Here is a 129,731-nt window from a genome sequence, read left to right on the forward strand (position 1 = left end):
GCAAAGCTACTTCTGTTTGTGAACTGCAGACTTATACAGTCCCTGCTCTGACCAGTCATCAGTGCCACTCGGAAATGTTTGGGTAGTTTGAAATAAATTTCATCAGAAAAACCACAGGTTTCTGTAAAGGAGTACAACTGTCCTGTATTTTCTGGCATGGAAGCTCCCAAAACAGCTTCTCCTTTCTCTAGGACAGGATTAATACATGCACTGTTGCTGAAGTGTCCAATAGTTATGTTCCATTAAATCCAAAACAGAATTTATTTCTATTCAGAGCCAACTCCCACAGCCTCAGATTCACCCATGAGTTATCCTCTCTTTTTTCTTGCAGCTCTTCTCCCCATCACATGATGGAGACTATCCTCTAGATTATAGAGTACCTACTTTCAATCCCATTTGGTAAGTCCACAGGGCATCAGAAATCTGAACAGAACCTGTAAAATATCTCTCACAACTTCCATGACTGATAGCACCAGTCAGATCCAGAAAATGAGGAGGAGTGCTACCTGCCTGCACTTACTCTTCAGTGTAGCTTCTATTTACATTACTTATATCTAGAGCCTGGCTACAATTTTGCATGGACTTTTGCATGATTTGTTGCTTTTGCATTGGTTTCTGAACTGAAAACCCCCTCCTGTTACCACTGCTGGCCCTTTTCCTTGCCTGTGATATGATGGTAATTTCACTTTGAATAAAGACACACCTGGGCAAGCCTATGAAACACTCCTGAGGTTCATTTAATTCTTCTTCCCATCCACTGAAACATTTACACATCAAAGGGAATCTCCTTATCTAAAGGGAGTTTGATGTTCATTAAAGGAGCACACAGTCAGTAACAAAGAGGGATGCTCTGCAGCCTGGGGTGGTCAGCAGGCACTGGGGGTGACAAGGAGCCTTCATCACCAGCTGCTGTCCTGAGAGGGACACACAGGAGGGGCCCTGCTGGCCAGGAGGCTTGGCAGCAATGCACAGCCCAGGAGACCTGCTGTGTCCCTTGAACCTTCCCCTGGATCTGGGCCTTTCTCTCTTCCAAATCAGCTGGGATTTAGGTTTTTAAAGCACCCTGGCACCTTTTGAATCAGAGGCCAAAAGAAGCCAGCTTCCAGAAAGCCATAGGTAATGACAGAGTAGTGTTTCATGGATGTCTTTGAAAAGCCCAAGGAGCCCACACCCTTGCAGTGAGTGACCATTCCCATATTCTGTCCTCTGTTCACACTCATCACTTCCTCCACCCCAGAGACTGTAAAATAAACTCCCCTCCTGCACTGTTATCATCTCCACAGGCAGCTCACAACTGCACTTCCTATCGGGGTGACTTACTCCAGATGTGTTTGCATCTGCCTCCCCTCTGGCATGGGGGAACCACTCATCACTCCATGGACACTCTAGTCCCAGTGCATCCTGTGGAGGTGATCCCGCACTGTGACTGCTGCACTGGCCTGGCATTCATGTCCTCCTGCTGGTTCAGTCAGGATGGTCCCCTCTGTTCCACCTGCTACAATGGAAACGGGGCATCTGCAGGAGTGGGTGGGCATGATCTACAAGTCCTTGCCCAGTCCAAGAGAAGTCTCAAGAGGTCTTCCAGCTCATGTCAAGAACCCACTGCACCATCCTGCCACCACAGCTACCCCAAAAAGAGCTGCAGGGTGCCCTGAGCCTGCCTGCAGCACCGCCATCCCTGGCACCCAGCAGTGCTCCACGGGCTGCAGATGTCCATGCCAGACAGGACCACAGGGTCCATGCCCACCCTTCTGGCTTCTGCTGAACTCTCTGGTGCTTCTCCTTGGAGGGGAATAACACATGAGAGGCCCAAAAGTATGACATTCCCATGGACCCACGTGGCTCTGGCCAGCCAGCCACAGCTCTCTAACCTCTCATTCCCCTTAGCCTTTCAATTAGTTCTTGCCTTCCTGACAAGTTCACTCAACACCCTGAGCAATTAGAAGACAGAAGGCATCAGCTTTGTCTCAAATGATGAGCCAGATTAATCAGCTCCAGTTGCACTGAATTACCCAGACGGGGCTCACAGCAACAACCTCCAATTCAGCAGCAAAGCAGCCAGCATCCCGCTTTCACCCAGGATAATCAGCAAGGATGTGAAAGCCAGATGAATGACTAGGTGAGGGTGGGCTGCTGCCTGTCAGGAGCTGGAATATAAGTCAAAGCACTTTGAAATTAAATCCTCACTTTGACAGGGAACTAATGCAGAGATTTTAAAGTAGGTGTAATAAAGTTAGACAGGCATATGTGCAGCCTAGCACAAGCTGCAGTGCTTTGAATAAGTGTGCCTCGGCTACAGGAAAACGGAGTTGAAAAGACAAAGGGAATTTTGAATAGCTCCAAACCAGCTTGGCAAGATTTTAGAGATGGTAGCAAGAGGTTTTAGTAATGAACCTAAGTAACAACATTGTCAGGAGGAGATTTGGTGCACAGTTGTGGCTGCCTGGGATCTTGGATTTCACACCAAGCAGCCAGCTCATGTTGCTCCTGGCTTTAAATTAAGTCATTTGTGCCCATATGAATAGACAGAGGCACGGTGGATAGAGCACACGAGGGGATCCCCACCACATCTCTTGGCCTCGGGGTGGTTAAGCCGTGCTCCTTGGATTTCCCAAGAGCTGACTTTTCCAGAGGTGAATTTAAGCCTTGGTATCTGGTGAAGCATCACCCTGCATCTGCACATTCTAGAGCCTGCCACCAGCCGCTGTGGCTGACAGCTCTCCACGGGGCAGCCCTTGCTGAGATGCCAAGGGGGTTTGCAAACTCATCCCTGTTCTGGCTCCAAATTCTGTTCTCCTGACAAAACCCCCAGAGAGGTACCCCTAAATAGAACCCGCCCAGAACCCTGTCCTTAGCTGCGAATTTTCAAACGCACTTTGGTATTTACAGTGAATGCTCAGAAACCGGAATCTCGGAAATCACTCCCAGTCAAAGGGGCGCTTATTGAGGAAGGCAGCCTGGGCGATGCATTCCAGGCAGCGCCAGGACATCTCAGAGCTCTGCTTCTTCACAGCCACCAGGAAATTACCCCCAAAAAATCCCCAAATGCGGAAAACCCCGCCCCTCCCCTCCGCGAGGTTCCCCGTCTCTCCCCGAACCCACCCGGAGGTGCCGCTCGGTGGGTGCAGCAACAAGGCGGGGGGCGCTGGCGAATCCCCGCTGCCCTCCACGGCTCCGGACAAGCTCCTGCCACCCTCCCTGCCGCCGGAGCCCCCGATGCCCTCCCCGATACCCTCCCCGCAGCCGGCCCGCCCCGGGGGTGTCCCCGGCAGCGGGTCCCGCCCAGGGAGCGGCGGAGCCGGGGCGGCCCCCGGGGCTGCCTCCGCCCCCCGGCCCGCCTCCGGCCCCGCCGCTCCATCCCGGGACGGGCCGGCCGTGCTGACAGTCGGGCTCAGCGGCCGCCGCGGGAGCATCCCCGGGCAGCGCCCGCCGCTCCTGCCCGCGCCCACCTGCGGCCGCGGCTGCCCTGGGCGCGGGGCGGCGGGGGCGCTGCCGGCTCCGCGCAGCCTCACCCCGCCTGCCCTCCAGGATGAGCCCGGAGTATTCTCTGCGCTCCTTGCTGCTCATCATCCTCGCCACTTTCTCGGCCAACGCCAGCAACTGGCTGTGAGTAGCCGCGGGGCGGTAGGGGGAACGCGGGCGTGCTGCCACTTGTTGGTAGCCCCCTGGGACGCGGAGCAGGTGCCTCGGGGCTGGGCGGCATCGGGGCGCGACCCCCTCTGCGGCGATGCTGCCGGGTCCCCGGCGGGGCATGGGGCTCCCGTGGCCATCACGCCGGTCCCGGTCCCTGTCCCTGTCCCGGTCCCCGCTGGCCCTGGCCGCCGTGGCGGTGGGATTGCAGCCCTCGCCCGCAGGTGAGGTGGGCGACAGGCGATGCCGGCTGTCCCCAGCCGCTCCGTGGCGGTGTGTTATCGCGGCTGATGGCAATGGGGCTCTTTATCTAACCCCCGTCCCGTTTTTTGTCCTTAAGTTACGAGCCCGGATCACACCGGGATCGCGGGTGAAAGTCGGGGCATCGGGTCGGAACGGGGCCTGGGTGTTGGCGAGATGCCACGCGAGGGCCAGCGGACCAGGGGAGGATTTGGCAGAGCTGGGGCGGCCAAACGCGCTGGGCCCGGGGATCTGCAGCGAGCGGGGCTGCCTACGCCTCGGGCCCCCATTCCCGGTAGGAGGACGGGGTCGGGGGGCTGCTGCACGCCGCAGAGGAGCCCGATGACATCGGGAACCCGCTGAACAAACACTGAAAATAATGTGTAAGGTAAACAGGGGCGGAAATCGTTCTGGAAAATTCCTACGTGTTTGCCAAGGTAGTGGGACTACTTTCTGAAGAGGACACCCCCCCACCCCCCCGTTCCCCCTCCCCGGGTCAGAGGGGATGGAGCATGACAGCGCTTTCCCACCTAACTTTGAACGAAGACATCGGTTCTTCCTAATAAATCTGCTTTGGTGGGAGATGTGCTTCCCCTGCCGCCCTTGTTGCCGGCTGACAGGAACTAATGAGTTCCCGTGCACGCACCCAGCAGACCCGCTCTGCGGCTGGGAGCTTGGGCCGCCTCCGTCTCACCTTCATGGATTTCTGTCGGCAGGGGCAGGTACACCACACGGGATAAGGAGCTCCCGGGGTTGTCAGCATGAAGGATCCTGAGCGTCGCGTACCTTTCCCAACACAGGTGCTCAGGTGGGCACACATCCCCCGCGCAAGGAGTCCTCTGCATCCGGATACGGCTCCTGCCTTTAGATTTTTGACTCGCTGGAAGCTGTGGGTGGTTTTTGGAGGATGCTCCCCAAGGCCTGGGGGGAGTGCCAGGTCAGCGGCACTCTCTGAGTGTCCTGCTGTAGGAAAAGGTGGCTGCCTGGGATGTGTTAGTGCTTAGTCCTTCTCCCCTCCTCCTTTGCCAGATGGAGCGACTTGCGTGCCACACGTCTCCAGCAACTGGTGGGTGGATCATAGCAGCTATCAAGGTGGTCTTTTAAGCTGTCATGCTTCTGGTGAAGGTATATTGGGAACTGTGGGAGTGTTTTTCCTGCAGGAAGAAAGTTCTGCTGAGGAAGCTCTGTGAGATGATGGCAGATGTCTGGAGAGGAGCAGCTTCGGCTGCCCTGGGACGGGCACGGCGGAAAGTGGGGATTTCATGAGTGAGGTCAGCAGGCTGCCCCGCACGGATGCGCAGAGGTGGGACTCCCCTCGGTCCTCGGCGCCGCACGCAGCTGGGACAGGATTTGGGAGGCGAGGCGGAGGGGTGATCCGCCGCACTCGTCTGGGAGGGCTGTGTGCAGCCGTCCGTGCTGGCAGAGCGAGGGTGGGCGCGGGGGGCTCGGCAGCAGAGAGCGGAGGGTTCATTCCTGCCAACAGGGGAGGAAAAGCAGATACATTTCAGTGCGTTTCAAAGGAAGGGGGTCAGCTTTTTTTTGATGTTGCAAATGTATCATGATAAAAGGATCGTCCCCCGCTCAGTGCTTTTTATTCTTTGCCTTTAGGATTAGGACAATTCCCATTGTTTATCTTCTCACATCAGAAACAAAGGCTGCCAGAGGCAATAAACAGAGTTAGAAGGATCCCAGGAATTATCAGATATTCGAGGAATGAGTGTGCCTCGTATGTCTTCACGTGTGTGGGCTCGGCATGCTCAGCGTTATCCCGGGGCACTGCCAGCTTGGACCCAGCACATGGGATGGATCCAGCCTGGCCAGGCACATAGCTCTGCTGAGAGGTGTGTGCATGGAATGGCAGCCCACGGTGAAGTTTGCTTTTCCACAAACCTGCTGGATTAGTGATTAAGCTCAGTTGTGAGTTGTTGTTTTTTTTTCTCTCCCCCTGAAGCTCTAAAACTTCTTTAAACCTGTACAGACTCGCAGTCCCCCAGCGCTTTGGAGAGATGCTGCTTGCAGTGCCTGACCTAAGGCTTTCTGTAAGCCTGGCTTCGTGGGGAAGGCTCTGGTTTTGGCCATGCAATGGTGTCTGATGAGCTGCCCCGTGCAGTATAAAAAGGAGGTGATGTAGGGATCTCTCAAAGGGATCACTCTGCTACAAGTGGCCATTGAGCTGGAAGGGATTTCCCAAATCTTTTCATTAAACAAACCAAGCTACTTTCTCCCTGGTTAAGAAGCAAACCTCAGGTGTTTTTTCTCAGTGTCTTGAGTTTGGGGAGTTGCTGCTTGGCTTGTTGCCTATCCAGAAAGCCTCTGTTCTCCAAATCTGAAGGGATGCTCTGTTCCTGCTTCTTATGAAAGCCTCAGGCTTGCTCTTCCTTCCACCTTTGGAGGCTTAGATTTGCCTCCTGCCTCTTCAGGCAGAGGTTTGTAAATTAAAGGGCTGTAGATAGAGCCTTTTGCATCTCGTTGGCAGTGCACAGGAAGGTCCCTCTGGCTTCTGCTTTATCTTTGAAGGAGTCCAGGGTCATGCTTTATACAGGGGAAGCAGATGAGTTACTTTTCAAAGCTACTTGCACTTTGTAGACTCTTGAACCCATGTGTGCAGTGATGTGGTAGAATTTGGAAGCAAGGCCTCTTCTGCTCCAAACCCATCCTGATGTTGAGGGTGTTTCACAGAGACTTTTAGCCAAACAAGCCTCGTGCCACAGCTGGCACAGGAGTGCCAGGCTCTGGTTTCAGTCCAGTTGTTTAGTTAGTTAGTTAGTTAGTTAGTTATTCATTTATTTACCTATTTTGGAGAGAAGGAAGTCCACATAAAGAAGTGAACTAGAAAATGTGGGTTGTGAGTGTAAGCTTCCGCTAAGTGCATAAGGCACTGGGGCTCTCTGCTTTGCCCTCTAGCTGTTCAGAGGGTTTGAATGATGAGAAAACCGAAACAGAAATCATCAGATACAACAGGTTAGGGTCCTTTAGGGGTGTCAAACTTTCTGGGAATCATTATAGCCTCTGTCCATTTTCTTGCGGCTAAAACTGGCTCTGGAGGAGGCTCTCCATATGGATATGCTTGGTCTGAGATGTGGTTATGCCATTTTAGAGCAGGGTGTACCACCAGCAGCTCTGCCTGTCCATTCTTTACAGGGATTTAAAATTTCTGTCTGGGCTTGGGACTTGGTTTAAAGGGCCAGGAGCACAGATGGGCTTTTAAATCCTAAAAAAAAAAATTTTGAGTGCTCTGGGAAGGCTTGAAGACACTGTGAGGGTCCAAACAAGCCTGGCTAAGCAGCTGCTCTCTAAGCACTTTAGAGAACTGGTGAGGAAGGGATAAAAGGAGTTTGGATTTCCCTGGCCTCTTTCATCTGAACATCACAAGGTGCTTCGCAAATAGGAGGCCCAATCCTCTGTGCCCATCTCTGACAGCTTAGGAGTGGGGATGTTGCAAAAGCAGCTCATTTTGTTTGGGTCATTATGCAATGCAGAGGATTTCAGAGGAAGCATGCCTGGATCCTGCATTTTCATCCTTCTGGTTTCTAAACCAGGCTTTATTTTTTTCAGGTGAGTCTCCACAGCTTTGATAGTGGGGAGAGATCACTTCACGTGGAGCCTGGCATAGTTTAATTTTGTACAAGATTCTTGGCATTGCCACTGCAATGCTTCTGTCTTCCACCTGGTGAGGAACCCATCAGCATTTTCCCTTCAGATGCCATGGCAGGTGCAGCTGGCTCTAATGCAGAGCTGTTCCTGCCAGGCTCTGCTCCCCTCTCCATGCTCTTGGTTTTTGCTGTGAGGACAGTGGCAGGAAGGCTCCCCAGTCATATCTGTCCCAGCAGTCAGGGTAGTGGTTGCACCATTTGGGTTTGATGAGGAATTTCCTTACTTGGAAGAGTGCTGTGGGTTGGATGAGTGGCTTTCCACTTCTGGGATGCTCTGGGCCCTCTCTCATTGCTCTGGGGATCCTGTCAGATCCAAAAGGTTGGTGCATGAACCCGTGGAACCCTTTACCAAGGCTGTGAGGTGGGGAAATTGAAACTGCTGGAAATATATTTTTAATTTTTATTTATTTGTAGGTCTTTCCACTTCTGACAGTGCCAGCTAATTTTAGCTCAGCCATGAAAATGGACTGGTTGTGGGTTGCACCCAGTGGTCCTGGCACTGGACTTCCAAACAAGTTTGGCTTGTCTCTGAGCAATGGTCCTGTCTGGCAGACACCCTTCAGGGCTGCATTTGCCAGGGTGTAGGAGAGCCCCATGCTCTCTAGCTCCTCAGTGGTCATGGACATTTCTGTCCTTACCTAAACCTCAAGTAAAATTATACCCATCTTTTACAGCAGAACCTAACTCTAGGGAGGATGGACAGGAGGGAGATAAAAGCACTCTGCTCACCAGGCTGTAAAGAACTGGATAAGCTCCAGATATGAGCAATGGCAAGAGGCAGATTTTTCTTTTTTGCAATGGCTTGATGTGACTCTATGAATCACAACTGGACTTTTGCATTGAAGCAAAAAAGTGTTCATGTTACTCTGCTGAGAGCTACTGCCTGCTTGATTAATTCATCCTGGTAGATGTACAGAAATGCATTGCAGCCACTTTCTCAAAATTATGAAATTGCTGAGCAATCCTGGAGTTCAACAGTTTCTAGAAGATTCTTCTGAATTTCCTTACAAGTGCAATGACACTGCCTCTTACTACAGTTGGTGATTTTTTTTCTTAAATCTTGAAAGCCTTGTGAATGCACAAAACTTGGAGTCATCCAAGGCTGCTTGAATGGTAGACTCTTCTCTGGCCACTCAGTGCAGGTAACCTCTTCCTGCCTACCTGGGGATGTCTGTCCCTGACACCTGTGGGTGACCCTGGCAGCATCCTCCAGGCTCTCTTGGAGCTCTGCTGCTTTGGGCTGTTGCACTTCACAGCCGGGAAGCTGCCTTGCAGGATCTGGCAGGCTCAGCAGAACTGGAGCCAGTATTGTGCTTTCATGAAATTTCTTGGGGAAAAGTAATTGAGTCTCTTGGCCTATGGAGAGCAGCCTGGGGTCTGTTGAAAGTTGGGTGAGATCAAACTAATCCTGTAGAAAGCTTTTTTTTGTTTGTTTTTTTTCCCCCACATACTTGCAAATTCTGATAAAAACTTTAAACTCATCAGGTTTTCTGCAACCAAGTCTAGCCTGAAGCACTGCAGGAGTTGGCCTGCACTTGCTTCCTCTTGCAACAAGGCCTGAGTGTTGTACCTGAATCCAGGAGTAGCTTCTGTTGGCTTATAAAGGAAGTAAAGGAAATTTCCTACATGTTCAAAGCAGATTCCTAAAACAGATGCTGTTCAGGCTCTTGCCAATTACAAAGTGGAGACTTTGCCCCCAGAAAGGCAAAAAGCAGCACTGGCTCAGGAGCAGCCATGTCACTGTTCCCAGAGACTTGTGATGGGGGAGGCACCAGCAGTGGCTGGGGCATGGGTGTTTGCTGGGTGGTGTTAGATGAGAGGTCCCAGGGATGGAGGATAGGATTGGAAGTGTAGGCTCACCCTTGAGCTGAGGGGTGGAGGTGTGGGCATAGCACTGCCTCCTCCTGGATGAACCTTTGGGCAGCTGCTGACTGGAGATGAAGAGTAGGTGTGAAAAGCAGGTTTCAGCCAAGAGGTGGTGCCCTAGATGTGACAGGGAGGACTGAGGCACACAGCTGTATTTCTTCCACGAAAGACACCAGACAGGTTCTCAGAAGGTGACTTGTAAATCATAGTTTACACTTGGAAAGGCAGGATGTCTAATCCCAGGTGAGGGACACCTGGTCCCTGGGAGGGCCAAGTCTGCTACAGAGCCAGCAGCTGGGCAAGGACAACCTTGCAGGTGTCCCACAAATCGTGACAGGAACATGCCCAAGCTGCCAGGCTGGGGGAACCATGGATGTGGTGAGCCCTACCAGCCTGCTGCTGTTGGCACAGGGAGACTGGCACGAAGCCCAGTGTGGGACACCATGAGAAATCCTGGGAGCTCTATGGCCTGCATGGAGTATCCTCTGGAGTATCCTGCCAGACTGAGACAACTTCCCATGTCTTCACTCACCCTGCTTGGTGGGAGAAAGCAACAAGGCAAAGATAAAACATTTCTCCATAACTTTCAGGATGGCTCCTTGCAGGGAGCCATAACCCTGGTCAGTACCTCTCCCTGCATGGATCTATCTGTGGAGACAGACAGATGCATGCAAGGATGCATGGGGTTTTTCCATGGATTTTTCACATCATGAACAAGCCCATAGTTCTTCCCCAGAAGAAACTTGCCTGCATGAGCAGTCTCAGTCCTTAAGACAATCCAAAGTGTCACTGCTGACTGTCCCTGCAGCCTCAGGAGGCACAGAGATGTGCTTGCTGACCCCTCCACAAGCAAGGCGGGGGGAGTTTGCTGCCTCTCAGACAGGAGCAGAGCTGAATCATCTTCAGTTTAAGGCTTGGACAAGCCTTTTGTGGCCTTGACCACTCAACCCTGTGGGAAGGTTGAGTATTTGCTGAGCAGGCTGAAGCTTCTGAGCCTGATTTCAGAATATCTATTGAGTGGTTTATCAGGGGTGCTACTGACCTGGGTCTGAAAGTTCTCATCTTCAGGAAAATATTCCCAAAATGAGACAATACAAAGAGTTCACACTTGAAGCTCATTTGTTCAAAAGAAACACCAGGGATCTCTGTTTTCCCCAGGGTATCTTCTCTGACCTGCCTCAACTGAGTATTTATCAATGACTGAAATTTGCACACCTTTCCATGGCAGGGAATCTTCTCCCCAACTCTATCTGCCACACACTGTGGCTCTTTCTCCTTGTCATTTCACCAATTATTATTCCTCATGAAAGTATTACCATATTTTTTTTTAAGAAGGGTTTTCTGCCATCCCCTACCTTTCCAAAGCTCCCTAGACTGGAGATTTACTTATATGCCATCTTGCAGAGTGCATCAGCTGCACCTGTTTAAATTATGGGCCTTCAATCCTGATCTCAATACTTTAGATGGAAAAGAGGAAGGGATTTCTGCCAGTTTTCTCCAAAATCAATGACTTTTAAAAGGGAGTCTGTTCTGCAAGTGATTTGCCTGGATGTAAAAGCAGGAGAAAAGAGCTATACAAGGCCATGATGAAGCAAGAAGACAAAACTTTAAAAAATGGTGTGGACAGCAGCTCTCCTCCTGAAATGTTCTTTGCCCAGTCTTGGAAAATGAAGAAAATATGCCATTGTTTGGGTTTGTTTTCCACAAGCAGGGCTGTTTTGAGGCTCCATGTAAGAATTATTATTATTAAACTATTATTAAATTATAATCATATATTATAGTATATATTATATATATTATAAAAATATATTATTAAAATATATATATGTTATATATAATGATATAACTATTAAACTATTATTAAGTTATAATCTAGAGCTCTGCATAGTAATCACAGTGTGATGTCACAATGGAGATCTGCATTGAGACTTTGTAGAGGGCAGGAGTTGTTTGTTGCAGTCCTCCTGCTGTGCCTGTCCAGCTCTCTGTGCAGGTAGACAAAGGCTTTGGCTGTGGATTCTACCACTTCTGACCAGGGAAGCAAAGTTTGGAGCACAGTTCTTGCTAAGGACCAGGCAAAGCACTAGAGCCAGGTTTCCATGGGGACTGTGGGATGCTGCAGATGGGTTTGGTTCCTGACAGCCCTGGGGCTCCACAGCCCTGAGAAACATGAGATGGAAGCATCTCTGAGTGCTGATGAGAGCAGGGCATGTTTCCCAGCTCTTACCTCACTCTTCATCTGCCCCGGAGAGGGGAAGGGGATAAACACCTACCTGGTGCTCCTGAGTGTGATGTGATGAGATGCCATGTGACAATTTAATGTGACTGAGGGCCTTCAGCAAAGGTCCTTCCTTAAATCCTTGCCTCAACCTCTGGATCCTGAACCAGGGCTCAGGATGGGAGCTTCCTCCCCCATCAAAAACCGGGTCTTTCGGAAAGCAGCGATGGTTCTCCTGGACCAGTAATAAACTGGTAGAATGATGGGGCCACAACATTTTCGGCACAATTGCCTCCATCTCCGCAGAGGGGCTGGCAAACATGGGCTGAGGAGGGGTGATAGGACACAGGACCTGTCAAGGGGGAGGGAGGCCAGAGCACTGTTCTGGATAGTTTCATCTTATTTGTCTGCCTTGCAAAACTAATTACCAGACCTGTTCTTGGAAGGCTGTATCTGTCTTTGAAGCATCCTTGGCCTTTGTTTTATAATCCTAAACAGCATCAAATATGAATTGGGAAGGCACCTTATCAGGTGGATCTCCTTGGAAAAGCTTGAAAGGTTCTTGTCACACTTTCCTTTATGCATGCTTTGAATTTATTATTCCACATTGCCCAAAGAATCTTAAGATGTAAAATATATCAGAAAAGAAGATGATGCCCCATCCTGAGCAGAGCTGATAATAATGTGGTTGCTACATCAGTGTCACAGAACCCTTCTGCCCGTGTGTCTGCACTCTGAGCAGATACTGACTCATCTGTAGGACCAGTCTCATGGCTTTGAAGGAGCTGCTTGCCTGCCAGGATAAATGCCACTGGAGTTCTTGGCAGAGGAGGAAGCCAAATCAGCACAAGGGGCTGGTACTGGAGATAGATTCTGATTTTCTTGGCTTCCAGGCTGATCAATAACCCACATTGTCTCGAGCTGAATCTTAGAACTCTGCTGTGTGCTGTGTATCATCTTCCCCATGCCCAAACTGAAATGATGGCTGGACGTGGGAGAAGACAGCTGTTCCAGGCACTCCGTGTGTGCTCAGCATTCAACATCCTCGAAGCTCCCAGAGGTGGTTTGGTGCCTTCACCCCAGGTCAGACAAGTGCAGCAACATGTGAGAACAGCACTTACTGCACTCCATGTCTTGGACTGCAGGGCAGGGCTGGGGACACCCATTGCATGGTGTGGAGGCCAGCAGAAAGGTGACAGTCCTGAGTTGGGCCACAGTGGGTTTTCAAGCCAGCTGTGTGCATCAGGTCGTGTCTTCTGCAAACAGAGCTGTCCCCTTGGAGGACAGGAAGCCTTGGGCAAAGATGATTTGCTAGTGTAAAGGCTCTAACAGCACTTGGCTCTGAAACCCCAGCAGCCTGCCGCTTCCCGCTGTCAGAGGAGCAGTGCCTCCGTGATCACACACAGGGAACACTGAATACTTTTGAAATCTCGCCATGCAGACTCCCCACGGACACCGTGAGCCAAGACAGCTCTCCCTGGCTCCCACGGCCCCCCCGGCTGTGAGCGTGAAACCAAGCTGGTGAATAATTCTGCTGATGCACAGAAGAGAAAATCCTGTTCTCTCCTCCTGAGGCAGGCTGGCAGGGTTAATGAAAGGAAGAGGCTGTGACAACTTGATTTTTGTGGCTGAAGTCAGCAAATCTGGCTCCTGGGACGCATGGGAACAGGCAGGGAGCAGGAGCCACTTTTGCACAGTCACTTCTTGGAGAAAAGCAGGGCTTCAAAAGAAAAATCCTTTGCAGGATGTTGCAACTTGGGAGGAGGAGTTAAAAAACCACGCAAACAATAAACCCCACAAGTTCTGAAGGGCTGAGAAGTGCAGAGTCAAGGAATGAAGTTTCTGAAAAGCTCAGTACTTGCGTCTCTTGGTGCAGACAAGGTGGTGTGAGACAATGCTGGCAATTCCCAAGGATCCCAAAGCTCAGTGTGGTTAGTGGATGGGTACAAGTGTGAGCTACACCTGTCCCATGCAGGGGACCCTCCATGTCCACAGCAGGTCAGGGCTCCACCATGGCAGCATCATCTGAAGTGGCTACCAGCAGCCACAGGAAGGAGGGAGTCTCATACACACACCTGCCAACACAGTCACTAATAGCTGTAAGAGGGTATTGGATTATCATACGGCCTTGTGGGAAAATCTGACTGGGTCTAGCTTAAGCTCCTTCTGTGATCCAGAGGTTGGGGCAGGAGGATGGAACTGGGAAATGGGCAAGCATGGACATCATGCCCCCAACACAACAAGGGGTAGGAGGTTGAGTTACTGGGATGTGCAGCAGGGACCATCGTGCCCACACACTGGACAAGGAAATGCTGAGAGCTTTTGAGGTGCTTGCTCTTCAAGATGGTTGCTCCCTCACTCCCCTAGTGCTGACACCCAAGAGCAGCTCTGTAACTCTTTCTGCTGAGGATGGCACTATGGAAAGCAGAACACGTGGTCCCCTCCACACAGGGACAATCTTTCCTAGATCAGCAAAGACCTCATGGCCCTATTCACAAGCTGGGCTGTTGCAGGAGGTGCCCAACAATTTTGCCCTGGCATGCTCCTGATTCTGTTTCCCTGCTTGAATCCCAAGTGACAGGAAACCTGGCAGCTCCCAGAGGCCATCCCTGCCTGCTGGGGTCTGAGGCAGCTAAAAGCAGCCTCCAGGAGGGAAGTGGTTTGGAGGGCAATGTTTGCCAGTGATGAGCACACAGCCACGCTGTGGGAGCACTGTGGCAGATGGAGCTGGCAGCCAAGTGCCTGTCCTGCTTGTTTTGGCTGACTTCAGAGACCTCTGGCTTTTCCTAGTAGCACTTGGATATGCTGATACTCGGGAGACCTGACCAGGCACATTCAGACAGCACTGAAAATATCTTCCTTGCAGGCAACAGAGGCAAAGGGGAGCCAACAGCTGGACTCCCCAAGAGACAGGGACTAGGCTGCAGAGGGTTGGTTGTTTTGCTTGGGCTTGTTCTCTGTCAGCCAAAGATGCATCCTGCAGAACCACTGCTGTGGTACATTTAAAGGTGACCCCAGATGGGCAGCAGGTCTCAGCTTTGGAGGGGCTAAAAGAGGTTCAGTCTCCTTGCTTTCTGCAAGGCTGAATGTGGCTCCCAGCTGAATATGGGCTCCCCCAGCCCTTGCTTCCTAACCCATTGTGCTGGTGTCGTGGCAGGTACCTGGCAAAGCTGTCTTCAGTGGGGAGCATCTCTGAGGAGGAGACCTGCGAGAAGCTGAAGGGCTTGATCCAGCGCCAGGTGCAGATGTGCAAGAGGAACCTGGAGGTGATGGACTCGGTGCGACGCGGAGCCCAGCTGGCCATCGAGGAGTGCCAGTACCAGTTCCGCAACCGCCGCTGGAACTGCTCCACACTGGACACCCTGCCTGTCTTTGGCAAGGTGGTGACACAAGGTGAGCTGGAAGGATGTGTCTGGGTGATGCTGCAGGGGGAATGGTTATAAAAGCAGTCTGGTGGGCTGTAGCTGGGATTTTGCCTGCTTGCCCCTGAACTGGTGGTTGGGGAGGGTCAGGAATGGCCCATCCAGTGTTGGATCTTGGGGTGGACGGGTCCCTGTGCACTTCAGCAGGGCTCTATTCACTGTGTTGGGTACAGCATATCCAGATTCATGCTGCTCCTCAGCTCTCCTGAACCTTTCTCACGCCCATTGACAAGGACATGCCAAAGTCACCCTATGGCCTCATCTCTTCCCCACCAAACCCAGGAGCTCCACTCCATAAAGCCATGGGTGCATTTTCTCAGTCTCTTTCGGGGCAGTGCTGAAGCAGTGGCTGCTGCCAGGCTGGCATGTGGCCACTCTTGAGCAGAGCATCAGTGGGGACACCAGGATGACGGCTCGGTGCCACCTGGCATGGGAAGAGCATGAGGCAGCATCACCGGCTGCCACCAGCCTTCAGGGCTGGGTATGGCCAGGGCAGCCCCCAGCCCCTCTGATCCCAGCTGCACCCTGACTTCCCAGAAGCCCAGGACTGTAATCAAACCAGAGCACTGGAGTGAGGATACAGAGGGGAAAACCCTTCTGCAGCCCCTTAAGATCACTGAAGCATCCCTTGCCTTCCCTCAGGTGCTATCTCTGAGTCACTGTCTCACCTCCTATCCCAGGACCCCTAGACCAAAGCATCCCCCTGGCTCCTTATTTGACTTTCCTCCCCTGAATGCAGGGGTGAAGATCTCTTCTTGTGAAGGTTCAGGGATTGGAAATACCAGAAATACCAGAAACTAAGTCGTCTTTTTTAGGCAGCCACAGCACAAACCGACCAACATGATCCTACTATTAACCTCGATTAACTTGGAGGCAGTTCAGTCCCCACACTGGCTGGTTCCTCCCCAGCCACTGCCAGCTGGGCCACCAAAGTCTGGGATGCGACCACCAAAGTAGCTGCCCTCTCTCTGACCGGCAGGCTGAGCGATGCCTGCTCACAAGCCATCCCCCCTCTGTACCAAGCATGGGACCACCCTAAATACCAGCTGTCCTTGCTCAGAAATGGAGGTTTTGTGTCCTCGACTGGCCTCAGAGGATAGTGGAGATTTGTGTGTTGCTAAAGATGATCCCTGCCCCCGTGTGCTCACACCCAGGGATGTGCACAACTTCCCAAACAAGCTTTTCTCAATCATGTGGCACCACATAGGGCTAGTCCCACGAGCTGGGACTGTATTGCACCCTGGACATCAGTGGGGCTGTGTGAGGTGCTCTGGGAGCAAAACAGGGTTTTGCAGGGTAGTTTGGGAGGCATTGCAGGCTACAGAACCCTTTGAAAGAGGATAGCAAGGATCTGCAGCTGCAGGGAATGTTCCTGGATGTGGAAAGCAGGCAGCTATTTTGGATGCAGGAAAGATTTCACGGCAGAGGTGCCCTGCAAGGCAAGACAGTCTTCCATATAAGCTCTGGAGAGCTCTGCCCACATCGGGCTCTCCTATTGCCAGGTTTTATCATTCTGTCATTCATTTCTAATGTTGTGGAGCAGTTCCCAACTTCTTCACTATTGCAGGAGTGGGCCCTCACTTCTGCAAAACATCTCCCAGCACCCAGGGGTCTCTGATGAGTCAGGTCCAGGCTTGGCACTAGGCAAACAGCATTCCTGGGGGTGGGGACAGTGAGGGTCCTGCATGTGCTGTCTCATCTTAGGAGGAAGTAACAGAGCTAAGGGTTTAGCCTGATAGCTCTGTATAGCAGGTTTGTTCAGACCAGCTTTTCAGGGGGGGTTTATATGCCACACCAGGGTTAAGAGGGGAGAAGAGACACATGTGGCATTCTACCAGGAATTCCCGCTGGTGTTGCCTCAGACTTTGTGCCACCTTTCCCACCGTGGTTTGTGCCCTTGCAGGGACGCGGGAGGCAGCGTTCGTCTATGCCATCTCCTCGGCAGGGGTGGCCTTCGCCGTGACCCGTGCCTGCAGCAGCGGCGAGCTGGACAAGTGTGGCTGTGACCGCACAGTACAGGGGGGCAGCCCGCAGGGTGAGTGTCTGGGCACGGGGCAGCTGCAGCTGCGTGGGGATGCAAAGTAGCCAAAATATCTGCAGTTCAAACCCACTCTCTGGAGTCACCCAGAAAGGAGGGAAATGTTTGAAAAAACTAAACTCTGGTCAGTCCACGTGACTGCCTCCAAAAGGCACCTGGGTGCATCACCCGCAGGACAGCAAGCATCTTGTCCGTGTGCTCCCCAGTGCCACACTCCCTAGCTTCCCCTGTTCCCATACACTGCAGACTAGTAGGCAGCAAGACAGAGAGGGGGCAGGCCAGCTGGATTTTAGGAAGAGCAGGGCTGGAGAGTGCAAGCACTACAGGGTGGCAGTACCTGTCTCATCTGTGCTCTCTGCCTCAGGCTTCCAGTGGTCGGGCTGCTCCGATAACATCGCCTACGGTGTGGCCTTCTCTCAGTCCTTCGTCGACATCCGTGAGAGGAGCAAAGGGGCCTCTTCCAACAGAGCGTTAATGAACCTCCATAACAACGAGGCAGGGAGGAAGGTAATGGCAAGGAGGAAACCCAGGCAGCTGGTGCCACTCTGAGCATCCCAGCTGGGCTCTGCAGCCATGGCTTGAGCCATTTGGGCTTCTTTTAATCCCATCCCCACCCAGCAGTGTATTCTGCACAGCCCTTCCAGGCCCCATCCATTGTGCCCTCCCTTCAATGTCCATCCTGCTGATCATCCCATCTTGTTCCTTGTGTCTGTTCCTCCAGGCGATCCTGAACAACATGCGGGTGGAGTGTAAGTGTCACGGTGTGTCGGGCTCCTGTGAGTTCAAGACGTGCTGGAAAGCCATGCCCCCCTTCCGCAAAGTGGGCAACGTCCTGAAGGAGAAATTCGACGGAGCCACAGAGGTCGAACAGAGCGAGATTGGATCCACCAAAGTGCTGGTGCCCAAAAACTCCCAGTTCAAGCCACACACAGACGAGGACCTCGTCTACCTAGACTCCAGTCCCGACTTCTGCGACCATGACCTCAAGAACGGGGTCCTGGGCACCAGTGGGAGGCAGTGCAACAAGACCTCCAAGGCCATCGATGGCTGTGAGCTGATGTGCTGCGGCCGTGGCTTTCACACGGACGAAGTGGAGGTTGTGGAAAGGTGCAGCTGCAAATTCCACTGGTGCTGCTCCGTCAAGTGCAAACCCTGCCATCGGGTGGTGGAGATCCACACGTGCCGGTGAGGCACAGGAGAGAGCACCCACCCTGTACCCTCTTTAACTGATCCTGCTTCTCCCTTGCCCCACAGCCAGGACTGAGGAAGTGACCCAGATGCTGAAGGGGGAGCACAGCTCTTTACAGAGACAGAACCACAGAGAAAAACAGATTTTAAAGAAAAAAATATTTAAAGTTTTAAAAAAACCTGATCACTGTTGGCTTTTTTTTTTTTTATTTTGTCTGCTTTGCTGTATTTATTGCTGAAGCCAGAGCCCCTTGGTGTCCTGTGCCAGCAGACACGTTTGTTCTCTGGCTGTCTGGGGACTTGTGTGATGCCAGCTGCTGTCAGATGGGCTCCTGCGGCTTTTGGAGTGCCGCAGACAAGAAGTGTTTAAGGCAAGGGTAGTGCAGCATTTGAAATCTTCTTTCACAGTTATTTTTGTTTGTTTAAAGGCACATGCTGAGCATCCTGGGGCACTGCTGCCCTGGCTAGGCCTCAGGAAGGGAAGGAGCACGGCCAGCCTGTGCAGCCAAGGTGCATGGCAAAGGACAGACGGGTGGTGACGGGGTGGCACTGTGCTCCAAGAGTTAAGTTCCACGTGGAGCCCAACCAGGGTGATCAGTTTATGAGGGCAGTGTGAGACTCTCCTGCACCTCCTTATTGTGGGATGCTCGAAGGCTTCCTGGGCAATGAATGGATTTTGGAGCAGCTCCAGTGACTGCTCTGATTTACAGAAGCTCCTCAGTGGCTGCCTAGGGCTATTGGAGGACATGATGGTCCCACCATGCTCCCTTTCCACCATCTCTTCTCTAGTACCTGGTTCCACTGGAGACAGGGAAGGGCAGTGATACCTGCAATCCACTGACTCTTAATGGAGCTGGGAGCTGATGGGAAAAAAACCAAGTTGATTTCTTCTCCTCTGTCCCATAATTGCCCCCACCTCGCATGCATCCCACACAAGTCTCCTCTTTCTCCTCCACATGCCTGTTCTCCTCACTCAGGAAGGCACTGGGGGACAGTCCCTATCCTGCTAAAGGCTGATAAAAGCAAAAGTATGAAGTGGAGCCATTGTTGGGGGTGAAGAAATGCTGGTGCTCTGCTGCTGCTACAGTCTCACCCTTAGGAAGGCACAAGAGAAGAACTCAGCCAGAGGATGCTGCCATGTGTGCCCTGGTCACAGAGGTTTAGTGCAGCAGGGCCCCAGCTGTCCTGTCCTGCTCCCTGGGACATTACCATGAGGATAAGGTGCTGTCCTGCCTGCTCTGGTTTCCCCCTGCCTAGAACTGGGTTAGTGCAGAGTTCTTGTTTTTGGGCTGCAGTATGAAATTCCTGGAGAGCTAATAAGCAGAGGGGCACTGCAAGGGAAGGTGGAAAGTGAACCAGTTCCTCTCTCCCTCACCCACTGGTCTATGAGTCAAGAAGTAAAAGGGAAGCAGAGAAAAACCTCCAAATGGCACCTCAAGCCAACAGGTGGGGAGTCAGCATTGCTGAGTCCTTCTGTGTAGGAGGGAGCTCCCTGCATGGTCCAGGAAAGCCCAGAGCTGGAGGGGGTCCCTGCAAAACCTGCAGTCTTCTTGTTCTTCCTTGAGAGGAGAAATGTTGGGGGAATGCACAGGCATCTGTGAAATCCCATCTGTGCCATGGCAGTGATGGGCTGGGGGAGAGCCTGTGGTCACTGGAAGGTCTCCAGACACCATCTGCTGACAACTGACTTGAAGCAGTGCAGGGCGAGGGAGGTTTGCATTAGGGCAAACCCCAGCACACCCCAGCTGCCTCTCTCCTGCCTGCTCAGCACCAGTTCCAATAAACCTCCAGCAAAAGGTGCCGGAGGGTGGGGAGGGACACCCTAGGTGGCTCCTGAGGTGGAGCACTGTGGGTTGATCCATTTCAGTGCAAACCAGAGATCTCCTCAGTAGAGCAAGGTTTGCCTCTCTCAGCTGGCTCAGTTGGTCAAGGGTGCAGCATTAAACCTCCAGGTGGGGGAGACTCTAAGCTTTGTCTCCTCTGTCTCCATCTCTTCAGCCCCCCAAGGCTGCAGATCCTCACATACCTTAGAGACAGTTCTTCCCTTCCCAGCTCATGCAGAGGAGGTCACAGACCTCAGGCCACTGGCCAAGTCTTCTACTCCTTGTTAATCTAGGATGAGGGCCAAAGCTGAACAAGACAATCCAAATCAGCATGGAGATAATCTCTGCACATGGGATTTTTTCAGGCTGCAATGAAAGTTAAGCCCTGCAAATGCCACCCAGAGATAGTTTGGCCCTGCAGCACTCTGGCTCTTCTCATAACTGTAAGTTTCAACACCAGAGGGGGGTTTAGAAATGTGTTTTCATATTTACTTTGTCTATTAAATAATGAGTTTGTGCTAAACAAGCCATGGGGTTTTCCTGTCCTGAAATCAGCTCCACAGGGCTGTGTAAAACCATAGCATGCTGCAAACACCTCATGGTTGCTGGTCTCCTCCCAAGAGCCCTTGGCTGGGAAGAGAGCTTCCCATGGTGCCTCCTGACAGTGCAAAGGGAACACTAAAGCTCTCTTTGTCCCTCCTCCAGTCTCTCCTCAGGAGATGCTGGTGTTTGGACCACAGGCAGCATCCCTGCTTTCCCATCAGTGGAAGTACAGCTTGCTTCTGCCTTTACCACTTGACACACCACTGACTTAAGAAGCAACTTTTTTTAGATTTCAGTAAGTTTGTGACTTCCTCCTGTGGAGAGGGCATCAGTATCTATGTGCTTAGAACAGTGCTCCCCTGCCATGCCCGCAGCCAAGGAGCCACAACTACCTTGTGTGCTGCTGGAAGAATCCTGCCAGTGGGCTGGAGGTGCATTTGAGCTGGGAGAGGGGGCAAGAACTGCCTATAGATGCCAAGTCAGGGACCTGCTGCCTTTTGCCTCCACTGCTGTGCTGCAATTTAGCTGGATTTGGAGGGCATGCAGTGCCCAATACCCAGGTATGCTCCAGGCTGCATTTTGCTTGTCTTTTGTCCTTCCCCCAAGCCAGGAGCATTAGCTGCATCCTTTTCACACTGTTCCCTGGAGCTTCTTGCTTCAGCAGGGGTTGCTGCTGGATCCAGCTGCACATTCTGTCTTGTCTCCTTTCTTTAGCTGTAGCTCTCCATTTGTGTGCTCTCAAAGCTCACCTTTTCATAGGCTCATAGTAAAACTAATGTCTTCTCTCCCTTTGGCCTCTGTGGTGGCAGGGATTGAGGGATATTTTGTTAAGTTTAACTTGTTGCAGAGAAAGGATGGTAGATGGGGAGCAAATGATGCCTGAGCCTCCCAAAAACCCTTATTTCCAACAGCTTCTCTGTTCCCCTGGTGGATCCCACTCCTCCAGCACTTATTTTCCCCACTCTAGCTTCAGCCTCAGGTAAGGAATTGTCTCCAGTGAAAAAAAAAGATGCCTCACTCTTCTCCTGAAACAAGGTGTAGGGAAACACTGGGTTATCTGTGACCATGGACAAGCAAGATATGTGTTCTCTTCCAATGTCTTCTGCCTACTCTGCCCATCCCCTGCATCCCACACACATCAGACCACATCACACTATGCCTCTCTCCACCACTGCATCCTGCCACATGGTTGGCCCCATTCCAGCCCCACAGGCCCAGCACTAGGTCCTCATCCTCAGTCCCCCAACACTTTCTCCTTAGTAAGCTCACCCCTCCTCTGATAACTCTCAAGATGACATCTCCACCATCTCTCAAGATGACAGCTTCTGCTCCTCATAAACCTTCCTGAGTGTCCCACTGCCAGCTTGAGATCATCATAGCAAAAATAGGACATCACCTCCAAGTCCTCTCCACCCTGCTCCAAAGGGTAAATTCATTATATTTTTTTTTTCCCATTCCTCAAACTCCCAACTCTACCACTGTGTTTTGCTGCTTCTGTTTTCTTCGCCTTTTCTACTGGAAAATCCACCTAGGTCTCAGGTACCTTCAGCCTCAGCTATTTAAAGTGCTGGGCTTCACATTTCCCAGCTCTCCATCCCATCTCCATCCCTGGATCCAGCCCAAGCCCAGCACAGCCAAGCACATGGGCAGAGCTGATATTTTTCCCAGCTGTTTTGACCACATCACCCTCATGCCCTTTACTGGCCAAGGACACTTCCATTACTCCCAACTATCTCATTCTCCCTCCCTGGGCATGTTCAGCCTCACCCACTGCTCCTTGCAAAGCAATTCAATCACTGTGGGTGACATTAATGATGCTGACAGAGCATAATTTAGCACTCACATCCTTTCCCTCCCTCACACCATCAGTGAACATTACAGCAAATCCCTTTGCATATTCCTTCAGCAATGAGCACAGTGATTCTCCTGCATCTCCTTCTCTCCCTTTAGCCACTTGACTTTTACCAGCTGGCTGTAGGGAAGCAAGGAGATGCTTGAAAGAAGGAAAGCAGGATTGAAGTGTCTAGGACCACCAAAGAGAGACTTCAAGGACAGAATGGTGTCTTACTGAATGGGCAGGTAAAGAAGAGGATCAGTCTTCCTTAGAGTTGCCACACCACACATGTTGTGCCACCTGTAATTGGGCATGACTGGCCTCACATCAGTCTGGCACAGGACAACCCACACTAGGGTGACCATCACTTCCACCTGCACTTGCTGAAGATGTCAGTGGTGCCTTGGCCATGCAGTGTGTCCTTCAGCAGCACTAGGCTGCAGCACAAGGCCATGCTGAAGGACAGACACCCGGCAGAAGCAGAGCTTCTGACAGCAGCATGATACCGTGACGGCAGGAGGGAGCCCAGCCAGCACTCCTCAGAGAGGCCTCCCGACCCTGACTGCCAAAATCCTGCTTTAAGCACAGGAAAATAAATTGTGCAACCTGCCTTGGACTGAATTGTAACAATCAGTGTGGGTGGAGGGGAGAAAGAGGCAGGAGCTAGGCTGAGGATCAGGCCCTGCATCACAGCGTTTAGGCTGGACCACACTAACACCTGGAGCTCGAGCAGCACCTGCACTGGGCTCTGCCCTTCTCATCCCTCACAGGTACACCCAGGGTGTTTCTGCAGCCACCAAGCCACCAAGGTCCTTACCAGTGATCCAGAGAGGCAGACACATGCAAGCCCCATCCTTGTGCTCAGTCCTCAGGAGCTATGATCTCTCCTAGGCTGGCTTCCAGACCCAGCAATATATTCTTTCTCCCATCCCAGATCTGATCATCAGTATTTCCTCAAGTGCATTTGCAAGGAGTGTTGCCTGGGTAAGCTCCATACACTGTGGATCCCCAAACTGCTCTGGTAGTGCCTCAACACTAGATGTTTGGTCCAAAGGAGCTCAATGATCCACCAGGATCCTGTCCTTCCAGCTCTTCATCACCACAAATGAAAGCACAAATTTAAAGCCTTAATTAGAGTCATTTGCTCAGCAGTGCAAAAAAATAACCTATCCCAAACCCTTCTGTGGCTGTAGAACTACTTGTCCCTCTTGGCTCTGGTCTAGGACAGTTGTTGCATTATCACAGCTTTTCTCCCATGATTTACATGGGCAGATAGTGATGGGACCATGGGAAACAATTTTAAACTAAAAGAGGAGAGATTAGGTTGGATGTTAGGAAGAAATTATTTACCCAGAGGTTTCTGAGGCTATTACAGCAAGGCTTAATAAGAAGAGGTGGGAAAATGCAATGGCCTGTCTCTTCAGGTGTCTTGGCCTCCTGAGCTGTGGGTGGCCAAACTCAGTCCATGAGAAATTCTCACCACCATCTCAAGCCCTTTCCAAAAGAAGACTATCAAGCAGAGTGACAAAGAAGGCAACCAGCAGGTAGGTAATCTGTCTTCTCCAGTGACTATACTGTAGTGCAGGAGCTGAAACTATGATGGCTGGTCACCTCTCACCTATCTTATCATCCCCAGGTGATCACATAGAGGTACATAAACCACTGCCAGAACTATGTGCCTGCTGCTTGCTCACCAAGTCAGAGCTCAATGAACTATGACTTTTTCCCTACAGCATAATCTGAGAAGCCATCAGCTTCTCCAGCTCCCATCCTTTGGTCTGCAAGATGATTTCAACTACATGCATGTACATCATGTTTTGCTGGTTAAGAAACAAGAGATGCACAACCCCACCTTTCAAGGAGCTGTCGGAATAATTGCTGTGGTCTGGAAAGGATGTAGGAACCAGAAGTTCTTCTGATCTCCCCTCATATCTACAGCTTCCACTAAAGACACCCAGGAGAGCAGCACCTGACAGCATCAAATTTATAGCCTCAAAGTCTCCACTTTTCTGAAGGAGAGGAAGATGGTAGAAGATAGAATTTCATCAGTCAGTAGCTCTTGAACCCAAGAATTATAACTTCCAAAAGGGAGTTTTCAGGCTGCTTCTGAAAAGAGACATCCTGTTGTACTGCACAATTGCTTGTTGAGCTACTATCCAGGAAAGAAGTTGTGCAGAAAATTTAATGTAGCAGGGTTATTATAGTGTCTTGGGTTGCAATGCAGGATGTAACCAGCAGTGTGTATTCTATCACCATCTGTTAAACCAGCAGGGGCAGTGCTCTTTATCTCTTCCACAACCCATCCTTCCTCCAGGAGATATCTCCTGTTAATGGGCCATTGAGTCCCAGTGCATGGCTGATAAAACTCCATCATCCCATTGGGAGATGCTCCACCCAGGAGGATCAGCCGAGCATTTCCTATCTAGATAAAAACTGAGATTTGGAACACCAAGGCAGCCTTTTCCAGAGGAAAACTGGACCTTCTACACCATCACTGGACCTTCAGAGGAAAAGTGCACCCTTCTACAGGATCACTGCTCCAACAGAACCACATCTGTCACTGCAGGAGGACTGCAGCCACCATTTAATGGGACAGCTACCAACACCCTGACTGACTGATGGGGTGTCAGGTTGGATTCTGACTCTGTCAGTGTTTTGGTTTCTTTTGAATTACTCTATTTTTATTTTAATTGTCCTAGTAAAGAACTGTTATTCCTATTCGACTCTGCTACCTGGCCAGCTGAAAAATATGCAAACATTTGATTTCCATCAAGAAACTTACCACATCTGGGAGGGCCTCAGAGCTGAGTTAGATGGAAATTAAATCAGTCCTTTGTGACTTTTTTTCTCAGTAAGGTCACTTAGTTATCTCAATTTTCTATGTGACACAGCTAGGAAATGTCAGGCTGATAAGAATGCCACTGCAATTATGGTGACCTTGGAGCCCCTCCTCTGGGGAGCCTGCAGGTTCAGGAAGTCAAGGCATCAATTACACATGGGCCTTAGATTTTTTCCCTTTACCTTCTCTTGGTTAGAGAAGGCTGGTGTCTATCACTGTACCTGTAAACCCCACAAAGATTGGAACACAGTCCTGGTCTCCTTGGTGAGTGCCAAAGACACAGAAATCATTATAAGAGAAGGCACTCATGGAATGGGAAAGCATCTTCCAACATCACAGCTGTGAGAGAACTGCAATTCAAGGGCTTTGTCAGATGAAGGTGCTGGAGGCAACAACATACCATTTAGGGGAGCAGAGGTGAGGATGAAGATGTGGCTGAGGAGGCAAACAGGTTTCAGAGCTGTCCAGGCAGAAGGTTCCAGGCAGAGGTAATGGTGGAAGTGTTGCCACTTCCCCAAGGACTTTCCGAGTTTCTCAGCCAGCATGAGCTGGACACATCCCAGAACCAAGCAAACAGCCCCAGAGAAGTTGATCTCTGGGCTAGTGGGGATGGTGCCTGGAGTGCAGGTGAAGACAAGGTTGTAGATGCCAATTAAGAGTGAGGGCACTGGGATACATCTATTTTAAATCTTCCTGCATGGCTCTGCCACAGTTTAAGAGCAGCCCTTCAGAAGTGCCCAAGCTCTCCTACCAGAGCAGTTTCCCAGCTGCATCCATGCATCTTCCCATGGTGCCAAGACCCTTTCACCCACATGCTTCCCCATGAAGAAAACCTCCTACTGCTATGGTGGCAAGAGCAGAAGCACCTGGTTGGGCAGGTGTTGTTGTTTCATCACTGCTGAAGAAGTGCTCAGCCCACTGGAGATTTGGGGGACCCCAATTCTGCCATGGGGCTGAGAACTCACAGCACACTGAGGAGGAAGTGAAGGAAGCAGCTCTCAGTCAGGAACAGCACTGGGTGTTCCACAGGTCATCTGAGCACAAGGGCTGTTCAGGGGTGTTCTGAGCACACAACAGACTGCATGTTCTTGCAGCCAAACACAGCTCAGGAGGGTCTGTTCTGTATCCTGATACACCAGAGGCCCTGACCTTAACTCTGAAAGTATAATGAAAAGCCCCTCTAACAGACAAATTCACAGCGGTCATAATGATACCAACCCCTTTTTTGTCCTTTGCAGTAACCAATGGGAAAACCACCTCAAGCTGCTTTTGCCCCATCCTATTTCTGTCTTCATCTCTCATTTCCTTCTATCCAATTTTACCTTCCAAATTCCTACTCTGATCCTTGGATAATTCAAACATATTGCATTGCTCTACAAACTGTGTTATTTTATCCCTTTCACCTGCCACTTTTCTTTTATATAAACACTCATAACTCCCAACATATCACTTTAACTCTTTGAATGTCACTGGAAATTCAACCAGCTGAGATTTTCACAGGGGAAATTCTTTCTTCTCCTTTTCTTCTCTGTTTTGTATGTTAAGCCAAGCAAAATTTTACTTGCCTTACCACTGTCCTCAGATCATTTCACTTAAACTCTGCCTACCAGTTTTACCAACTTTTGGCCCTATTGTATCTGTATAGGCCTCACTTGTGGTAAAGCTGTCTTAATCACAGCTCCTTGTTGAGACCTACTTATTTCTTGCCCCAACCATCACCTCTCAGGATGTGAAGGCACTGAGCTGTGCACAGGATACAAGATTCAGATACATGCACACCCCCAGCATATCTCACACCAATTTCCCATCCCAATGCAGTGAGCATGGACAGCACCATGAGCAGGAGCTGAGCAAAACACTCCCAAATGAGGAACATTTTCCTGATGCTCCTCCCACACCACTGCCATCACCCAAAGTCCAGGCCTGCCTTGTTCTCACTGTTGGATCTGAGCTCAAAGATGCTCAGCATCACATCTTGCAAATCAGCAGAGTCTGGGGAAGCCAGAAACAAGCCACGGTGGAGCTGAAGAACAAGCACAGCAGGCAAAGGAGGAAAGCTGCAAGCTACAGTTCCCCTACAAACAAAAAACAGGAGCACTTCACTCCTCATCCTCACATCCATCACCCAGGGATCCCTGTTCAATTCCTTGGGCTTAGTTGTGCCTGCACTCCTCAGGACCTAGATCCAAATCCTGTAACCATGGGATCAGCTAAATCATCTCAAATCCTTCAAAACATCTAATCCACTCAAGTTTTCCCAAACCTAATCTGTTTTGTTTCCCCAACTTCCTTCCGGACACAGGATCAAAGGGGGTTTATGCTGGACTTTGCTAAAGCAGGATTTTGCTTTTGCCTGCAAAACATCCTACTTTGGATGGATATGCTGGATATCTTACTTAGGCCAAATGCTCCTCACTGCTCTGCCACCACAGCCAGCAGCCTGGTCCTCTGCCTCCCATGCACTACGACCGTGTCCTCAGTTTGGATGCCATCCCAGTCCCAAGGGGCTACAGAAATATGTCATGTACAAGGCAGGTGAGGTGGTATGAAGAGAAGGGATTTGAGCACAACTTTTCTGCTCCCATGAGAAGACATCTCCCGACAGCATCAGGGGATGCTGTCACTTTCTTCCAGGACTACCTTCACTATCTTTGGTCACCATTTTGAGGAGAAGGACAACAACATGAATGTCTTGAAGGGAGGATGAAGGACCTCATCATGAAGGGATGGATCATGGACCTACTGGCCAGAGCACTCTGCCATGAAGCCCACCTATTTTGTCACCTTCTCACCAGCACCACTCCAAACCAGACCTCAGGAGCTAACAGTAGGACCAGATGGACTACAGCTGTGCCATGAGGGATGGCTGATTTGAAACAGCTCAGAAATCAGGGGGGATCCCACAGCCCTCTGAAAACTGCTGCTGGCTGCTTTGCCATGAGCCTCAAGAGGCTGCCCAGAGGTGCCTGCGTTAACAGGACTGCTCCACTGAGATCCTCTGGCTTAGCCAGGGTCACTGCTGATCTGTGTCGCAATGCTTCTCTGAGTCATCCGTTTCCTTCCAGTCACTGAAAATGGCTTCAAAGTTTGTACAGATGGTGCTTAATCCCCGTTTGGACAATAGGTGTTTGGACTTTTAAAGGACAATTACTGAAGGAAAGCAGGGGCAGGGAGAGAAGGGTGGGAGAGGGCACAGGCAGGACAACAGGATGCAGGCCAGCGGGGCAGCAAGCCAGGCAGGGCTAAGCACCCAGCAGGGATGAAACCACAGGACAGGCATCCTGGTTTAGCCCACAGAGGCTCAAAGCAACAATCAGTGCTAAATTTCAGAGGCATGAGGACCAAGGGATCATGTCCACTCCAGAGACCTGAGTCTGCCTGGGGTTTTCAGTCCTTGACCTGGCACAGTGCCCTCTCCTTGCACACTGCCCTGGGGCCAACATGCCTTGGATCAGTAGCATGGTCATAGCTGAATGAAAGACGGTGGTAGGGTTGGTGGCCTCTTCCCAAGGCCAGGATAGCACCTGGTAGCACTTCCTCCTGCCCTAGATCCCACCCACCTCTGGGAAAGGACATCCCCTCCCACCTGTATGGACAGCTGATGCTACAGAAATAGTGGTGAAGCTGACCTGCTCAAAGAGGAATGATGGTGTGTCCAGCCTGAGAAGGTAAATGCTCAGCAGTCCACAACCAGTATCCAGGGTTTGGGTGCTAGCATGCCTGCAGGTCCCAGAAATGTCTTTACAACACACAGGGTGTTGCTTTCAAGGCTTCTCCACTCCTGCTTGCCCTCAGCTGTGCTCATATGAAGGTGAGTGAACTCTACCACCACTCCAGCAATGAAGCAATGATGGACCACGTACAGTGGAAGGACAGGAATGGAAGGGGTCAGCTCATGCTTGAGCAAGGAAGAAGCCCTTCTGTGAGGCAAAACCCTCCATTCCCACCAGTCAGAGCATTGTGGGACTTATAAACAAGCATGAGAGCAAACCTGGGTCAGCCAATGCAGGAAGAACCAGCAGGACTTAGCATAGGGATTTGGGGCTGGGAAAGCCTCTTGCCCACCATTTCTTCCTCTCCATTCTAGAAGAGATGATGTGCAGCAGGGAAGGGGAGTCTCTCTCCCTGCCCCCCTCCCCCCGCCCAGAAACAGAGCATCACATCTCCATACTGGGGCTCCTGAGAAACAGGGTCACAGGCAAAACACCTTCACTCCCTGCAGATTCACTGGGGGTGATGCAGCCAGGAGAGGTGAGATACCAAAGCCCTGTGAATGCAGAGCAAAATAGTGTGGGGCCAGCCTTCCTCCCCCAGCCATGCTTGCTGTCCCTGTCATGCATCCATTTGACACAACCCCACACTTCTGAAGCAATTAGCGGCTGAACTGAACGAATTCCCAGCATGGTGGGTCCAACACAAACAGCACAGGCTGGCCTATGCCCCACACCTCCATGCATTTTGGAGGGCCTGGGTGTCCCTGCCAAGAGCAACACAAATAACCCACTGCTTCTCCAGGTTAAGAAGCAGCCGTGGAGGACTGGAGCGTGATGGCTGAGGCTGAACTCTGCCGCCGGCTGCTACGCCAAGAGAAAAGCAGCCTCTGTTGAGCAGGTCAGGAGGGAGGCAAGGACAAGGGTTTGTGTATGCAGCGCCTGTCCCAGAGGCCTGGGGAAGAGGCATGGGAGCAGGGGTAGGCAGTGAGGGAACCCCAAGCCAGGGCACGGGGGTATTCCATGGACAAGGTACTTGCAAACGGCACCTGCAGGGTGTTTATCAGCCCTGCCAAGCCTCCAGCAGCTGAAATAACAACTTGGGGAAAGGGGAAAAACACTGCTGGGCCCCCTTGTCCCAGCCCTGCTTGGCTAGGTGCTGCTGGGATGCAGAGACTTGTGGGTCACCACAAAGATCAACCCATCCCCTTCGGAGCCAGGGATGTTCCTGGGCTTGGTGACAGTCCCTGGCAGGGTTTTGGGACTCAGCAGACTCCTGCTTATGTTAGAATCACTCAGTGCAGCAGCACAAGCAGGGTGGACAGGCTTTTCTGAGGCACATCAAGATTTTGGATGAAACAGGTTAAAACCAGACCCCTCCTCTCCAGGGTCATCATGTGATGACCAAAGGACCCAGGCTGCTCTTCAGGAGACTGACAGCTGAGGACAGGAGGTGCAATGGCAGCAAACCCTGTCCCTTGGCATGCCGGCCTGCCTCTGGCCAGCTCTGCTTGGAGCTGTTTGGCAGCAGGCACGGTGCTGCCTGGCCGAGATGGCACTGAGGCATCCCCAGCAGGTCAGAGCTGCCTGTCTGATCAAGTGAGCTGAGACAGCCTCACGGGAGCAGCCAGCACACACCAGAGCTGGCACACAGGGAGATGTGTTGGGAGCAGTGTGGGAGAGAAGTCGGTGGAGTTATGGTGATGCTGAGAACTGTGTCTTGCCTGGGATCAGCAGGTACTGGGGATCCCAGATGGCATCAGAGAAGCTGGGATCCCAGTGTGCCCGCTCCTCCTCACCTTTCACTACATTGGAGCTGTACTTATGCCACCCAGCATCTATGCCAGGACACGGCTGGGATCATGCTGTACTCATCTGCTGGAGCGGAGATGAGAGCTATGTCACCAAGGAGTGTCCTCAAATTCATCTTTCCCATGTATGGCCAGGGACAAACCTCTCCTTCTGTGGGGTCCCTTCAAGTACCCTTGGACAGGCAGGGGCTACCTATCCTCCCCAAACTCCCCAACCAGCTCCATGACCAAGCAGTGAAGTAACCAAGACCCCCTGAAGAGCTGGCTTCAGACAGCCCATCTGGACACTGTGTCTCAGGGTCACAGTAGACACTCATGCCCTTGGCCCACAGACACGTAGTTCTCTGCCACGAGCTGCGGTCTGTCCAGCCCCTGTTGCAGCAGACAGCCAGGGATTCACTCCAGTGGATCCACTCCAGTGTCCAGCCTGGCTCAGGAGACATTTCCACCCACACTGTAAAAGCACAGCCGCTGCCCCTAGGGTGCAATGGAGACATCCTAGGGTCAAGCTGTTAACGTCCTGTCTGTGCAGAGCCTTAAGCTGTCCTGTGATCCTGGCCAGGTATCCCCATGTTGGAGCACCTGGTGGCATTCAGCAAACTGTGCCTCAGTTCAAGCATCCCAAGGACTGGGGGCTTCTAGCACTAGGAGAGCTCAGAGGCTGCCAGCAGGCACAAAGCAGCCCCTTTACCACTCCTTTACCACTCCCTCCTATGGTGCCTGTGGATGCCCAGAAGCTTCCAGACCCCTAATGCACCTGCAAAGATAGAAGAGGAAAATGTGAGGCAGCCAGGGCATAAGATGGCAGATGGATCAGGGATTGGAGTGGGAAAGCCAAATCCCTATACCTGGCAGGACTAAGCTCTTCAAGCTCTTCCTGAGCACTTAGCCCAGGCAGCTGGGCTGGGAAGAGCTGGAACGAGGATCTGGAAAATGACAGGCCTGCCAGTCTGACCATGGAGCAAATAATCCTGAGTGCTATCATACAGCACATACAAGGGATCAGACTCGGCCAACACGGCCTTAAGAAGGGCAGGTCCTGCTTGACCAACTTTTTCTCCTTTTATGACCAGGTGACCTACCTAGGAAATGAGGGGAAGGCTGTAGAAGTCTACCTGGATTTCAGCAAAGCCTTTGACACAGTCTCCCATGGCATACTCCTGGAAAAGCTGGAAGGCCACAGTTTGGACAAATCCATCTTGACTGGGGGAAGATTAACTGGCTGACAGCCAAGCCCAGAGAGGGTGGTGAATGAGGCTGCATCCAGTTGGTGGCCAGTCACTAATGGTGTCCCCCAGAGATCAGTGTTGGGCCCAGTCCTGTTTAATATATTTACTGATGGTCCAGATGAGGTGATCAAGTGTACCCTCAGTAAATTCATGGACAACACCAAGTTAGGTCAGAATGTTTATCTGATGGAGGGTAGGAAGGCCCTGCAGAGGGACCTGGACAGACTGGATAAACGGACTGAGATCACTGGCATGAGGTTCAACAAGACCAAGCGCTGGGTCCTGCACCTTGGCCACAAATAACCACATGCAGCACTACAGGCTGAGGCAGAGTGGTTGGAAAGTGGCCCAGTGATATAGGACATAGGGGTGCTGGTCAACAGCAGCTGAACATGAGCCAGCATGTGATCAAGAAGGCCAAGGTGGCCAAGAAAGCCAGTGACATTCTGGCCTGTATCAGGAATAGTGTGGCCAGGAGGACCAGGGAAGTGATTCTCCCCCTGTACTGGGCACTGGTAGGCCGTACCTCAGGTGCTGTGTACCTCAATTCAGAAAGGACATAGAGGGGCTGGAGTAGGTTCAGAGAAAAGCAACAAAGCTGGTGAAGAGCCTAGAGCACATGTCCTGTGAGGAGCAGCTGAGGGATCTGGTGGGGCTCAGCTTGGAGAAAAGGAGGCTCAGAGGGGACCTTCCTGCCTTCTACAACTCCCTGACAGGAAGGTGTAGCCAGGTTGGGGGTCAGGCTCTGCTCCCAGGTAACCAGCCCCGGGAGGTGGTGGAGTCACTGTCCCTGGAAGTGTTTAAGGCACTCAATGACATGGTCTAGTTGACATGATGGTGTTCATAGGTTGGGGTCAATGATCTCAGAGGTCTTTCCAAACTAACTGATTCTGTGATTCTGTGGTTCAGTGTCTCCTCAGTGTATTCCAGTGTGCCCAATGGCTGGATTTGGCTGGGAGAGAACAAAATAGAGGAGAAGCTCCCAGCCACAGATGTCAATATACAGCCAGTCAGCCAGCTGGGTGTCAGCCTCTGGTGATAGCTGTGTTGGGGATGTCTGGTCCTTCAAGTTTTGACAGCACCTGTAGTGACCAAAATGATCCTTGTCACTGCAGTGCAATCAGGACAGATTCATTCCGCCCATGCTTTCCAGCCAGCCCTCAGGAGGAAAGCATGCAAGGAGCCAGAGCTGGCAAGCTCAGCGAGCAGATTCAGGGGCTTTTTGGATGGGACAGTGTCAAAAGACTGACAGACCCAGCTGCATACTAGAGCTCCGGCTCCCTGAGCTGTTCCCAGGAATGAAAACACAACACAGACCTTCCCAAATCAGCACTCTGGTCCCAAGATATGCCCATGGGTCATTGGAGTCAGCAGTAGCTCCTCTAGTGTCACTTGTTTAAATGGTCCCCCCTTACTCACCCTAATTTTCCAATACTCCAGAACTCAGTGTTGGTCTTTGGATACATGCATCACTGCTGCAAAGCTGCAGGACCCTCAGGCACCCAGGAAGGAGCCTACATCCCCCCAGCTTTCTTGGTGTGCCTTGGGGGGTTAGTGCTGAGGGACAGGGGGTCTGGCAATGAACATAGAGCACATGGAATCTGCCCTACAGTTCCAGCTGTGGCAGGACCTGCAGGGTGCACCAAGCTTTCCAGCACTTCCTGGAGTGCTTTTCCAGCAGTTCCTAACTCCACCCAAGACAGTAATAAAAGGCATCTGGCACATTGTCCTGGCTTAACCCCAGCCAGCAGCCAAACCCCTCGCAGCCACTCGCTCACTCCCCCACCAGTGGTATAGGAGAGAGAATTGGAAGGGTAAAAGCTGGAGAACTTGTGGGTTGGGATAAAGACAGTTCAATAGGGAAACCAAAAGCCACACACACAAGCAAAGAAAAGCAGAATTAATTCACTGTTTCCCATGGGCAGGCAGGTATTCAACACCTCCAGGAGAGCAGGGCCCCACATCCCATGGAACAGCAACTTGGGCAGACAAGCACCATCACTCTAAATGTCCCCCTTTCCTCCTTCTTCCCTCCAGCTTTATACACTGAGCATGATGTCATGTGGTCTGGAATATCCCTGTGGTCAGTTTGAGTCACCTGTCCTGGCTGTGCCTCCTCCCAACCTCTTCCCCAGCATGGCCTTAGGAAAAGCAGAAAAGGCCTTGGCCCTGTGTAAGCCCCATTCAGCAATAACAAAACCATCTCTATGTTAACCCTGCATTCAGCATAAATTCAAAACACAGCCCTACATCAGTCACTATGAAGAGTTAACTCCACCCCAGCCAAAACCAGCACACAAAGACAGGGAATAACATGGCTGTAGCTCAGGGGCTCCATTATCAGTACACAAATAGATGTCCCTCCTCAGAAGCAGAGGACAGGAAAGAAATGGACTGGAAATCTGGCTTCAGTCATGACATCTATGCAGAGCACACCTGGAACAAAAGCCAGGCACTGGGGCTGGGCTGTGATTCTGACAGGCAAGGCAAAGGTGGGAGCCAGACTCACCTCCACCTCCAACACAACCACCACCCTGGCATCACTGCATCAGCAATGAACCTTTAAGTACATTAACAAGTCCTTCCACAGTTTTAAAGCTGGGAAAAGGCACTGGACAGCACCGCTGGCTCCAGTAATGTCATCGTAGTTGGCTCAAAATGTTTTCACCAGCTGCCATCACCCTGAACTCCCCTCAACAGAGGCAGACAGTGCTCCATCCCCTTCCCACCCTAAAACTCTGCCTTAGAGGCAGTGTCCTGAGTCTCTGTGTGCTTCAGGAAAGGAAGCCACAGCCTCAGCTAACCCTCAGCATGCAGCAGGGGTGTCTGCCATTCCCTGCTCTCTTCATCAGGTTGGCTCCACACAGGACAGGAGCAGCAGGCTGAGCAAGCAGCACTCTCAGCTCACAGTGTGCTGGGAGAAGTTTTAAACATCACAACAGTAAATTGCACCTTCTGCAGATCTGGAGCCCCCTTTGCAAACTTTGTTATCTTTACAACCAATCTTCCTGAGAATGAAATCTCAGGTCTCTTAGACCAGGACTATTGTTCTCTAACCTAAATTGCTGTAGGTCACAGGAGGGGAGAGGAGGCAGAGATCTATGATCATCTACTGTCTGGGTGGGTTTGTTAGAAATAGTTTGACAGATTAACCATGTTGGAGCCAGGCTGAAGCCAGGGCAGGGTGAAACTAGAGGGAAGCAGAGTAAGGGGATGAGAGTTGAATGGGGGGAGGTTGAGCCAGGAATCAAACTGCAGAGGCAGAGCCGGCACCATGCAGTGGGCAGGGACCCCAGGAAAGACAGTAGATTTAGATTAGACATTAGGGAGAAATTCTTCCCATCAGGGTGGTGAGGCTCTGGCACAGGTTGCCCAGAGAAGCTATGGTTGTCCCATCCCTGGAAATGCTCAAGGCCAGGTTGGACAGGGATTGGAGCAACCTGGTGTAGTGGAAGGTGTCCCTGCCCATGGCAGGGGAGTGGAACAAGATGAGCTTAAAGGCTCCTTCCAGTCTAAATCAGTCTAGATTACTGTGAAAAAGCAGATGCCCATAGCACCATGTGAAGGCTTTTCTGCATCCACTGTCAAGTTCATCACTAAGGGTGACACAAGTACTGTATGCACCCCACAGGTCCCACTAGCACTGTGGACACATCACACAGCCCAGACCCTTCCTCTTTCCTACCAGGGTTACAAGTGTATCTGAACATACACCTCAGTCAGACCAGGTCGCCCCAGGCAAATCATGCCCTATTCTGTCTCCATACAGGACTAGGAAAAGGACAGGCTTGGTCAGGGCATGAGGTCAAAGCTCACACTTCTAAAGGCCTGTCAAGCAACATAATCCCATTTTCAAAGCAATACTGCTCTCTAATCATAGCAGCTGAGCTCCAACCAGACACTACAGCCAGGTTTTCAAAGGTATTTGAGTTCTTCATCATACAGATTAAAGTCTGGAGGGATTTTCAGAGGCACCTTAGTACACACATCCATCAAGTTCCTGAATTACTCAGGCATCTCAAAAGTCTCCTGCCCTGCTGCAGCAACAGCTATGTCCCCATGTTCCCTGGCCAGTACCTGCAACTGGTAGCAGCCCTTCCATGTCCCATGAAACCTTAGCAGGCTCCAGCTTCATCACTCTCAGCAGACAGAAGATGCTCCCACTCTTTCACTGAACCTCAAAGGAAAAGCCCGTGTCTGGAAACTCAAGTAGCACCTTGTGTTCATGCAAGAAAGGCAAAAGGCCCAGGAGCCAAAGCTGGGGAGAGGCACCAGTCTGCTGGCAGTGTACTCCCTCAGATCGGTTCCAACACACGGCAGTTTCTTCGACCAAAGAGGCCAAACCACCCCAGGTTCACCAGGGCTAAAGACAACAGGGGACAGCACTGAAGGGATATCTAGAGAGAATGACAGGGTGTCTGGGCAGCATTCTACCCACCCTGGACCATGGAACATCCTAAGCAGGAAGGCATCCACAAGCATCCTTGAGTTCAGCCCCTGGCCCTGCACAGGACATCCCCCAACAATCCCACCCTGTGCCTGGAAGTATTGTCTGAACACTCCTGGAGCTCTGGCAGCCTTGGGACCATGACCATTCCCTGGAGAGCCTGTTCAGTGCCCCACCACCCTATGGGGGAAGAATCTTTCCCTAACATTCACCCTTAACCTCCCCTGACAGAGCTTCGTGCTATTCCCTCAGGACCTGTCACTGGTCATCAGAGAGCAGAAATCAGCACCTGCTCCTTGTGAGGAAGCCGTGGACTGCAGTAAGGGCACCCGAGGGGGCACTGTGCCCATAAAGCACTCCAGGGGCACACAGCATCAGGGCAAACGGTCACTGAGGATATGCTTGCTTAGCAGCCAGGGAGACTCAGGGAAACCCAAATTGCTTAGCATAGTCAGTGGAACAAACCACCCCACTAAACCCCCAAGCCTCTGTCCTTTTCCTCCTGGTCCTCTGTAAACGAGGGCTGGGTTCATCCGAAGGAAGCCAAAACCAACACCAGCAGCAACGGGAGCACAGCTGGATGTGGATTGCTCAGCCGATGCTGCAGCTCCAGCACAGCTGTAAACAGCTCAGCAGTTTGTGCACGCCCCAGTATTGACGTTATACAAAGGAGATGGAAATGTAAATGATTGCACTGGGCTCACAGCCGGTGGCTGCTGGTGCAGACGGCACCGGCAAAAAGAAATCCAACTCCTCCAGCGCTCTTCTTGGCACTGGAGCCAATGACCGGGCTGGCCAGGAATGAGCAAAGCCTTTACATGTTTGCCATCTAGTGGGCTGGGGACAGCCTGACACGGGCTGTCCTGAGACAGCCGGGACGCACCTCTGCCTGGGGCACGGCGGTGTCCCCGTTCAGCCCCCTAAAGCTCTGCAGTGCAGGCAAGACAGCGACCAGCACCTTGCAAAGAATCCTGCAGATGAGAACCCAGCTCTGGGAGAACATGGCTGGAGACAACATCAGGGCAAGGGGGCTATGCTTATGTGGTGAGAGCCCAAAACCCCACCCCAGGCAGCTAGGGTGGTGCCATCACAGCCAACACCACAAGCTGGGTGGGAGGGTGGATCTGTTGGAGGGCAGGAAGGTTCTGCAGAGGGATCAGGACACCCTGGATTGATGGGCCAAGGCCAATTGCACGAGGTTCAACAAAGCCAAGTGCCAGGTCCTCACCTGGGTCACACCAAACTCAGGCAATGCTCCAGGCATGCAGAAAAGTCTGGAGAGCTGCTGGGCAGAAAAGAACCTGGGGGTGCTGAACATGAGCCAGAGAGTGCCCAGGTGGGCAAGAGGCCAGTGGCAAAGCAGGACCAGGCAGCGACTGCTCCTCTGTGCTGGGCACTGGGGAGGGCACACCTCAAATCCTGGGTCAGTTCTGGGCTCCTCATGACAGGAAAGACATTGAGGGGCTGGAGCATGTCCAGAGGAGGGAATGGAGCTGGGAAAGGATCTGGGGTACCAGGAGCAGCTGAGGGAGCTGGGGGGCCTCAGCCTGGAGAAAAGGAGCTCAGGGGTAGCACAGTCATCCTGTACATGACAGGTAAATGGAAAACTACCAATCCAAATGCTGGATTTGGTCCCAGGTAAAGCCCCATCACCAGAAGAGGGGACTCCATGGTGAACTTCTCTTCACAGGCCCCAGTAATGCACATACTGAGCAGCAGTGAGAAATTCCAGATTATTTCCTGCAGCCAACTCTACCTCTACCTGTTCCCTTATTGCACAAAAGTGACAATTTCCCATGTTATTCAACACATCCCAAATCAGTGATCAGTACATCAAACAACAAAAGAAGACACCATGCAAAACATTTTCAGGTTTATTTTAAACAGGCTTTAGCTATCAGCCAGCACCTTTTGGTTTGCCCTTGTTTGCCATAGGAGACTTATTTTTATTCAGTCTTCACTTTTTCTTTTCATTATTTCAAAGGAAGTAAATAAAGGCCTGCAGCCTCACAGCATCCCTGGAGATTGGGTACCATCACCAGAATCTGTGCAGAAACCCAGATTTATCTGCCTGAGCCAAAACATACAGCCAGCCTCACTAGGGCTTGGTGGGCTCATTTCTTCATCCTGAAATCCAAAAAGCAACCAAATGCAAATACCATGCCTACACCAATACCTACCTGGTCTACTGCTGGAGCTCCAGAAGATGAGCTGGAAATGCAGCTTCACAGAAAAGGCTTTTTCCTTGTGCTTCAGAGGCAGATCCCTGGAAAGCTGCAGTTACTGGTGCACACTTCTGTGAGCTGGGCTGAACAGAGGCAACACGGGACAAGACTGTCCCACCCACAGCAAACCCCAACAGTGTGTAAAGGGTCCCATGTCGCATCAGTTGTGCTCACAAATCCCTGATTCGCTCCATAGGAGCCACTGAGCTCCAGTTCCTGTCACACAGCAGTCCTGGAAAACTGAGCAGGCCTTACCTTCCACCAGGATCCAACCCCAGACAAAGTCATGGCTGAACATTTGTTACCTCACCCTTTGCTGGCACAAGAGACTCCAGCTCTGAAGTAGGGCTAAATGCCTTCAGGGACCTGGAAAAGCTGTGGCTGCCCCATTCCTGGAAGTGTTCAAGGCCAGGATGGACAGGAGAAACCTGGTCTAGTGGAAAGTATTCCTGTCCATGGCAGGGGATTGGAGCTAAATTATCTTCAAGGTTTCTTCAAACCCAAACAATTTTAGGATTCTATTGTGTGCCATAACAACCCCCTTGGTTCCTGAGTATCCCCTGCCATGGACAGTGATTTCAGCAGCCACCTGCATATCCCAGCACTGTCACCACCAGGAATGAAGCCAGGGATGCTGTGCTCCAGAGTGGGCTGCCAATGTCTCTTAAAACCACATGCTGGATAAAAGCAGAGAACAACCAGGCAGCCCCATCACAGCTCCCCCAGCCCATCACCCGTCACCCTACTCTCCTGCCTCTGCCTGCTCTGCTTTCCAGAAAATGGAGTGGCTTCCCCTCTGCACCAGAACCACTCAGATGTGGCCAGAGCTCAGAGCTCACCAGGCTCACAGGAACCAAGCCTCTTGGCTGCCAGCATGATGCCTCAGCAGTTTCTAAAAGTGGTGCCCAGTTCAGACTCTCCGCAAGAGAGGGGAAGAAGCTCAACCAGGTTTCCAGGACAAGCCTTTCTCATGCTGTAATCTCCCACATATATCCAAGCATCTTCCGTGGACTCAGCACAGTCCTGCACCTCTGCAGTACACATAGGCTGGAAGGAAGGAGTTAGCTGTGCAGCCAGGCCATGGTTGAGGGGGCTGAAACACTCCTTGAGAGCCAAAGCAGTCACTTACCCTGCCTGGAAGACACCAGGTCTCAACTCTTGCAAGCTCCCATCACCACTTGATGTTTGCAGTTTTGCCCCCACTAGTCTCAGTTGCATTTAAAGGGAATTCAGCCTACAGTGACCCTGGGATATCAGAAGGTCCACAGCCCAGAATAGCACAGGCAGGTGACAGACTGCCAACAACTCAGAAACCATTAAGGAGGAGCCCACCCTGCTAGAAGCTCTGGGAAGTGTGCAGCATCATGCTAGCACCTCTGGTTCCCCTTAGATAGCCAACAGTGAAAGGTAGGAGAGAGAAGATTTGGGGAAACATATGATCTAAGCCAGGACTAGCTGCAGATCAGAAGCACGGGGCTTTTTGAAGGCTCCCACCTGATGGGAAGAGGAACACCAATAAACCAGCAGAGAATTACAAAGGAGGGGACAAGACACCCATGGACTACACTGTGCCACAGCATCTGGCAAGGGAACCTCAGCTCCAATCTGATCCTCTCAAAACATTCAGGAAGGGCCAAGAGGTGTGTTTCTCCTGGGGCAAGCTCCCTCCAGCTGTAACTATGACACTGGGAGCACAGGGAGGTTGTCACAGCTATGCATGGGACAGCAGCCTAGACCTAGGTCCTAGACTGAATTCAAGGAAGACATATGCAGCACTCTGCTTCCAACACCCCCATCCTTCCAGAGCCAGGTGTTGGATAAAGTAACCAACCTTTCCCCTCTGTGGAAATCCTCTCTTCTCCCTATGCAACTTCAGGTAGACTTTGGTCACCACCATCACCCCAAAATAAGAGATGCTAACCCTACACAGTATGGGTCCAACTCTGGATAGGGCTTCCAGGGACTGTACAGATAGGACCAGTACCTCCATTGTATTACAGGGTTTAGGCTTCTCCCTCACACACTGAAAACACCATTTGCACAGCCACTTCAGGCTGAGAGTTGCAGCACAAAGAGGCACACGGGGGTGAGCAGATGCACATACACTTCCCCTGTGTGCAGGCAGTCACCCCAGGCTGCCCTACACAAACCTCAGCAGGGCCCTGAATTCTTTAAAACCAAGGAAAAGCTGGAAATTCAAAACAGAAGTATTTTCACATATGCATAAAGACTAAAGATCAGGAACTCAGTATATATCTGGTTTAATTTTATGTCATTTATTCCAGCACTAATATTGATGGCAAGAGATTAAAGGTGATAGCAAACCTGTGCTTAAGAGCTCAAGCCCATTTCTCACCAGAGCCCATGAAGACGTCTGCTGTAGAGATTTTAGTCCACATTTTCCTGCTCCAGAACTCCACCCCCTCACCTTGGAATATGAGCCCACCTCCCATGCAGGAACCAAACCTGTATCAGGCTTTATTAGCAGCACCGTGCCCCAGGCAGCAGTGCAGCTCACCCAGGAGGCCCGGAGGCTGGACTGGAGCCTGCCATGTCCCACCCTGCGGGCTCCCACTCCAAGGCTCGCTCAGCTCCGGAAGTTCCCGATGGCAGCGGATGCTCTCACGACGTCAGGAACATGGGCCAAATTCCAACCTCATCCCTTCTGTGGGAAACCACCAGAGGGCAGCTGGAATCGCACCATTACACACGTGAATGTTCCACCGCTGAGCGTTCCCCTTGCCCAGCTGCTGCACCGCAGAACTGAAGGACAGCCCAGCACACACACTGCCCTGCGGGCCCAGGAGCTGCCTCCCCATCCGTGGCCCAGGGAAGCTCTGCCCACAGAGTGCCTGACAGCACACATTGCACAGTGTCCAGGTTCAGCTGCTCCTTAAACTCGCAGGCTCACACTGACAATTCAAGCCAAAAACCGCCCTGGCAGAGTACATTTATTAACGTCCAGGGACCACTGCATTAGAGGGTGATCAGATAAATGCATTCTCTTGCTTACTCTGATTCTCTGCCAAAGCTGAGCAGTAGGTAGAGGGTAGAAGCAGCAGGGTGGGTCTAAAAAATTACACAGTCTATACCCAAGAGAACCCACAAAATCAGATGCCCATCAGGATTTCTCCTGTCCCTCATTCAAGCACCCTCATCCCTTCTGAAGGCAATTTATTTCACATTCAGGCTTTTTTCCTATGCCCATGATAAGCTGTATTTTCATCTCACCTCACTGTAGTGAGGAACTGGTGAGTCAGGAATAAGAGGGAGGAGCCCTGGACTTGCCGGCTGCATTGGTGGCAGGGCAGCAGGATCTTGAGCTAAGATAACCTTGCTGTTGAGCTCCAGTCTGCACCAATGCTGCCGGGTTCTTGTGCAATCCTGGACAAGGCATTTAGGGCAGAAGTTCACAGAGAGCTCCAGCCAACTCCCAGATCATGGTTGCTTTTTTTCCCAGGCTCGATTTCAGAAACTGATTCAGCCCATGAAAGGGACAGATCACCAATGGGACCAAGGTGACAAAACTAGCAGAAATTCACAAGTGCATTTCAGTAGCTAGAACTTGTTTATTCATCATTTAAGCAGCTCAGGATTATTCTTTGCAGTTTTTGAAGCAGTAATTTCCTCTGTCATGCTTGATCTTTTTAAAGAGGAACAACAATGAAGAATGTTTTTCAGAGGACATGGAGGGTGGGCAGCCAGGAGAAGCAAAGTAAGACACCTTCCAAGCACAGCACCCCAGAAGCACCCCATGGGAAAAAAGAGCCAGATGGGGAGAGAGAGAGAGGCTGGTTCACACAAGATAAGGCAGCAGAAAGGCTGGGTCAGGTCAGTGCTGACAATACTCTTGCAAGTACCCTCAGAGTCTGGTTTTAAAAGGAGGCAGCTGCTGCCATCTCCCAGTCGAGACCTAGATGGTGGCCAAGTACCAGAGGACACTGCTGTCTCTTGGGAACATGACAAAATCATTGGTCTGCTTTTAGCTGTGGGCAGCAGCAAGCAGCAGAAGCAGGCCCACCGAGCAAAAACAACCCAACAGCAACACTGAGATTTTGGGAGCCCTTCAAACTCCTTCCAGTTGGGCCCCAATGACCCAAATTCCATTCTCTACCGGAGGGCAATACCCACTTATATTTCATCTAGTGCAAATCCCACTAGCACACTCCAAAACCACTCTGGGATGTGAAATAGAGCACATAAAGGACAGACAAATCTCAGGAGATTTGTACACCAATCCAAGGTAACACTAAAGCAGCTGCATAGCTGCATTCTGTCAAATCTCCTTTTTGAGAACCCCTTAGGACAGGAAGGACAGACACATGGGAGTGGAACAAGATGGACTTTCAGGTCCCTTCCAACCCAAACCAGTTTGGGATTCTGGGATTTTATGTAGCGGCTGGTTAAGCAGCCAGTCCAAACCTCATGTTTTATTTGTGCTCATGAGCTGCTGCAGGTACCTCAGCAGCCCTCATAGGTGAGAGGACAACAGGCCTGAGCTGCAAGTACATCTGCAGAGGCAAATCCTCTGTCAGTAACGGGAGGAAATCCCAGCTCACACTACAGATTGGTTTGCCATATCAGGATGAAATAAGTGCCACATATTCCCACCTGCCTTCAAGCCCTGTACTCTCAATCCCACTAGCTTGAAGTGGCAGGTCCAGAAGGGGAAGCAAGTAGTGGATCTGCCTGTCTTTCATAGTTTTTCATGCTTTCATATGTGAAGGAAGATAGTAACTACAGAGCTCATTGGAGAACCTGCCAGGAGAGGGCTCATCTCCCACACCTGGCCTCACACAAACCTCTCTGCCACACTCCAGCAAAAACCAGACATAGTGTGAAACAGCATGAGTGCTATTTGAGTTTGTTTAACCAGTCACAGGCCTGGGACAGCTAGGTCCTAGCAGATCCAGGGAGCTATGAGACTTCTGCAAAGCTAATGCAACACTAGGAAGAAGGAAACAGCACCACTCCTTGAAAAGTATGCTTTTCCATCATCTAGTGCCTCCTGGATTCCCTCCAGAGCCAAGTTTAACCTTGTGGCCCTGATTCAACAGCAAAGACTATTGCTCAGCCAAAAGGACTGGCAGAGATCACTGCCATGAAGATGTATGCAGAGGGACCACTTAAGGGCATGTTCAAGACAGAAAAGGCTTGACAAGGTAACTCTGAAGAAGTCATGAAGGGTTCTCCCTCCTCTCCAAAGGCAGTTTCCTGCAGACAATCCCTTGGTCTTGCTGCTGTCTTTAGACACAGGAATTAGGATTAGCTGTTAGAAGGTGAAGAAACCATAAGAACAACTATAAACCAGCATAACTATCTCCTGGAAGCCCAGAGTTCCAGCCAAACGCCCCCACAGAAAGAAGCAATTAAAACTGAATTGCAAAGTTGAACAGCAGCACTAATCACTATGAGAAGTGAAAAACCATACATTTTGCACTAAGATTTGGGATCAGAGTACACAAAAATCAGCTGCTTAAAAGAAAAGTGAGGTTCTTTCTAATGCATTTTAATAATAAATACAAGTTATTATCAACAGTGTAAGAATTCACTATTCTTCTGGAGCATGAACAAAACAGTGTGATGAAGTGTGTGCAGTTTCAGGATAGGTATGTCACTTGTTCCTTTAGGCTTTCTGCTATCTTCCCATGAGCAGGGAACAACAGGAAACTTCTTGAGAGAAGAGGTACAGGGGCCAAATAAGCCCCAAAAGCCAGCTTTTACTATCTGGGAGCGTGTACACCGAGTATTTATTTTCTTAAGAATTTCTGAACCCTCTCTTCCATAGGGGTCTGACAGCAAAGATGTTTCATCAAAGATTAGAGCAATTTTGACAGGACTGAGGGCAGAAGCAGACTGACAAAGATTAAATATTAAGGAAAGACCTGAGCTAGCTCACAAGGAGGAGAGGGGGACTCGCAAGGGATAAAAGCCATATTTACAAGTCCTTCACACTCAGGAAAAAGGCAAAGGAAATAACTACCCTCAGGCAGGCTTGTGAAGATACTTTAATACATCTGAAAAGAATGCATATACAAAGAACTTAGACATGAAAAAGCATTGGTTCAACACTAATGGGTCTACAAGAAATTGAAATTTTGGAAGATGGAGAACATTTCCTAAATCTTAAAATTTTTTGAATTTGCAAACCAAAATATATTTTTTGGTAAAATCCTTATGATACCACAGATGGTCTATGCAGAGACACTGTACACAATCCTTAGGGGTTGGAGCCCCTCTTAGAGGTTCAAGGTCACTCATGAGAAAAAAGGGGTTCCCTCAACTGGTCCCAATATGGTGTCACATCAAACACCAGAAGCCTCTCCCTGCATTTCCTTTCAACTGACACAGGTTTACCTTTCCATCCCTCCCTGAAGGATGCCAAGGCATCCAGCAAGAGATGCACCATCAGAGCCAGCTCAAAAAACCATTGTAGAATATCCCAGGTCCCTTCAGGGTGTCCAAGAAGCAGTGTATGTGCTGGTCATTGTAAGCATTTCTCTAATAATTAAGGACTGGCAGAAGGTAGATTCATTAAAAGCCAACTGACCCAGCTAGGCGTGTTTTCAAAGGTGCAGTTATTTCTTCAACGTGAGCCAAAAGATTACGATGGCAAAGATTAAGGAAGAGACCAGCAAGTTAGTTTCAAGTCTGATGGTGCATCCAGAGAAAATAATTCTCCTGTTCCTAAGGCTTCGTAACACAGAGGATGAGGTGTAACTTTATGACCTGCACAGTTAAAAAGCCAGGGGAAAAAGATACAAGGCACCTTCAGAGAAGATGTATGTTTTTCTACAATCCTTCTCAGAGGAGCACCAGCTTGGGACATTTTGCTTTCCTGACTAAAGTCTGCTCATACCCAGGGCGCTGGCTGGCTGCAGAACAGCCCTACAAGGTCTAGAAACCAGAACCAAGTCTTGCCATACCAGCATAAGGCGCAAGACTTCAGTTAAACAGCCTAAAATTAGTCTATTACAGAAAAAGTCATTCAGCATGCCTTGATGTTAAACAAAAAAAAAAAAAATTAGAAACAATAAACAAAATAAAAAAACTAGTAATGATCAGTGTCTTTTGATAATACATAATTACTCAAAATTAACTAGTTTAACTGAATTGAGAGGGCACTGGAGAATAAACACTAACATTCTCATCTCACACAGGGATCGTGTGGGGGAGATGGGAGTGCAGGGCATTTGTCATTATTGCAAAAACAAATTTTAAAATTTGTATCTTTAGTTTGATTTTAACATTGCTTTTAGTATGACATCAAACACCAGCTTTGCAGAAGGGGCTGTGGAGGGACGTTCATAGCAGCACACACCTGCGAGTCTTCTTCGGCTCCGGGGGCTCCAGGGCAGCCAATATCGCTTCGTCAAATACATTCTTTAGGCCTTTCTGAAAAGGGGCAAAGAGAGAAAGGGGCAGTCTCATTTTTGAGTTTTCACACAAACAAAACCCCCAGAAAGCCAAGTGGCAGGATACATGAAGATCTGCCATCCCCAAAGCCTGCCTGCCCAGCAAGGCTCCTTACCACTGCTCTCAGCAGCTTCTGAGCACAGCATCTCATTTTTAGAACAAGAAAACTAATCCTCAGACAGCAGACCAGTGGACTTCACAAGTAGCAAAACACACACACCAAAGTAATTTCCTTAAGGCAACTTTTATGAGTAACTGGCTACTCACATATTTCACATGCTAATGATAAAGTAGAAAGTGCTGCATTCAGATGGAAGAGCTCAACCTGGAGCACGCCTGGGACAATACACACCCCTGTGTCAGTGAAGGAGAGACAAGGCAAGCATGCAATGAAAACCTGGTCCAGTACATGCTGTGGTCGGGCATCCAGCCCCAACACCCCAGGGATAGAAGCAGCCAGGAAGAGCCCAGAAGCTGCCATGGTAGCAGAGAAGTCAAGCTGGGAGGAGTACAGAGGGGTACCATACATTCTGTTAAGGATTAAACTGGAGCCAGGAAATGCAACTTGAATAAAGCTTCATCAGTCATTTATACAAACAACTGCAATTTTTAATTTCAAAATTTAAAGACAAGCTACAATTGATATTTTTCCTTAAAACAATAAAAATCAGAAGTACGATAGTAAGCAGCAGCTTTACATCTTACAGTAACAGGCTTTAAGGATCTATTATTGAAATTAATAGCTCTACCATGTTAGTGAAAGCAAGAATTTTAACAGTTCATAAAGCAGTAGCAAGTACATTAATATTTCCTTCCCCCCAAGGACTGACAGATACTCCACTATAGCACAGACAGCCAAAGCAACAGCAACAGAAAACATCTCACTGCACACAGGAGAACCAGAAAACCCTTCACGTTTACAGCATCATTTGCAGATCACCAGTTCAGGTACTTTTGTCATGCAAATACAGTTAAGAGCCACAAGTAGAAATGGAAAACACACGCATTGTTTCTTCCAGTTGGATTCAGGAAGATCAAACATCATCTCTTATTTTTTTGGTCGTTCTTTAAATAACGATGTAACCAAATCCTTTCCCCCAACAGCCTGAATTATAAAGCTAGCCACACCTGGCAACCCAAGCAGCAGGGAGTTAAGCGAGTCCAGTTCACGTTCCACAGTCACAATGTTTTACTAAAGATCTCAAGTACTCTTTTCAGTCCAAGAGCTAATACAGAGGTTGCTCTAAGATGGCAAGCAGGCACAACAGCTTTCAATCAAGGTGGTTTGATTCATTTTTAACCAGGTTTCTACAGTAGTGGGACAGAGGAAGCAGCAGCAAGAGGGGAAGAAGAAAGTTTAGAATATACAGCACTTCCTTTTGGGCTGAGTTTCCGGAGGCTCGAGGGCAGCTAGGATAGCCTCATCAAACACATTCTTCAGACCTCTCTACAAGACAGAGGGGAGGAGAAAAAACAGCAGCCAGGTTAGAGGATTAGAGAAAAACAAGCAGATACAAAGAGCATTCAGGAGCAGGCTGAATTCACAGAGGCAGTAAACAGATTTACTTTGCAATAAAACAAAGTAGATCCCAGGAGAGAATCTCATTAAGATTACCCAGAAGTCAATGACAGAGACAGACAGAACATGTGACAGGCCAAATTGGACAAAATCAACACTCAGAAGGGGCAGAGACACAAACACAGGAGTGGGGCCCACATAAAGGGTGATGGTTTCCACTCCACTGCTGTACTACATTGAGGAGTTTACAGGGGAATAAATCAAGCACACAGCAGCTTGCCCCACCACAGGGACCCAAAAGGTCAGTTAAACCTTTTGCTGTCACCCACTGTGGATAAGTGAACACCTCGGAGGAACAGACTACTCATCCCAACTCCCCAGGTGGCAGCTGGGCCAGAGCAAAGGCTCCAAACAACTCCTCTGCTTTGTGAATTCAGCCCCTGAATAACTGAAGGTCTCCAAATGGCTGGGAACACACAGGCTGGGATGGAAGCAGGACCACCCTGGTAAGCCATCATCACTGGCAGTCACTAACTCTCAGTCTTTAGAAGTGATGCAATACCTTACCAGTGCTACTCTGACACTGGAAGCCAGCATGGAAATGGTGCATTTCAGTTATTCAGTCTAGTTGCCAAAGCAAGTGTAACCACAGAAAGACAGGAACAGCATTAGGAGTGCAACCACTGGGATCCAACACCAGACAAGCAGTCACAGAGCTGCAGGACTCTGCAGGGGTTACACCGGAGCACGGAGTATGCTGTAAGCACAACAGGAACAGTGCAGGGCATCACCACTCCCACCCAGCTCTGCCGAGTTACACACCACACCAGAAGTGAAACCTGGCTCAGTTTAGGCCAACTGGACTCGCCTAAATTTACTGTCATGAGTGCACCCTACAAAAATTCAGGAGAACTGCTTTATGACAGCTGAAGGCAGACAGAAAAGCTTCAATTACATCCTGTAAACAACTGCACTCTGTGCAAAACTTAGACTCCTTTTAAGATCATTCAAATGTAACTGGTTTCTCCCTTACAGGTTATACTGGATATATCCCTTTTAAGAGGTCTTTAATCTTGTTTTACTGAAGCACACACATGGGAGATCTCTAAGGCAGTGCCATCTGGAAGCATTTAAGGCCATCACATTACATGCAAGATTATACTTGAAACAACAGTTTAAAGAAACTACAATGTGCATCCTGTACATCCTCCCAAGCAATTTTTCTTTTTCTTTAAATGAGTTGCAACTCAGGCCCACAAAATAGCTAAAGACTTCAGATAAATAATACCTCTGAAGTCTAAATATTAATTAGATTTCCTTTCTCTGTGAGAATAAGGCTCTAGCATAAAATCAATTATGTACTGTTAGACAGATTAAGAACCCAGGCAGGACAAGAGTCAAAAAACCAATTTTATTTAAGTTCTCCTATTCAGGGACTCCTCTTATTTTTGTATCACCTGGAAGAAATTTGTTCAGGAGTGCAGAATGTGGGATTTGTTTCAAAGGACCTAGCAAAAAGGAGAAGAGGATAAAAAAAAAAAAAAAAAGAACTGGGACAAAACTGTTGTGAAAATGGACCAGGGTTAAAAGCCTGGATGACCACAAGTAACAACATGAAGTGTAACTGTGTCCAACACCACAGGCACACAAGTCTGTTAAAATCATGACTTCTTTGTTACACTGGGAACAGGCTGAGATCAGGCTTCCTTTACTCCCTCCCTCTGTTTATGGACGTTTTAAGGCACTTTATAAATCTGTGTCAAAACTGGCAACCTATCATCAGGAGAAAAAAGAAACCAAATTCAGCATTTTCTCTGGTGTTAGGTACTAGGACTGGGCTTCAGGAAGCCCAAACACTTGTATTGTATCCAAGAGTAACAGAAGTAACAATCACTGGTAGCTGCAATCTGTCACTCACTCTTTCCTAAGAGCAAAGTCTTATCTACTTGTCACAGTGGCACTGGGTCCTATTTTGTACTGAAGAGTTAGAGACAGACACTGAAAACGCCTTCATCACAAAAAGGGATTCCACGACCTGAGGAAAAGGGGATAGAACTGGCTCTCTAATAAAGCAGTCATTCAAACTTAGGGAGAAGATACTCTATCTGTACAGAACAATCTCAGGAACTCAGCCTCTCATGATTCACATTGTACAAAAACAAGTAACATCAGCACAAATAACGCCAATGATTCTATGAGTATTTGCTACTGCGGTGTCAAAGTAATTTGTAAATTAGTTGGGAACTAGTTAGCACCCTGGACTGCTGAACAGACAGCATCCAAGGCAAAGGGACTGAATACCCAGCTGAGTCTCACTCCAACTGAAATCACCTACTAGAGCACTGCCTTGCAGATATGGAAACAACCCTCCTGGCCAGGGGAGCAGCGGCTTCTGTGTTCAGCAAGCTGCCAGTGAGATCACTGCAGGAGCTCCACACAGCCCTTCACAGACCAGCTACACTGGTGTTCACCAGCTACTGGTGACAGAACCAGGAAAAAAAAAAAAAAGTGTTTTGCGAGTCAGCAACAAATGAAGGGAGAAGAATGGAGTAGATGCAAACCAACTAGTTGTCCAGGTGAGAAGGTTCTGAATCCTCCTCCCATGTCACTCCTGACTCCTAAAATCATCACTTGTATACCACAAGCACTAATCCTCTGGAAGAACATTCAGGCTGAGCTTCCAAGTGCATGAAGTTGTTCACTGCAACAGATACAGATTAGTCTATCTGGAAACAGAAAGAATGGATAAACACTGACATTTTTTTGTCATATCAACTCTTGCTCTGGTCATTCTAAGTGATTCCACGCAATTTGAGCAGACAAAAGCTCAAGTCCAAAGCTACAGAGGAAAGGGTCTCAAAGAGCAACACAGGAAAAAGGCCTGGCAGGTTATTTACCCAACTAGCAAGTTCTACAGCCTAGCATTCAGGCTGTGCCAGACACCATCTAAAACAGTATTTTGGGGCTGAACAGATCCAAGAAAAATTACAGCTCAAGCACAGATACTGTAAATATTTATGCCTACATAAAGCCTGTGGGCAGTTAGGAAGCATGGCCAAGACCACCTTCTGATCAGGGATTCCCAGGATGAACAGCAACATGCCTCACTACACCACCTCCAGTGCCAGTGTCCTGCACAACTCCAGCAAAGCCACTTCCTTCACAGCAGACACCCAGGAAAATCTTTGTTACAAAAAAAGCCTGAGGAGTTGAAATTGAAGTCAACATGCAATCCGGGCAAAAGAGGCAAGGTAAGTACAACTTCAGGCTTTATGAAGTTTGATAATAAAGTTTTGTGCTCAAGGAGATGAATGCACAACATAACTGGAAAGAGTGAGGGGCTTGATACTGTACACCCCTGATTCCATGCACATCAGAGAGGAACAAATTCTTTACAGAGCAGCAGTAAGGATTGTTAAAAGAGTTATAATCAATTCTGCGAGAGCAAGAACCTAGGATTAAGTTCCCAGAGCATCCAAAGTCAAGGCAACAGGTCAGCTAGCCAGAAAATGGCTCCCACTAGTACTCCTAACTGAGAGGGAAAAGATAATTGAGTTTCTTGCTCTCAAGTCAGCTACTTTAGTTGGCTTTTGATTCACATTCACAAGTTATAAACATGATGGAAGAACTGTCTTAAGAACTATTTAACTGTTATTTTCTGTTTCAACAGAACATCTATCTGAAGGAAGAACACAGGAAACAGCTCACCACTAGCTGCACAGGAAGGGCAGGCAGCTCTCAGCTATGAAGGTTTCTGATCTTAAAAGTACCAGCAGTAACTTTAATGAGAGGCTTTTTTCCCCCCTTTGCCTGCTTGTTTCAGCAGTGAGTTGCACTCTGTGTCCCAACCCAATTATTATTGTCCATAATGTACCTTCTAAGTTTTCAACAGTTATTTTTCTCCAGCACAGAAGCAAACAACAGTATGCATTATCCTCCTCCATCACCCCTCTACATAGGCCTAATCCACACAGCTGATTTTCTTTGTACCACTGCCAATTCTTTGTGCCTTAGAACAACATGACAAAGAGAAAGCTACAGTGTAAATAGCAGAAGCCAAGCTTACACCCCTTCACATCCATATTGAACTGTTTTTCCCTGGAAGTGAAAAAAATATGGGATAAAAGCAAGCAAAAGTGGTCAAAGACCAACCCTTACCTGCGTAAGTGCAGAGCATTCCACATATTTTACAGCCTTCAGGTCCCGGGCCAGCTTTTCAGCAGTCTCTGGAGTTATGGGCTTCTGCTTGTTCTTGGCAAGTTTCTCAATTGTTGAGGGATCATCTCTTAAATCAATCTGGGTCCCAACAAGCAGAAAAGGAGTCTTTGGACAGTGGTGAGTAATTTCAGGTACCCACTAAAGACAGAAGAGACACAGCACTTGTTACTAGCTACCTAAGACAACTCCTGACATACTTCAGCAGCTCCCTTTTCAAGCAGAGTTCAACCAACCTTTTCTTTCACATTTTCAAATGAAGAAGGAGAGACCACTGAAAAACAGACCAGAAATACATCTGTCTGTGGATAGCTGAGGGGTCGTAATCTATCATAGTCTTCCTGACCTAGAAAGGAGGAAATTAACACTGTATTAGACCCAGATAACAAAATCCTGCCCTTTACGGGGAGTCAGAATGCACATTACATCACAATAACATTGCTGTGATTAATCCTAACTCCTAAGCAAAGAGCCAAGCACACTGTGAACTCAAACATTTGAAAAATCTATGTTTCAAATCCAGAATTCATCCAGTTGCTACGTAACAGTGAGCTGCTGAAAGTCACAGGAAAGCTGGGAAGTCTCCAAGACATTTTGAGATCAAACACCCTCAGACTGCGTAACACTTAATTTATAAAGGAAAGATGCAGAACGTGGATTCAGTTATAGATGAGGTCCTCTGTACCTAGTCCATTCATTTCAAGTATCATCCCATCAAATTTCATTACCCTGCAAAAAAACCCTGCTCTTTGGAGGGGAGAAAAAAATAGTTTAATTCACAAGAATGTTCTGACGGATGCTGTGAGCACTCAGTGAAGTGTCCCCAGCCATGAGGAGGAGAATGCTGCTGGTACACATGACTGTGATCAGGCCACTCTAAAACCTCACCGAAGTCCCAGCATGGGCTGTGTTTGGGAAGAAGCCAGCCTCTTCCCTTTGAGTCTCTACAGGCAGGCAGTCTCTGCAAGGCACCATTAGCACTGATCCACCAGCCTGACACTGTGCAATCTCACTCAAACTTTCTGCCCAATTTGGCAGCACTGCCTTTAGAAAGTCAATTTGGCACTGAAGCTGCTGCACTTACTGGCAACCAAATCTGAAACACTTGTTTAAAATCTCAGATTCCAACTAATGTAATCTGTCTCCTTCATCAAACAGGACAAAGACCTCCAAGGGACATCTCTGACTATTCCAGGTTGCTCCAAGCCCCGGCCAACCTAGCCTTGGACACTTCTAGGGATGGGGCAGCCCATAGCTTCTCTGGGCACCCTGTGTCAGGGCCTCACTATCCTCACAGTGAAGAATTTCTTCCTAGCACCTAATTTAAAAATCTAAAATACCTTGTTGCAATTAACCAAAAGCCAGTCTTCCAAAGCTCAAAACAAAGACTTGGGTTTTAATCTGAGAACTAGCCATAGGGGTTTCATACATTACTAAATTTTGTCACCTGTGCTGGCTGCTATATAGAAAAAGTTGGCAACCATTAAGAAAAAATGCTTTTCCCTCAGCAGTCCAGCTCTGGACAGAAAGCCTTTACATTCACAAGTGCACAAAGTCACCATTAAAGTAATGCATTAGAAGTCATTTGGTAACTTCTCAAAGTTACTAGCTGGATCACTGTTTGTGTTGATAACAGATGAAAGTGTGTAACTATATACACAACACTTCTCAGAGGTGTGAACCCTCAGACAGAAAACAGGCAGAGAAGGACCCCACACAACTCCCCACACAGGGACCATGCAATGCTACAACTGCTGTAGGACCACCAAGATCCCTACAGCAGACCACTCATGTCAGGGAGTCCCTCTTTTCCACCTAACTCCTTATCCATGAACTAGGGAGCTTACAATAATGGGAACATGAATCACATTTGGGAGGAGAACATGGAGAGCTAAGTGAAGCCATGGTGAAGAATACATTCACTACAGACAGCTCAGGCTACAGATGCAGTGCCAGCTGCAGGTTGAGCTCTGGGTGTCTGGGAGCCCCAGGTGAGCTGGCACTGACCCTTTGCACAGCAAAGGGCCTGGGGACCTGTGGCACAGCCACATCTGTCTGATGACACTCAGAGATCCAGCTGACTCCTTGGCTCTTGCTGTAAGCCCCCAGACTTTCAAAAACACACTGTGATATAAAAAGCCACGGTATGCTTTGTTCAGGGTCTCTTCCCAGAGGCACTAGCTCAAGCTGTTATTTTGGTTTTGCACCACGATTAAATTTTAAGGATCTGAATACCTGAGACATCTGTGGGAAACCTGGGGCCGAGGCAATAAGAAGACCTTGTCTCACTGTCAAGTGTGGTGCATGTTGAGAACCAAGCGAGGCCCCACTGGGTCACTGGAGCTGCTGCTACGAACAGGCTTCAGTCCCAGCTCAGGTGGTGAAGTGACCAGATGGCCAAACAGGAAAGTTTATTTAACAGCTATAGGGTTTAACTGGAAGCCTAAAATGGTTTCATTAATCAAATCAGAGGCTAATGATGCATGTAAGAACAAAGCTGGAAACAGTCAGACTAAATTATATCAGACAATTTCAGATGAAAGCTTACGAACTAAGCTCTCTAAAGGGCTATTCTGAAGAAGAGTTTATAATACCAGTTGCTGCCACATCACTTCAGTATTATTAGGCAGTAGTGACTGGGTATCCAGCAGCTGAACCAGTTTCTAACCTTTTTTAGTAATTTCCCACATGCAAAGCAATGTTTAGCTGTTTTCATCGCTGCATATTGCTCCAGCCTAAAACTGAGATGCAGCTTAAACAAGAGGCCAGAAGATTTTTAATTTTAAAAGCACACAGTGAGAGGGCTTATGAAATCTATACCCTGACTTCATCAACATTAAAGATGCAGAGACATACACACGTTTAAGAGATTCTAATATTAGTCATTCTGTCTTGACAGAATCAAGAGACATTTTCCCTTTCTATTAAAAAAAACTCAACAAAAACCCTCAAACCAAACAAAAAACAAACAAACAAACAAAAAACCCCCAATGGTATATCTTTATGTTCAACATCACCTCAGATAAATTTTGGTCAAGTACAATGACACAAACACTTGGTTTCTTACCTGCAGTATCAAAGAGGCCAAGGGTGTAAGGCTCTCCTCCAATCATCACTGTTACAGCATAGTTATCAAAAACCTGGCAAGAAAAGAGACATGAATAAGCCATCTCTCAAACCATCATCCTACCCACGTTGCCAGAGCAGCTCTGATTTGAACAAGGGAAACAGAACCATCAGGCTCACAGTGCTGTTACTACTAATACCATTAACAGAACAATTCCATATGGAATAGCAATACTCCAGCTGTTTCCATGATGTACCAAAGCAAAGGCATGTGAGGTACACCACTGAATAACACATGGTAAAAACCACTGGGAAAACACCTACAACAGTGTTTGCCTGTTACTGCATGGAGGTTTCCCACACCGCCACAGAAATTCCAAACTTCAGCCTTAGGGTGACACAGTGAACACATCTCCTCCACAAGGACAGAATGGGAAATGTCAGCCCTTGCCCTTCAAGGGCACACAGTGATGGGGCTGCATCTCACAGCACCCAAATCATCTGAATATCTAAGGAACTCTATTATAGAGTCCATCCTTTCAAGAGAGATCTATCCTCCATCTTTGAAGGAAGCAGTATCTGCTAAAAATCAAATCTGTATCAAATTCAATCTTGAAGAAGAGTCTGGCTCCAGACACCAAGTTCTATTTCCTCTACTACAGCACCTGGCACAACAGTACTGCCCTCCAGGACACTGCACAGATTAAAACCAGCACTACCCAGTGTTTCACCCACTAAATGGTTTACAGAACAAGTGAGCACAAGGGCCTACCCAAAAGCTCACCTTCAACACCCACCCACTCAGCAGAGCACTGTCTGAGCTCAGCATCCTCCCTTCCAATAACCATGTTATCTTCAGAACCACAGCAGTACTGCAGAAACTAACTTTGGCAAAAGATCCTTCCCACTGCAAAAAACCCCAAACCCACCACCTGTCCCTGCCAGTTGCTGCATGGTCACTTGGGGCCAGTCAGGATGTCCAAATGGTGATGGGGAAGTTCTGCTTCCTCACAGAACTGCAGCCTGATCAGCTCTCACAGCTGAAGTAAACCCCAACAGGAAAGAGGTCTGCAGCTACCTCAAAGGCTTTTCATGCAAGTGAGCAGGGTGCATAATAAGCAGCATGCATCTGCTATTAATATAGTAAGAGCTTAGGTCCTTTGAAAAAAAAAAAAACCCAACAAAATTTGAGGTAAGAGCAGTGAGACTGCACATCAAAGCTGTACTCTCCAGAGTTCAGATGTCTCCTTCCCACCTGAGAGCCATGGCTAAAGACAGTCCTGACCCTAATTTTTTCAACTTTTCACAACTTTAAATTACTGAGAAAGCAACTATGGCCACTGCACACTGCATATCCCCAGAACATCATCCAGAAGCAGAAATCCACTCTCACACTATTTTGAATTAGCACATTTAAGATTTTAAAGGACTGTAAAAGAGTTCACCACTCTTCCCTACTACCTGCAGCCCAATCCATCATACACTGCACTGAGTTTGCCTTACTGAACACACAAGAAGGTGTCCAGCTCCAAGTCGCACCTTGAGGCTGAGGGAGGGTGGGAAGTTTTGCACAGGGCACATTCAACATGCTATGATGTAGTGCTTCAAGACTCCAGAAGACAGATCAAGATGAGGATTCCGCTGTTCTTAGAACAGAACAAGGAACCAGAATTATGAAGGTCAGAGCATTTGCTCTTCCACATGTCAGAAGCTGGTGAACAGCTCAATCCCCCAGTAATATTCCCTCACTTTTGTTCAGCTACCCTTTAAGGGCAATTAGCACATCTCCTTTCTCATCTTTTTTTTTTGTTTGTTTGTTTTTAAAGCTCCCTGTCTGCAGAATGGGATTTTTAAATTTCAGTATTTTTAAGGTACAGCTTCTATTGAAATGTTTGGGGTAGAGAGCCCTAAGAAGGCCAGGGTTACGAGGCTGGTCTTCACAGAAACCAGGCAACTATAATCTCACAGACTATTTCATCCTCAGTTGTGCCAAAATGGCTAAACACCAGAGCCCAAAGAAGTTTCAGTTCCTGCCAATGCCAGACAGCCCATTGCAGCAGCAGGCATGAGCTCTCATGGGACAGGACTCACACTTGAGCTGTCACAACCCAAACATCGCCAGTGCCTTTCTGAAGATGTGCCACTCGCTGCCTTGATTTTTGAGAATGGCAGCAACATCAAAAACAAACAGGTAACAAACCATGTGCACTACCACCACAAAACCCATCTCCCACTGGGAAATTTCCTCCATGAAGAGAAAGGACTGCAAAACACAAAGCCAACTGAACAGAACTATCTATCAGTCTGAAATTGTGTGCTCTCCATCCATCCTGTGAGATGCACAAGCACAGCAGTATCCCTTCTATTTCTCTGTCCATTTATTACTAGAAGTATTAACAGGAATATCAGAGGTTATGTACCAGTTTCCAGAGTCCAAAGTGCCTCTAGGCTATTCAGAAAATTAGGAATTATAATAATAATTTTCTGATTACCTCCAGAACAGCAAGATCCTCAAGCCATGAAGTTCAGAGGTAAATAACATTTTGGAAACGTGAGGCAGATTTAAAAGGCACTATAAAGAAGCCTTACCACACCTTGAACACACTTCAACTAACTTTTTTGGCAAGTTTTCCACATTCCTTGCTAGCAGAGATTTACAGCCAGTACTACTGTGTGTGGGACAGAAGACAAACTTGAAGGCTTTAAAAACATACATCTGTCATCTCAGAGGAGCTACCTGTTCTTCTGAGTTACTTTGTAAAACAGAGAATATTACCAACCACTTCACTGGCAGATGTTCTCTGTGATGCATTACCAGGTCCAAATTCATTTGGGATACACATATGAACTCTTCAACTTGTATATGAATTGAAGATGGCCTTTTCAGGTCCATTAAAGAGAAAATTAATAAAAAGAGCATCCAGCTCTCAGTCTCTTGCAGCAACCTCACTAAAAACTGACCCACCTCAGTTGCAGTACACTGATCTTGCATGTGCAATATTAAGCAGAAAAGCAATTTTCTAACAGGAAAACTGCGCACACGCCTCACAGGCAGCCAAACTGCTCTCAACTTGAACTTTTGATAAGTCAAGGGATTCAGTACTTCAGAAAGCTGAGCCTGGGAAACTCAAAAAGGTTACCTCAACATAGTTAATGACTATGCATACATTTGGAAGCACATAAGAATGTGACTGCATCCAAACACACTACTCATACTTAGCTGAAGTTGACCAGTCACCCTCCATAATTCACTATACCTCTGGATCTTCCAGAGTTGCAAAAGAAAAATGAGCTTCAGAAAATATTAACTGTAATCACTGACTATTCTAGCAATATGAAACACTCCCTTCCCTAAAAACAAAGATGTAGCAGGAAGTGAGAGCACAACTGGGAGAGCAGGTGTTCCTGTTGCTTGCTCTCCACACTGCTTATCTCACTCACAGAATCCATCCACAAAGAAAAGCAGATTCTGCAGAGCCAGTCAAGTAGCAAGAACTGACCAGACACAGGTGAATTGCCCAGCACTAGCAGGTTATGTGGCAGGCAGCAGCAGGGTATCACTGTCACTTTTCTATGCTCTATTAGTCAGTCTCCAAGAGGAAAAGGAGGCCGTATTAGGGTATGCATGCCATCAAGGTTAGTTGGAAAGGGAATTCATGCTACCCCACCCCACCATCCTCACACTTACCGTTGGTACGTATTCCGATGGGAATTTATTTGTTGTATAAGAAATTAAGAGACAGGTTTTACCAACAGCACCATCACCCACTACTACACACTTGATCGTCTGCATAGCTGAAATCTACTAGAATATCAACTCCAAATAGAACCTAGAAGGAAAAAAAAAATACATATATTTAGATGTTTCCCATATGCAGCAGATAGTCATGCACAGCACATTCCACTGGAACCCAAACCACTGACAGCACGTGTGAGATATAAAAACATGATGCTCCTAAATGAGCTGGTGGATCCTTTTCCTCCACCACACACACAAAGCTGCACATATTCATAAGCAGAAGAATTTTTGCCGAGTTACCTAGAGGTGGGCAAAACCACAGTTGTGTTTTTCCAGACTCGACATTTTGTGCATGGAAGCATCTATCCTTAGATGCACTGAAAGCTTGCAAGTGTAAGCTCTGGTCTCCAGAGCTGCTCAGGAACACACATGTCTCCCAGAGAGCTCCCTCGGGAGAGCAGCTCAACATGAGACACACCAGCAGTGTTTATGGAATGAAAATGTACATGTATAGACAGAAAAAAAATACTACTTTCTTCTCCCCCCGCCTTTTCTAAAACCTAAGCACCGTTCTGTAATTTTCTGGCTAAAGTTGCTATATAACACACATCTTTATGCCTAGAGTAAAGTGTTAACAGCACTGAGAGCTCAGCAGGGCATTCAGATCCCAAGGGGATTATGCTTCAGACATCACAAAATCCAAATGCACCCTGCTACTTCCGTAATGTCTCAGCAAAAACTTTAGCACATGAACTAAACCAGTATTGTTTTCACCAATATCCCCTCCAAACACTTCCTGGCTATCTCCAATATTGCACAGCTGTGCTTCATTTGTGCACTACATTAATTAGAGACGTACCAGGCCTTTGGTCATGCCTTCACATAAATCTGTGAAATCCTGACCCCAGGAAATTAGTGGCAAAGCTCTCCCTGACTGTCAGCATAACATCATCCAAAATACTTTTATTTACAGCAACAAGGACTTGCTGCAAAGTCTTTGTAAGAAGTCCTGACGGGGGGCAGGGGGTGTTGCAAGCAGCAAATTTGCCATCATAGGAACAGCAAAGCTTTAACTAAGCAAGGATGCTGCCATGGCTCTCAGGTCTGGGTAACTGCAAGTCAAGGTAACTGCATTAAAAAATCCTAATCAATCCCTCCTGAACCATGCATCTGGTCACTTCCTGAGGATTTCAGTTCTTACAGTAATGTAAATAAAGTACAGTGCAAATCCAGATTTTAGAGGCTTTAGTCCCAGCCAGCAACACGATTTGATATTGTATATCACACCATCATGCCTTCAAGGAAAGGAAATGGCTAGGGATTCAAAAGAAACATACCATCCCCATCTCTTCTTCAGATACTGCAGGGATGCTCTAAGATCCAAGGAAAGACAGCTACCATCATAATAAACATCCTCAAAAGTTCCTAAGAACAGTACTTGTAGGGGAATACTAGTCACCCCCACTCCCACAAGACCCAGACAAAACCACAAGCAGTTTTAGGAAATGGCAGCAAAGATTCTCAGAGCAGACCATCAGCCAGCACCTGGTACAGCAGGCACTCACACTGCCATCCTCATCTGTAAATCTTCTTTCAGCAAGCACAGAGACAATGAGTGATGTATGCATGCATCAGGTGTAGCCACCAGTCCTCTACTCGGTGCCCCATCTCATTATCAATAGAATCTATTGATTTATGCAGACCTCCATTTCCCAACAGACATAAAGCAGGATGCACTGTGAAGAAGTATCAACAGGCCCTTCATTAATGCAACAAAAAGCTCTGCAATTTGGCCCTGAAGCAAACACATACTTACTCAGAAGGAAAAAGCAACTATTTACATTTCAAAAGACATCTTCTGTGTTCAGGCCAGTTCAACTGTTTATATCCAAGTACTATCATTCAATATTGCCTAAGATGTGAAGTCCTCCCAGAGCTCTGCCTCGCCATGCTGTCAGCACTCACTGATACCAGAGAAAGTCCCATTTCAGAACAAAAAAAAAATTAATAAAAAATAAAAGCAATCAGTGGAACAGCACAGCTCAAGTCTATATTAAGAAAGTTTTTATGCTCAGAACAAAGGTGCAAAGGGATGAGCCACTCATTCAGGTGATTTCAAAAGGAAAACACTCCAAAACAGAGGCAGAGCAAACGAAGCCCAGTGCATTTCAGCTAATCACAGTCACCAGCACGCCTCGCTCATATGGCCAAGACAATTCTACCATCTGCCTTTTGGGTTGGGCAAAGCCCAAAGCATTCAGCTCTGCCACTACTCAGTGCAGGTAAGCTGCTGCCTCCAGGAATTCCTCTCAGTTAGTAAATTAAATACAAAATTAACCTCCACACCAGGTTTCCCAGCCACTTCTCATATGTTTTCTCCAGTTTCCACTCAAATTTGTTACACTGCCCAGCCAGTCCCTGGAAACCCTGCTCCAAGCTGTCCCTGCCCAACCCAGGGCTGGCACAAGTGGAGGAACATCCCTTTCAGGTAACAGCACTTAAGAGTCAGCCCTTTAGAGAAGCATTCTCTCCACCCAGCTCTCCCCTGGGCAGCCCAGAACTCCTCCATGCTGCAATCCTCCCTTCCTGTTCTACCTCCCTCTTCTCCCAACATCCCCGATTATTTGCATCTCCTTGTTTACCTGTAATTTGCAGGTTGCATGTCTGCTTCTGACCACTTGTCCAGAGCCCAGAAAGCACATCAGAGAAAATCCTGGCTCTGAAGCATTCCCTGTGCTCACTGCAACGGACCAATCCATGACTCTCTATAAACCCAAATTTTGTATATTACCAGAAAAACTCACATATGCCTTTGTAAAAAGAAGAAACGTGGGTTTAGTATTACTCTTTAAAGCTCATTACTTCAGAGAGCACCAAGCAAGCCACAGTATTAGAAAGCATCTCAGGTCACAGAGTGTGCTGCAAACCTTCACTTCTCCCCTGTCCCTGGCCACAGCCAAGTCCCCATGCTAGCACTGGAAGAGAAGCTGCTGTTCTCTGGCAAGGGCTCAGGTCAGAGACTGGGGTTGACACAGCACCAGCTGCACACACACACACACCTTGCACCCAGCTCACATTATGGCTGCCACAGCTCTGACTCTGGCACTGAGCTATCAAACCTATGCACACAGTTTCTCTCGCAGAGAACACCAGCACTGCAAATCAAGAGCATCTATAAGAGCACTGCTCGTTCCCTCTGCACCTCCAATTCCCTTCTCGAGTGAAGCACTGGCATGGTGCAATGACTCAAACACACACAGCACTGCACTGGCTGAGGCAGTACACACTACGTTTTTCTACCAGGTGACCTGATCCTTTCAGTTTTCTGGCAGTGGGAACAAAACAGAGCAAATTACCCAAAGTCTTGCTCAGGAACCTAAAGCAGAATCTGAATGGCACAAGAGGGGTCTGGAGAAGCTTAGGCTGGGTTGTTTGCTCTCTTTTTTGTTTTGGTTTTTTTTTTTGCTCCTTTCTAAAACACAAAACTAACATCATTTACCATGAAAACAACTGAACTGGACCACTGAATGTCTTTCATGAAACAAGCAAGCATCACTGCTCTCACACAAGTTGTTCAATTGTGGTTCCCCCCACCACAATTAGACACTTCAAGATTACACATTAAAACGAACAAAACAAATTTGAGCACATCTCTTGGGTAAAGAGACACTGCCTCTTTTTTTTTAGTGGATGTATAACTTTATGTTTAAATACTGAAATAATATGGTGTAAGTTTTAAACAGATTTAAAATGTTCAGCATACATCTCCAAAGTCTTAGCAGTGGCAAAGTGGAGTTGTTGAATAAATTATTTTCCTTGGATTAGTAGTCTGTCTAGATTAGCTGGATGAGCTACTTCATGCTTTGCACTTCTAAGACATCCACAGATCACAGCTGAAAACAAGCTCATTTCTAAGGAGCTTAAATTCACTATCCTGGGACCTCCTCTTCCATAGGAATAGCTTTAAGGATACATACATTACTGACTTGTGGTTTAAAAGTAATTTAATCCAATTTGAGATTAACCACAGAGTAACTCATCCCCAGAGTGCAAGGAGGAGGGACATAGAAACAAAGAAGTTACAGAGGCTTTGGGCTTGTTTCCCCCCAGAAGTCACCCCCTAATAAAAGGAAGTCTGTACAACACCCAGCAGAGAGAGCACTGCAAGCAGTTTTAAATATCTGAGGGAATTGAAACAGACTGCAAAGCACTGAAGTCATCCCAGCCTGAGTGCAGTGAGTGGATTGTGAACCATGTAATTGAGAGCCATCTGGCCAAGCCCAGACAGGAGAGCTGATAAAGACGGGGAATGCAATGCAGTCAGTATGACTTAGCTCTGTTCAAGGAGTTCTGAAGACTTCTTAAAAACATAAATTCTAATTTTTAAAAACAACAAACAAACAACAGAGCATTGCACTGATTTGATCTCTCAAGCCTCTTTGTAGTGTAACCAAAAACTTCAGCAATTCAGTAAAGTACATGTTAACTAATGATAATTGAAATATTTGCTGGAATTTTAACCTGCTCAGCATGTGATCACAACAGCAGGATTTCAGAGAACTCAACATTGTCCGAAACAATCTAGAAACTGTGGATAACACAGCCCTGTAAACTCTGTAAAATTCATAGGCCCATTTTAGAGAATTTTGCTTTAAAGCTCAATTATATTTTTGTAGAAGACAGCTGATCTGCATTTAGGATTAATTCCAAAAGTGTTAACAGAGATGTGAGTAATACAACAAACAAGGAACTGAAGTCTCCAGTGGGACACTGGAATCTGGTAATCTTTCCTGGTGCAAAGGAAATTCTGGAGTGATGCACTTTGGTCACACAGGCCTGTTGAAGCACCAGGACACTGATCACAAGAGGCTGAAGGAATCCACGGCACCTATGGCAGGTTCCCACTGACTAAGCACAAGCCATACCACCCCAAACCTCCTGTTCAAGTCTGACTTTCCCATCCTCAAGGCAAGGCAAGCATATGAAACATGGTGATACTATGGGAGCACTTTGTTTTCACAAACTTTCTGTAACTTAAGAGTAGCTGCAATCTGTTCCAGTACCTATGTGCATTACTCACTGGTGAATTAACTTAAATTTTGTGGGGTTTTGTACACAATCAGTGTTCCCTACTACACCCAGAGTTAAGAATCGGCACAATCTCACCTTTACTCTTTCTGTAAGTGCAATCTGAAGGAGAAATCACAAGCCTTCAAGCTCGTTAAAATTTCTCTAACTTTTAAGCTACTGAAGTTTGTTTTCAGGTTAAAATGTGTACATTCTCCCAGCCAAAGGAAACTGTGCTGTCAGATCTGTCTGCACGTCCTGAACTCGCTTCCTGCCTTGGCAGCACCACTACTTCCTCTATCATGCAGGACTGAAACTGCTGCCATTTCATCACTAGGAGCAGCTACCTTGGCTCACTGCGAGGTACTGCCAGCCAAGAACCAGTCTGTGCTGCTCTCTGGGATACACTATCAGCCTACGAGCTGAACCTTAACCAGTCCATCACAGCTCCCAGATCCTGTTCAGGCACCTGCTCCATTCCAAGAAAACAGTCATTTCTGAAAACTAAGATTTTTTTTTTTTTCCCATTCAATGTCATTTTACAGTTAATGGTTATTCATCCAACTCAAAGCACCCAGGAGTCCACACTGAAAGAATCAATATTCACAGGAATTTACTCATGATCTCTGGTAACTACTTTTGCACTTCCATGGTACTTTCATTTCACATCCTATAAAACTACACAGTTCTAAATAGTCTTCCTTTGTACTTCATAATTTCTTCCCAAATTAATCCAATCCATTTCAAAGGTCCTTGTCTTCAGCCTCTTGATACGGTCCCAAAGCTGTGATGTGAAACACAAACAGAAGCCGCTCTCTGATTAAGAACTAAACTCCAGAAAGACAAACTGGCACAGAAGGCAAAACTGTTTTCAAGAGTATTATCACCACAGCCAGAATACTCCTCTGCACATGTGCAGCAACCACTACAGACACTATGAAAATCCTCCAGCCCAAAGCTCACCTTCCAGCTTTCTAAGAATAATCTTCATTAAGATCTCACCCCATAACTAAACACATCTGCCACTTCTATACCAGTACGGTGGTAAATGACATGTAAAAGAATATGTTAGGTTCTAAACCACCTGGTGCCCAAGCGCAACTGCCATCCTGCCCACAGCTTAGGCTGCTTAAGCTCTATACAAAAACACACTTGCCCCCAGAGGTTCCAAGTCAAGCTTATGGCCTGGGTCTTTAGTTTCTTAGGTGAGGCTTAAACTGACTGTTGAACTACAAACCAGCACAACACTGGAGTTCCACTCCCCTAGAGCAAGGCAAATCATGAAGTCTAAGCTAAAACCTGCAAAAGTACAAGGGACGGACTTGAAACACGATCTTGTACTCCATCAGTTCAGGATCTTGAAAAGCATATCCTGCTTTATTTGGGGTTAACCATCACTAACAGATCAGACTACCAGTTCTCCCTGCATTGTTCCACTTTTGTCTCCAAAAACCAGTGTTGCTGTTCACTTTATAAGCATGTCTAATTATGAGACAGAGACACAAAAGTTCAGTTGCACTAGAATCTATGTTAAGGTAAGCACAAGAATTCAGGTAAAAACTTAGCTCTGCAATGGGTGGGTTCTTATCTGAGGCTGACGAGACTGACAGCAGCAGAGCATACTGCTGGACTCCATCCCATATGCCTGCTCACACCAACAGTCTCAGCCTGGTGTTGGATGTCAGCATGAGAAATTTGTGGGTAGGCACACAAAAACAAGCAGTGGGAAGAACCACAGCATCAGCATCACCATCACCAACAGAACTGGATCAATATCATGACAGCCCTGATTCAGCTCATAGCCTCATGTTGTTCTTGAAACCCACAAAGTTTGCTATCATTATGGGAATCCCTGTTGGGAGATAAAGGATGTGTCTGAGGTCCTTGAGCATCCCTTATCTGCCACTCAAAAAGAGCCAACATATCCTAATACCTCTGCAGGTTTGAAGCTCCTGTTTCTGGACAAGTTACTATGAATTATCAAAGAAGCAGTAAGAGAGCTCTTCTCAAAATGCAACTATAATAGAGCTATCATAGAATAGAATTTGCTGAGTTGGAAGAGACCCCACTGTTTGAGGTCAAGTGATACCTTCTGTACTTAATGCAATTTTCTTTTTCTAATTCTCTAAGATTTGAGACTTACTCTGCATATCTTCCTAAAGACTCCTCACAACCACCTGGTACATACACGCACAAGACAGGAAGTGAAGACAGCTGGGCAGACGAATAGCCTGAGCCCAAACTAACAGCAGCACCGTAACACACATTCCAAGTTTTGCAACTTCAAAAAAAAGAAGGGGAAAAACATGTTATCCCATTTTAGCCTTCAATTAAAAACCAGAAATCTGACCAGCTAGACAGTGTGACTCAGTGGGCTCTGCTGCCACACCAGTTTCACCGTGGTGCAGATGTGCCTACATCTGTTTTACTACAGGCATTGCCCACTACCTCACTTCAAGGCTCCAACCAACCAGCTTCACCTGAACACCAACTCAACAGACAAATGTGACAACTTTCCCATTATCAGTCTGGTTAAGGTTACACTGTCAAAAGTGGCATCAGCACTGAAAACACCTGCCCCAGATTAAGCACTGGGAAGTGTGTGGGTTTACATTAAGCCCTTTTCTGTCAAAGGCATTTTAATCTTTCTACTTTTCACTTCCATACTCTCCAGGAGGCTGTTTTCCTCAACCATGCAACAAAATCCTGTTCAATATTTTACTACCACTTAAAACCCCCTATTTTCATCAGCTTAGTTTGCATAGTGATAATATTTATAAGTACAAGCTGCACCTACACTCTTATTTGAATACAGAATCCAAACAAGGCCCACATGGTCCTGATGGTTCTCCCCATTTTCCTGTGGCCAGCTACATTCAACAGTGGTAGAGAAAACACTGGCAGAAGCTCCTCTATTTTGAAGCATGTTTTTCCTCCTTGAGAAGCAGCACCCTTGCCTTGCACACTGCAGCAGATGCTGCTCACTCCTGTTATGCTGAGGGAACAGAACAGCTGCAGGTGTTCCATCCACACAACCAGAAAGTTCCCAGGAAGATGTGCTGTGTTCAGGGGGAATAGCTTAGGCTGTGTACCAACCTGCTGTTTAAAGACTCCAAGTTAAAGTTTGGTTAAAAAAAACACTGCAAAAGCAACTTTTCCCAGTTACTGAGCTATCCTGGATCACTGTTAAAATAAAGGAGCTAGAAGACTCACCAACACCATGACAGCAGCAGGGGAGCTGCCCGTCACTCACCTAACCAGCAGAAGGAACCAGAGCAGCTGGAACCACCCCATTTTGCCCGGCCCAAGATGAGCCCCAGCAGCCCTGTCCAGGACCAAGAGCCTGCAGGGCACCTGGCAGTTATTCAGCCATTGCAAGATGCACAAGAGGCTCACAAAGAAGTAACACTTCCAAGACATGGAAGACACAGCAACGCTTCACAAGCACTAAACCCTGAAGTACCACTGAACTCCAGGTAACTGCTCCAACACACTGATGTTGTCAGATCCAGGCCTCACACAAGTCCCTCTGCATTCAGCTGCTCCCCAGCCACTCTTTGGTGCACACAGTCATCCAGCTCATGGAGTGGCACAGGCCCTCCTGACTTGCATCCAAAGCTGCAGGAGCACTTTTGTCATTATTTCCCCAAACACAACATTCATCATTGGCCAGAAACACTGCACAGCATCCTTCAACTCGAGAAGAGCTGAGCAATGCAAGCCAGCTTGTTCCAAAGCAAGACACTTCTGGCAGCCTCAGCTACTGCTGCGAGTCTAGCACTGCATGCCACAGCAATCATCTGCAGCTCCCCCAGGGTCTCTACCAGTCCCAATCCACAGCAGCTAAGGCTTGCTCTAACATCACATCAGCTTGGTGAAAACCCTCACCTGCCAGAGTTTGGTCTGTGCTGAAAAACACACGCTGATCCCATGCAATCTGATCATAGGCATGAACAACTTGGCAAAAATGACCAAGTACCTACACAACCTCTCCAGACAAAGGCCCCAAGGAAGCCTCCATGTTACTTTATTCAAAAAGGTTCTGTATTGGGTTTTTCATGAGACAAAAAAAACAGTGCATAACTCTCCTGGTAGGAATTATGCCACAACACTCTAAAGTAACAGGGTGAATTGGCATCACAAGAGCTTAAAACAGAAAAACAGCTTTTAAAAGCTTTTGAAAACAACGTCATTTTTTCTTTATAAAATATCACTTGTTTAGAAGAAAAATCAACACATCTCAAGGAAAGAACAGCTGCTCTACTGAAAAAGGTCTATTAGTATTTTGAAGTTTTACATCTTTTTAGGTTAGTCATTCTCCAAAACTCCAAAGGAAGATTACAAAGATGAATTACACAAACTTTGCCTCTTGCTCTCACTGTTTGAAGTTTTCTGCATGCCCAGGGCCAGGTAAACAAACCCAGTTCGTCCACTCAGAAGCAACCTAAAGGATCCCTCACCAGAAGCTGGGAATTGCCTGCCTTAATGCCATTTCTGTCACTCACCTCAGGTACTGACATCCACACCATGGGCTGCAAGAGGCAGCTGACCACTGTGTTGGGGAGGCCAGACATCCTCAGAGAGGGAGAACTTTTGTGCCAAGCTTCAGCTCTGGCAGAAACTCTGAAGAAAAGGCTTTCTTTATCTACCATTCCCAATGGATATACCCTTATCTTGTATAGTGTAAAATCATAACAAAGTGTAAAGTGTAAGGTTTGGAGGAAGCCAGCTAATTAAATGGTGACAGGCTGCAGAAATGCAAAGATGTTTTAAATTTATTTTAAAACTTTGCATAAAAGCTTATCTGGTCAATAAGTTGTTTTATTTGTCATATATTAACTACTGAAAATAGGGTGCTTTCACCTACATTTAATGTAAGAGCATGAAAGGAGCCAAGGAAGAAGACTAAGTGGTTAAAGAGAGCTTCTTGCTACCTGAAGCACTGGAAAACAATTACACTTCCATTTGATTTGACAGCACCTTCATCTTCTAAAATTAGAAAGATGTCATTCTTCCACCAGGAAAGAATCTTTTCCTTAAGGGCAAGGATAACTACACCCCCTACAATTCCTCCTTACTGTCTCCTGCTCTGGAAACTCATATCATAAATGCATGATAGAGTCAAAGGACAGCAGGAAAGCTCAGCTGACCACAGTGGGCAGGCAAGAGGAATGAGCAGGATAAAACACACAAGCCCACAGACAACTCTCAAAAGCTGTGAGCACTCACATGGGTATCAAGCAGATTACACACACCTCAGTTGTAGTACTGCATGTTTGTTTATTGTCCAAGTCTTCCAGAGCCAGCGGCAGAGCTGGAATCCAGCTACACTAACCCACCATGGTAACAAGAGAGCTGCTGAAAAAGTTTTAATTGAAAGGCCCAGCTATCTATGCTCATAAGACTTGGAAAAATACTTTAGTACTACAGTACTGCATTTTAAGCAAAAGGAAACTTTGCATCAAGATTAGTGGCCAGCTTCATGCTGCACTTTCCATAAGCCTCACATAGTTCACAGCAAGGAAAGCCCACAGCACACTTATAAGAGAAATCACTGAGAGTTTCACAAGGTCTCCATTTCTGTTTACTGTTGGTTTCTAGCAGAACTACAGTTTCCATTTTAGGTACTTCACACTCTAGAGCTTCCAGAGCTTTTCTACTTAAACAGTAAAACCATTATGAACTCCCCAGGCTGGCCATCAGTTTCAGGCAAACAAACAACCTTAAAGCAGAGCACTTAATGAATTCGGAGCATCAGTTGCAGGTCATGAATAACCAAGTTCAAAGCATGCAAATCTAGTGATTAAAATTTTTGCCTAGGATATGTTACCAAAGTGAAAACATGTTTTATCTTGTACCACAGTAATTTTTTCTTCCTTGCCAAGACTTAAAAATCCCTTTTTTTTTTTGTTACTGAAGCATAAACGAAAACAGCTTAAACACCAAGCCATTTTTACAGCCAGCAATATACTGATTCAAACCTTATATGCATGTCTAAGACCTGACTTAAATATACACTTGCCTACACTATCTTCCTCAGAACCTTACACCTGACAAAAAGTTTACAAGGCAGAAGTTTAAAACAGAAGGGAACTTTACAACAGCTTCCCCACATACAGCCAACTGAATACAATGTTCTTACCGAAAAAGAGAAGCTGCAATGCTTTACTGAGTTATCCCAATCAGCAACACAAAGAACCTGATGCAGGTTTTAAATGCCCCTTCCAAAAAAAAAAAAAAAAATTTTTGGAGCACTGCAACTCAATACTTCAAACAGCCCACACCACCTTCCCTGGAAGCACAGATGAATATGAGACAAAGACAATCACAGATGGCCAGACCAAGCCACTTCTGATCACCCAGTTGCCATCTAACACGGCCTCCTCGCCAGAGCTTGTCTTCCTCAGGCTGTTGTCAAGAGGGGAGCTCTGGCTACCCTGGCCACAGCATCCACACAGAAAGGACATCAGGAATCCTGACCATTCTTTGTTAAGCACGGGTTTCCAACGCTAGCTCTGCCTGGCTCTGCAACTGTCTCCTACTGCTGTCACCAGCCGCAAGTTCTTTCTACTTAGAGATACACAACTTAAGTCCAGATCACTAACACAGAGCTTTAAAACACAGGCAGGTGTTATGCTGCTGTAGTATATACATTTTTATGAGATTTCTAAGGAGAAGAAGAAACGCATGTCAACACCAGCCCTCGAAGCAGCGCTAGCTCCTGCTCCAGCTACAGCCGGGGGCACCACGCTGTAACGAGAGCCGTGGGCCAGCTCTGGCTAACCCACAGCCTTGCAGCTCGTGAGGCAGATGCCCAGAAGAGCCTGCGAGTCCTCGACTGAGCGGTGTCTGTGCAGGGCACATAAGAGCTCAACCTCGCCATTCCCGCACTCCGCTGCGGCTCAGGGCTCCAGTGGCACGGCACACCCAGCCCAGCCCCGCAGCCCCTCGGGGCTTCTCGCACAGCCCCGGGAGCAGCCGGGCCGCGCCAGGCGCTGAGGGCCGCGGCTGGGGCCGGGAACGGGCAGGGCGGGGCTGGGACGGGCAGGGCCAAGGAAGTGCGGCCGGGCCCCGACATGGCCGCGGGAACGCTTCCTGCGGCGCTCCGAGGGTCCGGCCTGCCCGCCGCCCGGGAAGGGGAGAAGGGTGTGGAGGAGAAGCGGCGGCCATGCCCACCGTCTCAACAGACCAGCCCCACAAAGGCAGCGCCCGCCAGCAGCCTGGAGGCCCCGCACACAGAGCGGGCCCGCAGGGCGGCTCCCGCACAGCGGGCGCTCCGCGCGAGGTGAAGGCCGGGTGTCTGTCGGTAGGCGCCGGGAGGGGATCGGCGCCGGGCGGTGGTCCCGGTGCTCGGCCGGGGGTCCCGGTCCCGTCTCCGCCCCCTCCCCCCCTCACTCTCACCTCGGACGCTCCGCCGGGCGTTGGCAGCTCACTGCGGGGTCTCCTCGGCGCAGGCACAGGGGCAGCCGATTGACGTCACCGCGCAGCGTGCCGGCGAGGGGGCGTGTCCAGTGCAGCGTCCCCTTCCGGCCGCGCGCCGCCGCTCGCAGGGCACCGCAAGGACCGGCAGGGGGCGCGCGCGGGCCCGGCCTGCCCGACGTGAGGCAGCGCCCAAACTCCCTCTAGGTTTCCTTTTTTCCTTTTTCTTTGTTTTTGTTTTTTTGTTTTTTCAGTCCCTCCTGATGAGACACTCCTTCTGGCAGGGAGACGACACCCCAGAGCAGTGGACGCTTATGGCAGGTTAAATCCCCCTAACCCTCACCCATTGTTGAGGAACAAGAGGCCAGGAAGAAAATCTCCAGGTGCAGCTTTTTGAAAAGCAAAGAAAAATCTGACCTGAAACAGAAAACTCCAGAGTAACTGAAATTTTAAAAGCTGGAAAGATCTGGAAGTACCAGTGCCAGCAGCCTCAAGTCACCAAACACTGGCTCTGGGGAGCACCTGGAATGGGTTAAACCCTCAGAGCATCTTTGTGTTGGGCCTCTTAAATGAGCCCTGGTTCATCTGCAGGGCCAGAGACAGAACAAAATGCCCAATGTAATGGTGTCAGGAGCACATCTGTGCCACCTTCTGCAACTATTGGCCATCCTTGAGGATTCTGGAAAGAGCTGTTGCCTTATGAATATGCTCACAGTTGCCCTGAGCACTCACAAAAGAGCAAAGGAAGAGGAATATTTTCAAGATGAAATCATGAATGGATGTCAGTGTCTCACTGTCTCTTCCAGCTGATTTTGGATTAAATCCCTGCCCTGTCAAGCACAAAGGTACCAGCTGGGTAGAGGCTGAGCCAAGTGGATGAGATCACAAACCTGGAGAGACCCTGGAGTCTCCCACAAGGCACCATCTCATCATTTCTCCAGAAACTCATCCTCACAGCAAGCATCACAGGAGGCTCCACCTCACCCTCCTGCCACCAGCTTCATCCTTGTCTGTGTTCCAGATTATGGGTTGCTTTGACTCTAAAGCACCTTCCAATATTTCTGATGATGCCTCAGTTGTTTGGCTTTAATTAGATCCCAACAGTGCATAAGCAATTTTGAGGGAATGGTTCCCCCTTTCCATCAGCCCCTTCCTGCAGCAGCCTCATTCCCCACTTCCCACAGTGCCAAGAACGCTGAGCATGACTATGAGTTCATCACCTCCATGTCCTGTTTCTTGAGACCTCCTTTGTGTTTTCATACAAAGCCATAGTGGTTTTGCTTTTTGGGGGCAAATCCAAGAGAAAGACTTGACAGTGCCTGGAGGAACTGCAGAACACTGCAGGTGATTTGTGGGGTACAGAGGGCCAGGAGTGTCTGCTGAACACAAGTGACATCCCACCAAAGGCTACAGAGGTCCACAACCACCACTCCCCAGTCCTCTGGTGTATGCCATGGTACAAATACTAATGATGGAAACAGATAAAACCAGGGCAGGAATCCCCACTTCCCAGAGGAGCATAACACACATGAAGATCTGGTGTAACTGTAATTAGCACCACACAGAGCCCATGCAGTAATTAACTTTCTCCCTTTCAAGCTAAGATTTAATGGCATGCAGTAAAATCAGACCCAAGGCGATGAAACAAGCAGAGGAAAACCCTGTCAAATTAGACTTGATAAGGATTTAATTATAGCCTGGTCTAATACTACTACTCTATAATAATAAATTGCTGTTAATATGCTCTTGTGCTCCAAGTGAGGAAAGACTGAGAAAAATGTCCCATACTGAATCCAAGGAGCAGGTTTCTGTCAGAGGCTCAGCCATGCTAGGATGTAGGTGAGCTACTGCACTGGACAGAGCTGGGAGAAGAAAATCTGGGACAAAAAAAAAAATCATCCTGGGCTGCTAGGGAGCTACCCCAAACCTCCCAATCCCCTGTAACATCACAACAAAACAGCTCTTCCCATTAGGAACTGTCACTGCCAGCAGCCTTGAGCATCTCCCAAGGCAACTTCCAGTGCATGGGGAGGAGGACAGAAGGACACTAGAAACTGGAGGCAAGGCTGTGTCCTGCAAAGGGGGAATAACTCCAGCAATGGCAAAACACAGTGACAGTGGCAAAACCCTCCCATGTTGCCTGTGGAGGTGGCAAGGCCATTGTGTACATGCAATGCCTGGAGCAGCATATAAGATCACCTTGTCTTTTCAGGAAAGTGAGCAACTCATGGGAGAATCTGACCAGATCTAATGTTACATGCCAGGATCCAACGTGGACATCCTCTCTGTCAAATTCCAGCTTTGGCTCCTCACAGAAGAGCAGGCAAGTTCCTGAAGAAGCCCTGTGCAGCTGGGCAGAAGGAGGGTATCTCCTCAGCAACTCTGATCCTTACTTTTCCCGTTTTCCTAGGTGGAAAAAAAATGCTGCAGGTGTCCTACCAGCTCCACATGCCACTAAGTCTCTGTGGCAAAGCTAAAAGTATTTTTGCCACACAGGAAGAACACAGAGCCTGTCTTGGTGGTACATGTGAGATCAAGGTTGATTTATTTTACTCTCCCTGCTGCTCCGGCATAAAGTCATCCAGTATTCTGTCTCTACGTGGCAGCTCATCCACTCAGATCCAAGGGGGAAGGCGTGAGGATGTGAAATACACATCATCTGAAGAGCATCTGAAGCCTGCATGGATCCTTTTGAGGATGCTCTTTCCAGAGAAGAGAGCTTCAGGTCACCCCAAGTTCCCAGCTCAGAGATTCAGACCAGCTAGGACAGAGACCAGAAGACTCATCACAGCAGACACTTTGCACATGCTTTTGACCATGCTTCCCAGACCACAGAGCTTTCTAAACATGTGCATTTTAATAAGGGGCAAAATCCAGCCCTGAGATCATTACCTGACACAAGCACTCACAGTGAGGTACACCAGAGCCAGGCAGAGAGGAGAAATTATTTTATAGCATTATCACATCTGCCCCAAGCGTTTCTTCCTTTTTGCTCCAAGCACTCTTGGAACTCACACCTCCTGGTATCACCTACCTCTTGCTACAGCTTGGCATAGGTCAATTAAGTAAATTATTCAATTACTAGAAAATCCAGTAAGACTGCAGAATTAGTCTCCTTAAAGCCCAAAGCAATCAGCATTTTTTGTTTCTTGGTCTCTTTCCTTGCCCTGCCTTTGGCAACATACAGGCACTGTGTCCCCTCATTCAGGGACTCTGCTCAGGCAGTCCTGTGTGGTCACTTGTGTGCCTTGGTCAGTCCCTGGAAGTTGGGCTCCGTGCACAGGGGCAGTGCTGCCTGCCGGCTCAGCAGCTTCTCCAGGACAGTTATTTCAGCATCTCGTCTCTCTACGTCCTCGAACGGAGTCCAGGACATGTCATGCTGGAGCTTATAGGCACCAAGAAATTCATGAGGAGTGGTACCCCATTCCTAGTGGAGAAAAGAGAGATTTCATCAGTGGTCAGTTTCCCTTGGAGCTGGGCTGTGCTGTCCCTCAGCCCTACTACCTTCAAAGCAGTCCCAGCTACATGACCATCCTATTTTCTAACCTAAAAATAGGCTCAGCTACCCTGAGTCAAAAATCAGGTCTACCTCCAGCACTGCTGACACAGGAAGGCTTGTGGACACAAGATCTCCCTGACCCGCCCAGAGCTTTGCCCTGAAGCCTTCACCCTGCATGTAAGAAAAAGGATAGTCTGGAAGGAGGAGAGCCCCAAGACCATCCCTTCAGCTGCAGGCAAACCCAGTCCCTGGGCTGGGGCATAAGAAGATACCATCCTGCCAGGTAGCTACACCAGCCAGGGAAGGCTCAGGGCATGATCTTTATTTCTAGACAAAGAACCACAGGCATCAAAAGACAAAATTCAGGTCCATGCCCCAACAGGCTTCTTGTTATTCTCCACCAAGAGCCAGAGAACTTCCATAAGAGGGCTCTGACCCCAACAGACTGACTCAGAGCAAGGGCAAAACTCCAAACCTGAGTAAGGACTGACAAATACCCCCACCAAGCTGGTGCTTTTGCCTGAGCTCCTTATGTTCCCAAGCACCAGAAACATGGCTTTTTTCCCCCTCCCTGCTTCTTCCTGGGCTGTAATCACCCACCTTAGGAGACAGGATGGAGAAGTACCGCTGCCCACTCTCCCGCCTGTACATGTAGTAAACATTTCCTGGCTTCTTCACAAGGTTGCAGGCCACGTGGTGCAGATCAGCATCCCTGTTAGCTTCATCCAAGACCTGGAATACGCAAAACTTAACATCTTTACACTTGAAATAAAATGACAACATGCTATTGCCTCTCAGCCATAGACCAAGACATATTACTTGACTGTGGGTCATGAGGCCTTGATCTCCCTGGCACACAGGAAGGAGATGCTTTCCAAAGAGATAAAGCTTTTTCCAATTCTTCCCTGTCAGTAGGACTTCAGAGAACCTCTCCACAGAGGTGGAGATACCTCTGCATCTCACCCCAGATTCCACCATGTGCTGGGCTTATTCCTCATCTCCGCACACAGCTGCCGGAGTGAGGCCTTCCTGCTGTGCACCACAAGGGAAGGGGCAGCAAACAAAAGAGAATTCATCTCCTCAGTTCAACCACCTGACTGCTCCACTGCTCCAGCTCCACCAATTAATGATTACATGACGTAATGGCCTCAGTGGCAGTGAGCCAGTTGCAGTGACTGGCAGATCCTTCTCCACTCTGGCTCCAGATTTCACCCCTAAGGGTGAAGGCTGGATTGATGAGCAAAGCCAAGCCCTGCTCTGTACTGCTGGGACCCCCCTCTCCAGCAAATAAGCCAGGATAAACAGGAAAGCCAAACTTATCATCAGGTAAGAGCTCATCTCTCCCAGGGCCTCAGATCCAGCTAGGGCCACATCATCACTTCACCAAATCCTTACAAGAGCACAGTGCACACATAAGTCACTCATTTCAAAACCAGAGTCATCTCTCTGTCCTGACACCCGAGCTGTTTCGGATCACCTTCCCTTGCTCCCCTACTTTATTCGAAGTCCTTCCTGGTGTGCTCAGGATGCAGGGAAAGCACCAAAATCAACCCTCCCCCATCTCCCTTGACACTGAATAATAAACCTCCTTATTTTTCCATTGAATCTTCTCTGCTCGGCTCGTGGCCCCAACTCACATCTAGGCCACAGCTCTTCCCAAACTGCCCAGCAGTGGCAGCAGATGCTCATCTCCCCAGGCAAGGCAATGAGCCTTGTGCCCATCCTCACTCACCTTCCGTGCCTGCTCCTGCAGCTGCCGGATCTGCTCAGCAATGACTGTCAGTTTGCTGCAGGCATTTGCTCGGACAAAGTCATTGGCCTGGGTGAGAAAATCAAGGCTAGTCAGGACAGGAAGAACTGCAGCCCTCTGGACTGTGCTGAACCAGCTATGGTCAAGCTCAAGGCATCAACAGAGCTGGAGGGTGCAGGAGCTGTCTGGATAGGCTGAGGGGCAGTGAGAGTGAGCAGCAGGCAATGGGTTGGACTGGAAGGTAGTGGGATACACAGGGAGGAGGCAGTAGGACATACATTAAGCATTTAGGCGAACTGAGAAGCTCTGGGGGACACCACTGAAGATCAGCAGAATGTACTATGAGGCACTGGGGAATAGTATAGCATACTGGAGTGCACTGGGAGAACCAGTAGGACTGGTGAGGGGAGAAGTGGGAGTGGACCAGAGCCAGGATGGACTGGGAATCACTGAAGGCATCTGTACACGCTACTGTGAATTAAAGACTGTGGGACATACTGGGAGGCAGCAGGGCATACTGGGACGGGACTTCAGTGGCATGCTCTAGGAGTCACTGTGGGGCAGCAAAGCACAGTGGGAAGCACCGAAGTGCAATGGGAGGCTCTGGAAACACCAACAGCGTGGGAACTCGGGGAGATCCTGGCAGGGCACTGCAAAACACTAGGACAGTGGGAGATGGTGGGAAACATCACAGGACACACCAAGAAGCCGCCGGGGTCATCGGAGACCAGCGGGACGTGCTGGGAAGCAGCAAAGCCGTCACCGAGTGAGAAGACCCTGGAGACGGCCGGGAGGCAGCGGGACAGCGAGCCCAGCCCTGCCCCCGCAGCCCCGCCGCGGGGACCCGGCCCTCACCTGCTGCACCTGCCGGGCCAGGGCCACTAGGTCCCCGGGGTCCCCGACGCGACCGGCGCGGCCGACGCTGCCCTCGACCAGGGCCAGCTCGGGACCGGGACCGGGACCGTCGTCCCCATGCTCCACGCCACCCTCCGCCATGGTCACCCTCTACCCCCCCCCCCACTTCCGCCCGGCGGGGAAGTTTCCGCTGAGCCGTCAGCACGCACCGTGAGGGGTGTGGCCACGGCGGGGCTCCGCTGCGCTGATTGGGCGGTGGGCGGGGAGGTGGGCGGAGCTGGTGCCGCTCCGATGCCTGGGGCGGGGGTGCCGCGGCCCGTCCGGCGTTCGGACATGGCGCTGCCGCCGCCGCTTGTTCTGCTCCTGCTGCAGCCGCCGTTCCTGATGACGCTGCTGGCGCGGGCGACCGCGCCACCGGAACTGGTCCCGGTCCCGACCCTGGCTCCGGCCGACCCGCCGTTGCCTGCGCAGTCCGCGGACGCGCTGTTCGCCGCCGGTGCCGAGGCGTACTCGCGGGGGGACTGGCCCACCGTAGTGCTGCAGATGGAGCGGGCGCTGCGGGCGCGGGCCGCCGTGCGCTCCCGCCTGGTGCGGTGCCGCCTGCACTGCGCCAACGCCACAGTGGGGCCGGCGGAGGGGACCGAGTCCCAGTCCGACCCGGTGCTCCGGGACTTGCGGTTCTTTCGGACGCTGCTTCGCCGTGCCGCCTGCCTGCGGGGCTGCGGGCCCACCGAGCCCTCCCGGTTCCGCCTGGGCGAGGAGGTGGACCGGGAGTTCGGCCGGCGCAGCCCCTACAACTACCTCCAGGTCGCCTATTTCAAGGTGCGGCAGCGGGGAAGGGAAGGGGGTGTCTCGCTGCGACGGGTTTTGGGACGGGCGGGATGCACGGAGGATCCCGGAATGAGGCGGGAGGATGGACGGGGTGGGACCGGGTGAACCACCGGTGCCGATCCCGAGACGCCGGGAGGGAGGGTTCGGTGTCTGCTTCGGCGGAGTGGGGTTGCCGGCCGCCCACCCCCCCTTCCCGCTCCCCCCACCAATGCCACGTCGGAGCTCGCCGGAGCCGCCCCTGTCACCGCCCTCCATCCCGGTCTCCGGGATGCCCGGGCACGGGTGTCTCCTCCGCTTCGCGTGGAAGCCGCGCTGTCTCACCCCCGTTCCACACAGATGAACCGACCGGCGCAGGCGGCGGCGGCCGCTCACACCTTCTTCGTGGCTAACCCCGGGCACCAGGAAATGAGGCAGAACCTGGAGTACTACCAGGCCATGGTGGGAGTCCACGAGGATGACTTCACTGACCTGGAGGCCAAACCCCACCTGGTGAGAGCCTCCCCTCCCAAAGCCCGTGTCTGCTATGGAACCCAGGGGGATCACACCACAGCTGCTGGCTCAAGAGAGCTCATGAGATGCCATTGTGGTGGGGATGAGATGATCCATCATGGGGAGTGGTGCACTGAGATCCCTCCATCATTTCTCATCCCTCCACAGAGAGAGTTTCAGCTGGGTGTCCGGTTTTACACAGAGGAGCAGCCAGCTGCTGCCATCCTGCACCTGGAGAAGGCCCTGGAGGAGTATTTTGTGGCAGACACTGAGTGCCGTGCTCTCTGCGAGGGACCGTATGACTACGAGGGCTACAACTACCTGGACTACAACGCAGACCTTTTCCAGGCCATTACAGGTGGGAGCCATGCCTTCTGTGTCCTGTCACAAGAGTTGAGTACAATTCTCACGGGGTTGGTCCACAAAGACCTGGGGTGGGGTTAGGGGGTCCCTGAAGAGTGGAAACCCCATCCTAGCTTTCACTAGGGAAGGTAATGGCCAGTAAGTGGCAGGAGGTGTTTACCTGTACTGAGCACTAGGGCTGATGCCTAGGAATCCTCCAAATTCCAGAGGAATCCGGAAAGATAGGAGAGACCAGTAGAGGGTCACCAGGATGTGATGGGAGATTGAGGATGGCTACTCTATCCTGAGAGAGAGCACATAACCCTGCCACTAATCAGAGGTGGACAACCCCCATCCCTGAGGGTTTTCCACTATCAAAAAGCTTGCAACAACCTCAGTGTGAGCAGGAGATTGGACACCCCTCAGGGTCCTGCTGACCAGCCCATGGGTGAGCAGTGACATGGAGTTTTTCTCCTCCAGATCACTCCATGCAGGTGCTAAGCTGCAAGCAGGGCTGCGTCACAGAGCTGGCCTCACAGCCCGGCCTGGAGAAGCCTCTGGAGGATTTCCTGCCCTCGCACTTCAATTACCTGCAGTTTGCCTACTACAACAGTAAGCAGCTCCTTACCCTGTCCTCTGTGGTTGTCAGCACTGGGCACTCAACTCTGCATGGGCTGATATTGTGGATCCTCAGAGTGGTTTGGGTGGGGAAAGGACCTTCAAAAATAATCTCATCAGTCCAGCCAAAGATGAAGAGACATCTAGCACTAGTCGCTCAGATCTCCCTGAGCCCCATCCAACCCAGTCTTTAACACTCTGGGCAGTCTGTGCCAGGGCCTCACCACTCTCATCAGAGAAAATTCCCTCCTTATGGCCAAGCTAATGCTGTCCTTCTTCAGTTTAAGACAATTCCCCTTGTCCTGTCACTATAAACCTTGATAAAGAGTTATCTTTATCTCTCTTGTGGCCACTTTTGGTAAGGGAAGGCCATAAGATTTCTCTGGAGCCTTATCATGTCCAGGTTCAACAAGCCCAGTTCTCTCAGCCGTTCTTCACAGAGAGGCTCCAGTCCACTGACCATTTTTGTGGCCTCCTCTGGACCCTCTCTAATGAGTCCATATCCTTATGCTGAGGAACGCAGAGGTGGAAGAAGCACTGTAAGTGGCATCTCACCAGAGTAGAGCAGAGGGGCAGAATCCCTCCCTCACCTGTTGCCTGTGCTGCCAGGGATCAGCCTGAGGGTGTTTCTGAGCTGCTAGTGCATATGGATGGGTCCTGTGCAATTTTTCGTGCACCACTATCTCCATGTCCTTCTCCACGGGGTGCTCTAATCCCATCTATCCCCTTCTCTCCACTGATACTGCTGGAGAGCCTTCCACTAGGCCTTGTACTTCATGAGGTTCATACTGGCATGTTCCTCCTGCCTGAAACATTCTCCAGGAAATTTGGATCTCTCTGTGCCTGACTGCAGTCACTGTCCATGTTGCTTAATTACTGGGCAGCTTCACTTTTCAAGTGAAACAACAGCCTAGAGAAGCTTTTTTTTTTCCCCTCCTTGCCTGCTGTCCACCTCTTGCTTCAAATTGCAGCAGCATACTCCCACTGCAGAAGAGTTATAACCCAGGAAAATACACCTGATCTTATTTCATTTTTTATTCACTTTAGAAATTTAGAAAATGTTTCTGTGTGAATTTCTTCAAAAGGAGGGAAAAAAATATGAACTCCAAGAGGATGGAAATCCTCAAGAAGAGACAGGTGTGAGGGGACCTCATCAATGTTTGTCAGTATCTGCAGGGAAGTGCTGGAGGATGGAGTCAGGCTCTGCTCTGTGGTGCTGAGCAATAGGACAAGAGGCAGAAAGTGATGCCTAGGAAGTTCCACCTGGATATAAGGAAGTGTGCAGTGACTGAGCACTGAAGAGATTGTCCAGAGAGGTGTGAGATCTCTCTCACTGGGGATTTTCCTGACAATCTGGACACAATCCTGTGCCATGTGCTCTTGGAGGACCCTGCTTGAACAGAGATTGGACCAGATGACCCACTGTGGTCCCTTCCAACCTGACTCATTCTGTGATTGTGTGATTCTGTGAAAGGCCACATGAAAGTGGGGTAGGATGTTTCAGTGGCTGGCAACTGCAGGTTTGCCAGTAAATGGTTGGGTCTGGCTACTTCTAAATAGGCTTTGTAATGTTTTCCAAGTGAGAAAAGTAGCCAAGCTGTACAAGTACCCCTGATTTCTGCTGTGATGGTTTCTGGGGACAGGAGAGCACCACAGTCTGAATTTTGCCTTTGTGGCAGCAGTTATCTTTGCTCCAGGGGATCTGCCCTACTCTTGACACCATTAGGAACACAAGAACTGTGTCTCTCATACCTGTCTTTGTTGTGCTCCAGTGTCCTTGGACATGCCAAGGACATTTCTCCATTTCTCATTGCAGATGGGAATTATGAAAAAGCCATTGAATGCGCCAAAACCTATTTGCTCTTCTTCCCACATGATGAAGTGATGAACCAAAATTTGGCCTATTACACCGCTGTCCTGGGAGAAAACCTGGCTAGACCCATCCAACCACGAGAGGTGAGCAGTCAGGTGGGATGAATGATGCAGGGACATCTTCTCTCCTCACTGGGGACCTTTGCAGAAGTTGTAGGGTCTCCTCCATGCCAGCTACCAAAGGTGGACAGGAATGGGTGGATTTAAGGTCAGATGAGCTGGAAAACAGCTGAAAAGCTGGAAAACATCACTGGCAAAATGTCTTAGGCCAAGTGAAGCTGGATGGTTGGCACACATGGACCCATTCCTGAGAGAGGGGGCTGTGAGAGGCAGGTGGACAGTCTTTTTAGGAGGATCTGGGCCCATCTCTGTTGCACTTTTTCACAACTGAAGTGAAATTGTGTAAAAAGGAGAGGATTTGGCTTCAAAATAGCCAGATCTGGATGGCCAGCTCCTGCCTGAGATGTGATAGGCATGGATGGGAGTCTCTGCCCCTCACCAGGTGGAGTAGGGGAAAGAAGCTGCTCCTAAAGAGCCTCCTGCAGAAGGGACACACATGTCCCTCTGCTCAACTGTCACCTTCCCAGGGCTTGTCCACAGGGAAGTTCAGACAGGATGGGAAAAGTCACTTCCTTCCCAGCTGCCAAATGAAGCAGGAAACCAGGCTGCGGGTCTGGAGCAAAGACCACAGGAATAGTGTAAACCTGCACCTTCCTGCCCACACCTGGGGTCGTTAAGAACCCTCCTGCTGTACCTCACCCCGTCCCTCTGCCCCTTGCCACAGGAGATCCAGGTATATCACCAGCGGAGCCTGATGGAGAAGGAGCTGCTCTTCTTCAGCTACGATGTCTTTGGCATCCCTTTTGTGGACCCGGTGCGTGGTGTGAGACCAGGGGGATGCAGTGGCCAGTTGGAATGCAGATGCGGGGTCTGTGACCTGGCCAGGTCCTCGTCCAGCTCCTGATGTTATTCTTCTGGCTGCAGGACACATGGACACCTGAGGAGGTGATACCAAAAAGACTGCGAGAGAAACAGAAGTGAGTGCTGTTCTCAGCAGAGTTCACCCTATGGGTGTCCTGTCAGACAAATCCTTCTTCCTCTGTGGGCTTTGTGCCAAAGGCCATGGCATAGAGCTTCTGCCAGGGGAACTTCTGATGTTGGGACTGGAAAAGGCTGCTGGAGGGCAGAACTTTACTTCCCATCAGCCCATGGGATGATGGGCACATGTAGATCACCCCAGGCACCTCAGAGTCAGGGATGCATTGGGATGATTCTCTCCAGTCTAGGTGCCAGCTTTGTTACCAGCACCTGAGACAACTTGTCCTACCCTTGTCCTAGTGGCCCTCATTTCTGATGTGGGGACAGTGGGGTGGTGGTGCTGATGGCTGCTGCATGCCCAGGGTGGAGCGGGAGACAGCAGCACGCATCTCTGAGGAAATCGGCAACCTCATGAAGGAGATCGAGACACTGGTGGAGGAGAAGGCCAAAGAGTCTGCCGACATGAGCAAGTTCATCCGAGAAGGTGGAGAAGGCCAGGAGGGGAGGTGGGATGGGGACCTTTGTGACCCCTGCTGCCAGCTCACGGTCCCTCCACACATGGGTGGCAGCAGGAGCAGGTGGCGGGACCACAGCTTCCCCCAGCAACCCCAGGGTTGGTGGCATCTATCCCCATGTCCACCAATCCCACATGTGGCACAGGTGGCTCCCTGGTGTATGAAGGAGCCAGTGTCACCATGAACTCCAAGGCCCTGAATGGCTCCCAGCGTGTCGTGGTGGATGGAGTCCTCTCTGCTGAGGAGTGCCAAGAACTGCAGAGACTCACTAATGTGAGTACAAGGACGGGTGGAGCAGGCAGGGATGGGTAGAGGATGCTGAGGGCTCCCATCCTGCAGCTCAGACATCAGCCCAGTAACACTAATCGGGTTTTGCAGGCAGCTGCCTCGGCTGGAGATGGCTATAGGGGGAAGACTTCTCCTCACACACCCAGTGAGACCTTCTATGGCGTGACTGTCCTCAAGGCCCTCAAGGTTGGGGTGGCTGCATGGAGAAACAGACTGTGGGGACAAGGGAGGGTAATTTTGGGGCAGGTGGATGCCCAGCTGAGCTGGGGCTGAACCCCTGTCCTGTCTGTCCTCCACAGCTGGGCCAGGTGGGCAAGGTGCCCCTGCACAGTGCCTACTTGTACTACAACGTGACAGAGAAGGTGCGGCGCATGATGGAGTCCTACTTCCGCCTGGAGGTCCCACTCCACTTCTCCTACTCCCACCTAGTGTGCCGCACGGCCATTGATGGTGAGTGTGGCCCCGAGAGGCAAGTCTTGTCCTGTCTGGATCTCCTCTAACACCTGGAGTTGTCTGGTCTTAGACTTTCTTTGGAGACCTCCTTGCTAGTCCCTAACCCCCTGCTCTTCACAGGAGGGTGTTGGAAGCTTGTCCCTAAGCCCAGTTTGAGAAAATGAGCAGCAGCTCTGCTGGTTGCCTCTAACAGGGTAGATGGCTTCATCCCATACAAGATTTCATCGCTCTGAGACATTTTGGGATGTGTGCTGAGAGAGGCTGTGCCTGGAGGGCCATGGAAATGCCATGGGACAAGTCAATAGTGTTTTATGCCACCTGAATGGCTTTGCACAATCCACACTCCAGCAACTGGAAGTGCTTTAGGCTACACCTAACTTTCTTGTCATCTCCAAGCACAGGATAATTTGGGATGGACCCTGTTCTTGCACAGAGGAGTTCTGACATGCCCTGTTCTACCCTAGAGAAGCAAGAAGGTCGGAGTGACAACAGCCACGAGGTGCATGTGGACAACTGCATTCTCAATGCAGAGGCACTGGTGTGCGTGAAGGAACCCCCAGCCTACACTTTCCGGGATTACAGGTACTGGTGGTGGCTGTTAGCTGTAGGTTCCCCATCTAAGAGTACCATGATTTGGTGGCACCTGGATCGGGTTGGGAGGAGGAAGGTAGGAGGACACCAAACCTGGGCTTTCCTGCTTCTGGCTCTTGCCGTGGTGCTGGGGAGCTCTGGTGATGGTTGCTTGTCACCTCCATTTGTGCCCTGCTCTCTTTAGTGCAATCCTCTACCTCAATGGGGACTTTGAAGGAGGAGCTTTCTACTTCACTGAGCTGGATGCCAAGACTGAGACTGTGAGTAGCTCAGCTCTGAGGATCCATGTGCAGTACCAAATCCAGCTCCTGCCTGTTGGCCCTGTCCCCTGGGAACAGCCCTTGAGCCACTGCAAAGATGAATTTGGGTTGAGAGGAACCAACTGAGCCCTGACTGGGCTCTCCTGGTCTCCCACCCTTGACAGGCGAAGGTCCAGCCGCAGTGTGGCCGTGCTGTGGGCTTCTCCTCTGGCTCAGAGAACCCCCATGGGGTGAAGGCTGTGACCAAGGGTCAGCGCTGCGCCATTGCACTCTGGTTCACCCTGGATCCTCGGCACAGTGAGCGGGTAAGCTCCCTCCCAGCAGTGTGTAGGGTTTTTGGGTGGGACAGTGGCTATGCTTACCACCATGGCTCTGCCCACAGGAGCGTGTGCAGGCAGATGACCTGGTGAAGATGCTTTTTGGCATGGAAGAGGGGGATTTGGAGCCAGAGCTGGGGAAGGAATCACCAGCTGTTACTGTGGTGGGGAAGGATGAGCTGTGACATCCTACGGGGACCAGGATGTCTTTGCTGGGCGAGTCATGTCAGCATTGTGGCTTCAGGCTGCACAGTCATAAGGGTGACATGTGGGGCCTCCCTCTGCCCCAATCCAGTTGGAATGGGGCTTTGGGGAATGCCATGTACTACCCCTGAAGAATCCAGCATCCCCCTGCAGAGCTGACCTGGGGTGCGTGATGGAGGCTCAGGGGTGGGTGACATGGGGACAAGGGAGGGATGCTTTGTTAGGGGTGGGGCCCTGGGTCCAACAGGTGCAGATGTGTGCCTTTCCTGAACTTGCAGCTATTTAAGTGCCTTCTGCAGAAAATGGGTGAATAAAGGTATTTTTTTCCTAAGCTGTTGCTTTCTGAGTGGGGACTGAAGGCTGGTGCCACCCTTTGGCTGTCATAAGTGTGGGGGTGCAGCCTTCCCTCCTGACAAATATCTGCCCAAGAGTATTGTAGCCCAGTAGCCTCACAAAGGTGTTTGGGGGGACAAGGTGCCCCAGGGGCAATAAGGGTAATGCAGTCTCCAGCTGAGCATCCCCTGGACCCTGCTCCCATAGCGTGGGAAGGAACCCACCATTCCATGGAGGAGGGAGCCGTCCTTGAACAAGAAGGACATTGAGCACCCTGGCAGCCCTGGACAGGGCATTGAATTGTTCCCGAAGATGTCTGGCCATTACCATAACCATCCCGGGAATGTGGGCAAATAAATCCTGCCCCGTGTGCAGCCACCCAGCACCCCCATCCCACTTGGAGGGCCATTCAGCACTGGGGTGGGAAAAGGGGGTCTGGAGGATGATTTCTCCAGGATGAACATAGGGTCCCCGTGGAGGCTGCCCACCATCCGAGCATCCACCCCCAGCTGCCTGAGCGCGTGAGCAGACTGCTGATGAGGCCATGGCAGTTAACGATTGCCAGGTCCTGGGGCTGCAATGGGCTTGGTGTCACCAGGGTGGTGACACGTGTTCCCCACACCCCCTGTCCCTCTCCTGCAGGCGTACACCACTGACAATGGCTTCTCTTGTTGGTGCCATGGTGTGCCTGAATTCCCTCATGGAATGAACTGCTTCCCTGCTGAATTCCTGGAGTGATCCTGGGGGCTTCCAGCCCGGGGCAGGGAGTGGTCCAGGATGGTGATTCCCACACACCGCTGCCCCCTCCTCCTGTTGGGGAGCCCATTTTCCCACTATCCCTCCACTGTCGTTTGAGGGCTTCCCATCTCCCTCAAGAACTAAATCTCTCCTGTAGGACCCAAATACCCTCCATGCCCCAAATCTTTCCCCTAAGACCACATTCTTCTCTCTAGGATTCAAATCCTTTGCATCCAACCCCAAATCACTCTCATCGGACTCAAATCTCTCCCCCTCACACCTAAGGCTCTTCGCTCGGCCCCAGTGCCCCCAGTCCCGCTTCCCGGTACCCAACTCCCCCTTGGCCCTAACTCTCCCACTCGAGACTCAAATCCCCTCCACCCGGGACTTAAATCTCTCTCTTCACCTCAACTCCTCCCCCGGCACTGCTCCCGCCCTCCCCGGCCCGTCTTTCCCCTCAGAGCCCCCCTCCGGCCTCTTCCCTCCCCTCAGGCGGGCCGGGCCGGGCGCGGGCCGGCGGCGGCCATGGGCGGTGGGGCTCGGGAGCTGGCCGGGTTCCTGGCGGCGCTGGCCGGGTTTGTGGCAGCGCTGGCAGCCGCCGTGCTGCCGCAGTGGAGGCAGAGCTCGTACGCCGGGGACGCCATCATCACGGCCGTGGGGCTCCATGAGGGGCTGTGGATGAGCTGCGCCGCACAGAGCACAGGACAGGTGCAGTGCCGTCTGCACGACTCGCTGCTCTCCCTCGAAGGTGGGTACGGGATGAGCCTCGCTTCCTTTCCTGGGTGCGGTCCCCGCTCCCCGTGTCCGCCTTGGGTCTGAGCTCCCCTGGGATCCTTGCCCCCCTGTCAGTGTGAGCCCCGCTGTGGGTTTAACACTCCCCTGTATAGCTCTGAGCCCCTCTCTGTGTTTGAACTTATATGGGTTTGAACGCACATCTCCAACAGGTGTGTACCCTTTTCGGATCTGGATCCCCCCTTCCCCTGTGGATCTGAGCTCCCCTGGCCCTTCCTGGGGCCTGAGTTACCTTCTGGTCCGAGTCCTTCTTGCCCCCACCCCTGTTGTACGTCTGAACCCCTCAGAAGGGTCTGGGTGCACTTATCTACTGAGCTGAGCCTTGACGTCTTTCCAAGCTTCCCTATCCATCTGTGAATCTCGGACCCCAACTTCCCCATCCCAGGACTGAGCCTCTCGGCCCTGTGGGTTTGTGTGGCTGGAGACACTCCTGACCCCAGCAGGTTTGAGCTCCGATGTGGGCATCGTGTTTAGATACCAGCAGTGCCCCGTGGGGACATCAAAACCCGCAACTCCATGACTGTGCATCAGCCTTTTGGCATTTGGTGACTGTGGTGCTGCTCCAGGCAAGGTGTTTCCCAGCCCAGTCATGACCAAGCTGGGGGTGGCAGGGAGGAAGGTCAGGGAAGGAGTGAGCTGGGCTGAGCTGAGCTGAGCTGAGGTCTCCATATCTACCAAGTGAGGAGGATATGGCATGGGAGCTACACAGCAAGGACAGGATTAAGGACAGGTCCATCACCAGCATGGAACACAGTGACCTTGTTGCCAGTGCCCAGCTGTGGCCAAAGGCACCTGCTGGGAGCAGTTTTTCTTCCCCCCTTGCAGTTCACATCCAGACATGCCGGGCTCTCGTGGTCATTTCTCTCCTCCTGGGCTTCTTTGGCATCATCGTGAGCGTGGTGGGCATGAAATGCACTAAAGTTGGGGAGGAGGATCCTGTCACCAAGAGCCGCATAGCTGTTGCTGGAGGTGTCCTCTTCATTCTCTCTGGTAAGGCAGCTCTAGCCTTCGTATATCTCCAGTGCAGGAATCCTCAAACACCTTTTGACACTGACAGAGGAAGGGGAGCAATTTTGTGAGGGTTGGATGTTCCACTGACAGTCAATGTTTGATGTCTAGTGGAACAGCTAGACAGCCCTCTCACTGCAGGGGCTTTGGATTAGGTGATCTTTAAAGGTCCCTTCCGACCCAAAACATTCTGTGATTCCATGATTCTGTGCCCAGGTCTGTGCACATTGGCTGCCGTGTCGTTGTATGCAACACAGGTGACCTATGAGTTCTTCAGGGAGAGCACCATCCCCATCAACGCTAGGTAAGAGCCTGGCTCAGGGAGTGCCCTTCTGAATCCTGTCTTGTCCCTGTACTTCCCATTGGATCTTCTCTTGCTGATTTTGGCGAGGCACAGCATTGTGGGCTGATGTGCCCCACAGGTGGGACCTCTGCCAGGCCTTGCTGCCACCTTGCAGAAGATAGCCCTGATGTTAAAGCTTTAGTTGTTAGCAGCTGGGACAGGGTAGTGGTGCACATGTGGAATTTCAGCCCAGGGGAGGATTAAAAGATGGGGACACATGGGAGCTGGATACAGCCAATGGGAAAGATGGGGATGGAAAGGGAAGAACCAAAATCTGCCTTGACATCATTGATCACCTCATCAGGGCTTTGAGCATCCTACTGCCCATCTCAGTTTGCACCTCTTCTTCTCTGCCCCTCCCTGATGCTCCCTCGCCCCTTTCACCACAGGTACGAATTCGGCTCTGCTCTCTTCGTGGGCTGGGGGGCCGCCAGCCTCTCCATGTTGGGGGGGTCCCTCCTGTGCTGCTCCTGCCCTGCCAAGGAGCCCCGAGGACAGCAGTACCATCGGCAGTCTCAGCCCTCCATGGCCCGGGAGTATGTGTGAGCCCTAACCCTGTGTTCCTGCTGCCCAGTGCCTCCCTTCCCTCCCAAAAACAGACAAGACTCTGGTGCTCCCACCCTGCCTGAACCCTGAATGCCCCGAGACCTTTCTCCTCCTTATCTTCCAGGTTTCAGCACCATTTTCAGTGCCAGCCTCTAAAATACAGGTTTTAAGTCTCACACATATGTTCTCCCATATCCATCATTGCATGTCCTCTGCGTGGGGCGGGGTGGCACCCCCAGCCTGGCATTGTGGCCAGGCTGTGTCTGTCTGTCTGTCTGTCTGTCTGTCACAGGGGTCCTGTGGGGGCGATTCAGGCAGGCTAATGCCTGTGCCACAGGGATATAGAGCCAAGCCCACGGGGGTGTGCTTCACAGAAGTGCTTTGTACCATGGCCACCTCTCTCCCACATCCTGTTTTCAGGGGCAAGCAGGGAGGAAAGGCAGTGCTTGGTTTTCCTGGGATGAGGTTTTCACTTCTAACAGCATCAGCCCATCTCAGGGTTCAAGCACACCCTTGGCAGAGGGATGCTTTCAGGGTGCAGCATTCCCCTGCCTCATTCCTACCAAAAAGCAGCACTTTTAAAAATATTATTAATTATTATTGATTCCTTCCTGAAGGCCAGTTGCTCCAGCTGAGCTCTCCAGCCCAAACCTTCCTTGGGCTTGTTCCTGTCCAGGACCAGGCTGTGCCTTGTTAAACAAGAATAAATGGGTTTGGGCAAATTAAAGCAGCTATAAGGGGCTCTGAACACAAAAGATTTGTTTTTAGTTTAGGTGCCCAACACAACTATTTTGAGTGGCAGATGGACAGAGCCCTCAATTTTGGTGCCTCCCTGCTGGGTCCAAATCCTTCTTCCCCACCAGGATCCCCTAGAGAAGGCAGTGAAGGTTCCAAACACAACCTGCTAATTGCCTCCACCACTTTGTACCTCTATTCTACTCCTACTAATTGTTTTGCAACTGCCAAAGCTCCAATTTCATCTGTAAATCCTCCAAACTCCCTGTTCTCCATCCCTCCAGCCCTGCTGCAGGTGTTGTGCCAACCAACCCACAGGAAAGGACACTGGAAATTATCCAAACAGCTTCATTATCTGTTTTTCTACTATTTTATTTTTAAATCTAAATATGAAGAGAAAGCTGATTTTAAAAGTTTTGTTTTGCTTTATTTTATTTTATTTTCTATTTCTCTGTTTTATTTGGTTCTATTTTATTTTACTCTATTCTTCTCCATTTTATTTCCTTTCCCTCTGTTTGATGTTATACCCATGCCCAGGTCTGGGTCCCTGGCTGTGCTGGAGGAGAAGCAATGCTATTTTTTCCCCGGGGAAAAAAATCTCTCTTTCTCCCTGGCATTAACTGCATTTTTCTCTTTTAAATTGCAGCCCCCCCTGTAAAACTGTGTCCTGCACCCCTCAGGGGAAGCAGTGCTTGTAGGCTGGCATCACCCATCAGGTGCTGAACCCAGATTTTGGGGTTCCCCTCGAAAAACACCAGCCAAAGCAGCTGCAGTGAGGATTGAAAAGGAACCATGTGCCTTAAAACAAACAAAAGCAACAACAAATCAAAACCAACTATAAGGGCTTTTTTATATTTCAGTGTAAAGAATGTTTTTATTCTATTAATATAAATTCCATTAACTTTTCCATGGGATGAATGGCCTTGGAAATAGGACAGGTGGGGATTTTTAAATGCTTTTTTTTTTCTTTTTTTTTTTTTCTTTTTGTACTAAAAATTGTGACTCGGTGGTATTAAAATATTTTTAATCATGGGCATCTTTCTGGAACTGTCTCTTTGATCTCCCCTTACTCCCCATCCATATGGACCAGACCCCTCCAGTGACCTCAGTGCTGGTTCAGAGCCACTTCTGCAGCGTGGCAGGAGCCTCTCCCCCATCCTCAATGGTTTTTGCCCTCCTGGCTGAATATATTGTGTCTTTTGCCACATGTTGCTCTTAAAGGTGGGGATGTGGCCTTAAAAATCTCTTAAGTTAAGGTTAAATCCCTGGGAATCCAGCTTGGCCCCTCCACAAGTTTCTTCCCAAGGCTGAAATGCCACCAGCATCTTCCACTCATGGACCCTCTTATGAACCTTCATAGCTAAAGTCTCCCTGTGTTCTCCCATTTCCCATGAATGCAGAGCTGATTTGTGCCTAATTGGGTATTTGCTAATTTAAACGGATTTTTACTCCCCTAGGCAGGGACATGACCCCTGCTGTGCATGTTTTTCTTCAGAGATCATGTTTTCCATCCAGATATTTACATGGCTGCTGTGTTGTCTTAGCATCCTCGTCCTGCCCCCTGCACCTGGTCCAGAAATGCCCCTCCCACCTCAAACCCAGGGAGCTGCTGTCCTTGGTGGTTGCTGTGACATCTCCAGAGTCACCTGAAGGCTCCCTGGGGATGGACACCCAAGCTAGAAGCACATCAAAGAGGGATATCTGCCTTTGTTCACAGCATAGGCAGGCTAAAACAGAGTTTCCTCCCTCCAACACATATCTTTTGGTCATTAAACCAGTTTAATGAGCACTATTGAGGTTTTGGGTCATATCTCTTGCTTTCAGCCAAACCCTTGGGAAGTAACAGTCATTTATAAATAGGCAGAAATGAGGGAAAAGGGAAAATGACCCCCACACAGAGGCATGCAGAAGGGCTTTTCTCACATCTCTGAGATGTGGCTGTTTGAATTTGGTGGTGTTTTTAATAATTCTTATTTACTGTCCTGCCCCTACAGCATCTACCAAGTCCTCTTTAGTTGTCTGAGATTATCCCATCTAAGAAAGCATCTTTCTTTTTTCCCTTTCAGCCACAGCAGGTTTTTTAGTACAATATTTGCTGAAGTTCAAGGTTTGGGTCTTGTCAGCAATTTTTTAACACATGGTTTTGACAAACCTTGTGGTACCCAAGATATGATTTTTACTGTCATTAACCTGGGAAAGGAGCTTAATTATTTGACTACTGCTGGTTCTGCTCCTCTTCCTGCCTCTTCTCACCCCCAAAAAAGTTTTAGTTAGGGATTGACAAGGCAGATTAGTTTGATATATTATAAACTTAAGTGTTTAGATGGGCAGAAAATATAAATACACCTATTTTACAGGTGTTGCCAAGACCATGGAGGTACAGTTTTGTATCACTTGGAGTCACACAGTATTTCATGTATCACAGATGTCCAAGAACCATAAATTCCTGAGCTGTAAAGGTTGGAAAATGAAGGTTCACAAACCTTTCTGAACATTTTTGGCCCTAATTCACTGCTACATTCCAAAGCATTAGACCTGCCATGTGCCAGAATTCTGGGAAAATAGGATAACCCAAAGTCCCAGGAATCTCACACATCAGGCACCTGGCTGTCTGCAGGGCTGAAGGATTTGCAAAGATTGGTGTTTTGCCAAAATGGCCACAGCAAAATGCTGGAGAGGATTACCTAGAGGGAAGAAAATCAAAAACCACAACAAAAACCAAACCCTAAAAACCCAAATGCACCTCAACTATGACCCACAAAATGGAAATATGAATGTTTTTCATGGGTCTGAGAGATGAGGGTGAGCAGTGGCAGAGCCATAAGGCACAGCTGAGCTCCTGGATGCTCAGAGGATGCTGTAGCACAGATCCTGTGTAATACCCAAATAGTAGGGGATTAGAGAACAAACCTCAAGTTTTTAGGGCAGCTGCAAGTGCCAGACAGCTGAGGTGCTGCTACCTAAGGTCAGAGGCACCTCCTTGGGGGCTGACCAGACATGGTACCCGAGCCATTAGTACCGCAGTGATTTTCACTTGTTTTCTGTTTAATGGCAAAAAAAGAAAGGTCTTAATTACCAGCCAAAGAGGTTCATTATCACCTTGGCATTCCAGCTCCTTTCTTTGGCCCCTTCCAACCCTCTGAACTCTCCACCACTCCTGAATCTTAGGCCACTCCAGTGTCTTAGGCCACTCATTCTAGGCAGTAATTGAAAAGGTCTAATTAAAAAACAGGGATTATTTGTCGAGGACGCATAGTCCCCCACCTGGGGAGAGTTCCCAGCAGGTTTCCACCGGTTTCCACATGTGACATTTTTGGGGAGGCTCCATTCCTAGCCTATGACTGCTCTAACTGCAGGGATTCCCATCATGTCTCAGAGCACAAAGCCCAGCTGACATACCTTGGACAAACCTTAAATAGCTCAGTGCAAGCTCCAGCTGGTGCTGAGTATCCCTGACTCCATTACATGAGTCAGGATCCAATCCCATCAGCACTTAAAAGCCTTCCAGACCTACATCCCTATCCCAAATCATCAGCAACAAAGAGATTCTGTCATCATCCCACTGCAACAAGGATGAGCCTGCGGTGAAGGTAATGCTCCCCATGAACCCCTTTCATTTAGAGCTGATCTTTCCCAGCATTAAGAATTTCTTTATCTTCCTTTTTTTTTTCCTGCTTATTTAACTGAAGTGGCTGAACAGATTTTTTTCAAAGACTCCAAAAAAGCTGGTGTCTAGCAGAAACAAATAAGGTTCTGGGAAGTTAGCTCAGAAGGGAGCCTGGGGAATTTAAAAAAGTTACTGTAAATTGGGGTATTAGAGACTGCCCCCTTGGACTGAAGCTGATGGAAATGCTCAGAGATGATGGGAGAGTGATGCCTCTACTCCCAGTGACATCCCAAAAGGGGATATGAGGGGATATGGGGCACACTGGGTGTGGGAACCACGACCCTCCTTCCCACCTCTGCCCCACAAAGGAGCCTGTGCCATGCCAGGGTGGGCAGCCTCTGGCTGGAGATACTAAACCTGGTGATGATGAGTTGTCATCTCATGGTAATTAACCCATGTAGCTCAAACTCATCTGGACACATTTGTATGAACCCCTCTCCAAAGGGCTGTTGCAGTGGTTGCAATTTCAGGCAGTAAAATATTTGGCTTTGTGGGTTGCAAAACATGACAAAGTGGGATTACTGCCCAGGGTTTACAGACACAATGTCCCCTTTCATACCTTGGGCACAGCTCCCCTCTCTGCAGAGTCCCTTCATCTAGGAATGGAAAACATCCATCTAGGATGGAAAACAAATGGTGCCATCCCTTCTGCTCTGTGGGAAGCCTCGGCAGCTCCTCAGGGCACCCACACCATGCCCTAGCCTTTTCCCCCTTGGAATACGAGATAGGTCTTTGGGCTTGTGTTTAAGATTAGGATACCTCCATGGGACACTTTCTTGTGCTCCAACCTGGATGTTCAACACCCCATAGATTTCCTTGGAGTCAAAAACAGAAGCAAGAAAAGGCAGAGGATGTACCCACCAAGTCACATGGCAGGGGTGGAGGTCTCTGGAGGTTCTCTGCAGATGTACTTAGGTCACAGGTTTTTGTAGCAGCAGTTATTTGACAGTGATTTCCAGCAGCTCTTGATTCCCAAAGGGCAAGTACTGATGGTTGGCAGATTCTATTTGGAAGGGAGGGAACCAATGTGGGAATGTCTCCACTACAAAATTACTGTGTCTAAAAGCTCTCTCTACATGCAAACCTGGTGGCTGAGGATATTACAGCATTTTGACAGCAAGTGTGCACTGTGAGACAGGATCCAGATGGCACCTAGGGATCCTGGGGATGCCTGGCCTTGGTGGCACTTTGTCCTTGGAAGATTGGGTGTCTGGAAGTAGCCAGAGCAGAGCTGGTGAACATCTGTGTGCCCTTGCAGGTCATCCCATGAGTGCAGCCCTGCAGGTGACAGCATTTGGCCTCGTTCTTCTCTCAACACTCTTCCTACTCCTGGCCACATGCACAGACTGCTGGATGGTCAATGCTGATGACAGCTTGGAGGTGAGCAGAGAAAGCACCTGGAAGGTGAGCAGAGTAGCCACCTTTAAGATGAGCACAGCAATCATCATCCTCAAGGTGAGCAAGTGGGAGCAAGGTGGGTGTCTTGCCATCCATGAGGTTGCACCATGTCTCACAGGCTTGGAAAAGGGACATGGTGGAACAAGCCCACTGCTTTTTGAGTTGAAGGATTAGACAATCATAGAGATAGAGGGATGGAGCAGGAGAAAACAGAGAGCAGGTATGGGGAGGAAATCACTGGGACATGTCCAGGTATAGTGGTGGGAGCCTGAAATGTGCCCTGCTGGGCTGGATCCATGGGAAGCTGGGGAGACTCTGGTGCTTTTTGCCTGAGTGCCTTTCTCCTGCTTGCAGGTAAGTCACAAATGCCGAGGCCTTTGGAGAGAGTGTGTCACCAACATGCAGGATGGGGTCAGGACCTGCGACCAGTATGACTCCATTCTGGCTGACCACCCAGGTGAGATGACCTGGCCCGGAGGCATTTATTAAGTTCGCAGCTTGAAGTTTTCTTGAAAGGGAAATGGGACAGTGATTTTCATTGCACCAAGCTATCCTTGGTCAGTCAGCCAGAGCAGCCTAGGGCTGCTCTTGGTGTCTTGCCCCAGTAGCCTGGCCTTGGCAGCAACTTGGGGTTCAGTCAGACCTGCCATGGGGTCATCAGGCAGGAAAGAATATGACAAACATGTTCTGGCATGTAGAGCCTAGGATTTGCAACACACCATGCTTCAGGCAGAGCAAGGACCATTCCCACTGACCAAGGACTCATACCCACAGCTCAGGGACAGTCACATCGAGGTAGGGACATTTCTTCTGACCTGCACAGGGCACATCAAGCCCTACAGAGGGAACCCTTGTGTTGGGTCATGACACGGAACAACACAGATTCAGGCAGTGAAGAAGGAAAGTCGTTGGTATGGACTAAGGGGGGCTGCCACCTTGCTCTGAGGAGAATGGAGCTTTGCAGGGCACAGTCCCATCACAGCTGGTGATCTGATCCATGCCAGCTCATGTTTTTAACTGGTATATTGACATTTGCTATTCAAAACACCTGCTACACAGCTTGGAGGAAAAAACAGTGTGGACAGCAGTGTCTTCTGCTCACAAATGGCTTGAGCAGGGACCACATACCAGGTGCTCATGGGTATACCTTGAGTTGTTTGGTTTCTTGAGTTGGTCCTTATTAAGTTTCTGACAAGCTTGTTGAGCACCTTCCCGTGGCCCGTGGCAGGGATGGAATTGGTGGGTTCCAGAGTGATGGTCACTGGTGAGCTGGGTGACTCTAAAAAGGACATGGGTAGAAATCTGGACTGCAGAGACCTGTTCCTCTGATTATTCCTCATTCCCATTTCTGGTTGTTTTTAACTTCCCTGCCCAGTGAAGATCGTGGTGACACGGACCCTGATGATCACAGCAGATCTCCTGGCTGGCCTGGCTTTGGTTGCACTAGTCCTTGGGCTCGACTGCATCACGTTCTTCAAGGAAGATCCTTGTGTGAAACTGAAGATGTGCTATGGAGCTGGAGCGATGCTCGGTGCTGGGAGTGCGTGGCTGGGAGAGCTTGGGAGCAGACAGGCCTCATGTCCCACAGGGATCTGGGGAGCATGCTGGGAGCCAGCAGCACCCCCTCAGCAGGGCTTGGGGAGCATGGGGGGTTGTATGGTTCTTTTTAACAAGCCCCATTCCTCCTAGGCATCCTGGGGCTCATAGGCTCCGTGTGGTACGCAGTGGACGTCTACGTGGAGAGGGCCATGCTGGTGTCACACAATATATTCCTGGGAGTCCACTATGACTTTGGGTGGTCGTGCTGGCTGGGAATGGCTGGCTCTGCTGGTTGCTTTGTGGCATCTGTCCTGCTGACCTGCTGCCTCTATGCCTGCACAGGTTAGTCTGTCTCATTCCATTCCAAACTATCTCAAGTAGCTTTTTGCCCTGCAGGGATGAGAGGTGAAAGACCAGCTCAGGGGGCACCAGGGCTTCTTGCAGAGTCCAGCCTAACCAAGGGGGACCCCTTCATGCTCAGCCTCTGCCCCTTGGCTGGGGGAAGAAGGCAGAACAGGGCTGAGTCAGGGGCTCCATTAAACCCTGTAAGGGCATGAAGAGGGTGCAGGGGTTCATCACATCTGTGGGCCTCCAGGTCCTGGTGAAGGTGTGCTGATGTTTACTTAAAGCAGAGCTGTGCTGGACCTGAATCCCTGCCATCAGCCAAAGCCTGAGCCAGTGGCTGCAGGGATGTGCTGGTTGAAAAACAGCCCCATCACCAGTGACACTGGGCAGGTGATGCCTCCCCAGACATCATCTCCATCCTTGTGCCTGGTCCCATGGGATGGAAGTTAACCCTGCCGGCTGTTGGAGTTCATTTCTCCTGCCGTGTCCCCATGCTGTGGCAGTCCCAAGTCACCCTGTAACTGCCAGCCATGACACAACCCCAACTCTTTCCTGCCAGCCCCCAGCAGCCACTGTCAACCCCAGAGGCATCCCCAGCCCCAGGGCCGAACAGCCACCAGCAAGATGTATGCCATGGATTCCCGTGTGTGATGGCCAGCAGCACCTCCTGCACCCAGCCCCAATATGGGACACCCTCCCTGCCAGTCTGACCCTATTAAAGCACTAGCACCTGTCCTGAGACATTTCTGCAGCTGCTTCCAGGCTCTGATGCAGCCAACTGGATGCTAAAAGTGAGGGTGCTGCAGCAGCCAGCTAGGGAAGGGCTTTTTCCCCACTTCCAGCCAGGTTTCATGAAAATAAATTCCAGAAAGTGTTGCTTTAAGAAAAGATGCCCCTGTTCCTGGGAAAGCTGTCAGGGCACTGAGGGCAGAGTCTCTCCACTAACATTGCTCAGCCCATGCTTTGGGGGAATTCAGTGGGAAGTCTTTTCTGCACGGAGCAGCACTGACTCCATGTGGCTGGTAGCCTTGGTTCCTCCCACACCAGCCCCACTGGAAACAAAGGCAGTGCAAGGTTTGTGCTCAAAAACTGGGTAAAACCAGGAGTGTGGAACACTTAGTTACCAATGTTTTCATGGGGGATCATGAAGGAACACCAAAGCCATACACAACAGACACAAGGAGGCGAATCAGTCTGAATCCTGATGGAGATGTTCTACCAGCAGAATGGGATTTTTAAGTTCACACAGAATGTGAATTCAGTTTTCCAAATGAATTATTTTTCAGCACTTAGGTAAACTATTATGAAAACAAGCCAGAATCTGAAACCACCACCAACTCAATCCCTACCACCCTCAATTACTGAGTGCTGGTTTTGGCCTCATTCCCTTACTTCTCACCCCAAGCTAAGCACACAGACACCATCTCAGCAAAGGGAAACCAAGCAGAAGCTCCTCAGCACTGTTACCCTGAGAGGCAGAAGGTCGAGCTCCAGGCCCAAGCAGATGGTGCTGCAGGGACACTGTCAGCACCCAAAACAGATAGTTGTAGAGACTGCAGTCCCACTCCTGCAGCCCAGCCAGGCTGCTAAGCACCTATATCCAGAACCTAGAGGAGCTGTAAGGGTCCTCTTGAGCCATCTGCCCCCTCACATGAAGCCAAAAGGCAGCAAAGCTGTCATTTCTTGCAGTTCTCAAACTTCTATCAGCCAGCATGTCCAGGGAAAATCTGTCCTTGTCATCAGCAACACCCCAGAGACCTGGGGAAGGAGAAAATCCAAACACTGAGTGACAGAAAGGAGCAGAGATGAGATTTTGCTGTCAAACAGCAGTGTGTGAAGGGCAGGATGCTCACAGATGGCACAGCCAGGGGATGGGCAGGTGGGAGCAGTAGAAGGTACTTGGAGAGAGCAAAGCTGGGAGCACTGGGACTGTTGAGACACGTGGGGTGATTGGGACACTGGAGCCCACAGGAAAATTATTAAGAGCACAGACCTCACTAGTACGTAGAAAGGCCCCAAAAGCTGCCATGGGACAGACAGCCACCCTCTCCTGCAGGTCCTCCAAGGGGTGCTGTCAGAGCATGGCACAGCTGGGCAGGAAAAACAGCCCCACGCTGAGGGAGCAGCCCCCACTCTCTAGGTTCTTACCCTGGCACTGGGGTAAGTTTTGGGCATAAGGCACAGCTGTCTCCATGCTTCAGCACCCCTGGGGAACAGCTGGCTCTGCAGTGCACTCACAAGCAATTGTGCTATATAGCACAGCTCCAATGACAAGTTGGGGATTTCTTTGAATCTAGAACCTGGCACAGGTTCTCCAGAGCAGCTGTGGCTGCCCCTGGATCCCTGGAAGTGTCCAAGGCCAGCTTGGACAGGGCTTGGAGAAACCTGGTCAAGTGGAAGTTGTCCCTGCCCCAGTGACAGGGTAGGGGATGAGGTGAGCTTTAAGGTTCCTCGTTCCTCCGACCCAACCCAATGTGGGATTCTACCATTTTTGGGGGAGGGTTCCCCTCCCCCCCTTTTTTTTTTTCCAACACGCTCACACCACCTCAGTTCTGCAAGTACTGTATTCCAGCAAGGACACAGCCAAGCTGTTCCAGCAAACAGCTCCTGCAGACACTGGGCTAGCACTAGGAACTCCCATCCCTCTGTGCCTGCCCATCCTTCTCCAATGTGACTCAATTGCATCTTCATTGCTTTTTTTACTTCAATTTTTCTGTTTTACCCCACCAGCTTGTATGCCCAAAGAGTAAAGCAGTCATTTTACTTCCCAAACCTCCTATGAGTACTTAAAATCCCTTTACACAAAAGTGGGTTTAAAACACTTAAGCACGCACGGTAACTCTTTAAGACCTTTATTAACAGATGCTTGCAGTTTGACTTGAAAAAATCAGGCGTATATTTCATACAAATTAAAAATGAGGTTCTTAAAAATCTCAATGTGACCAGATATGAAACAATTTACAAACTTTTAAAGGTATATTGAGAAAAAACAGGCTTTTAAAAAACGTGTTTATCATTTCCAAAAAGAGAATTCTTTAGGTAAAAATAATAAAAACCCCATGCTGCATAGATAATGCAGATAGTTCTAGTAATCTGGTCAACAGCAAAAAGCAAGCACTTAAGGTCTTCAGTTCCAATTCTTTTGTTCATTTCTTATTGCTGGAATTTCATTTTCTTCTTCATTTCTTAAAGTCTTTTCTTTGATGACTAAACTGAAAAAGAGGAAAAAAAAAAAAAAGAAGCTGATCAGACAGGTGACAAAGGGCTACAGGGGTGCTTTGCGTACCAAGACTCACCTGCAACACAAAAATTCACCCTAAGCTTCCTGACACAGGCTCACAGGCCAACTCTCACCAGCTACTGTTCCTTGTCAGCCCCACCCCCTGCCCCCACAGCAGCCACCTTCCCACAGGACCAATGCCAAGGACTCCAAAGAGAACAGTCAAACCCAAAGGGATCCCTCTGCTCATGGGGAGGGCTGCTTCCACCAGGCTCTGCCAACATTCAGCCACTGCTCAGAGCACAGAAACAAAACCCAGTATTCTCCAATGCTAGAAGACAGCAAGAGGAACTAAGGTACCACTGTGGTATCCTTTTGAAGCCCATGTTCTAAGAATTCATCCAGGAGTTGTTGACCACAAAGATGAATACCAGGATACAAGAAACGTTCACCAAAATTGCACAGAGATCACTGCAGCACAGCCTGGACAGTGACTGAATGATCCATCTTCAAGCAGAACAAGAAGCATTGGAGCCCAAGCAGAGCAAGTCCCCAAGCTCCCACAGCTGGGAGAAGCTGCAGCTGCTGCCAATACTGAGCCTTCTCCCAGCCCAACTCCTCCAGCCCCTGTCCATCCCATCAGTGTGAGCACTCAGTCTGCTCCCACTACAGCCTAAAGGCTTCTTCCACTTTCCTGCCCTCCAGGTAATGAGCAAGGAGCAAGTGACAAAAGGAATGGGATACACACACGGGTTACAAGAAATGCAGAACAAGTAAGAGTCCTGGCAAGGACAACATCCCCAAAGTAGCAGAACTGTCCCACAGGAGTCGGCACCAAAGAAGCCCCAGTTGCAGACAGGTTCCCTTGCAACCAACCCAGCCTTTGGCCCCTGCCCTGCACACAACCCTCCTGAGTCCACACTTCAGCACTGCAACACAGCTCCCACATTCTCTGACAAAAGCACCATTTTCTACCAGTTTTTCCAGCACTTTGATTAGAGAAAAACCTGCTCCCGAGACAGTCCTGCTAGTTCTGCATCACCTTTGTAGAAATGGATGCTGAGGCCTCAATGCCTTCCCCTCCCTCTGTAGGGGCTCAGCTCAGGCACTGATGGAGGTTGGTATATCCCAGCACATGCTTCTCCTGACTACTTTCAAGTCTTTACACTTGCATTGCTTGAATTTCTGAGTGAGCAGACTGCTGTACACCTGAACTACCATACACGGCCAAAATTAAAATGCAACAGTATTCCATCAATGACAATTAAAGCTCGTAACTAAGTCCTCCCAATTAGCTGGCATTGAGGCAACAAAGCCTCGCAGTTTGGTTCTGCAGACACAGATCTGCACTCACAGATCAGTCACAGCACGCGTGAGCAACGACAGTCCAAACCTCTTCCTAAGGCACAAATAAAAAGCAACAAAAGCAAGTCAGCAAAGGCATCCCCAGGCCCCGTGACGCACCCGGATGATGGTAGAGATGTTAAGCCGGTATTTACTCAGCCCCGCCCTGCTCAGCCTCGGGAGCGGACGTGTTCTCAGCTGGTGGTTCGGCTGTCTTCGTCTCTTTGCCATCTTGTGGTTTAGGGTTCTCTGGGCGTCTGCGTCGGTAGTTGAAATTACGGCGGTACCGACGTTGAGGTGGCTGCTGACTTTGGGTTTCATCCCCTTGGTTCTCTTTATCTTCTTCATTTCCATCCTCTCTAGGCTGTCTTTGACGAGGAGGACCCCTGAAAGTCAAGCTAGGCTTTAACCATGCAGCACCTGAGCATCGCCACGTTCTGGCTCTGTTGCTGGACAAGGCTAAAACCAGCAGCTGGTCTGCAGCATACCTGCGAAATCTTGGTCTGTAACCCCGGTACATGTTTTGCCTGACTGGTCTGCCGTCTCCTGCACCCTGGTTGTCAGCACCCTGCAAGACACCAGGACACGGACCCCCTCAGCCCCAACCAGAAACGGGCTAACTCCACAGCTTGTCACGCTGTGAGAAAGGAGCTGGAAGGTTGCCAGTTCAGGCAAGGTGGACAGCAGTTCTAGAGAACAGGTGTGCACACGATAGAGAATCCTCCAGTTAATCATACAAATTGAAACACTCTGGTTTTTAGAAGCTGTAACATGAAGACCTTCAGCTATTTCATTTCACGTTACTGCCAAACCTTACCAAAATCATCTGGAGTACCTACAAGAAGTGTCAAAAGGTGCATCCCATCACCCTGCTCCAAAGCAACCAAGCCCGTTTAGCGTCATATGTCAGGCAAATGTTACCTCCACTATCTCTCCCTGTACGGGAGGGTTGGTATATTGTGGACGACGCCCGTAGGGCCTACGCATATAGTAAGGTGGGTACCGCCGCCTGCGATAGGGACGGCGTTGCTGGGCTTGACCTTCTGGTATGTTCTCTGCTCCTTCGTTCTTTTCCCCACTCTCACTGTTCTGATAGTTTTGCTGGTAGTTGCGTGGAGGACCCCTACGACGTGGATATCGTCTGTAATGGTTACGATCTGCTGCGTATTTACTGCCCTGCACTGGAACTCCACCAGGTCCTGTGACATTGGCTGCCTCCGCACCCTAAAGAGTGGAAACAGCATTAGGGAAACAGTCACCATCCCACCAGCTACAGCACAACAGTCTAGTACTGAGCAATGATTTACATCCACATTGTGAAGAAATGAAAAACCATTCACCTCCTTGGATGTCATCAGGCATCAACTCAAACCGCAGGCACCACACCAAGGCCTGCAATCTGAGTTTTCCATGTGCTCTCTGACACCCAAAAGATGTGTTTACCTTTTCTCCCTCAACCACATCAAACTCCACGGTCTCTCCATCTCCTACGCTGCGGAGGTACTTCCTGGGGTTATTCTTCTTTATGGCAGTCTAACAACACAACAGTGCAGGCACAGCATAAGAACACAAAGGAAGAGGTTTTGTTTCTTTTTTTTCTTTTTTTTTTTTTTTTAAGATCACTAAATACTCAATTTCTTTATCTTAGGAGAAAGACCTGTACTCCTGAAAAAGCAAGTGAATCATTGGGAAAATCCAGGAAGTCATAAAATGTACCTGTATTACAGTCTGGACCATTTGAAATGTGCAACAGCTTTACCATGAACTGGAAGCACCTGTCAACATGCTGTCTCCTGGCTAAAAGGGCAATCTGAAAACAAAGAGGAAAACTCCCACACCACACACTGGCTAAAGGACTTATCGAACTCCTTATCAGAGTTTCAGATTCAATATCACTATGATAGTTACACTTTCCTCTGAAGCCTATACACCAATCTATCAGCCTTTCCAATCACCCTTTTGGATTCCCAGCCATTATTTCCCACACAGCACAAGACACAGCAGCTTCTGTGTTCTCTACTCTGTAAACATAAAAATGGCCAGGTATCAAGAGATCTCCTCCAAGGTTTCCAACACCATAGTTTCTACCACAGGACTAACCAATTAATCCTAAATTTACTCCAGCTGTGTAGTGCACAACAAGGATTGGCCTTTTCCAAGTGTCAGCACCAGACAATCCTCTGTATCAGTGGCCATCTGTCAAACAATATTACTAGAACAGACTCAGTTTTCACTGCTTCTGCAGTACTAGATGACATCTTCAACACACAAGTTAATACTCAATACACACCATGCTCAGCTGTGCTCTGCTTATCAAACATTTTAACTGAAGGGGAACAAAAGTATAGCTTTAACATAAATGTCTGCCACACAATTTCATTTGCCCCTAAATTGAACAAAATCAATGGAAAAACATGCCCACAAGTCTCAGTAACTTTAAGGAAAGCCCTAGTAAAACAGTAGCCAGTCCACCAGCTTTTTGTGACACCTGAGCTATGTAACAGGGATGGAGAAAAGCATACACAGCTATAACTTCTCAAACAACCCGATTTCTTTCAGATTAGAGCCCTATAACTGTTTTACTGTAGAAAATATTACACTAACACAAATCATTACCAAACTGTTATTTCAGAAATGTAGAGGATAGCTCCATGACAGGTCCTGTAACACAACCAGTAAGTCAAGGTCACTTACAGGTGACTCTACTTGCCAATCGGGTCTGAAAGCTTCCCCTCAGGGTATGTATAACCTCTCACAAACCAGTGCCCCTAAATCTGGTAATTCAGACAAAGAACAAGCAAGAAGCTGAGAGACAAACACAAAACACTTCCCAAGCATTGCTTTTCCCTTCCTTTGTGTTAACAGCAGCAGCATATCTCTAACCTGAGACAAAAGAATGACCCATGGACTCCTAATCACCAGAAGTAAACCAGGCTCCACTAGCAATTCTTCGTAGGCTGCTTACTAATGAGATACTGAGCCAGAAATGGTAAAAAAGCATTTGCTGACTACAGTCTTGCAATTCAGACAAGGAACTAAACTAAGGCAAACATGCTCCATGTAGTAAGACACAGGTGTGGTGTGCAGTCTTGGTCTATTTTCCAGAGGCTTACCTGTTTGCCATACATTGCATCTAAGCATATGTATCAGTTAAATTGAAAAGTCCCTCCTAAAATGTTCATAGACTTTCACTGAAAGCCTAGAGCAATAAAATCTGTAATTGCCTAGGCACAATTTCCTAGGTGCCTAGGAAAAAAAAAAAAAGCTTCATTGGCACTTCATCCCTCAGTTCAATTAATTTCTCTCCCTCCTGCAAACTTTTAATTTAACTTAATTTCCAGATGCTTACTTAACCACTGTATGAATCCACAAGGTGACTGGATCCAAGCAGTTATCCCCAAGCCCATGCTGGCAGCCAGTGCAATTCTCATCACTGTACACCATCAGCCCACTCAGCCAATGTGCAAAACCCTAAAATGCAAGCAGGCTCTACTTGCAATGCAACCAAGATTCAGTTGTTTGAATTCAAGTAACAGTGAAAATGCAAGGCTCTTCCATAACTTCAGTCCTACTTAAATGGGTCAGGCACAATCAATTTTTGAGAGGGAATATGTTTCAGTTTCAAGGAAATCTTACCTGATGGACAAACACATCTTCCTTGGTGTCATTCCTGCAAAACAGGAAATTGAAATTCGTGAATAAAAGGCACAGTAAATTAAAAACTGAGTTGTTTGCTACAGAGCCAAAATGCACATCTATCGTAACAGGCTTTGAGCATTACTACTCAACCTGCTCTCAGCTAGTTCCTATCAGCTTACTTTGTGTAGAAAGGAGATCAGCAGACAGCTTACAAAAGGTGCAAAGCACATGCTAAAGGTTCAGCAAGGTACATTTGTCTTCACTGCTGCACACCCCTCTATCCTTCATAGCCCATCAATGGAGATGTTTGAACACCTCACAGTGACCACTTGCTCCTTCCCAGCAGTGTTCTGTGGGAGACTGACTACTGCAGCTTTTGGAAGCAGCTCTGGCCTTGCCACTGGAGCCTCAATGTTTCACTCACCTGAGGAACAGCAACACCAGCTGCCCATGAAGGCAGCACAGTCAATCAAACCTTGGTATCCCCTTCTCAAGAAACAAAGAACAGCTCAGGTCTGTATCAATAAGGATCCAGGAGCACCCAGCCTTCAGCCTGACCCTGGGAAGCTTCCACAGCTGCCATGAGCCCAAACAACCACAGCTCAGTACCAGCTTCAGTCAGAAGTTCCTCTTCTGCTCTGAAGAGGTACAACAGAGATACCCTTGTGCTGGTTAGAGCTGCACAAGCCATCTTCCCCACTCCTGAAGCATGGACATCCCAGCTCTCATCACACCAAGCCACCCTCGCTTCTGTGTTAAGTTTCATTACTGCATGGAAAAGTTTGAATCAACAGCAAAGTGGCTTTTATCTCCTAGAATCGTTAAAGACATCAGTAAGCTTGTGCGAAAACATGCTCTGAACTGGAGTGCTCTTAGCTAGTGGTAACAAAATACTTGGGTTGGTTTTTAATAAGATAAAGCCAGGTGCTCCTCATCCCTGGCTTTAAAAAGTGAGAATTGACAATTAAACTTCTTGCAGAAACTCCATCCAAACTACAGCTATTCTGTCAGACATCACCAGTAAAAATAAGTCCTCTTCAAATTGATGCCTACAGACCTCAAAGGTTACTGGGAAAAGGCAGCCAAAAGGCAGCAGAGCAGAGACATTGTGATTTAATCTCCAAAGCACCACGATGCAGCACCCAGAAGCCCTTGCAAAGCCAAAGCTGAAAGACTCTTCTTTAAAACACAAAGTCCAAAACACTGAAAACCTTCACAAGAGAACAGCAACATGTAAAAATGCTGAGCACCTTCCTTCATCCTCAGCTGAAATACAGTGGTAGGAAGTACTCATCCACAAGCATGGACGCCTTGTACTTTTGCCCAAGTTGAATTTTGGACAACCAGACCAGATACTTGTTTGTAAAATCCTTTTGCAAAACGGTTTCCATTTAAGAGGACATCAGAGTTTTGACTCGACAACTGGCTGGGTCACAGAGAGCTCACTGAGTCAAGTGAAAAACACACCAGGCCATTTTCCAGCCTCGCACACCAGCCACACCACTCCCAGTGCTGTTTTCCAGCGAGCACATCTGGAAGCAGCAAACATGCAGTCATGTGGACAGGACTATCACTTCCTCAAATAAAATTTGGAAGGGTACAAGAGAAACACCCATTCTGATGGCTGAACAAATCACTTAGCTGATCTTTGTACTGCACCACTCTTCCATTCACATCTCTTATCCACTAGAATATATTAGAAAAAGGGAAACAGACCAGCAGACAAAGAGTCCAGCAGGGCACCAAATACCACACCAGGCAGTGCAGCTCCAGATTTGGTACGGACCAAGCCAGCACCTTTTGCACATCTACCTGTTGTTTTTACAAACATGAGAAACAACCATCAAAGACCCAGAATTCAAACTCCTTCCTATTTTGAAACACAATCACACTTGTAACATTAAAAACACACAGAAAATACCCGAAGTGAGCATGCACCTACATCAAAGCTGATTTCAGTTCCAAAGTCTCGTTTTATCTGAAAGCACACCTGGCTAAAGCAGAGCCATGCAAGGGTAGGAGCTCATGCACAGCTTCCCTGCAGCCAGGCAAAGATTCCAGAGCTGAGGAAATGTCCTCCCCTTCAGTTACCAGGCTCTAATCTCTTGATAATACGAGATCATGCTGGGTTTCTCATTACAAATGGCAACCTCAGGGATTAAACAGCTGCCAAAGTAATGACTGGGGAAGCTACTCGGATGTCTCAACTAGCTGCTGATGCTTCCTTGCTTGACTGACATCACAGAACATTTTCACTACTGAGGGAGCAGGAAAAGCCTTCCCTCGAGGTGGGGTTTGTGGCTGAGACTTGGAAGGCGTTTCCAAGACCAGAGACACGACAGCTCCCGGCACTGGTGACTGCACAACACTCAGAGCTGAAGCATGGTGTGGAACAATGCAAACTGGGCAGACTGGGAGGCAAGTTTGTAAAGGTGCAGACAAAAAACCAATTCAGGAGCTTCACAGACAATTCACGCTAGTTCATAAAGTAACAGGCACTTCAAAAACGCAGTGTTTAAACTAAATATAAACAAAAAGGTCAAAGAGTAACACTACACTTGCTAGCCTAAAGGGCGATTCCCCAGTTTTCAGCCACATTCTGAGACTGGGGAGTTTAAGTACCGTGAATTAAAGGAAACAACTCTGGCAACACTCCGGGGAGGCCTCCCCAACCAATGGGCCCATGAATTGCCCATTTTTTAAAAACTTGTCTGCAGAGCACTTCCTCTCCCTGACAGGCCTACTTTAGGTATTTACCCAACTCCCGAAGCGCTCAAATTACTCTTTCACATCAACTACTATCATAAAAAGAATCTTCTATGCACTTGTTTCATGACACCCATCCATACACTTCAGTGTGGCATTAGACCGTGTGAATCGTGCTCCTTTTGCTCGTGTTCCCACATTAGAGCGTGTTTTAACTACCAAGTGCTCAAAGCCATCTTTCTTTGCATTGACTGAACTTCACACAGGAGTTTAAACCAATACTGTATGCGTTTGACAGCCAGTATATTTTTATAACCTTAAAAAGAGGGAAAGAAAAAAAAAAATGCCAAACCCCAAAACGCCATGAAAGGAAGGACCATAACGTAAGACACATCGCCGTGGAAACGAACTCGCTTCGAGAGCGCGCCTCTTGCCCAGGTTACAGGACTCGAAAGCCAACCAGGCAATCCCGGAGCGGGCCAGAAACGCCGGGGTGGAGAAAGGGAGCATCTCAGCAGCTCCTTCTACCGAGCAGGGGGCGAGGCGGCAAAGGCACCGCCGCCCCCCGCCCCGCCTGTCACCCGCGCCGCGCCCCCTCCCCGTCGCAAGGCCCGCCGCGTCCGGGCGCTCACCTGTTGATGAAGCCGTAACCGTTCCTCACGTTGAACCATTTCACTGTTCCCAAAACCTTCGTTGCTGCGGGGAAGGGGCAGAGGGGAAGGAGGGGAGGGAGCGGCGCGTCAGGGGCACGTGGCGGGGCGCGCGCACAAAGGCCCCGCGTGGCGGACATCTTGCGCCGCCCCGCCCCCACCCGGCACGCGGGGCCGGCGGCGCGCGGGGCGGGGAGGGGAAGGGAGCGGGGCGAGTAACGGCCGGCGCGCGCGCCGCCGGGGACACGCGCCGGGGACGGGCGGGGGGCGCGCGCCGCCCCTCGCCAGGGGAGGGGGCCGGTGCGGGGGGGGGGGGGGTGGAAGGGAGCGCGCGCCACCCTCGGCCACGGCGGGGGAGGGGCAGGGGATCGGGGCTTCCCACCCGCCCCGAGACCCCGGGGATCCCAGGCTGCCCTCACCGATGACCTTCTTGTCCCCGCCAGCGGGAGGCGCCGCCGAGGCCAGGCCGCTGCCCCCGTTCCCGGTGCCGCCGTTTGGCTTGGAGTCGGCGGGGGCGGCGGGGGCCGCCGCGGGGACGGGGGCGGCGGGCGGCTGGGTCTCGGCCTCGCTGCTCATGGCGGCGGCTGTTCGGTGCGGACGGTGGTGGTGACTGCTGTTTGCGCCGCCTCCCGCGGTGTGATGGTGACTGAGGCCGGCCGTTGGGGGGGGGGGGGGGGCTGCTCCCTGCTCCGGGCTCGCTGAGCTCCGCTCTCCGCTCCCGATACCGATCGAACTGGCCACAATGGCGGCGCGCACCGGCTAGCCACCCCGCGCGCCCCGCCCGCGCGCGCCGCAATTCGCCACCCGGCCCGCCCGTTAAACGGAGAGCCACCCCATTGGCCTCTCCGCCACCCGCCTCCGCCCCCTCGCAGAAACCCTATTGGCTGCCGGACCTGCCTTTCCTCGAGAGCGCGCGCCCATTGGCCGCTCCGCCCGCGGCTGCCAAGCTCGCTTTTCTCACCGGCCGACTCGGAGTCCCCGCCCCCGCCCCTGATTGGCCGCTCCGGCCGCCGCTCCCGCCCCCAACGGGTACGATCGGGGAAGTGCGCGCGAGCACGCGGCGGCGGGTCGTGCCCCGTGCCGGCCCGAGCCCGCGTCCGCCCGCCGGGGACACCGCGATCCTGCGGGCGGCTCCGCTCCTAGCCCCCGCCGGGCGCCCACACCCATTAGTGATTGTCAGAAAGGGCCCGGAAGCGTTAAATAGCAGCGGGAAATGACGGATTTGGAGCCGTGTGAGAGCTCCCTAATCCATGTACGGACGTGTAACTAGAGCACTGAGCTGACCCGCGGGGAATCAGCTTTTCCCTAAGCATCCCACCCTTCCCGTAGGGTAGAAGGCTCAGGCTCCTCACCCTGTGCATTTCTACGCCCCCAGGCTGTAGGGAAAGCATTACTGCTGGGTCCTTTATCCTGCTGGAGCCGTTCTCCAACCACCGCTTCTCAGCTCCTCTTTGCCTCCTTACCCCTATGTCTTCACCTTACAGTGGCCTGGAGATACCCGACTACTCTTGCTGGATGCCTCAGAGGAAAGGTCCAGATGAAAACCCTGTCTTTGTCCAAAGAGTTAGTTTCCCTTAGGCACTTGAAAAATGTGGTTAGTGGCCAAATTCCCAGCTGTCCCTTGGCTCTGTGATTCGTCTGACGTAAGAGGAGGGAAAGGCCATCAGCAACCACGCAGAAAGTCTCTGACAGATGAGACCTTCCACTATTTTTGCAGCCAACAGGTATCCCCTTAGGATCAGCCCTTTCAGCACTGCACACAAATCACTTTCCAGTTCACCATCCTGGGTCCCCACATTTCAGTCTGGCCAGGTGAGGGACTCCAATGAAGCCAAGCTCAACCCAGCACATCAATCCCTTAGGAACACTGGTCTCATCCAGCTCTCTTGGGAACTCTTCCACCTGATCTTCAGCTCAGTTAACAAAGGGAAGGAAGGGCTTGAAAACAATAGCACAATCACACAAAGGTCTGAACCAGGATGATGACCTGGATAAAGAAGTTAGAATGGTGTCAAAATTGGATGCTGCTTAGTGAGTCACTTGAAAAGCAATCTTACAATAGAATGGGAATTAGGGAATACACCAGGCAGTGACCCATGAGGGAGAAAACTCCAGCTCTGGGAGGAAATCTGTGGGGATTTCAGGGCCATGCACCTGCACACAATTCAGACCCTCAGGGCAATGCACAGGCCACCAGAAACATCATCTCCAGCTGCAGCATCCACAGCTGGAGGAAGATGCTGGAGCTGAGAGGAGCTCCATCATCTCCTCTACAGGATGACATTGCAGGATTTGCTACATACAACACAGGGGTGACATCATTATGGGGGAATTCAACCAAAAATGTGGTCTTTGAGAACACTTTCAGCCAGCAGGTAATGAATAAGGCACACAAGATGGAAAGCTGAAACCCTGCACATTCCATGTTGAAGGGAAATATAATGGGATGTAATTAGCCATTGCAACAACAAAGAGGTACTAATGGATTTGCCACTCTTAATTAATCTGGGGAAGCTCTGTGACCCCTGTATGCAGGAAGTGAGACCAGCTGATGGCAATGATATAAATACATCAGGCTGAAAAAGCACTGCTGAGCCTGGACCAGACATAAACTGGTTTTCCTGGTGAAAAAATGGTGAATTTGGGTGCCCGTAGCCAGAAGTGCAAACCTCAGCCCGGCACTACCAGGCATAGCTCCCTGAGACATCTGAGCCAGCCTGCTGAGAATCTTCAACCCTCCTCTTACAGGACAGGTTGCCCTCTGCAAAGTATTTGTGGGGCTGGGGAAGAAAGGACTGGAGTGTTGTGCTTCTTTTATCACCTGATGTTCTGCAGGTATAAAGTGATATGCCTCAGGCTAGAGAGAAGTGAGTATCCTCAGCTGCTGTGCAATCCTAGTAATGAGGACAGTGGAATCCTGACAGCCAGAATCCTGCTGCCAGGATTTCAAAGAGCCATGAGAGAAAAGACCACAACCAAGCCTGTGGGAGCTTCCTCCAGCATGTCAGTGCTGGGCAAGGCCCAGCTCAGGCAGAGTGCACCCTACAGCTGCTGCCCAGGGAGGGATGGGATCTCTCCACATGGAATGAAGCACTTGCAGAACTGACTCAGTCCTAACTTTTAACAGCTCCTATACCTTTGAACAGCTGAATGAGAAGCACAGGACTGGTCCTGTGCAGGGTGCTGTCTTGTCCCCTGCCAGGTGGGTAAGCTCCCAGCCCTGTTCTGGGAGAAGAAAGGCACCCTCAGCTGTGCTCTCATCACTGCATAGGACAAGCAGCCCCAGTTTCATTCCTACAGCATCACCATTCCGTGTTTCCCAGGACAGGCCTGCTCCAACACATTTTTAAGTACCCAGGTGAAGCCCAGCTCGATGGCCTGGTGCTACCATGTGCTAGGGGAAGGCTGAAACACACTTGTTTACATCAGAACTCTCCTCAGAGCACAGCACTGACAGTGATGGAGTCTGTGCTACAGCAATTCCTCCTGCCTCAGTAAGGCTCTACACACAAAGGTTCTGGAGATTCCCAAGATACTAAGAACCCTTCTGCCAGCCAGGCAGTCATAGTTACCTGCCAAGTGAAAGAGCTGGTGTACCAAAGCTCTGCCAAGCTCTTTTCACCTCTTCCTTTACTCAATACCATGAAGTAAATGCCCCTGACTGAACCAGCCTGGGATAATGCGTGCTGCTGAAGATGTTACTGTCCTTCTCACCTGGAGAATCATCCATTCCCACAAATGTTAATTGATGTGCACTGTACATGTTTAAAAAAAAATCTTTATTTACATTTCAAAATGTTTTAAAAAAAGGATGCCCATTATTAAATAATTTCAGGAGAACCTTGAGAGCATGGATCTGGCCTGTGGAGAAATCTAGGGCAGTGGGTGATCTGGCTGGAATTGGAATTGCATGGAGTCAGCACAGGCCTAATCACCAGCAAAGGAACACTGAAAGGAAGAAGAAATAGGTCTGAAATGCTGGACAGCCCTTTCCTAACAGATCCTACAACAGCCAGGGTGTGCAGTGACAGCACAGGGGGCCACACAGCGATTTTAAGTGCATGCCAGTAGCTACACACACCAGTTCTCATCATCCAGAGAAGTCAGGAGCCCTCCTGAGTCTGCCTGCCAGGCAGCCACATCTGAAGTTAAAAGCAACAGTGCCTGTTTCTCTCAGCTGATTTTCAAGGATCTTGACAAGTAGCTGATGTGGCTGTCTGACATCAGGCAGTGCAAAAGCTTTTCTCGTCCCCAGTCAGATGAGAGACATGAGGGTGCAGCAAGGCTGTTCCTAAGACCTGGCTGGGAAATAAGTGAGCCTTGTACCTACAAATGAAAGGCTTCCAGGCCCAAGCTGGGCATTAGCCAGAGATCCTGTAGTCCAAACTGAAATAAAAAGAAAGTCTGGGCCTGAAGACAACCCTAAAGGGAACCCAACCCTGCAAGAAAAGGGACAGCCTTGCTAGTAGGCTTTTTTTAAAAAAATGCCACCAGAAGTACCAGGGGAATGGAAGAATGATTACATTCCCTGTTGTCACTTCATCAAATGGCAAGAGCTCCCAAGAGTCTGAAGTGCTGCAGGTCTCTAAGACTTTTTTACAAAAGAGGGAACATTGTGGGCAATTCCAGTTGCCTTTGGATATCATTTAATGGAAGGTCAAAAATTGTGGGTATGTGCTTTTGTCAGTTGCCTCCTGAAATTTGGAAAAAATCAGCACCCAAAACACTAATGCAGTAGGTTTTTGACAAGCTGCAGCCCAACACACTGAAATCTAAACAGATTTGTTTAAATACCTGTGGTTTTTACAGTAAAGTGAGCAGACATATGGAAACAGTATGTTAGCCTGAGACACTATTGGTTTAACCCAAATGAAGCCTGAATAACAGTAAACAGTGGAAACATCTCCCTTCAGATAAGGATAGTGGTACTTTTTTCAAATTAAGGTAAGACTATGTAAAATGGTAATTCCTTGGTCCTTCAGTGGTGTTGGTCCTACAGCTGTACTGAGCAAGGAGGCTCAAGGCCTCCCTTTCTCCTCTCCTTTTCTTGATCCCTGCCTGTCCCATCCATGGATACTCTGCCTTTTGTAGCTGTTGGAAAGTTCTCCAATCTGCAGGTCAAAGCAAGGCCTCCCACCAACTAGACTGCCTGGGTAATGCCAGATGGATTACTGCTTCAATTCCCTTTCATCCACTTTATAGAATCGAGGCTTCAAGACAACCTAACCCAATCCAAGAAAAAGTTCCCACAAACCCATCTCCTCTCAACTGCAGCTGCAAAATCTTATCCCTGCTGTGCTGCCTCTGGTGTTTGTGCAGCTTGGAGGGAAGCCAGTTTTGGGACTTCAGCTGGCAAAAAATGAACACTGTTAGAGAAGCACTTTCTGGTGTTTCACTGAGCTGAGACAGCTCTCTGCAGGTTCAAAGGAATGTGAAAATAAGTCAAGAGAAAAGTAAGAATCAGAACAGCCCAGAGTTCAGAGCACTGTGCCTGTGAAGACTGAGACTTACCACATTGCTCTTTCCTTGCTTCACATTTCCCCACACTGAGAAATCACAACTGGCAACTTGGGTTTGTTATTGGGACCCGTAGGCACATTCTGGGGACAAACAAATACAGAACATTAAAATTTATAAAAGCACAGCAAACCCAGGCAGTGACAGGTACTGGATGACTGGCTAAGAGATATCTCTGTAACATGAGGAACAGGGAATTCCAGACACAACTCTGAGGAACAGAAAAGCACCATTACACATTTGGCAACAGGCCCAACCATAAGCTGGTGAATTCTCTCTGTAAGCAGAGGTTTGGGACACAGACGAGAGGCTGGTCCTTTGAACTGGAGGGGAGGAACAGAGCAAAAACTGGAGAGCTCCCCATGAAGATACTTGAGGCTGCTCTGGCTTTGATACTAAAAGCAGCTGCTACAAGCAAAACCAACTTGTGTTCATACAAGAAAAGAGACAGTAGCAAAGCAACCCTCATTCTGAACCTCCTGATGGGCCGGACTCAGCTGGTCTCCAAATCAATAATTTTCTTTACTTTGGTCTCACTGCACTGATACCCAAAGCAGGCTCACCACAGCCCTCCAGCAGACTACACTATGCTGTACAACTCCTTCCATGTGACCTCTTCTCCAAGCCCAACAGCTCTGTGTTTTCCCTGCTTTCTAGATTAGAAGCCCTTATGCACATTATTCCATGTGTGTCATGGAATCAATGCTGGATGTCTCAGAGAACTTGCTGCTATTTGTTAAATCTACTCATTATCCTGCCATGACACCCAGGCCTAATGTTGGCAGCAATTATCACTCGGACTGTATTTATCTTCAGCTCCTGGAAGCCCATCAGGAGATTAGTTTAATTTTTCTTATTAAACATGCTGATCATGGATCAGCAGAACTGATGATTTTGCATCCACTGAATAATCCCAGGCAATGGCAAAAAAGTGAGATGCTTTACATTCTTGTCTGAGCTGCTGCTGGAACAACTTTTTAATTCAGTCTCCTGAACAAATGCAAAGCAAATAAAGCCAAGAACACAATCCAGCTCAGAGACTATGACAATCACAAGATCCTAACATTTCCAAAGCCAGCTCATATGACAGCCTGTGCTTCAACAGATTTCCTGCTACATTATAATGATGACAACTGATGATGCCCATTATCAATACTGGTATTCCGTGGTATCCTGTAAACAGAGAGCAGGAGAGAACAGGACAACCCTACTTAATCCTGTACATGACTTTCCAGTGCAGACATTCACAGGGACGTAGCCATATTCAAACTTACTTCAATTTTTCTCATGACCAACAGCCCATCGACAATTTTACCTAGAATGAGAAAATGCATCCACTTCAATATGGCTATTTTCCCCTTTTATTCCCCCCCACTCATCACAGGTACATGAATTTTTGTCCTTCCTGAAAAGCCCTGTGCTATAGGGTAGCTATTGGGCGCTTCAGGATCTGTTACTGATCTCTAAACTCATAAAGTAAACAATCCCCTTTTCAAACATTCTCCACACTCAGCACAGATTAAGTGCCTTTTCCCATCACAGGGGTGGTATGTGTAGAAATTTGGGGTTTGAGACCACTATAATACTGGCTTGGAACTCCTACAGTTCAACCAGCAGTAAAGGCAAGTTAGCAGATATGGTTTCACAGAATTACTGTCCAAAACTCTGCTGGTAATGGAGAAGAAAGGAATCCTTCCATTCATCTGTGCCTTCTGCGCTGGCACAAAGATTTGTGTACAAATACAGTATAAATAGTCTCTGGAATTCTCCGGTGTTTGTTATCCACAAGAAAACTTCCAATTCACGGAGATAGCTCCATGACCTCAGGAAGATCAATGAGGTCATTGAAGAAATAGAACCACTTCAACTCGGACTTCCATCTGAAGTTCCACTGAACACTGATTTGGATTAAAGCTAACCTGTGAAAAAATGATTAATTTCAACAGTGATCCATTACAGTAGCGGGTTGCCCAGATTCCTCAGATAGCACAAGCTAGGAGGGAAGAAGGAGCAGGCCATACCCAGAGGTGGTTGGGCACTGAGCAGGCACCCCAGGGAATGATCACAGCCCCAAGGCTTCCAGAGCTCCCAGAGAATTTCAATAACGTTCTCAGGCACAGAAGTGGTCCTGATGATCGCTTTGATCCCCTCCCAGTTCAGAAGATTCTGATTCTCACTATTTATTTTAACAGCTGCCCTGCAGGGATGTCTGTGAGCTGGCACTCCAAGACTCTCACTGCAGGTACTCACCAAACACAACGTGTTTCCCATCCAACCAATCACACTTGGAGCACGTGATGAAGAACTGGCAGCCGTTGGTACTCGGACCACTGTTTGCCTGGGGGTTGGGAATGGCAAAATACAGAAAGCATACCATTTCAGACTGGCCAAAACTGAAGGCAGACACAAAAAGAAGAGGTGTTGCTCAAGACTGTAATATTTTTCGCTTATTGCTAGACAAACCAAAGGAAATAATATACACATCTGCAGGACAGCACCCTGTGCTGGGATGTAGCATGTCACCACCTCTGGTCACACCAGAACACGCAAGAGCCATGTCACCAACTATTTATTATTGTCTACAAAGGTGTGTTCAATACAAGGCTGTGCCGAAGTCCAGGCTCGAGAGCACACTCCTGAAAAAAGGCTGAACTTTTTGGTGACAAGTATTTATTGGCTGCAGCATTACCCTGAAGAAAACTGAACACCAGAAACCAGGGCAAGAAAAAAACCCCAGCTGATTTCTGGTTTTGGGGAGGTTTCCTCAGAATAAAAATTAAAAATTGTCAATGATCATGATGAGAAAAGTAACAGCTGTATTGGCACAGGACTCACAGGCACTGTGGGATTCAGATGTGAAATTTTATTCACACCCAAATACAAAACCCAGAGCATTTGCACTCTGTTGAGAAAACATCTCTGCAACACTGAAGGCCACCTGCAATATTGACAGCCAGGAGCTACTAAAACAAGTTTCTGTCTTGATGAGTAAACTGGTCAAGTTTTGCAGCTAAAGGACTGCAAAGGACAGGGTCATTTTGGCTTTCTAGTTAATGTGAGCCAGCTTCAAAAGGATTCAGCTGGTATTCATGGTTCCTGGGATTCATGGTTTGACCCAGTATAATGACTTCAGAGCCATGCCACTTTAACACAAAGCTGGCAATACTGGAGTGAATTCCTTCTCTCACACCACAGTACACTAGCTGCTTAGCTGTGCCCTGACACCTCATTTTGGGCCATGTTTTCAACGTGGATGAATAACTAACCCAAATGATGAAATGTCCTAAGCAAGTAGTTTTAAGGGCAGAGCAGCTGAAAGAGCTGAGGAAGAAGCAGTTGTGGATAGGAACACTGAACCACTGGCTCCGTTTGCTTTCTGTTCCAAAAGTCAGGGCATTGTTCCTACGAGACAATGTGCAATGGTTGCAGTTTCTCCTACTATGTTGAATAGGAAGGTCTGTTTTAAAAGATACCATGGTAACACTGCTGTGGCTTTGGAACTCCCAGATCTCTCTGTTTCATCCTTGCCAAGGTCAGTGTTTGATAACAGTATCAGTAAAGAAGAAAACACCACCAACTCACCACTGTATGAAAACTGTAAGAATCAAGCTCTTCTGAAAGCAGTCAAGCCAAGCCTGTGCCAGAGCTCCAACAGGCAGCAAAGAAAGGATGCTGCAGGATCAGGTCTACTGTGTTACTCAACATATTAACCCATAAGTAGCTGCTTGACTAGTAGTTACAAAGCAAACCTTATACCCAATGGCAGAGATTCTGTTGTCCAGCAAATACTGTACCCGCTTAGGAAAAGGGCACAGAGAAAGTACCAAAAGCTTTTTAGTCCATAATCTCATTATTTTATACTCACCATAGAAAGAAGCCCAGGAGCAGAGTGTTTCAGCTTGAAGTTTTCATCTGCAAAAGGACCCCTATATATACTGGCTACACCAGTGCCATCTCCCTGCATGAGAGAGGTACCCAGTCAGCCACAGCATTTGTCCCGTAGCAACTGCTACAGAACAATTTAATTTAAAAATTAATTTTAAATCTCCAAGCAAGAGGAAAGGGCAAAATGGATGTTTTGTATTGCCATTTACTTACACCAGCAGTGAACACATTCAGTGTTTCATTTCTGAACAAGAACAGGAACTGGTTTCTAACTACACAGTTCAGCATATATGTTGGCAGAAGCCCATGGAGATGGTAAGTTTAAGTCCAAGCCACCCAGAGTGAAGTGGAGGCTAAAGATTCCTTGGTACAGACCCATGAGGACTTGGAAGGGAAAAGGGAGGAGACACAGAAGTATGTGACAAAGAAGGCAAAAGTTGTGGCATGGCAAACGTTGGCTTACCGTGGGTTTATGTATTTCACCTTATTTTCTGTGATTTTACCAGAAATAGGATAGCAATCTCTCTGTCCTGCATGGACAGTTTCTAAAATAAAGATTTTCTACTTTGTGCTGTACTTTCCACTAAGTCCAGACGTCTTGTGCTTAACTACAAGCTCAAGCACTCAGATCTCAGGACACTTACAATGAAAGCAGCAGAGGCTATGACAGCAGGTTGTGAGCTCTGACAGCCCACAAGTTCAGAACTCTGCAGAAGCCTGGCAGATGGTTCATGTCAGACACACTGACTTGAGGGACTGCTGAAAGGCCACCCTACCCTTGGGTTCAGCCTTGCAGAGATGTTCCTGAATTATGACAAAAGGACTGAGCAGGGACCTTCAACAGGGTCCTTAAATATGCTGCAGTGAGGAACTCTCCAGGAAAAGCTGCTGAAGCAATTCAAACGAGTATCTCTGGTATAGTCACTTAAATTTACTATTGTGACCGTTAATTCCATTTCTGTGTTGAGCTTCCCTTTCTGTGTCACTTCAGACCCATTTCTTCTGCCTTGCTACAACTTGTCTCCCTTCACTGCCTTTCTGCTTAGCATACATGATCTTCATTAGGCCAAATTTAATAGAACATTAAGATACCAGTAATATACCACATGCAGCTCCACATCTTTTCCTCTACTTGCCCAGCCCTTGTTCCTTTTCCTCCTGCTCTCTGTAGTTAATTTAAACTTTTGGCTCAGGGGCAGTGTGACTGTGCTTGCTCCCCAAGTGGCTTTGTAATAAATGTAAGATATAAATTCCAAATACTGGAGCAATCTGTAAAGCTTGTTGAGATGCAGTGGAAGTAATACAGCACACTGGGACATCTGAGCAGTGTCACAATTAGCAACCACCTCAGAGTTTGGTGTTGCTGAATCGTCTGCTGTGTGGTCATTTCTCTCAGATTCTTTCATACAACCAAGTTTTACATTAAAAAAGCTTTATTGTTACCCTCATATTTTGAAACATTTCCAAAAATAAAATAATTTTACTGGGTCCTAGAACAGTGAAGAGATCCTGTGGCCCTTCAGCCTTAGTCATATTCTGCTTATCCCATGTCAGAGCATGACCACCATGGCAGGCACAAAGTCTTTTCTATTTTGGGACAATTTAGTAACAAAAGGCTAGTTTTGATTTAAATTACATCTTACATTACACACTGGGTACCATACTTAGGTTCTATCTACAATATGAATTGAAAGTCGTAGAGGTTTTTGTCTGGAGGAGGACAACAGAAGGGGGAAGGAAAACAAGGCAAAAAAAAAATTTTCAAGATTTGAAAGCTTCCAGGGTATTGCCAGGCTATTGTAGAGAGAAAATATTTTGGGAAGAATGTGTGTTCACCAAAGGCTCCAGATTTGTTTTCAAGTGTTCTGTTGCAGTAAGATGGCAGCAATGCTATGAGAACACCTCCAGTTACTACTGGATACCTCAAGAAAGAAAGAGATCCCACAAATCAGCAGACCCTTGGAAACAGTAGAATGTTATACCATAGAGGAAAAGGACAAAAAGAGTACAGGAGTACATACATTTACGAAGTCACCTCCTTGGATCATGAAATCCTTTATTACCCTAAAGAAGTAAAACAACACTTAGTTCTCAGTGGCCAAAGGTCTCAGGAAGCTCAGTGTAAGGTGAAAAGGGGTTCTGCCTTGCTGTGCAATAGAAGTTAACGGTCTATGAATGCTGCAGCCTAAAATCTACAACAAATATTAATTAGTGGTTGATATGAGGTCATTTAGGACTCAATGATTTGACCAGGGATAGTGATTAGGTGATAGATGCTGTACCTGCCACAGCACAGCAGAAACAGGGGATTCCTCCCAGTGGGGAGGGCAGCATCCCCAGGTCCTCCAAAGCCCCAAAATTACATTAGCCATGATCCACAATTGTCTCCAACACAACTACTAGCTCAAGACAGGTCACAAGGTGTGGTTCAGGCTGCTGTTTAGTGTCTAAACAACAGTAGATGGTTTACCTGTGGAAAGTGCTTCCTTTATAACCTATAGGGACACCATCTTTCCTGTAAGGAAGTGAAAAGGAGAATTACTGCAACCTGATGGATATCCCAACACAAAATTCTCCCAGCAATTCAGAGTCCCAAAGGGTTTCCCTACACATCAACAGCTGCCTTGAAATACAACCAAGTGCTGCAGTCTCCCAGCTGCTTATGTTGGAGGAAAAAAAAAAAGTCTCAATGGGCTCTGCACAAGACACAAGAAACTACTCTGTTCCCTGCAACACCCACACCATCATCTTCACAGGATCCCACTGCAATGTGCAGCATGAGCAGGTGGGCTTTGCAGACAGGGCTTTTCAGAGCCACCTGGGCACAAAAAAAGTCATATCAAAAAGGGAAACCTGCCATCTCTGTGAGTCTCCAAGCCCCTCACAATTTCCTCAGAACAGATTTCCATTTTGTACTGGTACGACATGAAAAAGTTCAAGACAAACCCTTTCTCCCTCACCCAGCCCTGTTTCTCCAGTGGGACACTTAAAAGGCATAATCCACTTACCTGAATTCACCTGTACAAAACTGCCTGGCAAACAAAAAGAGAGCAGAGTGTTAGGTACACGTGAACTTTGAGGGCCACATCAACTGGTGCACAGGATTTTCCTTATTGTGTCAGAGATGTTCCCAAGAGAAGCAGGAACAGGAAATGGCAAGTCCTTCCCCATGCCATTTCAAAATATTTTCTGTGCTCTTTGTGGTGAGGAGGTCAGAGAGCTAATACCAAGGTTGTAAGAGACAGTGAATGTGGGGCAGGCACTGTGTTTGACAGAGACCAGGGTATGTCCATCCCTCTGATGAAGTGGGATTTCACATGGTGCACCCCTCAGTTGATGGCAGAACTTGGTGGCCACAACAGCACAAGGCACTGCCTGTTCTAAAGGCACGGAGCAAATCAGGAGGCTTCGCAGAGGAAGCAGAGGAGGACCCCTTCCAGGCAGCCAGGGTCCCCTGAGACACCAGGATGCCACACAGCATCTCTGAGAACACAGAGAGACATAAACCAGGTGAAGCAGTGAGACACAAACCAGGTGAATCACTTTGCCACCAAAACCCACTCCTTCACCAGAAAGCCTCTGCAGCTCCAGTTCAGGCTGAGCCGCAGGAACGATAGCTGCTCATTACCTGAAGTTCTCAGCTGTTTTGGGCACAACATCTGCGAACAGCTCGATCTTCATGCGGCCGACCTCCTGAGGAGATGGGGGCCAGGTGAGTGTTGCAGGTCCCTCACAGACACACACAGACAGACACACAGACATAGACAGACACACACACATACAGACACACACACAGACACACAGAGACACACAGAGACACAGAGACACACACACACCCACCCCTACCACCCGACCCCGGCCACTCCTACAGACCCAGTGTCCTCGTTCACCCCCGTCCATCCCCATCCCTCCAGGCCCCTCCAGACGCAGCCCTGCTCCTCACGGGCACAGAGAGCCCTCAGCCCCGCTCCCCGCCCGCACCGCCCCTCACAGCGCTTCCAGGGCGAGCCCCACGCGGAGCCCCCGGCACCGCCCGTGCTCTCTCATCCCCACAGCACTCCGACACCCAGTTATCCCCGCAGTCCGTCCCCGCTCTGGGGTACCCCCACCTGCCCGCCGATGGTGACATCGAAGAAAACCACGGGGTTGTTGGGATTCGCCGCCAGCGCCGACATCGCGGATAGCGCTGCAGGAAGCGGAAATGGCGGCGGGAGGCGGGACGGGGCCGGGCGGCGTGAGGGGGTGTCCGGAACGGCTGCAGTGTCCGGGGTGTCCGGGGGTGTCCAAACCGTGTCGGGGGTGTCCAGACCGTGTCCGGGGTGTCCAAACCGTGTCCGGGGTGTCCAGAGTGTCCGGGGTGTCCGGGGGTGTCCTGAGTGTCCAGACCGTGTCCGGGGGTGTCCGAGGTGTCCAGACCGTGTCCGGGGTGTCCGGGGGTGTCCAGACCGTGTCCGGGGTGTCCAGACCGTGTCCGGGAGTGTCCAGGGGTGTCCGGGGTGTCCGGGGTGTCCAGACCATGTCCGGGGTGTCCGGGGGTGTCCAGACCGTGTCCGGGGTGTCCAGACCGTGTCCGGGGTGTCCGGGGGTGTCCAGACCGTGTCCGGGGGTGTCCAGACCGTGTCCGGGGGTGTCCGGGGTGTCCAGACCATGTCCGGGGTGTCCGGGGGTGTCCAGACCGTGTCCGGGGGTGTCCAGACCGTGTCCGGGGTGTCCGGGGTGTCCAGACCGTGTCCGGGGTGTCCGGGGGTGTCCAGACCGTGTCCGGGGGTGTCCAGACCGTGTCCGGGGTGTCCAGACCGTGTCCGGGGGTGTCCAGAGTGTCCGGGGGTGTCCAGACCGTGTCCGGGGGTGTCCGGGGTGTCCAGACCGTGTCCGGGGTGTCCGGGGGTGTCCAGACCGTGTCCGGGGTGTCCAGACCGTGTCCGGGGGTGTCCAGACCGTGTCCGGGGTGTCCAGACCGTGTCCGGGGGTGTCCAGACCGTGTCCGGGGTGTCCGGAGCTCCATCCTGCCCGGGGAGCTCGGGGTCCCCAGCGCAGAGCGCTGCCCTGCCCGTTCATTTCACTGACCCGCTCCGGCTGAAGGTGAGCCCTGCTGGGCTGTGCCTGCCGCAGCGTGCCCAGTGGAACCAGGGCAGTGACCTGTGGTGAGGTACCTCCGCTCCTGAGTGCTTCGCTCCAAAATAGACATTACGGGGCTGGAGAACGTCCAGAGAAGAGAATGGAATTGGGGAAGGGTCTGGGGCAGCTGAGGGAACTGGGAGGACTCAGCCTGGAGAAAAGAAGGCTCGAGGGGACTTTCTCCACAACTCCCTGGCAGGAGGATGCAGTCATGTGAGGGTCGGGCTCCGCTCCCAGGGAACAAAGGACAGGACAAGAAGGGCTGGTCTCAAATTGTTGCAGGGGAGGTTCAGGTCTGAATTCAGTAACAATCTGTGTGGAAAGGCTTGTCCAGCCTTGGCACAGTGTCCGGAGTACTGGTGGAGTCCCCATCCCTAAAAGAGTTTAAAAGCTGTGTGTATGTGGCACTTGGGGACATGGTGGCCTGGACAGTGGTGGGGGAGCAGTTGGTCTCAATCTTCAGGGTCTTTCCCACTAATTCCATGATTGCAACAGTTAGGTCTGTGCTTGTTTTCAAGGTTTGATTAGCTGAACATGACCTTTGAGAGGTCTACAGGACATCCTTCAATGTCCTGACTGTGCTTGAGCTGAAGTCATGCTTTCTCTGGAAGATGAGCAAGGTATATAAATGAGTGCACTGCAACTTTTCTGCTTGGAAAGAAACCTTTCCTGGACAAGAATCCTGATTTGGAAATTGTTATGTATGCACACAGTAGCTGAGTGCAGCTGTCTGAGCACAGTCAGTGCTGTAGCTGGGCCTTACGCTTTCCTTGTGGCAAGAGAAGGCTCCAGTATGAAGATCAGCCCTGATTCAGCTCATACAGAACTGGGCTGGCACAGAACACTTTTGTGCCGCTGAAAGGCCAAAACGGCAATGCCTGCTTTTGGTGAACAAAAGTGATCTATTTCCACACCTGCAGCCTATGATTGGTCACACAGTTTTCTCAGGGCATTTGTTAATGACTCAAAAGATAATTTTTGAGTCTGTTATTGCTTCCTGAAGGTGAAAATGTGCTCAGTAATTTGCATTGGTGAATTGTGTCCTTCAGTGTGTCCCAGCTGTGGTTTTGCTTTAAAACCCCCTGCAGTTCATCTGAAGATACCTTCTTTTGCAGGCTAGGAATGGGCAATGGTACAAGATGAGTGATGCCTCAAGACATCTCTCTGCCAAAATACATATTTACTTTTCTGTGCCAGTTAGGAACAAGTGTGAAAGGATGTTCAGAATTTACTCTCTCTCCTGTTACTGATCCTGTTGCTGTTCTCTGTGGGTTTTGCTTTGTGTCATAGGAGAGAATGACTGTTTGTCCAGGTGAGTTCTGTCTGTCCTGCAGATTGACAGGTCCTTTCTTCTCTCTTGCTGTCTGGCACTAAACTGGGCTTGTGTAAATTGCCAGATGCGTGCTCTCTGAGAAGGGCGAGCAGAAAAGGGGCAAAATGGACATCTGAGAGAGTATAAAGATAAGTCACTGCTTGAAAGGGACAGATCTGTCTGGAAAACTGTGATTTATTTTCCAAAGCCTTGTGCTGCTTCAGTCTTCTGCGTGTCATGTCAGGTGTGTCAGAAAATGACAGGCCTGGAGCCACAAGGAGACTGCAAGAAATCAAGGAGGTGAAGAAAGCCCACACACACTGAGGAGGGGGAGAACCTGAGCAGAAGCCAGGCAGACATTCCACCTCCTGTGAAATGCAGCTGGGACGTGGCCATAGGAACCTGCTCAGCTGTTCCCACCTGGAGAGAAAGAGCTCCTGGTGACAGGAGCTCAGGGGAGGACGGTGCCAAAATGGAGAAAAGGGAACTCCAGAGAGGAGGACTGAAAAGTAGCAACATTTGCAACATTGCAACAGTTGCCTCACTCTTTGCCATTTGGAGTGCCCGGCTTCTGTAGGGATCTGTTCAGTACTTGTCACCAAGCTTCCCAGCATAACCTGCTAGTGACTGTCAAAGGCTGGAGACAGCTCAGAAGACTGAGCTGTTGACCATTAAACCTGACATTTATGATTGAAACAATAAAACCATCAAACCAAACCCAGTCCCAAGGGGTGTTTCTAGTTGTTCTATGAAGAGTTTGACCATGCAAGAAACAACAGACAAGGTTTTTAAAAGTTTAACTCAAGACTTCCTTTGTGAACACCCGCCTATGATGCAGAAAGGTGGGACCTTTGTAAACCTGTATTGAAAGAGCATGCAGAGATCTCAGGGAAAAAATATCTCAGGAACAGGGTCTCCAGGGCTGCTGGATGAGACACTCAGCTCCCCTGTGTGTAGCTCATGCTGTCTCAAGAGCAACGTCCAGGGAGAGATGTCTCTGCAAGAGAGACAGGGGTTCGGTTAAGCAGGTAGGTTTGCACTCTTTTATTCCTTCTTTTGGTGAAAAAATTGGTTTCCTGGCACACTCCATTTAGAGATCCCAGGGGTGCTGGGGACAGGGGGTGTCTCTGTCCTCCCCCTTCCTCTGGGGGTCTTGGCCTCTTTTAGGAGGCTTCAGGTGTGGTGGAGGGGTTCCCTGCCCTCATTTTGGGGGTCCCACAGGCGGTGGGGGAAGGTTTGCCCTTGCTGCATTTGAGGATGCTATGTGGGGATATTGGTGGGGAGTGTCCTGAATGCCTGTGTCACCTCCACTCTGGGTTTTGGTTGGGGTCAGTGCTTCTGAGTGAGTCACCACCAGCTGCTGCTGACAGTGGCTTTGAGGTGGCTTTTGGGTTGTTTTGTCCTTCCCCAAAAATCTCCTTGCAGGGATATCCAACTAGTCTTGGGACTGCTTTGTGCAGCCAGGAAGCTCAGTGCAGGTGGTGGTGAAGCTGAGGGTGAGTGGAGCTGCTGCTGGCCACACCATGGCACCAGCACCCAAGAGAAGCCACAGGTAGTTTGGGAACAGGCAGTGCCAAGGCTGGGAGAGCCTCTGCAGCTCCATTCGAGGCCAAGAAATACACCAGAGGAATCACTGGGTCTGGCTGTGCTGAATCTGGCTGCTCCCACTCCAGCTTGGGGAATGTCAAAGGTCGAGTGGAAGCTTTAGTCAAGCCCTGCCAGCTTAAATTTAAGAAATTCCTCTGGCCCACAAGTTCTAAGGATAGCATATTATGTCTATTTATGAGTTATTTATTAAACGGACAGGTGATAACATGAAAGATTTTAATCAGAGTTACTTACTCTTAAGAATAAAATTAAAGGAACTTCTAATAGATTATATAGAACAGTGCAAGATATCAAGGTACCTATATTAAAGCTAGCAAAAGAAATAGTAATAATTAGGAGTCAAATGTAACTTACTACCGAGATGATGATGATTATGTACAAAGAGTTCTTTTGCTCAGCCTCCAGAGAAGTAATTGGAAATTATCCTGTTCTGGGGAGAAACTACACACATTTCCAGAAAAATGTGCAGAAAACTTTTGCTTTGTGAAAGTTTGGTGTAGCTTTTATGGTTTGTCAAGCGAGGTGTCTGTCAGTCAGAAATCCAGCTTATTTTGCCACATCTCACCGCAACAGTAAAGTGTTTATTGGCAGTTGGGAGATCCCAGACTAATGTTAATCTCATGGCACCAAAATAATTTATACAAGACAGCTTGTCCTGTTTGAGTTATCTGACCAGTTAACAAGCTACACATAAGTTTTTTGTGGGATGTGATGTTCTCTGCTACAGGGGAAAAAACAGATAACTTAAGTTTTCTGGAGTTTATGTTGTTGTTGAGCCTGGGGGTAGGGTCCTCCATGCTGCGAGGGTGGAAAGTGCCAGGCCTTTGCCAAGTGCTGTGCCAGCCCCGGGTGAGAAGCTGGGACACCCCTCAAGTCTTGGCAGTACCAAACTCCCCTGGCAAATAATCGGCTGAAATGCTCAGTTTTTGGCAAAACTATTTATTGGGGGATCAATGTGAGAAACAGAGCCGGTAGCATCTGGCACAGTGTGTTCTGTTGCACTCCTGGCTGTGGTCTCCACCAGCAAGGCGCTGGGTTTTGGTGGTTGGGGTGCTTGAGGGTGAGGAAGAAGAAGGTCTCTTGCAAGCTCTGGGCTGCTGGAGTGTATGCAAGGGTTGCTGTGGGGTCTCAGTGGTGCTGGGAGTGCCACTGGCTCTGTGGTGGGAGAAGCATGCTGAGCACTGCGGGGGCGTCCCAGCCCAGCCTCTGAAGCTCATTCTCCAAATCCTTGGAGGCCTGGGGTTGCGCCACATCACCAGAGCTGTCTGTGGTGGGGAACAGGGGGGAAAGCATAGGGAGGGGGTGAGTGTTACCTCCTTTATTGCAAGAATCTCGGGCACCCGGGGACATGTGGCACCAGGAAACCCAAGTATGTAAGGGACCCCAAGCACCCTTTGTCCCAGAGTGCCCATGCCCAGGAGCCCCCTCCCTGTACCTTGGCACAGGATGAGCTGTAGCATCTTCCAGACAGGTTCTGTTCCATGATGCCACCAACAGCTGTGTTGCCATCCCAGTGGCTGTACCGTTTCATTTTGCTGGGAGACCCCAGCACAGTTAAGTGACCCTTGGCGGGCTCCATCTGGGGACACCAGTGGTGCTGACAGTACTGGCTTCCACTGTGGGTGGGGCTGGGGGCTTGGTAGATGTCCTGCTGACACTTGTCACTAGTGTCCCCAGATGGCTCAGCCAGGCTGAGCCCATCCATCTGGGCAGTGGCCTTCTGGATGCCTCCCTGGCTGGCAGGGATGAAGGCACCTTTCTCTGCACCGAGGAAGATCTTGGCTATGCTGGAATCCTTAAAGGATGCCCTCAGGTCTTCCTGACTGAGCTGGTAGTACCGGGTGGCCTCAAAGCTGGCCTTCACCTCCTGCATGGAGATGAAGGGATGATGAAGGGCAGCACTGGGTGTGATTCGCTCATGTGAGCCCCAAGTGAGCATCCTCTTGACCAGCTCCACCATCCTGTACAGATCACAGCGCTTGGCCAGCTCCTCCTGGTCAGGATCAGGCATCGGGCAGACGTTCACCACTGCCAACTGATCCAGTGAGGAAAAGATATGCTCCCTCCTCTCCGTCGGCTTTCTCATCACCTTCCTTGGTGGTTTGAGCTGCCAGGTACTTCTGGAACATGGCACACGTTGGAAGAAGGACTGTGTCTTCTGAGCAGCATAGAGCATCTCACCCCGGGGTAGCCCCAAGGTGGAGCAGATGTAACATATCTGGTCATATTCATCATTGCCAGGGTAGAGCGGCCAACCCAAGTGAAGCTCGGCCATCACGCAGCCCAAAGACCAGATATCCACCTTCTCACAGAAGGGCAACCCCAGCAAGATCTCTGGTGCCCGGTAGAAGCGGGTTTGGATGTAGGGCTCCTGGACATGGCACACCTCAGGGAGGAGGATAGCCGAGCCAAAGTCAACAAGCTTGATGCGGAATGGATAGCGCGCATGGTCCACCAGCATGATGTTCTCTGGCTTAAGGTCAGCATGGATGATGGAGAGCTCCTTCAGCTTTACCAGTGCCACCAGCACCTGTGCTGTGATGGTGCGGATGTGTCGGACTGGCAGCGGTGAGAAGTTGTTCTGCTTTTGGAAGTCGAAGAGGTTTTGCTGCAGCAGCTCGAAGACCAGGTAGGTCCAGACCGTGTCACTGAAGGACTCGAGGAAATGGATGATGTGACAGTCCTTGGTGTTCCCCTCCCGCAAGGCCTGCAGCAGCCTCAGTTCATTCTTCACTACTTGGCCATTGTGATCACAGTTCTTCAGGATCTTGATGGCCACCATCTCCCCAGTGCTCCTGCACTGCCCCTGCATCACCTGTCCAAAGGTCCCCTTCCCCACCATGGCCATTATGTCATAGCACTCAGCACCTACCACTAGTGTCACCATGGTGGGTTGGCTCCTCACCAGGGGCTCGGGATCCTGCAGCTCAGCACCCAGTGGGGACAGGAGACACCTAAATGTCCTGAGCCAGCCTCACAGCGCTGTGGGTTCCAACATTACCATGACAACACATGATGTCACAACAGAAGCAACCTGGCTGGAGGAACCCCCTGAAACCCAACAATGGCCCCCTGAATCCAGCCCTGCTCTCCCCAGATCCATCCACAAACCTAAGAATACAATCTTGGTCCCCTCAAAATGGGGGGGAACCTGTTTGCAGGCAATGGAGAGTGCAAATGGAGATATTCCAATCTCTGCAGAGGTAGATTTTAATATGTTAACCTGTAAAGAAGCCAAAAAACTCAAGTTAAAAAAATTAACTAGTATTAATAGAAAAAGTACTATCTGTTACACTGGTAAAGTCCATTTATGGTCCTAGGGAAAAACAAATTACTTCACATACATTCACAATTGCACATCATGAAGAAAAAAATTTTAGGATATGATGGCCTTAAAGGAAAATTTGGTATTGGGGGTGTTTAGTCCTGTGGACCCACAAAACACTAATATTTCTGGGAAGGATAGGAAAATCGATTTGTTAAAATTGGTTCCAGTGTTGCCTACTCCTAATGTAACTAATATCAAACTATACCTTATATCCCCTGCAGACAAATAAGAGATAAATGAAGTAATTAAAAATTTAGAACAGAGAGGCATTCTATTTTTGGATGCATTCTGATCAGAATTCTCCTGTTTGGCCAGCGATAAAAGCAGATGAGAGCTGGCATTTAACAACTGAATATCGAAGGCTTAATACAAGTAGTCACTGCAGCTATCCCAAATATAGCAAACCTCACTGCTACACTAATGCTACACATCTGCACATAAGTGGATGGCAGTTTTGGATATAAAAGGCATTTTTTATGGTCCACATTCAGGGAGAAGATAAAACCAAGCTTGCATACACTTGGGAAGTATCATATTACTCTTCCAATCACCTGCCCCAAGGGTGTAATCACTCACCCACGATAGCACACAATTCTTTGGCTGAAATCCTTCAATGAATACATATTCAGGAAGGAGTACAGATTTTTCAGTACATTGAGGATGTGCTGGTAGGAGGTGAGGAGGAAAGTGCAGTAAGAACAGCACAGGACATAGAATGAATGAAGAGGGGATAGAAATGCCTTCAACAAATTGTCAAGGTCCCTCTAAGGAGGTGAAATTCCTGAGAACCTAATGTGTAGCAGGCCAAGCTGTAATTCTAGATTAAATAATTGTGAAATTAGATGCTATGTCTACCTCCACTACTAAAAAGGATCTTCAAA

The 129,731-nt window shown here is 49.4% G+C and overlaps 9 protein-coding genes across 14 annotated transcripts; 4 read left to right on the forward strand and 5 right to left on the reverse strand.

Moving 5' to 3' along the window:
- The first annotated feature begins 3,529 nt into the window (after positions 1-3,529).
- WNT4 (Wnt family member 4) lies at positions 3,530-18,499 on the forward strand. 3 transcript variants are annotated; one of them, XM_062507381.1, is made up of 5 exons: positions 3,530-3,606; positions 14,765-15,000; positions 16,933-17,064; positions 17,432-17,574; positions 17,789-18,499. In XM_062507381.1, exons 1-5 carry the CDS (start codon positions 3,530-3,532, stop codon positions 18,254-18,256), a joined length of 1,056 nt encoding a protein of 351 aa, XP_062363365.1. In that variant the 3' UTR covers positions 18,257-18,499. The 3 variants fall into 3 exon arrangements, with proteins under 3 accessions (XP_062363365.1, XP_062363364.1, XP_062363366.1); XM_062507380.1 differs by lacking the exon at positions 3,530-3,606 and adding an exon at positions 5,584-5,711; XM_062507382.1 differs by lacking the exon at positions 3,530-3,606 and having other exon boundaries at positions 14,820-15,000; positions 16,933-17,070.
- A 26,207-nt stretch (positions 18,500-44,706) lies between these two features.
- On the reverse strand, positions 44,707-71,606 carry CDC42 (cell division cycle 42). Its single transcript, XM_062507737.1, has 6 exons — positions 71,140-71,606; positions 58,621-58,762; positions 54,934-55,006; positions 52,103-52,212; positions 51,810-52,007; positions 44,707-46,111 (listed from the first exon to the last, which is right to left on the reverse strand). Exons 2-6 carry the CDS (start codon positions 58,723-58,725, stop codon positions 46,022-46,024), a joined length of 576 nt encoding a protein of 191 aa, XP_062363721.1. The 5' UTR covers positions 58,726-58,762; positions 71,140-71,606; the 3' UTR covers positions 44,707-46,021.
- Positions 71,607-73,677: 2,071 nt separating this feature from the next.
- C23H1orf50 (chromosome 23 C1orf50 homolog) lies at positions 73,678-77,596 on the reverse strand. The gene is given in 5 exon segments (XM_062507631.1): positions 73,678-74,584; positions 75,257-75,388; positions 76,389-76,475; positions 77,262-77,408; positions 77,411-77,596. Coding segments are annotated over 5 exon segments (744 nt in total). The 3' UTR covers positions 73,678-74,392.
- Positions 77,595-85,383, forward strand: P3H1 (prolyl 3-hydroxylase 1). Its single transcript, XM_062507630.1, has 15 exons — positions 77,595-78,083; positions 78,429-78,581; positions 78,750-78,939; positions 79,404-79,535; positions 81,358-81,497; positions 82,198-82,287; positions 82,398-82,450; positions 82,814-82,935; positions 83,112-83,239; positions 83,345-83,440; positions 83,554-83,704; positions 84,172-84,289; positions 84,483-84,558; positions 84,723-84,863; positions 84,941-85,383. The coding sequence occupies exons 1-15, from the start codon at positions 77,595-77,597 to the stop codon at positions 85,058-85,060; spliced, it is 2,199 nt and encodes a 732-aa protein (XP_062363614.1). The 3' UTR covers positions 85,061-85,383.
- Positions 85,384-86,675: 1,292 nt separating this feature from the next.
- On the forward strand, positions 86,676-89,045 carry CLDN19 (claudin 19). The gene is made up of 5 exons (XM_062507642.1): positions 86,676-86,898; positions 87,768-87,932; positions 88,167-88,254; positions 88,683-88,829; positions 88,964-89,045. Exons 1-5 carry the CDS (start codon positions 86,676-86,678, stop codon positions 89,007-89,009), a joined length of 669 nt encoding a protein of 222 aa, XP_062363626.1. The 3' UTR covers positions 89,010-89,045.
- A 5,462-nt stretch (positions 89,046-94,507) lies between these two features.
- Positions 94,508-97,174, forward strand: LOC134052974 (claudin-16-like). Its single transcript, XM_062507738.1, has 5 exons — positions 94,508-94,696; positions 94,994-95,096; positions 96,015-96,179; positions 96,329-96,520; positions 97,083-97,174. The coding sequence occupies exons 1-5, from the start codon at positions 94,508-94,510 to the stop codon at positions 97,172-97,174; spliced, it is 741 nt and encodes a 246-aa protein (XP_062363722.1).
- Positions 97,175-99,359: 2,185 nt separating this feature from the next.
- YBX1 (Y-box binding protein 1) lies at positions 99,360-108,763 on the reverse strand. 4 transcript variants are annotated; one of them, XM_062507771.1, is made up of 8 exons: positions 108,502-108,763; positions 108,065-108,128; positions 104,724-104,757; positions 102,531-102,620; positions 102,009-102,311; positions 101,576-101,655; positions 101,208-101,485; positions 99,360-99,730 (listed from the first exon to the last, which is right to left on the reverse strand). In XM_062507771.1, exons 1-7 carry the CDS (start codon positions 108,656-108,658, stop codon positions 101,239-101,241), a joined length of 975 nt encoding a protein of 324 aa, XP_062363755.1. In that variant the 5' UTR covers positions 108,659-108,763; the 3' UTR covers positions 99,360-99,730; positions 101,208-101,238. The 4 variants fall into 4 exon arrangements, with proteins under 4 accessions (XP_062363755.1, XP_062363754.1, XP_062363756.1 ...); XM_062507770.1 differs by having other exon boundaries at positions 99,360-99,735; positions 108,502-108,761; XM_062507772.1 differs by having other exon boundaries at positions 99,360-99,735; positions 101,208-101,473; positions 108,502-108,758.
- A 3,079-nt stretch (positions 108,764-111,842) lies between these two features.
- Positions 111,843-121,659, reverse strand: PPIH (peptidylprolyl isomerase H). The gene is made up of 10 exons (XM_062507775.1): positions 121,594-121,659; positions 121,113-121,177; positions 120,493-120,516; positions 119,955-119,999; positions 119,506-119,548; positions 117,465-117,557; positions 115,850-115,937; positions 114,874-114,914; positions 113,594-113,682; positions 111,843-112,030 (listed from the first exon to the last, which is right to left on the reverse strand). Exons 1-9 carry the CDS (start codon positions 121,657-121,659, stop codon positions 113,614-113,616), a joined length of 534 nt encoding a protein of 177 aa, XP_062363759.1. The 3' UTR covers positions 111,843-112,030; positions 113,594-113,613.
- Positions 121,660-126,472: 4,813 nt separating this feature from the next.
- Positions 126,473-128,409, reverse strand: HIPK4 (homeodomain interacting protein kinase 4). The gene is made up of 2 exons (XM_062507406.1): positions 126,958-128,409; positions 126,473-126,787 (listed from the first exon to the last, which is right to left on the reverse strand). Exons 1-2 carry the CDS (start codon positions 128,407-128,409, stop codon positions 126,473-126,475), a joined length of 1,767 nt encoding a protein of 588 aa, XP_062363390.1.
- Positions 128,410-129,731: the final 1,322 nt, after the last annotated feature.

This window comes from Cinclus cinclus, chromosome 23 (genome assembly GCF_963662255.1).
Source record: "Cinclus cinclus chromosome 23, bCinCin1.1, whole genome shotgun sequence".
NCBI lineage: Eukaryota > Metazoa > Chordata > Aves > Passeriformes > Cinclidae > Cinclus > Cinclus cinclus.

What these genes read in the sequence shown, in the direction of transcription:
- WNT4 (XM_062507380.1), top strand. Translation starts at nt 5,584, where the DNA reads ATGAGTGTGCCTCGTATGTCTTCACGTGTGTGGGCTCGGCATGCTCAG. An exon ending in TGGCAAGGTGGTGACACAAG is followed by an intron (nt 15,001 to 16,932) that starts GTGAGCTGGAAG and finishes GTGCCCTTGCAG; the next exon opens with GGACGCGGGAGGCAGCGTTC. An exon ending in ACAGGGGGGCAGCCCGCAGG is followed by an intron (nt 17,065 to 17,431) that starts GTGAGTGTCTGG and finishes TCTCTGCCTCAG; the next exon opens with GCTTCCAGTGGTCGGGCTGC.
- YBX1 (XM_062507771.1), bottom strand. Translation starts at nt 108,658, where the DNA reads ATGAGCAGCGAGGCCGAGACCCAGCCGCCCGCCGCCCCCGTCCCCGCG. An exon ending in GGTTACGGCTTCATCAACAG is followed by an intron (nt 104,758 to 108,064) that starts GTGAGCGCCCGG and finishes CCTGTTTTGCAG; the next exon opens with GAATGACACCAAGGAAGATG. An exon ending in ATGTGGTTGAGGGAGAAAAG is followed by an intron (nt 102,312 to 102,530) that starts GTAAACACATCT and finishes TCCACTCTTTAG; the next exon opens with GGTGCGGAGGCAGCCAATGT.
- PPIH (XM_062507775.1), bottom strand. Translation starts at nt 121,659, where the DNA reads ATGTCGGCGCTGGCGGCGAATCCCAACAACCCCGTGGTTTTCTTCGAT. An exon ending in AAAACAGCTGAGAACTTCAG is followed by an intron (nt 120,517 to 121,112) that starts GTAATGAGCAGC and finishes TTTGTTTGCCAG; the next exon opens with GCAGTTTTGTACAGGTGAAT. An exon ending in TGGGAAACACGTTGTGTTTG is followed by an intron (nt 114,915 to 115,849) that starts GTGAGTACCTGC and finishes TTCTCATTCTAG; the next exon opens with GTAAAATTGTCGATGGGCTG.
- CLDN19 (XM_062507642.1), top strand. Translation starts at nt 86,676, where the DNA reads ATGGGCGGTGGGGCTCGGGAGCTGGCCGGGTTCCTGGCGGCGCTGGCC. An exon ending in CTCGCTGCTCTCCCTCGAAG is followed by an intron (nt 86,899 to 87,767) that starts GTGGGTACGGGA and finishes CCCCCCTTGCAG; the next exon opens with TTCACATCCAGACATGCCGG. An exon ending in CAGCCCTCCATGGCCCGGGA is followed by an intron (nt 88,830 to 88,963) that starts GTATGTGTGAGC and finishes CTTATCTTCCAG; the next exon opens with GTTTCAGCACCATTTTCAGT.
- LOC134052974 (XM_062507738.1), top strand. Translation starts at nt 94,508, where the DNA reads ATGAGTGCAGCCCTGCAGGTGACAGCATTTGGCCTCGTTCTTCTCTCA. An exon ending in CAGCAATCATCATCCTCAAG is followed by an intron (nt 94,697 to 94,993) that starts GTGAGCAAGTGG and finishes TCCTGCTTGCAG; the next exon opens with GTAAGTCACAAATGCCGAGG. An exon ending in CATTCTGGCTGACCACCCAG is followed by an intron (nt 95,097 to 96,014) that starts GTGAGATGACCT and finishes TTCCCTGCCCAG; the next exon opens with TGAAGATCGTGGTGACACGG.
- P3H1 (XM_062507630.1), top strand. Translation starts at nt 77,595, where the DNA reads ATGGCGCTGCCGCCGCCGCTTGTTCTGCTCCTGCTGCAGCCGCCGTTC. An exon ending in TGGAGGCCAAACCCCACCTG is followed by an intron (nt 78,582 to 78,749) that starts GTGAGAGCCTCC and finishes ATCCCTCCACAG; the next exon opens with AGAGAGTTTCAGCTGGGTGT. An exon ending in CCTTTTCCAGGCCATTACAG is followed by an intron (nt 78,940 to 79,403) that starts GTGGGAGCCATG and finishes TTTCTCCTCCAG; the next exon opens with ATCACTCCATGCAGGTGCTA.
- HIPK4 (XM_062507406.1), bottom strand. Translation starts at nt 128,409, where the DNA reads ATGGTGACACTAGTGGTAGGTGCTGAGTGCTATGACATAATGGCCATG. An exon ending in ACAGCTCATCCTGTGCCAAG is followed by an intron (nt 126,788 to 126,957) that starts GTACAGGGAGGG and finishes TCCCCACCACAG; the next exon opens with ACAGCTCTGGTGATGTGGCG.
- CDC42 (XM_062507737.1), bottom strand. Translation starts at nt 58,725, where the DNA reads ATGCAGACGATCAAGTGTGTAGTAGTGGGTGATGGTGCTGTTGGTAAA. An exon ending in TGGCCTCTTTGATACTGCAG is followed by an intron (nt 52,213 to 54,933) that starts GTAAGAAACCAA and finishes CCTCCTTTCTAG; the next exon opens with GTCAGGAAGACTATGATAGA. An exon ending in AATGCTCTGCACTTACGCAG is followed by an intron (nt 46,112 to 51,809) that starts GTAAGGGTTGGT and finishes GCCCCTTTTCAG; the next exon opens with AAAGGCCTAAAGAATGTATT.